At 55.9% G+C, this 116,945-nt stretch overlaps 2 protein-coding genes and 1 long non-coding RNA gene across 5 annotated transcripts; 2 read left to right on the top strand and 1 right to left on the bottom strand.

Annotated features, from left to right (window-relative positions):
* Positions 1–490: 490 nt before the first annotated feature.
* On the top strand, positions 491–31,681 carry SOCS7 (suppressor of cytokine signaling 7). 3 transcript variants are annotated; one of them, XM_026513014.4, is made up of 10 exons: positions 491–1,624; positions 8,227–8,291; positions 11,075–11,179; positions 11,638–11,739; positions 12,607–12,737; positions 13,253–13,421; positions 15,680–15,808; positions 21,557–21,692; positions 22,099–22,249; positions 25,860–31,681. In XM_026513014.4, the coding sequence occupies exons 1-9, from the start codon at positions 654–656 to the stop codon at positions 22,217–22,219; spliced, it is 1,929 nt and encodes a 642-aa protein (XP_026368799.2). In that variant the 5' UTR covers positions 491–653; the 3' UTR covers positions 22,220–22,249; positions 25,860–31,681. The 3 variants fall into 3 exon arrangements, with proteins under 3 accessions (XP_026368799.2, XP_026368798.2, XP_026368797.2); XM_026513012.4 differs by lacking the exon at positions 11,638–11,739 and having other exon boundaries at positions 493–1,624; XM_026513013.4 differs by lacking the exons at positions 11,075–11,179; positions 11,638–11,739 and having other exon boundaries at positions 492–1,624.
* An 892-nt stretch (positions 31,682–32,573) lies between these two features.
* Positions 32,574–34,203, bottom strand: LOC130544727 (uncharacterized). Its single transcript, XR_008961255.1, has 3 exons — positions 34,016–34,203; positions 33,514–33,813; positions 32,574–32,917 (listed from the first exon to the last, which is right to left on the bottom strand). It is a non-coding gene; the product is annotated as an uncharacterized LOC130544727 (long non-coding RNA).
* A 14,109-nt stretch (positions 34,204–48,312) lies between these two features.
* On the top strand, positions 48,313–116,582 carry ARHGAP23 (Rho GTPase activating protein 23). The gene is given in 25 exon segments (XM_048212372.2): positions 48,313–48,392; positions 73,924–74,085; positions 76,675–76,705; positions 77,895–77,993; positions 78,173–78,251; positions 78,417–78,471; positions 81,356–82,520; positions 84,151–84,306; positions 84,534–84,645; positions 84,816–84,873; positions 86,114–86,257; positions 91,547–91,864; positions 93,230–93,291; positions 93,547–93,677; positions 94,290–94,411; positions 94,810–94,965; positions 98,590–98,668; positions 100,824–100,897; positions 101,154–101,243; positions 102,016–102,141; positions 108,930–108,971; positions 109,548–109,644; positions 111,725–111,756; positions 115,520–116,554; positions 116,556–116,582. Coding segments are annotated over 25 exon segments (4,515 nt in total). The 5' UTR covers positions 48,313–48,329.
* The last annotated feature ends 363 nt before the right edge of the window (positions 116,583–116,945 follow it).

The following is a 116,945-nucleotide window of genomic DNA, read 5'->3' as shown; positions in this document are numbered from 1 at the left end:
CTCTTCCCCCCAGAGAGCTGGCTGTTCAACATTGGTCAGTACAACACTGGCTCTAGAACACACATTATTCATGTGTCATTCCGCAAACATTCGCTGGATGCCAGCGGAGATAGTCAATGAAGAAATGACTCGGCCACGGTCACACATGGCAAGCGGCACAGGCGGGACCACATCACAGGTACTCCCAAGGCCAGCCGCTCTTGGCCAGGACCAAACCAGGCTTTCCAGGGCCGCTCCCCCTGCACCAGGGCGGGCGGGGCGCCTTCGGCCTCAGCGCCCGGGAAGTGAAAAGCAGGGGTCGGGGCAGGGGACCAACGGCCAGACGAGAAGCAGCTCACGGCCAATAGAGGGCCAGGCTGCACTCAACGTCACGCTTCGCGGAGGCCAGCCCGAGCACGCCCTGAGGGAGGGGGCGTGGTCACAGCCTTCCGGAAGTGACGCCATCCGGGGGCGGTCCTCGGCGGTGGCGGCGGCGCGCGGCCTGGGCTCGCGCTGGGCTCCGCGCGCCCCCCGCCCCCCTCTATGAGGCAGAGGCCGCGGCGGCCGTTAGCGCTGTCGCTCCGGGGGCCGCGGCGGGCGGGGCTCCGGCGGGGCCCGGCCTAGTCCCCACCCCAGCCCGGCTCCCAGCCGCCCGCCCTCCTTCCCTCTCCCCGATGCAGGGGGCCGAGCTCCGGGATGGCGAGGCGGCGGCGGCGGCCGCTTCGTACCGCGTCCTGAGCCGCCTGCTCGGCTATGGAGAGGCGGCCCCCGAGCCAGGCCCACCGCCGCCGCCCCCGGGCCATGGCCCCCCGCCGCCACCCTTCCTCGCGCGGCCCGGCCCGCGGGGCTCCCGGCCGCCGCAGCTGATGGTGTTCCGCAACGTGGGTCGGCCGCCGGAGGAGGAGGACGCGGAGGCGGCCCCGGAGCCGGGACCCTCGGAACTGCTGTGTCCCCGGCACCGCTGTGCCCTGGACCCCAAGGCCCTGCCGCCGGGGTTGGCGCTTGAGCGGACCTGGGGCCCGGCGGCTGGACTGGAGGCGCAGTTGGCGGCCCTGGGGCTCGGGCAGCCGGCGGGGCCGGGGGTCAAGACGGTCGGTGGGGGTTGCTGCCCGTGCCCGTGCCCGTGCCCCCCGCAGCCGCCCCCTCCGCAGCCCCAGCCGCCTGCTGCCGCCCCGCAGGCCGGGGAGGACCCCACGGAAACGAGCGACGCGCTGCTGGTCCTGGAGGGCTTGGAGTCGGAGGCCGAGAGCCTGGAGACTAACAGCTGCTCGGAAGAGGAGCTCAGCAGCCCGGGCCGCGGAGGAGGAGGGGGCGGCCGGCTTCTGCTGCAGCCCCCGGGTCCTGAATTACCCCCGGTGCCCTTCCCGATGCAGGACTTGGTCCCCCCAGGGCGCTTGGGTAGAGGGGAGCCGCAGCAACCGCCCCCGCCCCCGCCTCCTCCCGGGCCCCTCCGGCCACTGGCGGGCCCTTCTCGGAAGGGCTCTCTCAAAATCCGCCTCAGTCGGCTCTTTCGCACGAAGAGCTGCAACGGCGGCTCCGGCGGTGGGGATGGGGCCGGCAAGAGGCCTTCTGGAGACCTGGCTGCTTCTGCTGCGAGCCTGACAGACGTGGGAGGCTCTGCGGGCCGGGACCTGGACGCGGGGAGGTGAGACTGGCTGGAGGGCTGCCTGACAAAACTTCCTTTCCTTGTTTCATTTCCCTTTTATTCTGCTGCGAACGTGATTCTGACAATTCTTTGGGTGGTTTTTCATAAGGAGGCATAGAGACTTAGGGCTAAAGGTGGGGACATCGCCCATTTGGTCAGAGCTAATTGCGGGAACAGTTAAGAGTTCACTGGTTAAGAGTTCACTCTGGTGACATTTCTCAGCTGGTTAGCATCTCCCCAGTCGGGAGATGATTGGAAACCATCCTTCCACCCCCACCCCCTGGCATTTAAAGTTTTCTGAGGTGTCTGTCTACCATTACATCTGGTAGGGAGGTTGCTGGAAATGTTTGGTCTTTGGGGCACAAAGTTGGTGTTGTCACCATATTGCTTATTATTCTTTCTGTGTACCCCACCCCTTTCACACTCATGCATACAAATGATGTGACACGCTTGTGCAGTTGTAGGCCAGCAATTGTTTGGGCATCTCTATTCAAAATCGTAGTGTTTTCCTGGTTGGTTTCTTAGATACACTTGGTATCTCGAGCCCGTGTGCTGACCACCGTCTGTGAGAATAGAAAATAGTTTGCCCTAAAGCCCATGTGAGTATTCTAAGCGAGAGGTATAGACACAGGTGCACGAGTTCTAGGCCACTTGATGAAAATTCCAAACTTAGACGTTGACCTTTTTTTCTCTGCATTTCTGAAGGGTGGACAGCACTGTGGCATCCAGTGTTAGGTCTGTATATTAGTTTAAAAAGCTGTCAGCTTTTGTGTCAAGAAGTGAGACTTCCCTTGTGGTAACCGCCGTTGTGGTTTGCACTGCTGAGTGGGTTCTGAACAAAGATTGGAATTGGTTTCGGTGCAGCTCATATGACGGATTCTTGAGACACACTGGCAACCACAACCCAAGGCTGAAGAACGGGTAGACGGATAAATTTGAGAACTTTACTGGGTACGAGAATCACGTGGGGAGCTTTGGGAAAAGATCAGTATGTCTGAGGGCCCAAGAGTTTGAATTTCTACAGAGCTTCCCACATGACCCCGAAGTATGACCTGGACTGGGACCCACTCATCCTTGGACTTCTCCTTTCAGGGCAGTTAGCGTGCTCCCAAGAGGAAAGTGTGGGGTCAGTTTTGAGTTTGCTGCCCTTTCTGAACAGTTGTGCCAGGACATCATCTTGGGGATCAGACCCAACCAAATTCTCTAAAGAAATCAGTAGGTTGACGTGTGTTGCCCCCTCAGGTCGACCTATGTTTCTGCCTTTGCTTCTCACGTGAACTTATGCTGGGAGGTCAGATCTTAAAAAATGTGTGGCTGCCGAAGCAGCTTTTTTTGTTGTAGGCTCTGCATTCAATGCTCCACTTACCAGTATAGATGAAATTCTCATCAGATGGGGGGAGGGCAGGATGGAAGCTGTGGGTAACGACATAGGACAGACTGCTAATGTTCTTGTGGTTTGTCTTGCCTTTGTTCCATATTGACCAGGACTTGGTCTAAGATTCCAGAGACACCGAATATGAGGTGGGCGTGACATTAGCTGCTACGTCTAATAGATTAGGAAGAGGAAAAGGCATATAACATTATACGGTTTTTTGCCTTTGGAAGCAGAATTTAATGGTCATTGGCTGCTCTGTTACCAACCCTCAATACAGATTTCTGCGGCAGAGCAAATTGGGCTGTAGCTCTGCAAAGAAGCTTAGTTCAGGGCACTGGAGAATTACATTTTTTGGTCCAAGGGCTTTTTCTGATGAATTGGAGAAGAGCTAGGTATTTGTGTAGGAACGAGTGGTGGCTGCTATTAGGAGGCAGCACGCGGCACAGAGAACGTGAACATCTAGAGTCCGCTCACAACTCCAGCATCTGTGGAATGTAGGCCAATTTTGTCGTCGTCTTGCTTCCTCTTTTTTTTCCATCTGTAAAATGGGAGTGATTCTTGTCTTGTTCCTGTCCTTGTAGGAATAGAGTGAAGACAAGAGAAATTGAGATGGACTATTTTGTGCTTTCGGAGGAGAAGTAATACGATTGAACTGGTAATTTTTTTTTTTTAATGCTTAGGATTTGGTGCTGCTAGATTTGCTTGTTAGCTTTTCCACAGCTTACTATGTGCCAGTCTTGTTGGCAGCCTCGCCGCTGTGAGAAACTTGGTAAGTCTGGCCAGGGTAGTTGTGATTTCTATGGATCTGCACCTCCGAAGTCCGCCCTGTTGGGAGGAAGGATGAGTTTGGAATTTTAGCTTGTTCTCTTGTTTTGATTGGTAGGGACCTGGAGGCTGTGAGAAATGTCAGTCTTTGCCAGAAGGTATATGGCCTCCCTCCTTATTGTTGGTTGGAGTTAATTATGAGTCTCTGCAGTCTTTGCTGTATAATTTGGGGCTTTTCAGTAACCTCTGGGTATGGTTCTCTTTGCCTTTCTCCACATCTACCTTTCCCACAGCTATCACTAGAAAGTACTTCCTGCCGTCATTTTATAAGGCTTAATAGTTTCCATATTTTAACATGAAGCAAACCTTTAGTTCCTTTCAGCTGCTTTAGAGTCTGGTAAATGGACCTGCCTGGATATACTGAGTCTTAAGTCTCGTGTGAATTAGCTTAGAGAACCCTTTTCAAGGGAAGGAAGAAATGGGCCCACCAACTAATCAGGTTTCTGTTCTGGAGAACTGGGCTAGGCCTTGTAACACACATATGTTGGAATTCAAAGAGCTGGGCTTGATGCCTGTGGGCCTCGGTGTGATATAGAATTGCTATTTCAGGAAAACCAGTGAAGTTCCCTTGTCTTTTTCACATATGTTGAGCTGATTGTCTTCCTTTGTATTTGCTGAGAAATAGCATTTGATCTAACCTTCTAAAATCATCACATAATACACACATGATTGGAAATGGGTACCTTGTTCGTTTTTCAAGGTTGGTTTTTTCCGAGTTAACAGTTGAGATTATTACTGGCAGTCTTCGTAATTGTCAGGTGGGAAAATGGAGAACAGTTCTGTAGTCCTTTCCTATCTATTTGTTTGGAAAAAAGATAGAATTCTGGTAAGAGAGGCGGGCTGCCTTGGCATTAGTCTGGGGCCCTGCTGTCATGGACAGACCCGGCAGACATGAGAAAGCCTTTTCTGTTTCCTCGGGTCTTCAGGTCTAAGGGGGTCTTTTTGAGAAATAGCATGACGTGCTGAGAGCAAGATGATTTTGTGGCGTGTGCTGAGGAAGTTCTGACTTTGGGTTTGGGTTTTGGGTCCATACTCCATGGATCTTTTCAACTCTCGTGCCACAAGGTAGTTGTGGTTGGCCTCTTATCTTTTGGAATGAGCAACCTAACTTCAGAAATCTCTGTCCATTGGAGCCTGTATCTTTCACTCCTTAACATTTTCCCCGCTAAAATCATTCCAAGGTTTTAGACCTTGGACCACGCTTCTTGGCTGGCTTTTCCCCGGAAGTTCCCTCCATAGGTTCTTCGGTTGGTGTAGGATGGAGTTTTGGATCTGACCTTGCTGCACAGATGTCTGTGTATTGAAACTACAAATGAACACATGGTTTGTGTGCCTGCAGCCCATGAACAGACACTGGCTTATGACGTGTTGGAAATGGCACGGGCTGGCTGCCTTGGCGCTGTGTGCTCTAGCAGGCGCAGGGGTAAATTGTGGCCATCAAACCTGGCTTTTGCACATCCGAGTTCGGGCGTCACTGTCGAAAAGGACATGTTGAAGTCTTAGGACATCAGTAGAAGGGGTTTATGGACAAGGGAGAGGGAGGACATTGTTATTTCATGGCTTATATTTTAGGTTTCAAGGAATTTGAAAAGGGGCCAGTGGTTTTATCAATGGTTGTCGGCCCGTCTAGTCTAATGCTCCTAACACATTTTATCCCACGGATCTGTTGCCGCCCCGTTAGTAATTTGCAGAGTGGAAATGGACAGAGGCATTCTGTCTGTCGTCTGTAGCACAAGCAATGCGTGGCTGCAACAAGGAACTGCTGGCCCCAAAGAAGACCTTTGCCTCAGGTCTTCTGCTGCCCCGTCCTTTTCTGCCAGCTGAGGTATCTCCCACCAGATCCTACCCCACCTTCCCTCTCAGGTCTTTCTGCTGCTAAGACGCAAGTGGCCCACTGGCAAAGTTAAAATGACTTAACTTTGCACCCAAGTGCTTGTCAGGGTGATCTGGGCAGGAATAAAATAACACGGGGATGTAGTATAGAAGGATTAGTTAAAAATGTTACTGGAGCTGAATCATTCATGTTGCTTTCCCAAAACGGCACATTCAGCATAGACGGGCTTTTATCGTTTTAATGCTTCATATCTACAAAAGGAGATACATAAAGTGTATGTGCTATAATAATAATGAATTGCATACTTGGGTACCCACCACTAAGCCTAGCAAATAGAATGTTACCAGTATCTTTGAAGACCCCTGTGTGTTGCTTCCTCATTACATCTCTTCCCTCCCCCACGTAACCACCGTCCTCAATTTTATGTTAATCGTTCCCTTGCTTTGTTTTTTATAGTTGTCTAGATTGGTCTTTTCATGAATGACTGCCATTAGAATGCTCTCAGGATCCTTGAGACAGAAACTGCTTTGGATTTTTTAGTTAGACAGAGTCTACCCGAAGAGAGAAAGAAGCACTTATTTTTATTATTAGCCTATCAGCCCCTAGACCTTCTACCTCTTCAAGCTTCCAGCCCTGAGGCCCCCTTATTTGCCAGAAAAAGCCATCCCAGGGCTCTCAAATGGCTCTGCCCGTGTTCCGATTCTGATGTATTTCTTTTTCTAGATCCTAGAAACTCTGATTTTCGTCTGCAAAATGCCGGGGGTGGGGGACAAGAGGAGCCGCAGTGAGAAGGCCCCCGCAAGATGTGTGCATTTGGGCACTGCCGTTCTTCCGTGCTTGGCACTGAAGAGACTCGTCCCCAGCATGGGCAGATGGCAGAGTAATGCAGCTTCCTTTGAAAAGAGGCAAACGGCCAAATGGCTGAGGTGTGAACCCTTTGAGAGGCCAGTGCTTTAGGTTTCTGCTTGCTGGGTTTAATGTTGTACCCACAAGTTATCAAATAAAAATCAGCTTGGAAGCTCTTCAGTCTTAAAGTTCATGTCCAGCGGAATTAACTTTCCATTCCAGCCCTCTGGAGCGTTGGAACTAAGCTGCAGACTGTCATGGGCAACTTCTGCAAACAGAGGACTCTGTGGTTGTGTCTTGTTTCGATGCAGCCATGTCACCTGTGTGTGCCTTGGGTGGGGCAGGCATGGGAGGCACCATCGCTAGGTGGGAAGTCTCAGCGTGGAAGAAGTCGCAGAGGGAGTGTGAGATAGGAATCCAGCGTCTTGGCTGTCTCTGAGTAAGGTCTTCACAATATGGTTTGGAAATTCTGTTCGAAGGGAGTCTCGAGAAGCTTAGACATCTGTGTTAAAACAAATGCGTAAAGATCTTCCAAAGTCAAATAATTTAAATAGGGTTTCATTTTGGATTTTCTATGCGGCTTCTCTGTTGGTGCGTTTGAAGTTTTATTTAGTCCTTCGGGTGAGAATAATTTTGGAAGGTGAGCCAGGTAGAAGGCCTAGAGTCAGGCACTCAATTCTTGGGGTTTTTTTGTTTTTTGTTTTTAAGTCTGGTTTGTTGAGGTATAATTTATGACCACCTAAAATTCACCTTTTTTTTAGGTCTCCAGTTCTATTAATTTTGGCAAGTATATACAGTCATAAGCTCTGCCGCAGTCCAGAGAATAGCATATTTTTATCACTTCTGCAAGTTCTTTCCCTTGTAGTCAATTCAGTCATCCTGAGGTGAGCTTTTTGAGCTTAGCACATTTCTGGCCAGAAAGTCTTTGTCAGAATCTTTTGGATTTCTTTCATTTCTCACTGAAAAGCCAGTTGAAATTGGTACAAAGCGAAGTTACCTTTGGTGTATCTTTTCACAGGAGATCTGGGTTTTCCAGCTGGCTCCCTGGAGCAGCATCCGAAAGTCATGGGGAGAGCTATGTGACTGGCAGCTCAGAGAGGGGAAGGGGCCATTTTCTGTGGGAGCCAGGCAGAGCCCCTAACCTGAGGGGGGGTCCCCTTGTTAGCTGATGGCTTTGCGCCATGGCTTGGGGGCATTTGTGTAGAAATCAGGGATCTTAATGGTTGAACATTGCCTGTGCTTCTTGTGCCATTCTCAAGGCCAGGTCTATTCCGGGGTTCCCTTTGGGACCTCCTGCACCTTGGGGCAGGGCCATTGGGAAAGCATTTACTCCGAGACAGCAGCTGCTCAGGTCAAGGGCCATTCTCCTGACTCCCTTATGAAAATCAGCCTTGCATCTGACTTCCTCCCTCTAGAAACGGACTTGCTAATTACCACTCAAGGTGTTTCACTCTTCCATTATGCTGGGTGTGGAGAGATCCAAAGGGATTTCTCATTGCTTTGTAGGCTGAACTTTGTAGCCAAATCTACTTAAGAAATTGCCTGAATTATTACATTCTCCCCTTTACATTTTAGGGTTTATTACAAAAGTGTTGTTGACAGTGACTAGGATTTGCTTGGTTTTTCAGTGCATCTAGAATTGAGTGTCGTGGTGACTTAAATGTGTATGTGTTCATTCCCCCATCCTCCCTTTTATTCTGTGTGTGCTTTCTCACCCCCTAGGAAACCCAGGTTGACAAGAACTCAAAGTGCCTTTTCTCCGGTCTCCTTCAGCCCCCTGTTCACAGGTAAGGGTGATCGCTCTCTTTTTCTTCTGACCTCTGAAAGCAGGAGTGTTCTGAGACCTGTCAGGGAACACTTGCAGATGCCCCGCAGAGCGAGCTTCCGGGGGCCTGAGGTCACTTCCTTCATTCCATGCCCTCTGGGTTTGGGGCGAGGCTATTTTTATGGTGTGGAATGTGTTCTTGACTTTGGAGGCTTTATAGCTGGAGATAGAGATTGCTCTCTGGTAATTAGGTGGCCCTGGCAGGTACACAGTGCTTAGGTCAGGGTCATCACATGTAAATTTAAAGTAGGAATTACAAATATATAGGCTCACAGTGCATAAAGGACTCTCTAGAAGTCCTACAGTTCCTGTCCCTGCTTCCGGGGGAGTTCATGGATGATCTGATAAACATGACCCCCGATTATCTGGTCTATTTTTAAAGACTTCGGGCAAAGGGGATTACATGAACTCTTGTCTTACCCATTTTAAGGGCCAGGAGTTCTTGCAGCAACAGCTGCAACTCCAACAGGAGTTCTTCATTGTGTCTAATTTAAGTCTTTCCTCTTGCAGCAGGGAGCACAGTTGCTCAAGCAGGAAAGTGGTTGGATATTCTTTGGGCAACTGCCTTCTCCTTAATGGGGAACTTGTTCAGAGAGGGAGCCTTTTCGTGATGTCAGTCATACACGAAGCTCCTGCTTGACTAGGCGGTAGAGAAGGTGTCTGGCACACCGCCTCCAGTCTCAGGAGCAGAGTACTCCTCATTGTTCGTGGCTCAACCAAAAAATCCTAATTTCATACTCCTTTGGAGATTGTATCCCTCAAAAAGATGACTGGAAGAATTATGATTTAGGAGTGGACATGTCCAGAAGATGGTCAGCATGCTAGTGGGACCCCCATTACCACATGGACTGCCGTGAGTTGTCAGAACAAGTGAGTTGGTGTCTGTAATAGGCACAGGTGGGGAAGGAGGCCTCCGTTCTTACCCGAAGCCCAGAATTAAAGAATCCTGTCCTGTAGCAGCACGTCTTTCTCGTTAATAATTGTTTCCTCTTTATAGTGAGGAACGCTCACCCACAATTGTACGTTCAGGTTTGGTGTTTCTATTTCAGACAGCCCTAGCGCTCTTGAATTACATCTTTCTTTCTTTTTTTATTTTTTAATTACATGGTTTATTTGAGTGCTATGCAGTAGGGGCGCCTGGCTGGTTCAGTCGGTTAAGTGTCTGCCTTCGGCTCATGTCATGATCTCAGGGTCCTGGGATCGAGGCCTGCATCGAGCTCCCTGTGCAGTAGGGAGTCTGCTTCTCCTCCTCCCTCTGCCCCTACCCCTGCTCATGCTCTCTCTCTCAAATAAATAAATAAAATCTTAAAAAAAATAAGTGCTATACCTGTCATCCAGACCTCTGACCCTTCAGGAAACATACTTGTCTGGGCTCACTGCGTTGCGCTGGGCTGCTAGGCTCTCAGTTACTAAGCTATGTCATGAGTCTGGGTCCAGCTTCTCAGAGCTTCCACTGATGACTTTTAGCACAGATTTCTTTTTTCCCTCCCTCCCTTCCTTCCTTCCTTCCTTCCTTCCTTCCTTCACCCTCCCCTTCATCCCTCCCTCCCTCCTTCCCTTGCCTTGCCTTGCCCTGCCTTGCCTTTCCATAAGCTCCATGCCCTACATGGGGCTCAGACTCATGACCCTGAGATCAAGAGTCACATGCTCTACCAACCACACCAGCCAGGCGCCCCTGGCAGAGCTTTTCTGTTTATCTTAATTAGTGCTCACGACCTTTGTAAAAAACTGCATTAGATTCTGAAAGCCCAACTCTTGGCCTTTTAGAGATATTGGTTACCTCATTTTATTAACTGGGAAATAATAAAATTCTGGCTGAGGGGCTAATTCAGCCTCCTGAATGAGAAAAAGTTGTTGGAAATAACACCCTAAAGGCCAAATTAGAGAAATCTTGAGAGTCCTTCCCCTGTGGGTCAGACCTACCAAAACTTGTCTATCAACCTTTGTTATAAAATACCCTTTACCCTCTGGTGACTGAAGTGGAGAGAGGGTAGATGGGCATGGATGGCAAGAAGGAGGGTATAAGGCAGAGAACAGAACTGCCTGATAGGCCAGAGGTAGGAGAAACCATGTGCCATCCCCCATCGAGCTCCTCTGGAGCTTACCTGATTTGGCTGACTACGGAAGTACTTCATTACTGGGATTATAAATGCACTTTTTGGCCTTTGTAGCCTCAGCTATTAGGAATTAGTTGATATGTGAAATGGTTGGCTCTCTTGAGTGAATATTCTGGAAAATCTAGATGTAGAAAGCCATTTAAGAAGAAGCTGGGGCTCACCTTGGGACCTTTTTCTGCATTCAGGTTACCATGCGGTTCTTACATTTTTCTGGCACTTTCTTTTCATGTCCATTTGGACTTGTAACAAGCTGCTTGTCTTGCTCCCTAAGGCAGAAATTGATGCACACGTCTGTAAACATAAATGCTGTGGGTTCCATTTGAATGAAGACCCCTTGTTAGGGTTACATAGTCAGTGGCACAACCACAATTAGTTGGCCTTTCCACTGTCAATCCCATGTTTCTGTCCTAAAGAATCCTTGACCTTTAACAGGACCAAGAGATGGTAGAATTTAAAATTGACTTCCCAGGTGTTTGGGGTGATTCCAGCTCTGGGAAGCATGAGGTTTTGAGATTTTTGAGAGCTGGGGACCTCTGCCCTTCCTTGCTTGCCCTTTGCTTTCCTTTGCTTTTGGCCTCAGCTGCGGGCAAGGTGCTTCCGTAACATGCTTGCTCCGTGAATCCCTCAGGTGAAACTGTGTCGCTTGTGGACGTGGACATCTCTCAGCGGGGCCTGACCTCTCCACACCCTCCAACTCCCCCTCCTCCTCCGAGAAGAAGCCTCAGCCTCCTAGGTATAGTCTCTGCCCCTCTCTGCCTTCTTGCCTTAGTGGGAGGGGGTGAGCTATAGGGACCTGTTGTTCTTTTCCAGGAGCCAGCAAGCTCCTGGGTTTCTAATAATGACCCAATTATTCCCTGTCCCTTTCTCAGCACCCTTGTCCTCTCCCTAAGCAGTTAAATGGGTCTCTTACCTGCATGCTGTAACATTTACTGTCCATACGTTGATTAGACCTGTATTTATCTTGCCCTGAATCTACTGTTCGTAGACTGCTTTAGGAATATCCTTACATTTCTGCTTTCAACAAAGGAACCCAGGTTAAGATGATTGTTGCCCTCTGTGCAAAAAGACAGGGTGAAGGTCAGGCCATCTTGCTCCAGAGGGCAGCCTGATGCTCCTTCTCCCTCTCCTCTGCTTCACCTCACTCATCTGTGCTCATGTTTCTGAACCTCTTGCTTCTGTTCTCTCTTCTAGATGATATCAGTGGGACGCTGCCTACATCTGTCCTTGTGGCTCCGATGGGGTCTTCCCTGCAGTCTTTCCCCCTACCTCCGCCTCCTCCACCCCATGCCCCAGGTTAGCTTAGTCTAGAGGCAAGCCTTGTAAAAGTTGGGAGTATGACGTGATCTACTCTTGAAGGATGGGAGACGTCTATTTATGGAGATAATAGGACTTATGAGAAAGCTTAAATCTTATCCCCTTGGCTGGGCCAGAGCTCCCTGGAATTGAGGCCAAGAACTGGTTTTTCTAACCCATTTTCCCTGTGGAGGTGAATCTGACTTTTGTTAGGGGATAAAAGACTATTGACTTTTTCACCTCTTTGCTGCTGAGACTGCTTTGCGATCTCTGAGTAGATATCACTTAGGAGACTGCCTTAATTTCCGAATGGTGAGGACGTTTAAGGGTTCAAAGTTCTCTGGTGTTTCTAAGCTTTTAGTATTTACTGCAGCCTTGTAAATAAGTACCAAGCATTTAGTAGCCCATACCTGCTTTGCCAGCCTCCAGTACCCCAGGAGTAAAAGGAATGAAATCGGCATTCTTTTCTACTTGCCTGGCAAAATCGTTCCTCTTCCTGGGCAAGTAAGCGAGTCACTATTTCCAAGGCTGCTTTACCGGCGCTTCACCTCGAGGTGGGAGAAGCTGGAATCGCTCTAGGCTGGTGAAGCCCCTGAAGTAGTCACCTTAGTCAGGTTAGTGAGCAGCGCCCCTACCCCTCTCTTGGGGTCAAACTCCCCCACCCATCCTTCACAGCTTACACGAGCCCACACAGCTTTCTGTTACAGCCCATCCAGCTCCTTTCCACCGCTTCGGCTTCCACCCTTCCCAGCTTAGCTTCTAATGCCTCGCCCCTCTTCAGTTAGCATTTCTGTTTGGGGAGGAGGGTCTGCTTGCGGTTGGGAGCAAGGAGGGTGAACAAGTGACCGCCGCTCTCTTGCCCTGCAGATGCATTTCCCCGGATTGCTCCCATCCGAGCAGCTGAATCCCTGCACAGCCAGCCCCCCCAGCATCTCCAGTGTCCCCTCTACCGGCCCGACTCAAGCAGCTTTGCCGCCAGCCTTCGAGAGTTGGAGAAGGTAGGCGGTGCCCGGGGACTGGCGGCTGGCCTCCTCTCCCACTCTCCTTCTTCTGTCCTGGGCTCTCCTTTTCTTAGTTTTAGAGGAAGAGTGGTTATCTTGCCTCTATATTTACGGTGCCAAAGCAATATGCTGCTCTGGTCAGTTCCATAGGGGACGTTGTAAAATCGAATCCTGGAGAAAAACCCTTGAATGTGGTGAAGAACGGTCGTGGAGAACTGTTTACATAGTGGAAGCTGACTTTGACAGATTAACTGACCCAGTTCCCTCTTCTTTTCTTTGTAGGGCCTTGGTAATGGGATTGTAGGCTTACTCTTCTGTTACTTTGGAGGGCTAAAAGAATGAGCCTGCTGTTCACTGCTAATGGTTAAGACACTCTTAGCAGCTCTTGCCTAGTGAAATGTTTTGGAAGTGGTGGGAGGGTGGGGGTTCTCCTGTGGTAAAATAAATTGTGCTGAAAACGGGCACATATCCCCCATCCTGTGAAGTACTTGACCACCTCTTGTCTTTGATAGTGTGGTTGGTACTGGGGACCAATGAACTGGGAAGATGCAGAGATGAAGCTGAAAGGGAAGCCAGATGGCTCCTTCCTGGTACGAGATAGCTCTGATCCTCGTTACATCCTGAGCCTCAGTTTCCGGTCACAGGGTATCACCCACCACACGAGAATGGAGCATTACAGAGGTAAGCGGTGCTGCCGTTTGAGGACAGCCTTCTTCCCCCTTTGCCGGTCTCTACTCTTACTGTCTGGCCTTTTTGTGGGAAGGTTTTATAGAAGTGGACTATGGATAGGGAGGAAAATCTCACACTCCGTTGAATGTTGTTATGGGTACTGGTTTCAGTCCTAGAAGCAATCTTGGCAGGGGTAGGGAGGAAGGTGAGGGTTCTGTTGAAAAGTATTCTCAGCATTTCTCTCTGAAAGAGGAGGGCCTGAACAAGACTGCCAAACAGAGCAAAGCCGGTAGAACTCTCTTGAGAGAAGGAAGAAATAACCTAGGGCCATTCCACAAATTCTCCCAAGCTCTGTTCATAATTAGACCTAATGAATGATGTCACTTCAACTTTCACGTCTATGTTGGTAATTGCTGTATCTGTGTCTACTAAAGAAAAAATAATTAGACTTAACATGTAGAGAGTTCTTTTAAATCCTGTACACAAAGAGGAGAACTTAGTGTTCATCCTGTGACCGTCCTGTAGTGAATTTCTTCGCCTGAGAGTTGCATCAGCTCTCCCTGCCAGATAGCGTGGTGATAATTTCTTCAGGTCACCTGTGTGGTCTCTTAGGAAAGAGTCGTCAGAACTCAGAGACTTTGTGGGATCAACATGCTTTAGACTACCTGCCTTCCTCCCTGGGGGGTCCCTCCTCCTTTGTGGTCAGCTGGTGCTGAATGCTGTGGTCACGTCTAGAAGCTGCTTTGTTCAACCCCGCTGTCTGGATTGACTTTGCATCGTGGCATTCTGTGTCTGACCTGGGCCGGACACTCGTGACCGTCAGCGGTGGCAGAACGACTGCCTGTGCTACAGATTCGAAACGTGGCGAGAACGTTGGGGAGCTTGAGGGGTCAGCCTTAAACGAGCTGCGTTAGCCACGGCCTCACAAGCACGCATCCCTTGCAGGCTCTTCTCAGCCGCCACCACGTCTTTTCTGCTCTCAGCCATTTTGTGCTGTATCTGTTTGGTTTGCTTCTCATGTGAGGCAGGAAGTAGCATGTTAGGCCAGCATAGCTTCGTCCATGGTCTCCTCTGTCCCCACCCCTGCCTTAAAGGTGCATGAAGAGAGAGGCCCTTCAGTCTACAGACCTAAGCATTTGTTAGATAGCTGGGGCGTAGCCTGCTGCCCTCTCTCCCGCTATTTCCAAAGGCCACAGTCAAACCGGCAGAAAACCACCATGCAAAGGAAAGCATTTCAGAATGAAGTGTTTTTATCAGTCTGTGAAAATGATGAATGACGAGGCCATGAGAATGAGGAATAAATGCCTGACCTCTAGGTCCCTGATAGGCACGAGGCCGGGAAGGAGAGAACCTGCAAATGGTGCTCCAGTTACTTTTTGTTCAAAGGGGCTTTTCTTCCTCGAATAAATAGAATTTTTAATAGAAGCCTTGTGGGTCTTTCGGTTGCCAGTTTGCAGTGGAGCATTTGTCTTCATCTTTTTAAGTGATACTGTAAGAGTAGCTGGAGAGACTCGGGTCTGTAGTTCTCTCGGATTCCGTCCCTTTGTGGGTGATTACTTTGCATTTAGTGCTTGAGTTTTTGGTTTGTTTTTAGTCACGGGAGTTTGGTTTCCCTTTTGCTTTTGGGACTCTTAAATTTTGGGGTGGGATCTTCGCAACATACTGTGGGGGTGGGTGTGGATTTAGAAGTTAAAGAAGAAAAGACTTAGGGGCGCCTGGGTGGCACAGCGGTTAAGCCTCTGCCTTCGGCTCAGGGCGTGATCCCAGCGTTCTGGGATCGAGCCCCACATCAGGCTCCTCCGCTGGGAGCCTGCTTCTTCCTCCCCCACTCCCCCTGCTTGTGTTCCCTCTCTCGCTGCCTGTCTCTATCTCTGTCGAATAAATAAATAAAAAATCTTTAAAAAAAAAAAAAAAGAAGAAGAAGAAGAAAAAAGACTTAGAATTTGATGTTTTGTGCCTAACACATGAATGAGTGGGACTTGCAAAACCCCTCTTCCTTTCTTTCCTCGACTAGTCCGTGAATGCTTGAACACAGAGCTTCCTGAGGGGATGGCATTAGTGTTCATACTAATGTCTTATGAAAGGCGATTTCTTTCTTTCCGTTAATTGTGGAGCAAACAGGAACAGGTGGCCTCAGGGACCTTCGTCTGACAGCTTGCCCACAAACAACCCTCCCAGAATTGCGAATCATTAAAATGTTCAAGTGAGCTTCCCAGATGTTTTAAAAGTAAGTTTTTACATCTTTACCTCCCCCTGATTTTCCATGGCAGGAACTTTCAGCCTGTGGTGTCACCCCAAGTTTGAGGATCGCTGTCAGTCAGTGGTGGAGTTCATTAAGAGAGCCATCATGCACTCCAAGAATGGGAAGTTCCTCTATTTCTTGAGATCCAGGGTTCCAGGTAAGGCTGGAGTTACGTTGATTATTTAACTTCCTTGGGTGTGAGGCAGTGTAGCATCAGAACGTGTCCCCCTGTCTCCCAGAAGAAGCCACGCTTACTGAAATCGTTTTTCCTGGCTCTTACGCCAGCCAGTCTTCCTGGAGTCCGGTGGTTAACCCCCTGCTCTTGAACATTAATCCTTCAGCATGTTGAGAAGGAACCTTTGCCGCTCTGACCACACGAGTGAGATAACGGGTCCCACCTCTGCTGCCCAGGCGTCATGTGAATATTTAGCGTTCGGACGGGTCTCCTTGTCCCTGATCCGGGCATCTCACGCTTCCATGTGAAGCAGAGAGGTGAGAACTTGCTCAGTCTAGCTCTACGGGAACAGGGAAGGTAAAAGAGTATTCACTAGAAAGGCCACGGTGTCAAGGAGGCTGAATTCAGTGGCAGTCTGCTGTGGATTTTGTCCATTCGTACTAAACTTGCTATTAGAGAGTAGATCTTGTTGTATCTTACATCTCTACCAGCGTTCAGTATAAAGACATCTCTCCATCAGGGAGCATTGGGAAGTTCCCATCCTTGCTGGTGTGGTTATATAGTCTTTCTGCCCACTAAATAGGGAGCTATCTGTATAATCTCTACCAAAGGGACAGAAGGGTTGTTTTGGGGGAGTCTGTCTGCTTTTGTAGGGTTGGGGAAAAGCAAAATGACAAGCATATTAATTGAGGGATTTGTAAGATACAAACAGAACTTAAAATGAGAACTTCATGCATTCCCAGTGAATCAAATTAGGATTCTTAAACAAACTGTGTGCCAAGAAACTGCTCTAAAAAGAAGTTCCAGGGGAGCCCCAGGCAGAACATCAGTAACAGGATTGAGCCAGGTTACAGGAATGTGTTTTATAATCTTGGTGATTTAAATAAGTCATGACAGGGTGAGAACTGTATTAATTCTCACTTCGTTTCGTATTTGCCTCAGCGCTGTCAGCACAGTTGGGTCTCATGCAGTTGACTTGGTTAAAGGGAAAAGTTAGAATCCTTTCTTACAGGAGTTGACTCTAGTAATTTTTAAAGTTTGTGGCTTTTGGAGGTTATTTATTTAACAAACTTTTATTCTGTAACTCAGTATCAAAAATAAGCCACATTTCTACCCTCAGAGAGCTCATAGCCTCAAAGAGAGGACAGGTAGGAAGATAAAGGCGAGAGCACATGTCGAACTCAGTACAAGGCATGGAGGTCGGCGTTGGGTGACTGACAAGGGCAGGGGAGGCAGCTCTTTTTATGGGTGAACCAGGGAAATCAGTCCTCTCAGAATTCTGGAACATGTGTCTACTTGTAGGGTATGTGAGAGACCTGCGGAGTCTTGGACTCTCTGCGATATCTGGTTTCACTCTACAAAGGTGCCCTGTCTGCAGAAGTTTTAACTAGGATTCTTGACTTTGGTGAGGGCTAGAACTTGCAGCGGTTCGCTCCTGTTTATTGACTGTGTATCCTCTGCTGGTTACTTTGTCGGGTTCTTTATTTAAACAGCTCTCATTTCTTACAAAACCCAAAGTTTGCTAATAGATTGGTCTGCTTATAGATAAGACCGTTTTCATCTGCCAGTGAAGAAACTCAGGCGGAGGCTCAAATGTGAAGCCTCTTGGCTGCTCAGCGCTGAAGTCAGCATGCAGACGCAGGCTCAGCTGACCCCGGGTCCTGTGCTTTACGTGCCACCAGTCTGTTAATGGGGGAAAGGGACAGCAAGCACATTGAAACCCGTATTTGCTGAGGTTTGTGGAGACTACGTAAGGAGGTCAGAAGTGTGTTTATTAGTGGACGGTCTCTTTCTCGGCCTATGAGGAATGCCACAGAGAGGATATCTGTTTGCACTTAAAACTGTAATCAAACCGAGAAGGCAAAGCGGAGTTAGTATTTGCTCCAAGACTGTAAGTGATCTGTCTTTGTGAGGGATTGGGACAAAAGGCAAAGTCCGTGTTCTCCTTTACCATTGTTTGCTGTCCTCCTTCGCTTGTCATAGAAGTCTAGGCCTTCTGTGAGGTTGATTCTGTGAGGGACTTGGCTGAAGAAGAGGTAGTGATTAGCATTTGGATTGAGCTTTCTCAGCCTGCACCAGGGATTTTAACTCAGTAGATTCTAAAAGGAGCCTGTTTACTGAGACTTCGGGATGATGATCACCCAGTGCCTACAAGGGGCCGGGTATTATTTCATTTAGCCCTTACAGAACCCTTTAAAAGGGATACTGCAGTCTCTCTTCTTTCTTTACTTTACTTTTCTTTTCTTTTCTCTTCTCTTCTCTTCTCTTCTCTTCTCTTCTCTTCTCTTTCCTTTCCTTTTCTCTTTTCTTTTCTCTCCTCTCCTCTCTCTCCTTTCTCTCTTTCTTTCTTTCTTTCTTTCTTTCTTTCTTTCTTTCTTTCTCTTTCTTCAGATTAAGAAACTGAGGTACAGTAGGGTGCCAGGGTGGCTCAGTCGGTTAAACGTCCTGCTCTTCATCTCAGCTGAGGTCTTGATTTCAGGGTTGTGAGTTCAAGTCCCACATTGGGCTCCATGCTAGGCGTGGAGCCTACTTAAAACACACGCTCGCGTGCATGTGCGCACGCACGCAACAACTGAGGTACAGTGAGTTGCAGAGCCAGGGTTCAAAGTCACGTTTTCTTTCCAGCTCAATACTAGAGCTGGCTGCACTAACAGGGCATGCAGACTGGTGTTAAAAGGATGCCAGGGATCATAGGAATCATAAAGCTAGGGCTAATGGGAAAGTTCTGGATGGTGGCAAGTAAGCAGCAGAACGAAGGAAATGAATTAGAATAAATGGAGTAATTGACATCAAGGGAGGGACCTTAGTAAAAATAAAAATGATGGCACCCGATCTTGGTTTCCCCCTTACTTCTTTTTAGTAATGGAGTGTGGTCGTAGCAAATCTGAGGTCACTGTTTGCACCTCAGTCTGGTCTGTTCCACGGTTATAAACCAAATGCCTGCCGCCCCCAGGCCGCGGTCTCAAAAAGAGAGTATGATGGGATTAGGGCAGAACCCTTGATGCTGTTTGAGCCAAAACTCAAAGTGAGCTCATCCTTCTAGTTGGGAGGGTCTTCATCATCTGTGATGTGCATGAAGAGAAAATACTTTTTTTTTTTTTTTTAAGATTTTATTTTTAAGTAACCTCTACACCCAACTTGGGGCTCGAACTCACAACCCTGAGATCAAGAGTCGCTCGCTCTACCGACTGAGCCAGCCGGATGCCCCAACACCTTTTGTTTTTTAATGGCACTTTGAATTGCACAACTCTAAGGAAATTGGTCTCTCTTTTGTAACCATCGTTAATCTTATAATTATTGGTTCAGTGACAGGTCTTCCCTGTATCCCAGGGTTTCTTAATTCTGCGCTATTGACATTTTGGCCTAGAAAATTTGGGTCTTCAGGGAACAGTTTGGTTTGGCAGAAAGACCTCTGGGTGAAGGCGCTCAGGCTTGCAGGAGATTTGTCACCCCTAACCTGGTCCTTGTCAGGGGAGAAAAAGCAGTGACGTGGCCGGAAACTGGATTGGTGCCCAGGACCCCTGGTGTGAAGGACCAGAGGAAGGTTCCTGATGACCACTGTCCACCTCGCCCTCTCCCTTTCTGCTGTCCTGGCATCTTGTCCCAGATGTATTTCCGTTTCTAACCTCTTCCGTTACGGTGCTGTGTGTGTGAGAGCTCCAGTTGGTTGCTGTGTTTGGGGGCAAACAATAAATGGTCGGGTCGACACCAGGGAACGTCAGAGAATTAACAAGTTTCAAGCTGCTATTTGTGAGCCCAAGGCTAAAAGTAACACAATTAAACAGGCAAGGATCTATGGGCATTAAAATTCAAGTAGGCAAACTGTCAGATAATTTTATGCTGCTTATTATCCTGATCTCTTTAAGCACAAGTCCAGTAGTACTGTGTCTTTGGGAATAAATAATTAGATATATAAATTACCTTTATCTCTGAAACATCATGTTGAATTTAGCATTATTACAACCCACCCCCGAAAGCCTTCTGTTTGCCATAGTTTAATTTACTAAAGATTATTTTTTTAAACATATGAGAGAGAGGGTAGATTCAAAAAGGCGAGGCCTTTGAACCCAATACCATTTTAAAACCACTTGAGTTTAAATATATTCAAGAGAGAAATCCACGTGTAATTTTTTTTTCTTTTTTAATAGTGTTTGAGTGGAGAGGACCAGTCATGTGGGTGGAGGAGGGCTACAGGGCTTCAAAGGATAACCCCGAAGATTGAAGGGAGAGGAGCAAGGAGAGGACTGAGAGAGGCTGGTCATGAACCAAAATGCTAGGGCTCTCCTGGACGAGGGGAAAGCAGAGGGTCCGGTGCTCTGGGGAGACGCCTGAAGAACCCTCCTCTCAAGTTCTGTGGGCTCAGCTCTTCCTCAGACAGAGCAGGTGCTCGTGGCGGGCCGGCTTGGTTGGTTCTGTGCCGCGAGCAAGTTCTCTGAGCCTGATAGGCCTCAGTTTCTTCATACGTGAAATGGGGTAATTGTGATGCCTGCCTCGAAGTATAGTTCTGAAGACTAAGTGAGTGAGATGTTTTTAAGTCAAGCCTACTTGCTTAGTAACAGTAGACCATGTATTTTGACTTTTTTCTTTTTTAGAAAGTCTGTTATCAGTGACCATGCAGAGGCTCTGGGAGGCAATCTGCAAGCTTTAATTTTTTCTTCTCGTGCCTTCAAATAAAATTTTAAAATGTTTGAAATTAAACTCCTGAAACAGTAGATAACGTTATTTTCCAACAAGTTGTGTCTTCAGAATTTCTATTGATAGGACAGCGACTGAGAAAAGAATTCTTTCAAAGATTTTGCAACTCAGATTCTCTCTGAGAGCAGTTTGCTTATTTACCTTCTGTAGCCCCTTTGTTTATTGAAACCAGAATATTCTTTGTTCCCTTGGACCAGTTTCAGTGTCCCTGCCATTGTGGATGTCCCCGTGCTGCGGCACTGGCCCCTGGGAGCTGGACCTTCCCAGCACCAAGCCTGCTGATGTTAATGAAAGCAGGGTGTGGGGCTCCCGTTGGGCCTGGTTGGCGTCAGTCAGCAGGCACTTGGGCACTGAGTGCTGCTAATTCCAGCCTCCCCAAGCTACTTTAAAAGCATCATCTTTTTTTCTGTTCCCGGACCCAGCCTAAAATTTCAGGAGCAAGAGGGGTGGGAGGAGGCAAATTGGGGGTGGTGTGTGTGGTAATACGAGGGGGTTAAACCTGCTGGTCCTGGCTTGAAGTAAATGGCAGGAGTGTTAGGCTTGTAGCCTTGATCCCAGCCATTGCCTTCTGCTTAGCAGCCTCTTGTTGGAATTGGCTGGGGACCCCTCTGAGCAGCCTTTCTGAGTTCTCCCCTTCAGAATGCTGCTAGATGTGCCGTCGAAGTATCCCCCATTCCTAGCAGGGGTGCTTTGATTCCTGCTCTTCGTGGAGAGCCTCAGGCCTGGGACTGGCCACTGGCTCCAAGTAAAGTCTCTAGCGTGGCGGGTTTCACTGGGCTGTTCTGAAGAGCGACACTCCGCTGTGAAGACTAGCGCTAGGCAGGCCCTTGGCAGAGGAGAATCGAGACCCTTGAGTGAAATACAGTGGTAATGCTTCCGCAAATGGAGATCAGTTGTGGAAGGGAGCTTTTGCACAGAACGCACATGTGAACTATAAAGAAGCCCTATTTCCCTTCCCTGGATTCGCTTCATAAGGGGAATTGTAGTTAGCTGCATTGTTCCTTCTGAATGTGTCCTTGGTTTTCATTCTTGAAGGACTGCCACCAACTCCCGTCCAGCTGCTCTATCCAGTGTCTAGGTTCAGCAATGTCAAATCCCTCCAGCACCTTTGCAGATTCCGAATCCGACAGCTCGTCCGGATAGATCACATCCCGGATCTCCCACTGCCTAAGTACAATGGGGTCTTTCGGGTCGGGGCAGGGGTGGAGGCTTAGTTGGGAATGTGAGTGAGGCCTGCCTGCTGATTGCACAGGGAGCCTGGCGCTGCTCGCGGGCATCCTCCTCTCGCTTCTCGCGTGTCTTAACACCTAACTCTGGAAGTGTCACGTGGCAGCTGGAAGGGAGGAAGGTGTGTGTGTGTGTGAGCCTCCCTTCTGCAGTCTCTACAAAGAGTGGAGTGGAGGTGGTAAGAGGGAGGGAGACGGAACTATAACAAGTGAGAACGTGGCAAGTTTCTTAGGTCGGCCGAGTTTTTTTGTGCAGTCACAGCCACATAGGGGTTGAAGAAGGAGGAAGGCTTGAACAGAGGTGGTCTTTTGTTTATGGTCTTTGTAAGTAACACTTCATGTTTTTCGCAGACCTCTGATCTCTTATATCCGAAAGTTCTACTACTATGATCCTCAGGAAGAGGTGTACCTGTCTCTTAAGGAAGCGCAGCTCATTTCCAAACAGAAGCAAGAGGTCGAACCCTCCACGTAGCGAGGGGCCCCCTGCTGATCGCCACCAAGGGTATGAGCTCTCTGCCTCACCGTCCAGCCGGGTCTCTTCCCAGACAGTTACCGTCCTGCGCTGGGCCTCGCCCCCCTCCCCCACACCCCGTGTGTATACTGATCCAGGCGCAGATGCCCAGAGAGTCACCAGATCTGATAATGGGGTCCCCAAGGGGGCACATATGCCAAATGGGAGAAGAGCAGATAGACACGAGGGGCTTGAAAAGTATTTGCCAAGCAATGTGCAAGCTAATCACTGAATATAGGCAAGGAGGAGGACACACAGTGTAGCTAAGTGTGCGGCCGTCTCTCATACTTTGGCCAGTCTCCGTGCCGTTGCACAAATGACATGTGAAACAGGAAACCAGAGGGGAAGAAGACGTCATCAGAGGGAGCGCAGGCGTGCCTTTCATCGCAACAGGCATGCACTTCGGTGAGAACTCCCATGTCCAGGGGCTTGGAATGTGGGGGTGAGCAAAACGAGCTCGCTCTCCCATTCCGAGTTCCACCTGGACCACTGAAGAATAAATTGTTGAAAGGAGTGAGTGAGTTCGCTAAGGAATTCGTCTACCTCAGAGGCTCTTCAGAGCGCCCGTTGCCGCACTAACTGAATTCCACTCATTTATTTTCCCCATAAAATATCTTGGAATACTGGTTCGTGCAGATGGATTCTGATTAGTCTTTTAAACTGCCTTCGTGTAGGCATTGAAAGATAGAGGTGAGTAGGGAGCAAAATTGCCAGAGAGCTGTGATTTTGGTAGCGTGGGTTACACGTAAGATCTCACAGTCTCGTGATCCACCAGGTGTGGTGACCCCCTGTCTCTCCTCTTCGTGTAGACTGTCCTCCTTAAGCACTGAACACGTCTGTTTGTCCTCCAACCTTCTCTGTTCCCCGGTGCCATCTCCCACACGAGACAAACTAAGGGGAGAACCCGCAGAGGGACGGTCTGAGAATGAAGGCTGTCTTTATCTCCCCACGCTCTCTGCTCTCTTCATAACCGGAGAGCATGATGACTGGCGTTTATGCCCCACGGGTTTTCCTGGGCCATGGCTAAGGTGAACCCAGCTGTGTGCCTCCCCTCTTAGCTCTGGAAGTCCCTGATCCTATGCTGTCGGGGGAAAGCATGTGAACTGGGCTAATAAGGATTAACAAGGGGAGAAGATATGAAAGAAGAGAGATCAAAGAGATCGTAACTCTTGGGGCGCCTGGGTGGCTCAGTCATTTAGCGTCTGCCCTTGGCTCAGGTCATGATCCCAGAGTCCTGGGATCAAGCCCCACATCGGGCTCCCTGCTCCGCTGGGAAGCCTGCTTCTCCCTCTCCCACTCCCCTGCTTGTGCTCCCTCTTTCACTGTGTCTCTCTGTCAAATAAATAAAATCTTTAAAAATAAAAAATCATAACTCTGGGAGGCTACAGAGCTTTAACTTGAAGCGTCCTGGACTGGGTGTACAACTTCTTGTCATGTCTTCAGTGACCTGCAAGTTGTATGCCCTTGGAAGCGACTCCTAGAACATACAAATGTTCTGATGTCTGGGAGGATTTCTCTGCTTGGTGGCTTTGCCGTTGAAGTCAGGACGGGAATTAGGTAGGAGGGAACCACGGAGGCGCGTCTACACTAACACACTGTGCTGGAGTAATTAGGACCTGTTCGTTAGAGCACCACCTCTGTGGCTGCTGTGCCTTAGGAGGAACCGTCCCAAACAGCACGTTCGGAGGTGGGCTGGGCGTGGTGGAGGCCTTCTAGCTTCAGCATATGGGGACTAAATGACTAACTCGGAGCAGAGAAGTTTTCGGGGTGAGAGGGGCTTGCTAGCTGAAAGCAATACGAAGGAGGAGTGGTTAAGCTTACTCCACGTGGCTCCAGGGCACGGGGCCACGATGGTATAAGGCATAAAGAGTTGAACTTCCGTCCCACTTCAGAAAAACTGCTTTAACAAGAGAGGTCCAAAAGCGGAGTGGTTTCCACAGGCCCGCGGGAGCCCCCAGCTGGCTGTGCCTTCAGCAGCTCTGCCTACTTGCTAAGTACCCAGTGTGGGTCGGGAAGAGCGTGTGAGCGAGTCAGTCTATGGCTCTGGCCTCGCTGAGCTGCAGTTCTCAGGAGAGACAGACAGCAAACCTGTAAAGACATGAATAGGCTAATTGCAGTTGACTGTACATGTTATGAGGAATAAACAGCTGGCAAAGTCTAGTGATTAGTGGTGGGATAGTGGTACTCAGTGTGGATGACCGGACAAGGCCCCTGTGAGGAGGTGTCCTGTTGGCTGAGATCTGAACAGGAGTCAGCCGTGAGAGGATCTGGGGGCAGAGCATTCTGGGCAAGGGGTCCAGTGAGCAGAAAGGCCCTGAGATGGGAAGGAACTTGGTCTGATGAGGTATAGGCCAGGGGGAGCCATTTGTCATGAGTATGGGGGGCGGTCATGTATGGGCAAAGGATCGAACTGAACCCCCAGGGTCTCTCTGCTATGTGTGACACCAGGATTGTTGTCTGTGGCAGAGAATAAGCATCACGCTGTCCTCAGTCCTGATTTAGACCTCAGGGCCCCTTGAAATAAATGGAAGTAACACTCCTAAAAGGAGAGTTTTTATGTTGTAAAATTTGGCCCTTACGACTTCCTGTTGGTCAGGCTGATTTTTTTTTTTTAATTTTCTATTTTATTTATTTTTTTTATTTTAATTTGGGAGTTCTGAATGGGCCACTTGGTCTGTGTGTGCTGTTACCTGCGGTGTTTCATGTCAGGATGCTTGGAGTCAGAGGACAGAAACAGGTGGAACGATGCCCTTCTTAAATCAGAAGGTAGAAGCCGCATTGTCCTTTCACTCTCTTCAGTAGCCAGAAGCTGCAGAGACACATAGCTGTTTCTAGCTGGGCTCACCAGGGGTTACTCCAGTTTTGTTTGTTTTGTTTTTAAGATTTTATTTAGGGACGCCTGGGTGGCTCAGTTGGTTATGCAGCTGCTTTCGGCTTGGGTCATGATCTCGGGGTCCTGGATGGAGCCCCACGTCAGGCTCTCTGCTCAGTGGGGAGTCTGCTTTTCTCTTTCCTTCTGCCCCTCCTCTACTTGTGCTCTCTCTCTCTCTCTCTCTCTCAAATAAATAAATAAAATCTTTAAAAAAAATTTATTGAGAGAGAGAAAGAGAGCGTGCGAGCGGGGTGGGGGGCAGAGGGGGGAGAGTCTCAAGCCGACTCCACACTCAGTTTGCTCTCGTCGCTCTCAGACCGTGACCCGAGCTGAAATCAAGAGTCAGATGCTCAACCGACTGAGACACCCAGGTGCCCCTTTTTTCTTTCTTATTCCCTGGAGCAGGTGGGCCTCGGCAAAGAATTGGGGGGAAAAGTGGGTGGAAAATTAAGGGGTACGGGACAGGGAAAGAGCGAAGTAAGGCGATATGATAGAATATATTTGTCAGCTATTTTAGGAGGTTTTTTTGGCGTCCAGGTCATGGGCTGCTCAAGTCCCCCAGCGAATGCTGCTGCTACATCCTGGGCCAGCACCAGTGTTTGTGGGAACCTTTGGCGCTCCACATTCCAGTTCTCCTTTTGAGCTGTACTTTTCCACCTCCAGAGGCTGGGCTGTTCTCCATTTGGTTCCTCTCCATTGAGCCACTCATTTTTCTCCTTTTTCACCTAGGCATTTGGTTGCCAAGCTCCAGTTTTGAAGAACCAAATGAAGCTACTGTGGAAGGGGGAGTGAGGAGAAGTGAGGGAATTGGAAGGGCTGAGATCCTCCGTGCAAAGACTTCGGTTCCCCTCGCAGCCCTGGGGCTTGGAAGAAGCACACAACCACACCCTCCGCGCGGGGGCGCCACCTCTTCCCATCCAGCCCCCGTGGTGTCCCGGAACTGGACGAGCTCCTTGGAAAACTGGAAGAAGTCTCAACACTGTTCCTTTTTTTAGAAGTTTTGTTTTGGTTATTTGCATTTCTCGGTATGGAAAAGTTCCTTTAAAGGCAGCTGGGGTTTGTGCCCATTGGACTGGAAGTGGTGCCAAGGGTGAGCCGGGTCCAGGGGAGGGGAGGGAGGGGATTGCCAGTGACAGTCACGCAGCTGGTGCCAAAGGCAGAGTGCGAGTGTTCACCATTGACGATGAGGAAGGGAAGAGAAGGAGTCAGAAGTGCAAATCGAGTGGGAGTTTCTGAGGGATGAAGACGCCCTTCTCTTTCGGGAAGGAAAGGAGGGTGGGTAGCCTCGAAGGGAAGATCGCTGAACAGAAACTGGCAAAGGGCCTCTGCCGGGGAAAGTAGCGACTCCTCACATCCTTTCCTTTGAAGGTTTAGGAGCCTGGTTTCCGAATCACCTCTCCTAGACGCTGTGTTAGTTTTGTCGTACTGAATTCCTGAGTTTTGTGACCTCAAGTCAGTCCTGTTCTTCCTCCACCGTCCACCCCTCCCCTTGAGATTCAACTGTACATTTCACTCTGATCATGGTAACATCATTCCTATTGCTTCCGCCAGCTGTCAGGGCAATCGATTTTCTCATCACCGGAGCAGTCGAGAGCCCTAATCGTGAGCTGCTAAAGTTAATGGAGCATGCTTCCAGGTTCTTAATGGCAAACTGCACCCATGACTTAGGAGTCAGTGTTACGTACCTCCATGTGTCTGTCAGCTAGTGAGGGGGAGTATGGAGGATGGGGAGAAACGACGCTCTCGTGCTAGCGTTCTTCCGAGAAGAAGCTCTCCAGCGTCTCAGCCTTAATGGAGTGTCTTTGGATCAGAGAGGAGGAGAGCATTGCATCTCATGTTTTTAGGTTTATCCCTGTTGTCCCACTTTGGGGACGAGAGGTAGCAAGGGCTTTTTTATTTTCCTGTGTTCTTTCTAGCAACCCAAACATTTTCCTGAGTCAGATCCCGTTTGCCCCCCTTTCCATGGGAAGCATGCCCGATGCTGATTTGGGAGTAGCCCATCTTCCAGGTGGAGGTGGACGAGGAGGGAGGGAAAACTCCAGCGTGTTTCAGTGGTCGTTGGGTTTTTCTGAAGCGGGCCATTGTCCAGTCGTATGATATTATGAGTTCGCTTTTCTATAGAGTTACTCCGGGGAGAGGTTTGCTGTTAAGATGTGAAAATTGAGCTGTTTGGGTCTTTATGGCTCTTTTGTAGTAAATGTTCCATTACGCTGCCTCTTTTGGTTCCCCTGTGCTTATATCTGCCTCATCTCGTGAGATAAATAATATCGTCAGGTTTGTGGTTTCCTGATGGTTCAGGGTGAGGCCCTAGTGTCTTGGTAATTTATAGGACTGCCTCATCTGGAAGCATTGGCCTTCTGCCTTACGTCTTGCATGGAATGACCAGTCTTCCTCCTTGTAGCGGAAGAGGGGGGAAACTTGCATTGTTACCTGCCTGGAAAGAGGAGGTCCGCAAAGTGAGCTTTGTGGCATAAACACAGCCCACCTCTGATTGGTCGTGAGGTTCCTCTTTTCTCCTTGGATTCCACGGTGGTGTTACCAAGCAGTGAAGACAGTGATCCCAGAAATTGGCTTAACCTGTGAGTCTTGCCTCTTGAGAGTGCAGATTAACTTGCCGTCTTGCAGAAAGTGCCACCCAGCAACAAGCCCGTAGTCTGCAGTCCCGCAGGATCCTTGAGTGGCTGACGGACAGCTATTTGGGTTTTTTGGGCTTTTTTTTTCACACCATTTCAGCCACCCATAATTTTAAAATTCTTTTTTATAGTGTGTTTTAGTGTGTTTGTCTGGCTCTGGGCTAGATGCTGTGGGAAACACAAGAAGGGAAAGACCTGATGTCTGGCCTAAAGGGACCTTTTAAGTGACTGCCGCACGTGCAGCAATTGGAGAATGACTCTGTGTGGCAGCAAGAACCAAGGGCCGTCTTTAAAGAAATTCAGATGGGTAAGATCGGGGTAGACCAGACGGTCTGGGAGAGCTCTGTGGCAGTGAGGCTTTGGGTCCTAGGCGAGGGTAAGACAGTGAGACAAGAAACACATGAACAGAAGCATGGAAGCAGAAGTCTGCATGGTGTCCTGAACCGGACACAGCCCCAGGTTAGAGCAACCACGTCAGTCACTCCTTTCTCAGGCCTGCAGTTTAGACAGAATCTTCCTAGTCATCAGGCAAGTCTCAGCGCTGAGGGCTCGTGATGGTGAAGTGGAACCCAAAGCCAGAAGTCACCTGGTTCCTGCCCATGGCCAGGGACCTCACCACTCTCAGCACCGTCCAGGGGAGGGAGGCAGAGCCCTTGTACCTGCCTTGTGGTACCAGGGGTTTCCACTGGAGAATTCCTGCAGTCAGGCCCAGAACCAAACCAGCCGAGGAGGCATGACCCAACCTCACCACCATCCTTCTTTCTCCTCCTGGGAAAGGGTAGTGTGTCCTTGTCCACGATCTGTCTGTGGGCCAGTCACGGCCCAGGCTGCAGCCTAGTCCTTCTTCTGTAGAGCGGGCTGCAAGACAGAGTTGCACAGGGAGAGACAGCCTCCGTCGGGGGATGAGGAGGAGGAAGAGGCGGTAGTGGGGCAGCGCTGAGGGACCCACCTTGGTCAGAGAGCAGAGAGGGAACAGGAGTGGTGGTTCTGCCCCCAGCACTGCCCCTTCGTCTCTCCAGGCTGGACCCACTCCTCCTTTGCCAGTTCTGTGTCGTGCTAACTGAAATGCAGTCCACAGAGGGGACTCATTCCTTTTTGGTTGTTGTATTTTAAAGTCACAAACTGGAAAAGGTTCTCACCTCCAGGGACCCATCATTGATTTCCGAGTTGTTAATGGGTCCTTGCCTGTGTGACCCTCCCTTGTTAGTGATTGATCTGCTGTAACCTTCCTCAGGACAGGTGTGAACCACTGTGAGCTAAGTGACAACTACTGCTACAATTTGCTGGTACTTGAAATTCGCGTGCTGTGACAGGAGCACAGAGTAAGGAGGGTGGGGCTTTGCTGTGAGGACTAGGTAAGTGGGCAACGACGGGGAGTTGGGGAGTTGGGGACCACTGGCGATGGCCTTGGCCTGGCTGCCAGCCTGTGCCTAGATGCAGTGAATGTGAGCCACGGACGGCAGCACGCAGGCTGCCGAGAGGAGAGGAGAGGAGAGGAGAGGAGAGGAGAGGCGAGGAGCTCGCCCTCACGGTTTCTACTCCTCCTGTCCTTCCTTTCCCCGGGGGCTGATGGTGTCGGCCCTTCCTGGGGGAGGGAGTGTTGTGGAGACGGCTGTGAACACGCCCACAGTGCGCATCCAGGAAGAACGGGGCAGCCGGGAGGGTGCTGAGTGCTCGCACGTCTACGTGTGAGGCCTAGAGTAGAGCTGGGTGCCCTGGGGTGCCCACCTTCTTGGCCCTCACCCTAGGCCCCCAAAAGAGCAAGGCTGCTTGAAGCCCTCGGGTCCCAGCAGGAAACGGGGCTAGGTGGGACTTTTTCCTTAGCTTAGACCCTTCCCTGCTGCCTCTCTCTCGGCTTTGAACCCTGAAAATGGAGGGCGAGGCACTGGGATTTAGCTCTATGGCTGCGGGAAGGAGACCTGAAAGTCGGCGTGTGTGTCTGTGTGTGTGTGTCTGTGTGTGTCTGTGTCTGCACGCGTGTCTTCATTTGCAGAGGTCTTGCCACCAGTTGGGATGCTAGAAGCATCTCCATTGTGGGGAGACCTGCTATTTGTTTTCCACTTTTAAGAGAATGACATGCCCCCTGTCCCTAAGGGAGGAGCGTTTGAGTTAGACATTTTCCCTATGGGAATCCTCTTGGTTTGGTTTGTGGAGGGGGTGGGGGGTGGATAAATGATTTTTATCTCTAATTGTCAACACAGCTGTTCTTACACTGAATTTGTGCTATTGCATACGTGTAGCCATCTTTCTTTTCACTGCAGCAGTGTTTATCAGTAGTTCAAAATGATTTATTTGCTCCTGGGGAGTAAAATCTTTTTTATTAAAAAAGAAAAAAAAAAAAAAAAAGGAAGAAAGCAAAGCGTGGCTCCCTTCCCCCGTGATAGCTGTAGGATTAGTGGGCCTCAAAGCTCGAAGGCAAAGTTGAGTCTGCCAGTCTCCGTGACCTGTCCTGTTTTGACATCGGGGTCTTCGTGCTCAGCACAAACAGAGAGGAGGCCCGGAGAAGATGGAGAGCAAAGCTTTGGGAGGAGTGAGGTGGGGTTTGGACCGTAGAGATGGAGACACTGGGGACTCAGGTGCTGCAGTTAGAAAAACCGAGTAAGGAATTGTATTTAAAATATTGATTCTCTAATCTGCCAGGGAAAGACCTTTCTTTACATGCAGATTCCATACTGTCCTTGTCCTTTTCATTGCTTCTTGACCTTCCTGGTAGGTGCCGGCCCAGTTTCTTCCCATCCTGCCCTCCGTACCCCTTCCCCGCCATTCCTTCCCACTCCCATCTACCTCTGGGAAGCCAGTCCCGCATGCTGAGTCTGACTTGCCCTCACGCTCATTTCATCTTGGTTAGAGGGTACCTGGAGCCGCTCCCCCCCACTCCCCTGAAGTGCCAGGAGGCACAAAGGGGCAGGTGAAAAGCAGCCAGCCGTGGTGGGAAGACATGAGTGTCTGGTTGCAGCTGGACTGCAGTCTTTGCTCCTGGAGAGAGAGTGTGAACAAAACTGAGGACACTCTTGATCGGAACCCAGGAAATCACACACTGCTCCACCCAGCTCAGGTGGGGCGGGCAGGCTGGTCTGGCTCCTCCATCCCTGGTGCTCCCTTGAACGGGGACCTACCCCTCACCGTTCGGCCCAGAACCTTTCCCAAGGGACAAGCATGGTCCAGGCACCGTTCTGTAGACAGGCCGGTCACGAATGCCCAAACTGGGGCTGCCCGTGGCACAGCCACTGCTGTACATTTTTTTGGTTGTTTTTAAGAAACTCCATGAAGAGGGGTGTCATTCCGGGCTCAGGGTGGCTGCCAGTCCTTCACCAGAAGGGGAGCCACACCCCTGCAACCACTCCTGTCCTCGTGTGCCCCCCCCCCCCCGCCCTCCTCCAAGCCAAAGTGTGGCCTGGCTTTTGTCTTCCCATTTCGTTTTCCTCCTCTCCCCCCCCCTTTTTGTGCTTAATTTATTAAAATAGTTGCTGTATAATTTATTTTCATAAACTATAAAAAATTACTAAATGGTTAAAATAGACTTGCAGGCCAATCTTAAATGGGGTGGGAGGGTCTGCGGGTGGGGTGGGAGAAGGGAAAGATGTTTTGATATAAACAAAACAAATGCACTTTGGGTGTGTTTTGGTATTTTTCTGGGGATAGATGGGTGGGTGTTGGGATGTCCCTGTAGATTAGTTCCAGAACCGGGTGTTTGTATATACTGTATCAATAGGCATGTGTGACTCTTACAAAGGGACGTTAGTAGCTGCTGCAGGTCCTGTTTGGAAACCCCGTGTACAACTCCCAGTTTTTTGTAAGTGTCGGTGCGGGAGACATTTGACTCTTGTGTTTGTATCTCCTTTTTATGATTGCTGTACTGACCCATGTCTTTTTGGGGAGGGGCGAAAAGAGATTTGAAATAAAAATGTTTAGAAATTACTTCATGAGATGTGGGTTCATGCGTGTCAATCCTTCTCCCATCTCCTATGACTCCTCACACCACCAACCAACCCCGTAGGGTCAGAGGGCCCAGCCCTGGTGACTGGGGCATCTCCGTGATGGGAGCCAAGCCAGACCCATCCAGAACTGGTCTTGTCAGAATTAGAGATGTTGGAACGTTCCCCGGGCCGATGGCCATTGCTCAACGCGGCTTTCTCCTTCCCCGGCAAGTACAGGAGAATTCCAGTGCCCGCGGCCTGTTGGTTGGTGAGCGGTGGTGTGGGGCTGTGGCTAGGGAGAGTGCGCGCGCCCCCACAGCGGTCAGTCCCCGTGTTTCCCCCAGTCCGGCAGGCGAGGTTTCTCATGCGTCTGACCTGCCTCCCTCCAGCCAGCCCCGGGCCTCTCGAGAGGTGCTCTTTGGAGAGCAAAGGAACGGAATGGTTCTCTGATTGACAACCGTGTGTACTCGGAGCCACTGGGAACTCCCCTCTTCACCTTCCCACCTAATCCCTCTCCAGGTCCCCCACTCGGGGCAGGAAGCATGTTGCGTGAGCTAAACCCCAGTGTGGGGGAGTTACGTTTTCACAGGACTGGTTGGAAGTGCCGCCCGGGGGTAGCGGGCGGGGGGAGTCTGGGAATCCCCACTTGCCCCAGTCAGCTCATCCTCGAGTCCCGGGTCCTCATTAGGGTGAGACAGTGTATCAGTTCTGATAGCCGTTCTATGACAGCGTGAATTCCTTTTTTTTGCTTTTAAGATTTTATTTATTTATTTGACAGCGCAAGCGGGGGGAGCGGCAGGCAGAGGGAGAGAGAGAAGCAGTCTTCCTGCTGAGCAGAGTCCAGCTCGGGCCTCCATCCCCGGACCCTGGGATCATGACCTGAGCCGAAGGCAGACGCTTAACCAACTGAGCCACCCAGGCGCCCCAACAGCGTGAATTCCTGATGGAAGTTTGCTTCCCTTTTAGAAGGAAAGGTGCGCCAAGCTACGAAGGGCAGACAACACTACGAGGGAAAACGCTTAACTCAGAACCAGCAATTCCAATGCCCTACTGGCCGCCGTTGGCACACAGTCGTCCATCACGAGGACTCTGCTCACCCCATCAGTCTAGAGTGTTCGTGTGCATTTCTTCAAAGAGGAGCAGGCTTCATTTCAGAGCAGCATCGCTCACAGTCAGGATGACTGTTAGGTGCGTTAGCAAAGCTAGGTTCTGGAGCCTGACTTGGGTGGTTAAGCCCCTAGAAGGAGAGGCATTCTTTTGGTAACAGCTCCGAAGAAATAAATAACACGGCCGCCTGCCCGCCTCTGCACCCCCAACACCCAACACCACCCACGTCACCCCGTGTTCCTTGGCCATTCTCTTTAGCCACCACCTTCATTCTGTCACCAAGGCTGTTCCATGTCACCTGTCGGTGCTGCCTGGCTGTGCGCCTCCCCGACTAGGATGCAACCGTGAGCGCGTGGCAGGTGGCGCCCTTGGGTCTGGGGTGTGTCCCCGAGGGCGAGGATGTGCGGGAGGGTGAGCTGGGAACAGGGAACTTTCGGTCTGTCTTGGTTCCCTCCCACCTCTTGTAGTGTGAGCATCTTGTGCTAGTGATTCGAGGGCCTGTTGGTGCCACGTGGGTCCTGGAGAACAGCCCTTTCCATCTGGCGCTCAGCCAGAGGCGCGGGAGTAGACTCCAGCTCGGCTGAGTCTCCGCAGGCCTCTCGTGGAGCCCCTTCTGAGCGATTTCCAAGAGGAATTCCGACCAGCCTAATCCCACACGCTGATCCCCGTTTAGGCTGCGGCTTCATCCGGCCTCCGTTACCATGTCCTAATGTCCCCTCTTCTCACCTGGGCAATTCCAGCAACTTCCCAGCTGGTCTCTCTGCGTCCTGTCTCCCCTCTCCAGTCCTTCTAAAAAGTTCTTCCCAAGAAAAGACGTGCTCAAGTCACTTCCCTAGTTGAAAATCAACGACTCGGGGCGCCTGGGTGGCTCAGTCGTTAAGCGTCTGCCTTCGGCTCAGGGCGTGATCCCGGCGTTCTGGGATCAAGCCCCGCATCAGGCTCCTCTGCTGGGAGCCTGCTTCTTCCTCTCCCACTCCCCCTTGTCTCTCTCTCTCAGTGGCTGTCTCTGTGTCAAATAAATAAAGTCTTTAAAAAAAAAAGAAAAAAAAAAGAAAATCAATGACTCATCCTAGAGAAGCAAATCTTCCCTCCTCATCTTGGCATTCAAGGCTGTTTCTCCTTCACCTGCCACACCGGCTGCACTCTGGTCGTGACACACTCAGTGTCCCCAGAGGATGGCATCCCGTCTCCTGCCACTCCACCTTCCCTCATGCCGGGGGACTCTTACCTGTCACTCTCTCCACCTGGAAACTTGTCCCTCAAGGGTTTGCTCCAGGGTCACCTCTGAAACTGTCACCAGCCACTTGTGGCCAAACGCTCCTTCCTCTGCTATCGTTCATGTGTCTGCCTGCTTGCTCATCGTGACCTCCGGCCTGGGAGGAACAGAGCCTGTGTCCTGCTCAGCTCTCTCTCTGCCCCTGGGGCCGGCCCAGTGGAGTACACGAGCCAGGGTGGTGGTGGTTGAGGGAAGGTGACATCAGCCCCCTTCCCGGGAGTGCTGCTTGCTCTCCCAGTCAGCCCGCCTCAAGCCTGGAATTGCATGCAGGACAGCCTGATTGCGTGGAAGTAGGGGTTCTTAACTACTAAATGTCATCCTCTTCAGAATTGTCTCAAGGGGTTGGAGTTCTGGTGGTTGAAGTAGGAGTGTGAACGATGTGACGTGACTGTAACTCAAGATGTCCCAAAGGTGGGGTGTTGACTGGCGCCGACAGTGTCAGAGGGCCAGAGCTGCCCTCTGGTGCAAGATGCTCCCCCCACAGGGTCAGCGGGCTTCGTCCAGGGACCCGACATTGCATGGAACCACCCACGGCCCCGTGCTGACTTCTCCCCCAACAGAAAGTCTGCATTTACAGAGCTCAGCTCAGGGGCGCCTGGGTGGCTCCGTCGGCTAAGGGTCTGCCTTTGGCTCAGGTCATGAGCCCAGGGGTCCTGGGATCGAGCCCCACATGGGGCTCCCTGCTCAGCGGGGAGTCTGCTTCTCCCTCTCCCTCTGCCTGCCGCTCCCCCTGCTTGTAATCTCTCTCTCTCTCTCTGTCAAATAAGATCTTTTAAAAAGAGAAATAAAGAGCTCGCTCAAGTGCCCTTCTTCACATCCTGGGCTTCTGGCCTCATCCCACGTGGTGTCACAGCCTGGCTTTCCCCGCCCACTTCTGAGAACTTGGTTTTGTTTCTGGGCCTTTATTCCGCAAATTCGGGGGCGACGAGACAGGTAGAGCATAGGAGAGGCTACCTAGCTTTATACTGGGAGGGAAAAATAAGTGTGGTCAGGTCACAGCTGAGCTTGGGGGGAGTTTGGAAGGTTTGAAACGGGGCAGGACCGTCTGGCAGCAGCCATCCTGTGTGGGAGATCGGTAGAGTCAAAATTTCAAGAAGTTTCTCTGTACTGGGCGTCATCTCCTGGTGCCCCTTCCTGCAGCTGCCTCCCTCCCGCATACCCTGGTGTCAGTGAAGGACAGAGCGCTAGGGCTCCATCTCCTTTTCTTCCGGGTAGGGCACTCTTTCTCTGAATGGACACCGTCTGTAGAAGTTTGGACAGGAGCTCTTACTGCTCATGGACAGTGGCTTCTGTGTCTTGTTCATCTTCCGCTCCGTCCCCCGCCCGCGCAACCCGGGGCTGTGCCAGCACATGGACAGATGCCTCCCGAACATTGGCAAAGCCAGCCAGGCCAGACATGGAGACGGCACTGGGGGAAGGCCCTCTGCACTGGAATCACCTTTGGGGCTGAATGGGGGCCACCAGCCTGGAATGGGGTTCACGCGGGAAGCCACCTGCACAAGGAGAGAACCCGGAGTGCCTTGTGGAGTCTAGAAGAGGCGTCAGGGGAGGGTGCCGTGGCTCTCAGCCAGAGCGAGGGTTTGTGAGCCTGAATCACTCTGGCAAACTTTTTTTTTTTTTAAGATGTATTTATTCAATTTAGAGGGAAGGAGAGAGGGAAAGAGAGAGAACAGGAAGGAGGGGCAGAAGGAGAGGGAGAGAGAGTCCCAAGCTGACTCCGAGCTAAGCGCGGATCCTGACGCGGGGCTTGATTTCATGACCCTGAGATCACAACCTGAGCCGAAACTGAGAGTAGTAGGTCGCTTCACCGACGGAGACACCCAGGTGCCCCAGGCAAACTTCTTAAACTTCACACTCACCCTGGGACTAAGACACCCTCCTAGAATCTCCAGGGGTCAGGTATGGGGGGAGGGTCGGTAAGAAGAGTGGATGAAAGGTCTCAAATGCGTCTGACGGGTCCTTGGCCCCCTCTCCGTGCCGACACCCACTCGTTCGCACGCCTTGCGAGGACCCCGCCCAGCACTTGTGGACCTGGGTTGAACATCGCCTCCACTACTCGCCAGTCATGTGATCTTGGACAGTCTATTTATGCTTCCTTAGTCTGTCTTGCAAAGAGAGAGAGTATTTTTACTTAGCTCCTGAGTGAGTAAATGAGATAATGCATGTGAAATGCCTGGGACTTCTTCAGCACTCAGTAAATAGCCGCAGGCACTAATTATTATCATTATTAGTGGCATTTGGAAGAGAAGGCCTGAGAGTTTTGGCCTTCTCGAAAGCAGAAGGAAAGATGAAAAGACTTCAAGGCTGTCCCCGAGGCTGCAGTGAGGGGTGGGTTGGGGGGAGGAGGGAGGGAAGGTTGCTGGAGAATAAGTGAGGGGTGGCGGGCAGGTGGTGGGAACAGGTGGAACTGGGTGAGTTGTTGGGCTTTTCCTGCCACCTAGCGGCTGCTCTGGGCTATGCCACCCCACTGTCCCCTCGGGTCTGGCTGGGCAGCAGTGGGGCGAGGCTGGGTTCAATATCCCTGAACGCAGTGTCTCCACTCCTCTTCTGCTGCCCCCATTTAATGCCCTGTCCCCTCGGAGACCCTGGCCTGTGACACATCCTCCACATGGTCCTGGCGTTCGGGACAAGATTCCTTTCTCCGAGTGGAGGGAGAGAGGGAAGGCTTTGTTCTCTTGGCTCCCGGGCAAGAATGGGGAGCTGGGGCAGACACCCCGAGAACTGCTGGAGACCACCCCCAGGCCCCACCCTGCCCCCGCTGGCTTGGTGGCTGCCCCAGGGGAATGCTCGGCCTCCTGGCACTGGGGCCCCAGACCCATCTCGGTGACTGCCTTGGGTTCTATTGAATTCTATTAATAAGGTGTTACCCGTGCACGGAGACTGGGTCACGGTTCTCCTGAGCTTTCCCATCCCACCTTCTCCAGAGAATTTTGCCTTTGTCTCCAGGATGGGAGGAAGGGGACAGAGAGCTGCAGGCTGAGCACCCCCCACCCCCACGTGAAGGGCGCGCTGGGGGGGCCTCCGAGCCAGCTCCGCCTCTGGGGCTCGTCATCTCCCTCCCCTGTGGGAGGCGCCAGCCCCTCCAGGAGGCTGCCTGGAATGATGTCCTACTTGCATCATGTCTGGCTCCTCCTTCAAAGGCAGCTGTGCCTGTTTGGTGAGGGGTCTGACCTTGGGTGAGGGGCTTCGGGAGGAGACTGGGAGCTACATGCTGGGCTGCGGATCCAGGGCCAGGCTCACACAGACCCCCTGCCTCCGCCCTCCCCACCCTCGACGCCCACTTTGCCTCTCAGGGCCTGGTTAGAGCCTCAGCTGCAACCAGGCCAGAATTGCATCATTCTTGGCTTTGTTCACAGAGCAGCCGGTGGAGGAGTGGGGCCCGCGGTCCATGCCCCCCCCCTTCCTGCTCATCTCCTTCCACTCCCTCCTGGGTAACTCTCCTCCTTCCTCCCTTCTCAGGCTCATGGCACCCCCACCCCAGGAGTCCTCTGCCTGACGTCTGCCTTACAGTGGCTCTCAGATCCCTTTCCGCCTTCTCCTGCTCCCCGGGGGAGCCCGTGAGGCTCGGAGGCAAAGGGAAGGAAGCTGGGGGGGGGCGGGGGGGAGCAGAAATCAGCACCAGGCTGGAAATGGCCCTCATCATTTCTGTTCCCCACCCAGGAAGGCAGATGCCACCCTCAAAAGAAACGCCTGGTTGTAGCCAGGGTACGGTCTCCCAGAATTTGGGAACAAGGTTAGAAACTGTCACCTGATACACTAAAGCTAAGACATAATCAACCTAAGATGAATTAACTCAGCTCTTTGTAGAAAGTACTTAACTTTTATTGATGGTTTATGAGCCTGTCAGTGGACCAAGAATGTTCTTATACCCCCATCCCAATCTTCCATCCTCTCTCGGCTTATGGATGAGGAAGCTAGAGCTCAAAGATGAGTGTTCCTCGCAGCTACCGAACAGCAGGTGTGGGACTGGAATCTTGGTCAGTCTCCCTCCAGTGGGGCTCACAGCTTCTCAAAGACATGATTAGAAAGCTCGGTGCTGACCAGACTAGGATTTTTTTTTTTTACCCCCTAAAAGGAGGTTTTTGCCCCAGACAGTTATTAAGAGACAAGACTAGTGTCCTCTTAATCTTATGAAAAAGATTCAATAAGATATATGTCAGGTGCCCCGGGCTGGGCCCTGTCCCCACCCCCTTACTGCTGCCCCTCTGAGGTAACGCTGTGGCTGAAGATTCTGGCCCATGTGGCGAGGAGCAAGAGGAAATAAAGAGCTGGATCTTGTCAAGGATCCAGGCTGCCAGGGAAGAGGGAGGACTGGGGGCTGTGCACACGGATCTTTCAGTTCTCACAGGGGCTCTCTGCTCGTGGAGCTTCCTGCAGGGCTCATGTGTGTTGATAAAATAGCTTTGGGGTTTAGCAATCTAGCTACCGTGACTTTGGCTAGTAGGAGTCTATGTGTTAGGGCCGGCTCAGCATCTTTGGGGACAGACAGTTCTCAACCTTGCAAAGCCCAACCCCAGACTTTAGGTCTAGCCAAGCAGCAGCTGTTCCAGAAGGCCATCGTGGGTGGCTGCTGCCGCTACAGCCACCTCCTTCTTCTTGTTTTCACTTCCCAGGGGCTGCTTCATCCCTGAAAGAGAATCAGAGGGAAACAACTGGGAAGGCTGGAGCCTGCCTTCGCGGCCCCTGGCCCAGCTTCACCACGACCTGGGAGAGGCGGGGTCAGGGTCTGGGGCACGTGCTTGCTGCCTAGCACTGTTCTCAGTCTCCTGTCTCTCTAGCCCAGGACAGACTCCGTCTGAAGAGACAAAGGGCCCCATTGACCCTCTAACCTTGTGACCCCCCCAAATCTGTCCCTCCCCTCCCCAGGCAGCCAGCAGGGCACTCACTCACTTGGGTAGCAGACAGGGGCCATGAAGCCGCTAAGAGGGCATGGCAGGGAAGCCAAGGTGGGCGGGGAAGACTGGGAGTGCTTGGGGAGTGCCCACCAGACCCCTGAGAAGACGGGAGATCCGGGATGAGGGGCTGTCAGGACTCCTGGCTGCAGTCCCAGGAGCAGAGCTGCAAATACCCTACAGGGCCAAAGCGTGGGAGGACTGGGGGACTCCAACCTCAGCCCCAAGCTGGGCTGCCCATGAGCTCAGGGCCTCCCCGGCCTGCATTCCTGCCTCCCTCCCTCCAGCGTGTCCCCCACACCCAGCCTATAAAGCCCCCTTTGTCTGGACCCACTGAGGATCTTAACTTGCCCCATCTCAGCTGCCGGCCCTCTGCCCCCCCACCCTCTGGTGCCCAACAAAGAGGCCAGGGTGCAGTGAGAAGGGGCGAAACCCCCTTCATGCCAGCCTGGGCACTGGCCCAGGGGGTTTAGGCGGCCAGCCCCGGCCCACCGACGCTCCCGCCCCGCTACCCGCCTCAGGGCAGGTTAATTCCCACCCCTGTCCACCCTGGACTCCACACTCCTGGGCAGCCTGCCTGCCTCTCACATGCCTACTCATGTGATACCGCCCTCAGCTGGGCCCTGCCCTGTCAGAGGCCGGACGGAGGGGCAGCGGGCAGTCAGGAGCCACCTCTGGGGGGGGGGGGCGTCTCTTTGCCACCTCTTTGGTCTTTACCAGAGTGGGTGGCCCCACGGCCACTAGTCAGGTGCCTGGCTGGCATCGGGGGCTTCAGATGACCCTTCTCTGGCAGTGGGTAAACAGTTCAGCCCCTTCTCCTGCTTGGCAAATGCCTGGAGCATGGCACAAGGTCGGTGGGCGACAGGAATGTCCATCTCTGCTCCCCACACCCAGCCAAGGACCTCAGAACACATTTGAATAGCGGCTGGATCCTGGCAGCATGGAGTGGCGCCTCCCCACCGTCTCCTGTCCTCACAAGGTCACAGGATCCAGACCCCTGCTCATAGGGTGGGGGCCAGCGCCGCGTCTCCCCGTGTGCCAGGCTCTGTGGGTGTCTCTGACCTGCTCTCAGGCATCCCACAACCCCTAAGGAGGGGCATCAGCTTGGGAGACAGTGGTCTGGGCCCTGGGGTCAGCTCTGTCACCAAGCTGCCGTGTGACCTCATGCAAACCTTTCTGTGGCCCCTGGAAAATGAGGGGTGGGGCCCTTCTAACTCATAAATCTCCAAAAGGAAGAGAAGGGCTTCCCTCGGAGGGCGTCCTCTCCGGAGGGACAATGGCCCCAGGACAGGGAGAACCAGGTGTGCTGTCAGGGATGCGCCCCTGGATGTGAGTGGGTGTGCATTATGCGCGTGTGTGATTGTGTGCGCGCGCGCGGGTCTGAGCGCGGCGCCTCCACCCGCGGGTGGGAGGGGAAGGGAGGGGGCGGGGCCTGCGGGGCGGGGCGGGGCGGGGGTCTGAGCGGCTGACAACCCGCGCTGCTCGCGCTGGGCGGTCGCCGGGTTGCCGCACCGACAGGGCGCATGGAGGGGCCGCCGCCCCCGGCGCCCCCCGGGGCCGGCGCGGCGAAGACGGCGTAGCGGGCAGTAGCATGGAGCAGGTTGGCGGGCGCGGGGCTCGGGTGCGTGTCTGGGAGGGGAGGGCGGGGGCCGTGAGCACCGGGTGAGGGGGGACGCGCCGCGGGGGAGGGGGTTGGGGCGCTAGGGCTCCGAGCCCGGCGGGAGCCCTGGGGGAGGGACGGGGCTGGTGTGACACTGAGCTGGTGGGTACACACACACACGCGCGCGCACACACACGCTGACACACAGGGAGGCGCGCGCTGCCTCTCCCCCCACCCGGCAGAGCAACCGCCTTTAGAAGCCCCCCTCCCCACTCGGTAGGGTCTCGGCCCCGGAGGGGGCTGCGGGCCCTATGGAATGAAGGCGTGACAGGAGGCGGAGGAAGCTCTCCCCGCCAACGACCGCCGACCCCCTGGTGAGCCCTCCCGACACCGACGCGCAAGCGGCTCCCTCCCCCACCTACACATGGAGGGGCTTCTCGCAGCCAGGCTCCCCCTCCTCCCCCAGTTACAGCAGCTGCAGCAGCTGCTGCCACCATTTCATGGCCGTGAAAAGATGGGGTGGGCTGGGCAGCTTCCGTATATGCCCCCCAAATGCAGACTGGCCGCCCCAGCCAGGCCCTGGGGGCTGTTTTTTCCTTTACACGGTCTGCATCAGAAGGGGCAGGGGTGAAGCCTCCCTCACGTTGGAGCTCCTCACCCCCTCCAGGGTGCTCAGCAAATGGAGAAGGGGGGCCAGTCCCCTGCCGTGAGTGAGGGGGGCCTCTATCCTGCCTGGCAGTCAGTCTGCTGCTCTAAGAGGGGCAGCAGCCTGGGCAGGAGTGAGGGGGCTGCTTTTGAGGTTGTCTGACTCCCTTCATAATCCTGACTTGGTAGGAGGGCTTGGGGTGGGGTCTGGAGTGGCGGGATTTTCTGTTCTTGGGTGTGCCTTTGAGTGCAGGGCTTAGCCGCACTCCTGGGCTCTTCGGGGCTGCTCTGCCTCGAGCAGTGGCCTGGGGCCCTGGGCTGGGAGACCCCTCCCCTCCGGACTGAGTGCAGGCCCCCTACCTCTGGCTGGCTCTTGGGTTGTCTATGATGCTCATGAGGAGGGGTGAGAGGAGGAGTGGAGGATGAGGAATCAGGGGAGGGGGTGATCCTAAGTTCTGGGGAGGCATGAAGCACTCCGGGCATCTTCCCTGGGCTGGGTGTGATGTTTGGGGCGGAGTTGTGGGCTGGTCTAGTCTCTAGGCCTGTTTGGCATCTTGGTTGTTAATTTAAATGGCCAGTGGCAGCACCAGGCCTGGCAGGGGGAAGGGGACTCCATTCATCATTATCTGCTGTTGCTGTCCTTACCGACTCTACCCTTGGCTCCACTCTGAGTGCAAACAAGTGGAGGTAGGGGGACAGTACTAAATGTCACTGAATGGTGTACATTAAAACAGTTAATTTTATGTGAATATCACCTCAATTAAAAAAAAGAGAGAGGCAGGCTAGGGACCGTCACTACTTTCTACCTAGAGGACCCTAAATGCATCTCCCTGGGAGTGCAGCTTGGCCTGAATTGCTCCTAAAAGCAGCCCACGGTTCCCCCCTCCCCCATCAGCCTTCCAGACCTCTTCTGGGGGTCAGCTGTTTTCCCTTTCCCAGAGGACAGAGCCTAGCTCCCCTGTGCCCTGGCATTGCGGAGGGGAGGAGAGAGCTGGAGGAGAGTAGGACATTGGGCTCCTGCCCGCCTCCATCAATGGGACACTGGGAGGTCTTGGAGATCTGTCCTCTCTCTGGGCTGCTGTTGAAGTCCCTGCCAGCTGTGCTGAGCAGTGGCTTTCCAGGTCCTTTCTAGGTGTCCTAGGACACCTCTGCAAACAACACAGTAGTCAGCCTGTCTGCTAGACTGTGAGACACGCCCCCCCCTCCAATGGGGACTCTGATGTTCAGCACAACTAGGGAGGTGCCCAGGCCGGTGTTAATGTCTTAAGGCAGCCCCAGCCCTGCTGGCCCCGTGGAAGTCACCAGCTTTCTGGATGTGCCGGAAGCATGGTGTGTATGGGGTGCTTCTGAAACCGGAGCTTCGTTCACCACACCAGGGGAAGCTCCTATTTTAAGTTTCCCATGTGCTGAGACCTCTTGTAAAGCGAAGAATCCTTTTATAGTGCAAGAACCGCCCCAATGTGTCTGTGTGGTATGCGTGGATTTTGGCATGTAGGGTTTCTTCAAGGGGAGCATGCCTGGAATCTCTCACAGGGGCTGGAATTGCCAGGTGGGGTGGGTGCCTGGACGGAGGGGCTTGCCCCCTGTGCTCAGTGCCCTGCCCCTCTTTTCTCCCCATCTAACTCCCCTCTCCCTCCCGGGGTTGGCTCAGAGCCAGACAGAGGAGAGGGAGCAGCTGCCGGGGATTTCCAGAGCTTCCAGGGGGAGGTGGGAGCTACCCCTCCCCTCCTCCTCCACCCCTCCCCTCCTCTTCTCTTCCTTCCCTCCATGTTTCCCTCCTCTCCCCTCCTCTCTCTTTTCCCCCTCTCCCCCTGCCCCCACCCACCTCTCCTAGAAGGGCAAAATAGAGACAAGGAGGAGAGGGGGCCAGGGCCCTCCTGTGTGCAGGGCTTTGGTAGAACTGGGCAGGCTCTGGGGGTCTATGGCAAAAGCAGGACTGCAGGCAGTTGTTGGAAGAATTTAAACACCCTCGCATAGAACCTCAGAATGTAGCATCCTGGAGCTGGGGAGACACTACCTGGCTGAGGTCCTCCCAGAGGGCTCCTGCTTCATAGAGCAGTGGCTTGGCTTTGGACTTCACCAAGTTACTTAACTTTTCTGAGCTTGTTTCCCCATTTATATAGTGGGGCTAATAATACCGATTTTACAGTGTTGTCACGGGAAGTAAACGAAACCGTGTCTGTAAAGAGCTTAGCACACAGTAGGTACTCAACACATTTGAACACATCTTGGTGATGTGTTAGGTGATGTCACGGTCCATAGAAGTCATCTGTTAGCCTTGTACACACAGTCCAGGCCACGGGGTCCCCAGTGACCCAGTGTCACAAAGTTGGGAGCCTGCAAGGGCGGAGACCCCAGCCCAGGGCCTCTTCCTCTCCCCGCATCATGACAAACCTGGTTCCGCTGAGGGGCTGCTGGAGAACGGCAGGACTGGGCATCTTTCACCCACCCCCCGCCCCGGTGTGGCTTGTTTGCCCGGCTGCCGGCCCGGAGAAGCTGCAGCCGCGCGCTCCCACCCCCAAGCCAGCTGTCCAGAGGTTGCTGGGCTGGGTTCCCAGCTGTTTGGCAGGTTACCAATGCCCCTCGGCCCCAGTCAGGCTAGGGGGCCTGTAGCCTCCCTCCCCGAGGGGTGTTCGGGTGGGATTCCTGAGGGACCTGGCGGCAGGGAGGAGGGTGGAGACTGGCGTCCTCTTGAGTGGCCCGTTGCCCCACCCTACACCATTCAAGATGCTCAGCGAGGTCCACTCTGTGGGATGCCTGGGGCTTCTGCCGGAGCCCGGGCCCCACGCCCTGCCCAGCTCTCAGCTGCAGGCCTCCTTCCCCTGCCGCTCGCCAGTTGAGGGCCTTCAAGGTCTAGGCCATACACGGCCTCCCAGGGCCCCTGCCTTCTGCCCTCATTATGGGGGGCCCCTCTTGTTTTCCGCAGTGCGCTGCTTGCACCACACTGCAGCACCATCCCAGCCATCCTTCACCGTTTCTTGCTGTCCCTGGAATCCAAGCGCAAAGAGGGCAGGCACACCCACGGTCCCCACCACCGCACACGGCGGTTTGCATGTACTCAGCGCTTAATAAGTATCTTTTGTCTTGAGTGAACTGGGCTCACGCCTGCTTTAGAGGCGAAAATTTAGGTGGCGGGGGGGTGGGTTGCTTTCAGGGGACAAGCAGGGGACAAGCGGAGGACAAGCTGGGGGGCTGAAAGCCAGAGGCCCAAGAACAAGCCTCTCCTGAGCGATCCCCTCTAGTCCTGCCCTCCCGCCCTTCTCCACCAGGGGGTGCTCTTTCCCCTTCCGTGGAAGGGCCCAAGTTGTTGTCCAGGGTTACCGCCAAGGCCATGGATCCTATAACCCACCTTCCACCCACTCTTTCTCCTTTTCAGCCCTCGGGGCACTTTGAATCCATTATCAAGAGTGAGCCCCCAATGGCAGGGAGGCGGAGAAGGCCTTATTGTTGTCATCTTACAGAGGGCAAAACAGGCTCTGAGAATGTCCTTTTGCTCAAAGACATACAGCGACCAGGTGGGCAGGATGGGAACCTGAACCCAGGCCTTTGGACTCTCGGGTCAGTGCTCCTTGATGACACCATGCAGCTCTTAGCTGGCTCCTGGGCCAGGTCTGGTCCTGGCTGTGGACGGCTCTGGGCTGAGGACTCCTCCCTGACCTCCGCCTATGCTCCTCTCCTGGCCCTCGCTGGATTTGGGGGACACACGTTCTTCCCCTGGAATCCCAGGCTTCTCCTTTGCTCCACTCATCACCCCCTCCCTCTCTCTCCTGCCCAAGTCTTGCCCACAGCTCACCTGTGCCGCTAGCTTTCTTAACAGGCCCGATTGCATTGCCTCACCCCCGATGCTCTTCCTCACTGTGTAGTCTGGCCTCTGCTTCCACCAGTCCCCTGACAGTGCCCTCTCTGCCCAACACAGCGCCATCTCCTCGGGCCACCCGCCTCCTCTCAGTCCTCTCTGTCTTCCTCACCTGCCCCGAAAGGTGGTGCTCCTCAGGTCCTGTCTAGTATCCTGTCTCCTCTCTGTATTGTCCTTGGAGAATCTGAACCACACCCCTCGTCTACTGATGACTTCCAAAGCCACGTCTCCGGTTCAGGCCTCTCTTCCAAGAGATAGACCCAGAGTTTAAGCTGCTAGTTCCTACTCCCCTGGGCAACACAGCCTGTGGGGGAAGTGTGTGGACTCTGGAACCCAAATGCCTGGATTCAAATTCAGGGTGGACTTGGGTAAGATACTCAAGCTCTCTGGGCCTCAGTGTCCTTATCCATAAAATGAGGATTATAATATCTGTTTCAAAGCTCCTTTGTAAGGCTGAATTGGAATAATACATACAAAGGACGTACAGTGCCTGGCATGCCTCCCTCTCCCTGAGAACACTCCAGATTTTTCCATCTCCTTCCTGCAACACCCAGTTGGTCACCAAGTCTGGGGGCCTCTGATGTTTCTTGCCCTTGCCCTAGTTCAGTGTCTCCCCCCTCACCATCCGCATCTCCTCGCAGCCCTCCTTCTTTCCTGCTCTAGGCAAATCTCCACTTCAATCCCTGCCCCCGGCCAGGCCAGGCTAGAATTGAAGTGCCTCAGGCCCTGTCACTCCATCGGCATATCCCCGCCCACGTTTCCTTCCTCATCTCTCCATGCTTCCTGCCCACGTACGTACCCTCCTTACCCTCCACTTGGCTCCAGCCACATCACTAGAGTCTGCTTTCTCCTGCCTTTGCCTGTGATAGTCCTTTCCCTCCACCCCCCACCTCACCCATGAAGCCCAAAAAGCTCAAGGCCACCTCATGCTGGAAGTTTTCCTCTGCTTCTCTGGCCTTCCATTGCTCCTTTTCCAAGCTCTCGCTATAGAGTCAGGATTGGTAAGACTAGGATCCCTCAAGGGAAGGAGCTAGGTCTTATCTCCATATCCCCAGGGGCAACCTTCACTCCTCCACCCCTTCCTATATTCAGATTCCCAATAAGCATGTGTAAACCAGGAAGGTGACTGGGCTGGGGGAGGAGCTTAGGAAGAGGGGGAGTATAAGGAGGGTCCTCAGGGAGGGACCCCTTCCCCCCATGTTGGGCTCTGCTTCCAGGACCCCCAGAGAAAGAGTGTGCCAGGAATAGAGTGAGTTATGGAGGAGGGGGGGACCAGGGACTGAGACCCAGGAAGCCTGAGGGAAAAGAGAGGAGGAAGAGGGGCTGGAGAAGATTGATGGGGGAGGGCCAGGACAGGATGGGGGTGCAGGTCAAGGTGCAGGAAGAGGTGGGAAGGGCAGCAGGGTGGGGGAAGAGCGCACTTTCTGGGAAGTGGGAGAGGGTGGGGGAGGTGAGCGCAGTGCATTGTGGAGGGAGGAATTCATCTGCTGGCCCGGCGTGAGCTCATTTCCTCTCACTGCCTCCCGCAGTGTCTGAGGGCATCAGGCTCTGGAAAAAGTGAGCCAGGGGCACCCCAGCGGTCACCACCCTGCTCCCCTCCCCCACAGCCTCAGTTCAGTCTGGATCCCAGGTGCCACTGCTTGCCCCTTACAGGGACAGCCCGTTTGTTCTGAGAGGAGAGGACCCCTGGGCCAGGGCGGCAGCAAGCCTTGGACCACTGGAGCTACAGGACAGAGGGAGGTAGACACAGGAGCCTTGTTGAAAACCAAGCAAGACAATACAGGCGGTACGATGGGTTACAGTTAGATAGCAGGAAGGACTTCCCAGAAGAGGGGGACAATTCCAGCTGCATGCGACCTTGATGAAGAGAGGTGGGGAAGGAAGAGGAGTCATGAAGTGCCCTCCCGTCATATATGAGAGCATCCCTCTCCATGGAGTGCCAGGGAATTTCAAAGAAATTAAATAAAGCATAAGATTTAAAAACAAGTCAGTATGTCCTTCCTCAGGCTCACAGGAGTAGGGATGGCCTAGCTGGTGTCCGGGCCCCTCTTACCCCCTCTGAGACCTGAGTCCCTGGTCCTGGGAGGACTTGGGGCTGGTGATGGTGGTGATTCCAGTGGGCAGAGTCAGCCTTCCACTTTTATTGCCTGCCTTACCCCAATCCTATTCTTATCTATCTGTGGCCTCTGCCTTCTTTTCTTCATAATCTGGGTGAAGGAATACAGGAGCCCTTTAAAACTGCAAGGCGGCACGGGAAAGAGGTAAGCATAGGCTGTAGGAAATACAGGAAGTAAGAAGGATGTCAGTTAGACAGCAGAAAGAACTTTCCGGCAGAGATGAAGGACTGTGGGACTGTCACTTCCCGGATCATCAGGAGATGGCCTGGACAGGTCCTGCTTGGGGACAAGGAAATGAGGAACTGGCTGCCGTCCACTGCAGAGCAGATCTATGAGCTGGTCCAGAGGCCTGAGCCCCAGGCTGGCTGGCTGGGGGTCTGAAGGGCTGGGGCACTTGCCAGCCTCTTTCTTCCAGCCTCCATGCCTCTGCCTCCTTGGGGTCCTGGACTGAGACTCTGCCTGTGAGGGGGGCCCTAGACAGAGGGGCTGGAGCCCCTGAAATCTCCCTCCCGCCCCCACTCCCATGGGCATCACCATCTCTGTCCTTGTCTCCAGGAGTCTCTGGACGGAAGGCTCCCCAGGCCTTTTTCCGTCCTTCCCTCTCTTTAATCCTGGGTCTCTTTATCTTTGTCTCTGACTTTCTCTGCTGCTCTCTACACTGTCTCTATCTTGTCTCTGCCTCTGTCATTCTTTCTGTGTCTCTCAGCCTTTGTTTCTGACCACCTCTGTCTGGCTGTGTTTCTCTCTGCTTCCCTCTCCCTTCCTTCCTCCTTCCCTCTCTCTCCCTGTGCTTGTTCTGGGTTGGGTGCCCTTGGCCTCTTTCCTCGACCAAGGATCACCCATCAATTTGGACCGGTTCCCGGGAGGCCGGCCCAAATTGTCTCCCCGGACCACCTCTCTTCCCCAGGCTGCGCTGCCCTCTAGCTCCACGGCCCGCGCAAACTCCTGCCTGAGCCCCCTTTACCAGTCAGCTGCCCTGGGGAGAGGCGGCGGGTGCGCCCCGTCGGGAGCGCAGGGGGAGGAGCGAAGGGGCAGGCCCCGGGGGGTGAGGGGGGAACACTCCGCGCTCGGCCCCGCCCCCTCCGGCCCCGCCCCTCCCGGGTCTCTGCCCGCGCCCCCAGCAGTGCCCTGGCCGCAGAGCCGCCGCTGCCGCCCGATGAATGGAGTCGCCTTCTGCCTGGTCGGGATCCCGCCCCGCCCGGAGCCCCGGCCCCCTCAGGTGAGGGCGCTGGGCCAGGGGAGGGGGGCGGATCCAGGCGCTGCCGGGGAGCTGGCCGCAGGGCCGGGGTCGCGGCGCCCCCGCTTGGCGGGCACGGCCTGGGGCGCACGGCGCGGGCACCGCGGGCACGGCTGCAGGGAACTTGGGCTGGTGGCCGGCCGGGGAGGGGGCCGGAGCGAGAGGTGCCCTGGGCAGGGGGGCGGGAAGGAGGAAGGCTGGCAGGGGACCGGGACGCGTGCGGGGCTGCCAGGGCAGAGGACACCGACCAGGGCGGCGGTGCCAGGTCCCCCGCGGCCGGGCAGCGGGGGCGGGAGGCCCGCGCCTTTTGTCCGGGTTTTTCAGGCGGGGCGCCTGCCGCCGTTTCCTCTGCCCGAGTTTTCGTTTTCCGTTGGCGAGGCCCCGGCACAGCTGGAGGGAGAGGGAGTGGGGGAGGGGGTTCCCGGAGCGGGATGTCCTTGGCCACTGCGGCCGGACACCCCCCTCCCCGCGCCACACTCGCCCCCTGCCGGGCCGGACCGCACGACGAGCTTCAGGGAGCGGGTCTACATGTAGCTCCACTGGCTGCTGGGGAAGAAAAACAGGCCTGGGGACCCCGCGTCGCGAAGGCTCCGCTGCGCTCCCCTCCGCCCCCTCGGGCTGGCTGTGGGTGGGTCTGGGCGCGGGGTGCCAGGGGCATTACTCAGCGCTGGGCTGCTTTGCTTGGGTTCTTTCATCTGCCAGCTGCTGAAGCTGGGGAGGGGCCAGTTAGGGCCTCCGGGCCCCTTTGGAGCCAGCCCCCTACCTCCGAGCCCGGTTGCCCAGTGCTGGAGTACCCCAACACTGCACCACCCTCCTTCCCAAGTTGAAGGGCTGGACACTGTCAGGCCAGTCCATTCCCAGGTTGGAAAAGAAGTTCCCTCGGGGTCCAGGTTGCGGTCAAGGTCTGGGCTGAGGCCTCTTCCTCTTCTGACAAGGCTAGAGGACTTAGTGATGCTCTTCCTCAGCGGCCTCCCCTCCCCTCCCCTCATCCCATGTTGGAGCTGGGGTCTGGTGCTTTGCAAACTCTCTCTGAGACTGGTGTGTTTCTCAGAAGCTGGATGTGGGCTCAGTTCTCCCTCAACCTGCAGCTCTCTTCCCGGACTCTCCCTGCACCTTTTCAGCCAAAGTCTTTCCTAATTACAAACTTGAAATTCAGGATGGACAGGGGGTGGGGGTGGAGGTCATTAAGCCTGAGGCCCAGGGATTCACCCCTCACCCCCAACAGCACATACTTCATCTCCGCCCCCCTACCGTGTCCACCCCCACCCCAGGCCCAGCTGGGGGTGGATGGGGTTTGATTCCATTTGGTTTTCCCCCTCTGCCAGGGCAACAGCCTTACTCCCAAAAGTGGCTGCTCTCACTGAGAGGCGCTCATTAGCATGCGATTTGAATCTCCATTACATAACCAGTCATTTCGCCTCCAAACACAACCTGAAGGCCCCTAGCCCCAGCCCCAGCCTCATCCACTTGCTCACAAGGTGGTTGGGTCCACCCTTACCTAGGTGACTGGGAACCCCGGTTCCAGCATCTGAGGCCTTACCTTCCCCTTGGGAATGATAAGAGCAATAAATCCCTTTTACCTTCAATGCTGGATTCCAGGACCTCAAAAGCCCTGTGAGCGGGCAGGGTGGGTGTTAGGGTCTGAGGCCACACAGCAGTGGTGTCAGGGCTAGAATCTGGGTACCCTGATGAAATGCTGGCATAAGGTGAAGCTTTGGGGAGGGGTGTGCTGTTAGGAAAGTGGCTTTGGGTCACCATGGGCAGTGGGGCAGGCTTTCAAGGACCCCAGCCCAAGCAGAGAGGGACCGGACCCAGGGAGTAGGCCTCGTGCTGGGCTGCCTGGATGGCAAACTCTCTGCCCCCCTCATCAGGCTTGCCCTGAGCCCATGGGGAAGGGATGCAGGAAGCCCAGCTGGTCCCCCAGGGGTGCATGAGTTTTGCAGTGGATGGGAGTGGGGATGAGGGATGGTGCTGGTTGCAGAATAGGGCAGGGCAGGAGTGGGGAGGGGCAGGCATCACTTCATCCCTCATCGCAGGGATACCTAGAAGGACTATCTGGTATATAAGGTTAAAAGAGACTACAAAGAAGGAGCATGGACTAAGTTACAGTGTGAGGGACTGCGGGTAGCTCTTCAGGGGGACTTGTAGGAAGAGGCTTGCCAGCTGCAGCATCCCAGTCTGGCCTGGAACATCGCACAAGGAGGTTCCCTCCAGTGTAGCGGGTTAGGCAGGTCCCTGTGACCCTGGATTCCCAGTGTAGGAATCTGGGGAGATTCATAGGGGATGCAAATATATTCAAATAAGTGTATACGCTAGTGCCTGAAAAAAAAATGTGTTTTTAAGGAGGCGGAAATTGCTCTCATAGTACACCTGATAGTTATAAAATTACTTCATATAATCCTCACACCACCACTGCGATGTGGGTACCGTTAGTGTCCCCATTTGACAGTCGAGGACACTGAAGCATAGAGAGTTGAGAGCTTGGCCAGAGTCACATCACTAACCAGTGACAGAGCCAGGTAAGGAAGGGGGCAATCTGGCTGCAGACTCCATGCTCTCACCCTGCCATCCTGTTTCTCAGACTTTCCCTTGTCCGTCTGTCACTCCCACCCTAAATCTGGGTCCATTTGGGCCACAGCTCAGGAACAACGTTAACCTCTTGCTGGATTGGAGCTTGGTTGCTTGTCATCAGGGTGGGACAGGGCAGGGGACTGGAGGCCTCAGGGTGGTGAACCCTTCCGCAAGACCCCCACCCCAGCCCAGGCCAGCCCATAGCCCTTGGACTGTGGCTCAATTCATTGGTGTTTTCCTTCCAAAGGGGCATCAGCCCTGCTCTGTTGGCTACAGGGGTTCAAAGGTGAGATATTGGCTTGGTCAGGGATTTGGACAAAGCCTGGTTTTAATCATCCTGCTCTCTCTCCCTCCCCAGAGACAGCCATGAATAGGGCCTGTGGGAGCTGGCTCTGCCTTTCCCCAGCACCCCCCCACCCCCTTCAAACAACCCGCCTTTAGATCCAGGCCCCCCTATTTCATGTGAAATTGTGCCAGCTCTTTAGCAGGGCAGTGCCAGTCAGTACCAGGCGAGCATCTCTTCCCCCTGCCTCAGTGGGACAGCAGGCTGAGATGGCCCAGGGACCACACTTGGGGTGAGTTTAAAGCTCTGCGGGAGTGGGGTTATTTGTTACCTGTCAGAGTGGGTCAGGACCGGAGGGGTCATCTTGCCCAATTCCTTCATGCTATAATGGGGAAACTGAGGCCAGATAGTGCCCAAGGTCAGGTGGCCTGTGAGTGGTGGACATGAACCCAGATGTCCTGATTTCCAGACTCCGAGGCCTTGCTTTTCTCCACGCGGTTCTGTCCATGGTGCCCCCCCCGCCCCCCCTCAGTGCAGGGTTCTGGGACTGGACCTTGGGACAGAGGGAAGGAGCAGGGATGAGTGGACAATGTGTCCCGTTCATCTCTGTGTCCCCAGTGGCCAGCACAGCGCCTGGCACAGGGCGGCTCTCTATAAATGTTTGTAAAGTGGAGGCCAGGGAGTAGCCCTGCCCCTGGCCTCCCAGGGTGCCCTGTGCCCAGCTCTCCCCCCGGCATTGTGACAGTGGGTCTACAATCAGTCTCCCCCAGCATCCTGGAGTTACTTGAGGACAAGGAAAGTAATAATAGGAACCACTTCCATAGTGCTTACCACTAGGTAGGTTGGGACCTTAGCATTATCCCATTTCGCCGATGAAGAAACTGACACCAAGAGATTCTGTGGCTTCCTAAGGACACACGGCTAGTAGTAAGTGGCCGAGCTGAGGAGTTGGCTGTGCTCTTAACCTCATTCCAAGCAGCCCTGAAGGTGTGGTGTTTGTCTCCGTATCCACAGGGCCAGGCACGCAGCCAGTACTCAGAGAATGTTTGTTGACTGACTGGTTGACAGACTGTGGAGAAACCACAGAATCCTATAATCTAACCCTTTGGAAGTAGCTGGAGTTGGGAGTCTTGGGAAGGCAGCCTAGAGGCACACCCCTGTGTTATCTGTGCCAGGAGTGTCCGATATAAACCCAGAGAGGAAAGGAAAGTTCATGCCCTGTCGTGGCTGCCTTCAAAGGCTTAACAGGAGCTGCTGCCCCGCCCCCCCCCCCCATTCTGGCTTCTCTCTTACTCTCACTCCCTCCTTCTGTCCCTGCAATTCTAAGTGGGTAGTGCTGAGCAATGAGCACATGCGAAAAGACTATGGGCAGGATCGACGAGTCCTGTTCCTTTCTCATCTCCCCGGCCCTGAGATCTTCAGCCCGATGCATCCCCTTGGTGGAAGATTCTGCCCCTTTCAAACTGGAGGGTAGACGAGTATCTGGTTGAAGGCCGGCTTGTCATGGCCGCCCACGCACCTTTCCTTCACGGGGGGTGGTTGAATTTCCAGCTACCTCCAGTCCTAAACCTTAGGCCCAGGGTCATCTCCTCCAACCTCCTGAAACCCACGTGTCCCTGGGTAGGAGACCTCTTCACCTCTGACTATCCCCCCTGCTCCCCATTTACTGGTCTGAAATCACATCCGTCATCCGCCATGTCCAGGCCACACTTCATCTGCTGACAAAGGCTGGCAGGGAGCTGGCTAAGAAAAAAGAAGCCTCAGTGTGGAGATGTCCTTCTAATATACAGTCAACCATCATCTTCTTATCCCCGAAATAATCCCTCAACGTCGTTGAGAGGATTAAATGAGGTGATACAGGCAAAGTGGCTGACATTTGGTAATCTCAACTGTTAGTAGCCACTACTGTTAAACAGATGAGAATCAATGGATGGAAATGAGAATGACATACTTTTGGCGCTATAAGGAGAAGTCAGAGCAAATGAGCTGCCCCCGGAGGGAATGAGGCTCCCGTCGGTGGAGGTGAGCACGCACAAGCTGGACTAGAAAGAATTCAGGCACTGGGTGAAGGGTTGAAACAGAAACTTGAAGGGCCCTGCTTTGGGATCAGCACCGCGTGGTAGGAAGTTAGGGGAGCAGGTGAGACCTGGTTCCTGCTGCAGGGTACCCGGGAGAGAGGGCAGAGCCCCAGGCTCCTGGGAACATGAGAGGTTGACTGCTGTGGTTGGGGGGCTGGGAGGCTCCTCTGAGGAGAGGGAGTCCTGGGAGGCTGCCTGGAGGAGGGTGGCTGTGGTTCTGAAGAATGGGAGAAGGGGGAGGCCATCGCAGGCCTGGGCAGGGCTTGGGGGTTGCGGGGCAAGGAGGCAGCTGGGTTGCCAGTCCTGAAGTCAGCTCCAAAGCTCCTGGATGCCCAAGAGGGGTATGGTGGTGGCGGAGGGGGAACTGCTGCCCCCCGCCTCCCGTGCCCCAGCCTCTCCTGAAGGAGGGGCCAGGGCTACTCCCAGTGGCAAAGAGCTGCGGCCTGTAAAGAGCGGAACTGGGGAAAGAAAGACTTCTTATGCCCAGTGCATTTGGGGGCGTCTGGGGGTTGGGGGAACAGTGGGGCCTTTGTCCCCAGCCTCCAGGAATCTGGCCGAGGAGGAGCCGTCCCTGGTCTGGCTGGGCCCTCGGCAGGCAGGTCCTCTTTGAAGTGACCCTTTCAAAGCCCAGCCTGAATCCCTGGGAGGAGAGACAGCTCAGGGCGGGGCCTGGGGATGACTGAGGCCCACAAGCCAAGCATGGACCCAGACCCCGTGCCAGCCTCTTTGCGAAGGCAGCCTGGCAGGAGGGGTGTGGGCTGGAGGAATGTGGCCAGGCTGGGGGGACATGTGGGAGCCATTTAGGAGGACAACCAGTCCAGGGGGCTTGGCTGCCAAGCGTGGAAGGGCAGAGTTCACTTTGGCCCTGTGCCTGGTTTCTATCAGTCCCCAGATCGATTTCTGTCTGATTCTGGGCTCCTCAGTCCGCAGCTGTGTCTTCCTTCTAAACTTCCTCAGGGGCATGAGAACACTCCTTGGAGAGACTCTGGTGCTGGCACAGGACTAAGAGCGCCCGGTAGGAGAGACAGTGGCAGTCTGGCCTATGGGAGCTTTTCCTGCGCCTGAGAACCCCCCAAAAGGCTGGAGTGGAGACCCCCACCTTCCACCACAGTTTCCTTCTTTCTCAATGTGGAGGAAACTCTGTATTGTTCTCCAAGAGAAAGGGAGGGAGGGAGAGGGAAGCCAACCAGAGAGGGGACATCTTTGAAAATTTCAGCTGGAGGGATATTAGAGGCACCCCCCCCCCCCCGCCTCCACATTTGACTCATGGGGGAGCTGAGGCCTAGAGAAAGGCCAAGGCCAAAGTGCAGAGGCAGCGGGGAAGGGACAGGCAGAAGTGGGAGGAGGATAGAGGGTGGAAGCCAGGTGGGAAGGGGGTTCAGGTGGCTGAGTTCTATGTAATCGCAGGGTAGTGGAGAAGTTCCCAGAGTCAGCTCTGCTCTGCTGTGATTCCGTGAAAGGAAGCAGAGGAAGGAGCGGGTTGCTGTTGGTGGGGTTTTTTTGGACTGAGCAGTGGACAATGGCACCTTGACAGCCCAAGGTGAGAACCCTACCCCACCCTGGGGCTCTTTTCAAGTTCAAGGCCCCACACCCTGATCTCTCGGGGCATCATGGCAGTCTCTGTACTTGCGAAGATTCTTTTAAATCTTCCCTTTCCTCTTCTGAGGGTGTGGCCCCTGGTTCCTCCCCAAGAGAGGGGAAGGAGGAAGCTGAGCACCCCAGGCCCTGATGGGGGGCTGTGGGCGGTTCTGGTACTCTATCTTGCACTGGCATCTGCAGAGATGAGCCTTCATTAACTCTAATGAATCCTTGGCACCATGCCCTCCCTCTGCCTCGAAGTTTCTGGTGGGGGTGAGGGGGCAGCTGAGATTGAACCTAGAGCCCTGGAGGTGGTGGGATGTCTGCAAGAGGGAAGCGGGAGGCAGGAAATGGGGGCCAAGCAACAAGGCTGAGACTGCTGTTGGGACAGAAAAAACAGCCCCCCTTCCTTCCCTACTGGGACCTTTTCCTCTTCCAGTGGCTCCCAGACTCTTAGGTCCCCACCAAGCTCGCTGAAGTGTTATCTGAGAGGCTGGGTGTGGCCTGGGACAGTGAGGACATTCCCAGACCTGGCATATAGAGAGCATCCCACCTCTCCCTAATTTCATGGGGAGCAGGAGGAGGACCTGACTTCAGGAATTGGAAAATCAGGCAGCGCCAGATCTTAATGCAGACCAGATCTTCAGGCAAACTAACCTTCGCTCATCTGGTGACCATTTTCTATGGACGGTCTGTGTTCCCAGCTCTCTCTGTGGGCCTTGGGATCTGGATAAGTATGACACAGGCTGCCCTCAAGGCGTTCATTGTCTGTTTTTCCTACCACCCAAAAGTTTCACTAAGATTTCATAACCACGGGTTCTGAGATTTATCTCTACACTGTCTGCCTGTCCAGAGCACCCTTTGCTGCCCCCTGCCAAAATTACTAACGTAAACACAGCCTGGCCTAACTGAGGAGGCAGACAGAAGCAGGCACAAGGGAATGTCTTCACCGTGACTTCATCTGAGTGTGAATGTGGTCACAAAGGTGGGAAGAAGAGTTTCACGATAGAAAGAGTGTCGATGGGTAGAATTGCCTGAGGGGTTAGTGAAAAAACCAGTTGGTGATAAGATTAATCTCCTTTCTCTCATCTCCTGTTTCCAAACCTATCGTTAAGTTGAGGATTCTTTTATGAAACTCCTTTTGATCATTTTCAAGGGCCATCGCGCGGTGGTTGTATATTTACTGATACTAGAGCTGAGACCTGGAGAGGGTAGACAACTTCACCGAAAGTCAGCTAGCATCTGCATTTAAGTCTGCGTCTTTCTGAATCCTAAGCGTGTCCTGTGATCACTGCTACATTCCTTGACAAGAAAAAGCCCGGAGGTCACCCACCCCATTCTGGGAAGGTGGACCCTTCCCCTTGCCCCCAGCTGAGCCCTGAAATCCAAGGAGGGGTTGATGTAGTGAAGGAGAGGGGAGGGCAGACGTAATCTGGTGGTCGATGCAGGCAATACGATTATGTTCTGCTTCTCTGTGACTCTACTGTGTGCAAGGGTTCACCCTGTGTCTGCCTGGAATCTGGGTTTGCTCTTTAGTGGTATAGGGGTGCCAGGGGTGCCAGGGCAAAGCCCTTTGCCTCTTCTAAAGGTGTTCCAGCTGTTCCAGCTCTGAGTGGAAGAAGGCTTCACTGGGGAGGTGAGGCTTTCCAGGGCTTGAAAGATGGCGGGGCGGGGGGGTGGCTGTAGAGGAGAGAGAGAGGCATTCCAGACAGAAGCATCCAGCATGAGCAAAGGCAAGGAGGTGTGAAATAGCCTGGCCTCTTGTGGCATCAGTGAGTGCAAGACCAAGTGTAGAGATGAGACTGTCAAGGCCAGCGAAGGCCAAATCCTACCCCTCCCCTCCACCATCATGGCAGACCCTCATGCCATACTAAGGAGCTTGACTTCTCCCATAGATACTTTGGAGCAGTGGAAGCAGCAGACCAAGTGAGAGATGATGAGGGCTGAAACTGGAGGTAGGGATGGAGAGGATAGGTAGGAGTGGGATGTATCACCCTCTTCCCCTTTCCAGAAACTTGTCATACCATCTCTTCCCCTTGTCTGATAAAGCCTTCCCTGCCTTCTCTGTTTTTTAAACTCCTATTCACCCTTCAATGCCCAGTTCAGATATCCCACCCCCACCCCATTTCCTCAAATATATGGGGACTTCCTCCTCTGGGCAGTAAATCTTAAGCCCTTTGAGGGTAGGGACATAGTCTTGTTCATTGCTTTATCTCCAGCTTCTTTTTTTTTTTTTTTTTTTAAAGATTTTATTTATTTATGTGACAGAGAGACAGCCAGCGAGAGAGGGAACACAGCAGGGGGGAGTGGGAGAGGAAGAAGCAGGCTCACAGCGGAAGAGCCTGATGTGGGACTCGATCCCAGATCGCCAGGATCACGCCCTGAGCCGAAGGCAGACGCCTCAACGACTGCGCTACCCAGGCGCCCCTATCTCCAGCTTCTAGACAAGGACCTGTTGACTGAATATTGTTGACTGATGAACAAACATTCCCATAGCACTTGGTATGCATTGTGAGAACACATAATAATAATAGGAATATTGGTGACAACTAACATTTTTTTAAAGATTTTATTTATTTATTTATTTGAGAGAGAGAGCCTGATTGGGGGGAGGGAGAGGGAGAAGCAGACACCCCACTGAGCAGGGAGCCCGACTTGGGGCTCGATCCCAGGACACCAGGATGATGACCTGAGCTGAAGGCAGACACTTAACCGACTTAGCCACCCAGGCACCCCACAACTAACATTTATTGAGCATTTCTGTGCCAGACACTGCTGTGTCAAGCATTTTGCATACACTCTCTCTTTAATTGGCACAACCCGGTAGGAATAGATTATTTCTGTTTTGTGATTGTAGAAACCTCAGAGAGGTTAGTAACTAGTCCAAGGACACACAGCTAAGAAGTGGGCAAGTTGGGCTTCAAACCCAGATTCCTCTGAATCCTGTTTAGGAATGTTTATAATTTTTTTTTTTTAAGATTTTTTATTTATTTATTTGACAGAGATAGAGACAGCCAGTGAGAGAGGGAACACAAGCAGGGGGAGTGGGAGAGGAAGAAGCAGGCTCATAGAGGAGGAGCCTGACGTGGGGCTCGAACCCGGAACGCCGGGATCACGCCCTGAGCCGAAGGCAGACGCTTTAACCGCTGTGCCACCCAGGCGCCCCAGGAATGTTTATAATTTTTTTAAAGACTGTATTTGTTTATTTGAGAGAGCGAGCACAGGGGGAGTGAGAGGGAGAAGCAGACTCCCCGCTGAGCAGAAAGCCCACGGGGGGGGGGGGGGCGCTCAATTCCAGGACCCTGAGATCATGACCCCAGCCGAAGGCAGACGCCCAACTGACTGAGCCACACAGGCGCCCCTGTTTAGGAATGTTTACACACTATGCGTTACAGCCTCTTTATTTGTTGCATGCCTGTCTCTCCCTAAAATCAGAGATTGTTTCATTAATTAAAAAAAAATCCTTTGTGGACTACTGAGCTCAGGTTTGTTCAGCAACTCGTATGTGTCAAGCCCTCAACACTGAGTCCGCTCAAGGGCCCCATTCACAACTGAGAAGACAGAGACTTGGAGAGGGAAGAGACTTGACTGAGATCACAGAGCTGGGACCTGATCTGGGGCCTTTTTGACTCCTCACCCTCAGTGACACCTACTCAATAGTCCCAGGATGGGACTGGGGGCTGGGCTCTGAGGTTGACTGACTTGTTTAGGGACACACAAGGGGCAGGACTAGGCCAGGGACTGAGTCTCCTGCCCCTAGGCCAATGATGAGCAAAGCGAGTCCAGAGGCAGACCTGGGGGCCCTTGTAATTTCCCAAGTGCCAGCCCTCTGTCAGACAGGTGAGCTCCAAGGGGGTGGGGCTGACCCGGCGCTGGGGTGGGAGGGTCGGTGTCTTAAGGCGCCAGAGCCTTACAGGGCCTTGACGGAAGAGGGTGAGAGGCCTCCACCGGGCGCACAGCGTCAGTGGGATATCAGCCACGGGGTGACCCCGAAGGACCTCCAGCCGCCGGGGTGGAAGCGGCGTGAGCAGGGGCCAGGCTCGGCGCCGGGAGTGGGCACCGCCTCCTGTGGAGGGCCCCTCCGGCGCTGGTTCCCAGACCTGCCGAGACCAGCCAATCAGATAGGCGTGCTGCTCCCTATTTGTATTTCAATTTGCATGACCACACCCCTTCGGTCCCGCCGCTTAGCCACGCCCCCCAGCGCGCCTCCCAGGCCCCCGCCGCATTTCTGGCCCCCGGTGCAGGATTGGCGTAGGCGGGCTGGGGCTGGGGGCTGCGGGGCGGGGTGGGCCGACCTGGGCTGCCAGCCTGGCCGCACTATTCATAGCTCGGGCTGGCGTAGTTCGCATACTTGGCGTTTCTCACGTCTGGCTGGCCTGAGGCTGCCGCCCCTCCGCGCTCCTCTCCCCTTACCTCCTCACCGCCTCCTTTCCCTGCTTCTCCCCCCCCCCCCTTCGACCTCTCTGCCAGTCTTCCGGAAATCTAGAGGTGGCCCAGCCCACAGGAGGAAACTGAGGCCCAGAGAGGGGGCGTGTCTTTCGGCCTGGCCTCAAGGGAGAAACTGGTAGTAATGAGGCGTGTAATGAGGTGGCTAAGAGCCTGGGCTCTGCCCGCAGACAGACCGGGGCTTGCGTCAGAGCTGCCACTAGCTGCGGGACCCTGGCAAGTTCTTCAGCTTGCGGTCGGGAAGTTTTTTGGAAACAGTCAAGCTGAGACCTGGAGAAGGGATCTTCGGTTAAGAGAAGATGGGGGAGGGGGAGAGGGATCTGTGGATGTGGGGGGCCAGCCCTGCCTGGGTGGGCAGGGGCCTGGCCAGCTGGGCTAGGGGGACAGACGACACTGAAAGGGGATTGGAGCAGCTTCCCTTTTCTCCGCACCTCTTACTCCCTTATTCCAGCACCCCTACTTTCTGAATCCTCAGAAATCCAGTGGGAACTGAGGAAGGGGTAGGGGTACAAAAAGATGGCCAAAGATCTGAAGCAGCCCCTGCCCCAGATAGACTCCTCCTGGAGACAGGGTTCTGGCCAATGTGGACTCTCTCTGGAGAGAGGCTCATTTATTCCTTCCCATTCAGAAACAGTGTGCCGAGCACTCTCATATACACACCAACTCAAGAGTGATGTGAGATGGTATACAGGGACCCGGCCCAGCCTAAGGTCCAGAGGAGGTCTCTCTGGGGAAGTGGCTTTTTTTTTTTTTTTTTTTTTTTTTTTTTTGCTGAGAACTACAGGGTGGATAGGAATTAATTAGGGTGTGGTTTGGTGAGGCAGGGAGGGAGCTGGGGAAGAGAGAACAGCATTCCAGAAACAGCCTGTGCAAAAGGCCTGGGGCTGGAAGGGTGCATGGTCCCTAAAGGAACTGGAGGTAGACCAGGGTAGCAGAATACAGAGGAAGGGGGTGTAGTGGGGTGGAGCCTGGAGGCACGTTCCTCAGGGCCTGGTGGCCACAACTTTAAAACAATGGGTCTGGACCAGAGGCGTGGTGGCAGCTTGGAATAGAATGATGGACATGGTGACGTGGTGAAGTGAATAGGCTCCGGAGACATTTGGGAAGCAGGGTCCCTCTGATGGGTGGGATATGAGGCTCTAGGCCACAAAAATTCTCATTTATTGGTTCCCAGAATGCTTTCCCAGCAACTTTGACAGGCTGCTATCCCTACCTTCATTTTGCGGCTGAAGAAGTAAGAAAGCCTGAGGGACCTGGAGGTCACACAGCCAGAAAAGGGCGAGGGCCAGTACCAATGGCAAGTGTGACGCTCTTTCCATATCAGCCTTCATGCTAGGATAGCGATCTCTACCTCCTGTCTCCCACCCCCTCAATGCCCCTGCACCAAGCGTTCCCTACCTTGTACCAGACGGGGGCGGGGGGGGGGTGGGCGAGGGGCCAGGGTGGTGAATGTCTCACTTGTCCCAAGAGGCTGCTCCGCTGTTAAATGAAGGCCCGCGTGTGCAGTATGCCTGGCATACAGTAAGGGTTCAATCTTAATTACTGTTCCATGTCCCAAATTCGGGGCCAGGCAAGCGGGTGAGGGGTAGGATGGGGTTGGGGGCCAAAGGCGATGCCATCTGTCTTCTGACCACAGAGCCCGGCCCAGAAACCATCGCAGCTCCCTCTTGGGCAGGAGCCACGGGAGGCTGTTTGTCCCTGCAGAGCCACCATCCCCTCCACCCTCCCAGCTGCCTCTGGGGCATCATGGTTTGGATTAGGGAGAGGTTCGGCTCTCAGGCTGGGTGAAGGGATGACCTGGGCGGGTTGGGCAGGGCCTGGGGTGAGGGGGTGGGTGGTTTCAGGGGTGGGGCTGAGAGCCTCTCCCTGCGGGGAGCCCCAAGTACCCTGGGGGAGACTTTCGGAACCTGCTGAGACCTGCCCTGGGAGGGGATGTGGTCTCAGCTTGACTAGGACTGAGCTCTCCCCTGAAAGAAACCTGTGGGTGCACCTGTTGTCTCTGCCCAGGTGGTCGGACAACAGGGAGAAAGTCCGGAGAGGATTGTGTGGGGCCACGGGGAGAGTCACGCCCAGAGCTCTCCTCCAGTCTCTTCTGAAATGGGCTGTCCGGTGTGGAGTAGGGGAATGGGTATCATTTTGGAGCAGAGTCATTACAAGTATTCTCCTGCCTTCGGGAATGACTGCCCTGAATATGATCTAGTCTGAAAAGGGGCTCTGGCCTCTCTCCTTGACCCCTTGACCAAAGGAGACCCTTCCTAAGGTCTCACAGTCACTCTGTCCTTCTGGAGGGATCCCTGCTCCTCTGTAGGAGATGGGGAGGGGTGATCCTGGGGCGTGGTTGGGGGCTGAGGGGCCTGGAGAACGCAGTGGGGAGAGGTGGGGCGGAGGGAACCCTGCCCCTGTGGGCTGTGGCGAAGATCGGTGTGCCAGCCAGCAGGGGGCTCTGCTGCACATGGGACCTGCCTGCATCGCCAACAAGAATGTGCACCCTTCAGTGTGTAGACATGTTTTTCTTGGAGTGTGTGCATGAGAAAGCATTTGAGAACAGGGACTTGCCTCTGCGTGCACACCCTTGCGTGTGTATGTGTTACAGGTGGTGTGTAAGCATGTGTAGGCTTGGAACAGACGTGTGTGCTGAGGGGGTGAGGCCTCAGGGGGCGGGAACCCCACCGTTAGCGCGGCGTTTGCTCGGGAAACTCTGCCAAGGTTCTCAGCCTTGGGATGGTGTGACATCCCAAGAGTTTGGACATCCATCGGTCCATCCATGCCAGGGACTTACTGTGTCCAAGGTTCAGACTCCCCTGGCAGCCTGAGAGCTCCTCCTGTCTGGGATCGACGAGGGCCCCAAAGATGACAATAGGGCCTCTGAGAAGGCATAACAGAGAGGGCTGGGAGGGAAAGGTCCTCCAGACAGGAGGTGCCCAGCTACCCTGGGCAACCTCTGTGAGCACGGCCTGCTCCTAGGCGCCATGGGAGACCTGTTCATTTGTTCCATCTTCTTTCAACAACATTCTTCAAATGCGAATTTGAATATGACTTTGCCATTTTCTTTACTGCGGTAAAACACACGTACTCTACAATTTACCATTTTCGGTGGACAGTTCAGTGGCATTAAGTACATTCCCACTGTTGGGCAACCATCACCCTCACCACCATCCATCTCTAGAACTTTGTCGTCTTCTGAAACTGAAACTCTGTGCCCATTAAACAATGGCTGACTTGCCCCTTTGCCCTCGCAGCCACCGTTCTATTTTCTGTCTCTGTGAGTCTAGGTGGCTCATATAAGCAGGATCGTGCAACGTCTGTCCTTTGGTCCCCACCTTATTTCACTAAGCATAACGTCTTCAAGGTTCATCCCTGCTGTAATTTTCTTCCTTTTTAGGACCAAATACGTCCTATTGTATGGATATACCACACTCTGTTTACCCATTCATGCATCAGTGGACGTCCGGATTGTTTCCACCTTTTGGCTATTGCGAATAATGCTGTCACGAACATGGGTGTCCACATACTGCTTCGAGTCCCTGTTTTCACTTCTTTTGGAGACGTAGCCAGAATGGCTGGATCGTATGGTAATTCTGTGTCATTTTAGAAGGAACTGCCATACTGTTTTCCACAGCAACAGCACCATTTTGCATTCCACCAGCAAAGCATACATACAGGTTCCAATTTCTCCACATCCTCCCCATTAACAACTCTTTTTTGAGAGCCTACGGTGTACAGAGCATTCTTGTAGTACAAATCCACTTCTGGAAAGTTGTCCTTAGGAAGCTCTCAGGCTAACGAGGGAGACTCAGGCCATGCCCTTGAGCAGTCTCCAGTCTGATGGGAAAGACCCAGGCCATGACCTCTGGGAGACCCTGGACCGATATGGGACGAAAACATAAAACACGAAACACAACAACCAAACCCTGTCTGCTCTCAGGGAGCACCCAGTTTGATGGAGGAGGCATAGCTTCTTCCCTCTGGGGAGTTCCAGATGGGCCCAGACACCAGAATGGATACATGGAGGGCATGCACTGAGACAGTCAAGGGCCACTGAGTGGAGTAAATCAGGGGGTGGAGAGGACTTGTGGTGGGCCCTGTCCCACGCCAGCCTGCGGTTGCCTGGGCAATGGCCCTGCTGTTTACTTTGTGGCTGGCTCCAGACTCACCCTTTTCTGCAAGTGCTCATTTCCCACCATAAGGAAAGATGCTCTTTAGTCTCCCCTCTCTCTGGTGTCCCTGAGGAGGGGACAGGCTCTCCTGCTGGGCGGAGGCCCTGCCAGCCTGGCACCTTTGCTGTGTCCCTGGCCTACCGGGGTTCTCACATTGCCTACTTCCCCACTCCCAAAGGGCCAAAGGTCTGCTATGGCAATGGGGCCTTCTGATGACGCCTCCCTGCCTGGGGGAGGGGGGAATTGGAGCACGTGGGAGCCTGTAAGGGGCTGGCAGTGGGAGGGGGTGGTGATGTCCATGTGAATGAGTTCACCTGGGTCTGTGGACACCCCCCGAGTGTCTGCACATGTCACTGGGTCCTTGTGTACATGTGGCTGAGTTGTCTGCCTGTCTGACCGTGAGTGTGGCTGGGTGTGAGAGAGTGTGAATATCCAGAAGACAAAACAGCGGGCGCTGCCCTCGAGGGCGCTATGCTAAGTGACGTCGGTCAAACAGAGACACGTACTGTATGGTCTCACTTATATGTGGAATCTAAAAACAAGGACAAGGGGCGCCTGGGTGGCACAGTGGTTAAGCGTGTGCCTTTGGCTCAGGGCGTGATCCCAGCGTTACGGGATCGAGCCCCACGTCAGGCTCCTCCACTATGAGCCTGCTTCTTCCTCTCCCACTCCCCCTGCTTGTGTTCCCTCTCTCGCTGGCTGTCTCTATCTCTGTCAAATAAATAAATAAAATCTTAAAAAAAAATAAAAATAAAAAAAATAAAAACAAGGACAATAACAAAAACCAAGCTCAAAGGTACAGAGAACAAAGTGGTGGTTACCAGAGGCAGGGGCTCGGGGCAGGCAAGATGGGTGAAGGCAGTCAAAAGCTACAAACTTGGGGCACCTGGCTGGCTCTGTCGTTAAGCGTCTGCCTTCGGCTCAGGGCATGATCTCGGGGGTCCTGGGACTGAGTCCTGCATTGGGCTCCCTGGTCAGCGGGGAGTCTGTTTCTCCCTCTGCCCCTCCACCCACCCGCCTTGTGCGTTCTCTCTCTCTCTCTCTCTGGCAAAAATAAATAAAAAAAATCTTAAAAAAAAAAAAAGGGTACAAACTTCCAGTTATAAAATAAATAAGTCACGGGGATGTAATGTAGGGCACGACGACTATAGTTAATAATACAGAATTGCATATTTGAAAGTTGCTAAGAGAGTGAGATCTTAAAAGTTCTTATCACAAGAAAGAAACTTCTGTAACTACGTGTGGTGATAGATGTTAAGTAGACTTACTGTGGTGATCATTTCGCAACATATACAAATAGTGAATCATTAGGTTGCACACCTGAAACTAATATGTGTGTCAATGATACCGCAATAAAAAAAATTTTTAAAGGAAAAAAACCAGCCCAAACCAGCTTGCATTTCTTGAACTCCTACTTTGTGCTTAGGACCTGTGCTAAGGACTTTCTTTAAATTACTTAGTTTTCCCAACAACCTATGAGGGGGAGATGAGTGTCATTCCCATTTTACTGGTGAGGAACAGAGGCTCAAAGAAGTGAGGTAGCTTGCCTGAGGTCCCACAGCCAGGAAGTGGTAGGGATCGGACTCAGACCCAGAGGTCGAGGACTCCGGAAGACTCCAGAGCCCGTATGCTAGCCCCTGAGCCATGCTGCCTCTGGGACAGGCGGGGACTCTGGCTGCTGGGATTGTGTCGATCCCTCCTTGCAATGGCAGTGGGATCCCTGGGAGGGCAAGGGCTTCATGCTTCCTCCTCCCTTTCCTCCTCCAGCCTTCCTGGGCTCTGGCCCAGTTCGAGGGTGGGAGAGGAGGGCGTCACAAACTCCCCAACTCAGGGCAAGCCTGGCTCTGGATGGGGAGCACGTGGGGTCTGGAGAGACCCTTTGGACCACCCTCTGCCCCATTGGCCAGACCGAGTGGGGTCCCCAGGCTCCCCGTGACGCAGGGTTATGGCACACTGAGCTTGTTGAAGACACAGGCTTGCTGGGCCGGCTCATCAGCTTGGCCTGTTAGGGCATGCCAGGACTGCGCAGCAGTGGTGCTGGGAACCAGGCATCTGAATGGGGCAAAGGGGTGGAGGAGGACCGGGGGAGGCCGCCCTTGAGCGGGGAGACTGGGGCAGGGGTCAGAGGCCCAGGCGTGGGCTGGGCGGGCATGCCTTGGGTATCACATTGCCTGCATGCCTGGGATGGATGGGGACTGGCGGTGGATTTGCTCTGTCTGTGTGTGAGGTTGTGGGGTGGTTGCAGTGGTGACTATATGGGACCTGTCAGAGAGTCATAAACGTGGGATGATTCTCTCCAGGTAGGAGCATTGTTTGTCATGTGGTTTGGAGACCTACATTCTGGGAGGAGGCACTAAGCGAGCCAGAGAAAGGAAAAGCAGGCAAATTGACCCTGAACCCCTCTCTCTCACTTCCTGAACCACAGGCCTTTAGTGGTATGCTTCTCTCTCTCTCTTTTTTTTTTTGTTGAGTAGGCTCCACGCCCAATGTGGAGCCCAACGCGGGGCCCGAAACTATGACCCTGAGATCAAGACCCAAGCTGAGATCAAAAGTCAGACGCCTAACCAACTGAGCCACCCAGGCGCCCCTGCTTCTTTTCTTCTATACCTTGACCTATGGGCCCCAGGAGGCTTTCCTCCTCTTTCCCAGTTCCTGCTTGTCAGGCTGGCCCTGCAGTCTTCTGCTTCTATAACCCAGGCCACCCTGGGTTTGGGAGGTCTAACCTGGAAGGCCCCCCGACCCCACCCTCAAGCAAACCGTCCCCTCATAGAGAGATGCAGCCCTGACACAGGGGCTCCCTTGGTATGTGGGGGTCTCCCTTGGTGGGGGTGAGGACAGCTGGCATGGGCCTGGATCTGGAACTTGGGGACTCCTTAAGGTTTCAGGAGCTGGGATGCTAGTAAAACTATAAGCATCCTGAGGTCAAGATATGTATTCGTCTTCTCCAAGGTGTCCCAGCCCTTGGCCTGGCTTCTGGCCTATAGCAGGCACTCAAGACGTGTTTGTTGAATGGATAATCGAGAGGGTAATAGAAAGAGATCTGAGTTCGTCTGGGATCGGGGTTCAGCTTAGTAAAAGTGACATCTTGAGCCAGGCACTTGCCCTCTTTGAGCCTCGGTTTCTGCATCCGAAGAATGGGTGTAACACAATCCCTGGATAGTCAATTCTTAGGGTAAATCAGTGAAAGTGCTTTCAAACAGTAAAGAATGATTATCTCATTTGGAGAGAGGAAGACTGGATGCCCTCCCCTTGGAGGCGCAGCCCCTGAGAGCCCTGTCCCAGGGACCCTCAGCAAGATAAAGGTGAATGGATTTTGCAAGCTGGTCAAATTAGAGGATGATGGGAGGGACTGCTCAGCGGGGTAATTCCTGATTTGGGGGGAGGAAGCCGGGGAGGGTGCAGGGGAGGAGGACTCACACCAGGCAGGAAGGCTTGGAATAGAATCTCAGCAACGCCTGGTATTTCCCAGCCCTGGGCCCCATCCCCCCCACCCTCTGGGACCCACCCCACATTCCTTTCCCAGAGGAAATGGGGGAGGGGGCTGAGAGGCTCCCCAGGCCTGTAGAATCATCTATTCAAACTCTGTACAACCTTCCAGGCCCTACTGTGTGCACCTCTTCCTGACATCCCTGTAGAGGCAGCTGGGCAGAGGGGGTGGGGTGGGGAAAGCACACGTTTGGGTTGGAAGAGACTGGTATCCCCTTGCTGCCCAGCCAGGTTAGAGGGCAGGAAGTGAACATCGTATATGTTTTATCATTTCCTAGGTCTCTGAACACAGGAACCCCGGCTGCTTCTCTGCCTCGCCCCTCCCCGTAGCCCTCAGAAACCCCAGCAGTTTCAAGGGAAGTGGATTCTTGATCCAGACCCACAGTAGCACCTGTTGGCCGTGAGAAGCTCTGTGTGGCACGAGGGGGGAGAGTCACTCCATTTCCTCAGAACCAGGGACTGGGCTTGCAGCAAGAGGAAAGGAAGTCAGGCAGCTGGGAGGACTTACTGGCTGCTTACCGGGAGAGCAGGCCAGACTCTGAAGGAAGACCTCCCTATGGCTGTTGCCCTCTGCTCTGCTCGGGGCCGCAGAGTCTGACGTGGCCGAGGACAGCTTGGTGGGGCTCCCAGCTGGTCTCTGAAGGCCTGACCTTGGTGGCGGCCGGACAGGGAGGCACAGGACGGGGAAGGGCAGGAGTGGGCCTGACCCAGAAACCTTGGTTTTCTAGTGACGGAGGGGCGGGGGAGGGTGCTAACGGAGAGGCCAGGTCAATGCTCCTCCTGACTGCGGTTCTTTCCCACTCTGCCCCTAAGCCGTCCTGACTCAGCGCTGGTGGCAGCCTTGCTCTTCCCGTCCGGCTTCCGCCAGGGTGGGGGTGGGGGTCCAGCTCCTGCACAGGGGGCCCAGCAAGCGGCAAACAGGAAACAGGAGAACAAAACCGCTCCCTGGCCCCCACTCGCCTGCCTCACCCTCACCCTTCCTCCTCCCTTCCTTCTCCCTCCGTTGCTCCTGCCCAGCCCTGTAGTCCTCTAGTTCACTTCCCTCTGCCCCGGCCCCCCTCCTCTCCTGCCCCTCCACCTCCCTCCCCTACTGCCTCCCACCCAATCCACCATGACCCACCACTGCCCTCGCAGAGGACACAGGTGATGAACTGGGGGCAGGCAGGGGAATGTACCCCTTCTGCAGGGCTCTCCCTTCTGGCGGCTGTCCCTAAAGGGCCCAGCCCTATGGTTCTTCCTCCCTGAACTCCTGGATTTGGGAGCTGGAGTTGCTCCCCCACCGCAGCCTCCCTTCCCTGGCTGCTGGCTAGAATTTGGATATAAGATCCAAAGTTGGAGTGAGGGGCGCTGGGCGTGGAGCTCTATGCGGCCGCCACAAGCCGAGCGCTTGAGGGCCTCCATTGCCTTCCCGCACTATTGGGGCATAGCAGGGGCCCTGGGCCACAGTGAGGGGCTGTGGCGAAAAGCACACTGCGAACCATCACAGGAGACAGAAATGGTGGTGGTGTGCAAGTACACACCTACCAGCCACGGCCTCTGCCGGCCCCACCCGGGAAGGGGCCTGGGAAGAGAGAGCCAGGAAGGGGAGGCAGGCAGGGTATGCCATCAACATGGGCTTCCTGTCTGACTCACAAGCTGAGGTGGGGGGGTGGCCAGCTTGGAGCCCATTGTCAGCTTGGTCATGGCCCCTGTGGGTGGAACTAATGGGCAGGGGTCCTGGGGAAGAGGGTTGGTCACAGTTCCCTACCAGAGGTGGTGGGGACTCCATGGGCAGCATTAGGGGATGTCGTAACTCTGGCGTGGGGTGTTCGGGTAGTCTGCTCAGTGCTGAGCCGTGTGTGGTGTGTGTGTGTGTGTGTGTGTGTGTGTGTGAGTGAACTGAGGGGTACAGCATCCATGCATGGAGTGTGTGTCTCTGGGCCATGTGTGCATGTCATCTAGCGGCCTTCGTGGGGGTCTCTGTGGGGTATGTGGGGAGTGTATGGGAGGGTGCATAGGGGGGTCTGGTGTGCTTTTAGGGACAGGGTGGGTATGCTTGCAAATGTGTCTCCGTGGGGTGTGTGGACCATATATGCATGGGAAGGTGTCCACACACAATGTATATGTGAGGCGAACAGTGTGTTTATGTGGGTCTGTGGACGGAGGGAGAGTGAGTGTGAGTGTGAGTGTGTATGTGTGGATGGGAGAGGACCGGGTGTATAGATGTGTGTGTGTGTGTGTGTGTGTGGTGTGGGTCTGTACAGGGTGGGCACGGTGTGTGTTTACATGTGTGCATCCGTGTGAGTGAACGTGTTTCTCGGGCACGTGAAGCTGGATGCGCGTGTGTACCGCAGAGGACAACGTGTGTGGGCCTGGCCACGCTGTGAGTTTTCGTCGCGAGTGGGAGGGTGAGGGTGTGTGTGTACGTGTGCGCCCGTGCCCGGGGTGTGCAGCGTGTGGCTGCGCGGGGGCGCTGTATAGTGCCTCCCGCGCGCGTGTGTGGGTGTGTATGAGTGTGTGGGATCGGGGCGGCCTCGCACAGGGGCCGCCCCGGAGGGGGAGGCGTCTGCCCTGCGCGACTCGCCGGCGTGTCCGGGCTCTGGCGCCTTCAGCCAAGAGGCTCGGGAGGCGCGGAGCTGCTCCAGCCGTCCTGCCGCCGTCCGCGCGGGCCGTCCGTCCCCTCGGGGCCCCTGGGTCCCGGGCCCGCGGCTCCGGGGGGCGGGCGGGGACCCCCGGGGCCCGCCTGCCACCCGGGGGGCCGAGGACGCCGCCGGCCGGGCGCCGTGGAGCGGCGAGGGGCCCCCGCGCAGCGCGCCCCGCTCCGGAAGCCCGGCCCGCGGCGCACTGGGGCCGGGGCGGCGGCCGGGTCCTGGGGCCCCCGCCGGCTGCTGCGCTCGTGGGCAGCGCCGTGTGGCGCGTGGAGCGCGCGGGGGCCCGGGGCTGGCGCTGGGAGCGCGCCGTCGGCGTGGACTGCAGCGCCCCGGAGCCGCGCTGCCTCTGGCTGCCCTGCCTCGCCCACAGCGACCGCCGCGCGCCGGGGCCGCGCCGCGCCAGGGTGAGCGCCGCGGGGCTGCCGGGCCGGGGCGGGGGCCGAGCGGGGGGTCGGGCCTCGTCGGGGCGGGTGCGATCCGGCCGCTAACTCCTTGGGATCTTTGAGCCGAGGGCGCCCTGCCTGCTGGGACCGATGCCCCTGAGTGGGCAGTAAGTGAGGAGCTGGAGAGAGGCGGGGGAGGGTGGCAGGTTGTGGCTGGGAGCTTTTTCGGGGGTGCTGGATGTGGACATCCCCCCCCCCTCTGGGTGGTGGCCTGTTGTGGCTCCAGCCTCTTGGCTGATCCGCAGTGGACGGAAGGGACCGGGGTTGTTTGGAGAGATGCTGGGGCACGGAGTCCTGAGGAGTTTGCCGGGCAGGGACCCGAGTCAGAGGCAGGCCAGGGTGGTAGTAAGTGGAGTGGAGGGCACCACTCGGCCCTCTCCTTGGTAGGGGCGGTGGGCACAGGGGCACAGGAGGGTTTGCTAGTGGGCACAGGCGGCTGAGGTGGCAGGTAGTGATCTCAGGGTGAAGACTGACAGGGCTGGCGATAGGGGGTGGGGACAGTGTGTCTGATGTCCGGGATCGAACAGGCTGGTAGGGCGTGAGTCACAGTGGGCGCCATGCCCGGCATGAACGCTGTGCTCCCTGCAATGACCTCTTTCTGCTCCTACGGGGGAGGAGCAGGACTCCTGGGTTCTGGTTCCTGGTGTTGCTAACCCACCACGTGTCCAGTTCTAACTTGTGGCCCTGGGGCCATCTGCCCTCTTCCCACCATCAGCTGGCATTTCTGGATGTCTCTTTCCTGACACAAGGCTGAGAACATTTGGAGATAGATCTGGGCCAGGAGAGCGGTAATCAGTGATGTCCCTGTGTCCCCCCCCAGCCCCTCCCTCTCCATCCCCTTGTCTCTGTGCCTCCCCCAGAGTGGCACAAGTGGGGATGTGTATGAGCTGAACCCCTTCCCAGTCTAGTCGCCTTTCTGTTCCCATTGCTGGCTCCGTCTCTGTTTCTGTGTCTATCCCCTCCTTCCCTGTCAAGACGAGAGCCAGACCCAGTGTTGTCCTGGGTCAGAGGGAAGGAGAGGAAATGTGCATCATAGCATGAAGGACTGAGGTTTAATCCAAGGAAGAACTTCCCACAGGGGAGCCGCCAGATCTAGCTGTTGATGGGGACTGTGGTGTATCCACTTCAGGCAGGGATGTAGTAGCTGTGGCAGGGGGGTTACCACACTGACATTCTCAGGAGCTGGGTGGAAGGGCTGGGGGAAGGGAGACTGGGAGGAAGGAAAAGAGGAAAGGGAGAGGCAGAGATAAGGGAGGGGGTGCCAGTGGTGCTTGGGCCAAGAGGGGACCTGAGAGAAGAAGGCCTGCCCCCCTGTCCTGGGTTATAGCCAGGCCCCCAGAGAGGGGCACCCCCAGGCAGCTGGCAGCTCCAGGCAGGATGTGTGCCGGAGGAGGGGTGGGGGGCATGCGGGGACCTGTCCCAGCCACTTCTCGTCACTGGGGCAGCTGGTGGCTTAAACCTTAATCCAGGACACTGGCAAAACAATGGGCCCTGCAAACAGCCTCAGCTCTGAGCCCAGGCAGCGGGCGTGCAGGGGAGGCAGCCCACACTGGGGAGGAGCAGGGGCTTCTGGTAGGAGCAGGCAGGGAGGGTCCCCCAGGCCCTCTTCTCTCCCTGATCAGTTCCTTGCCAGGTCAGCAGAGATAGGAAATCCAGGGGATTTCAGACCTCAGCAGAATTCCCAGAGAATTTTCTCCTCTGGACTCTTCAGATCCCCCATGGGGGTGTGGGGCTCAGAGGAACTGGCGGGGTTCTAGCTACCCATGGAAGGAGCCGAGGGGCGATCACTGGGTCTCCTGCCCCGTGCTGGAATCTCAGCCAAGGCCTCCTGGACTGAGGAGCACCCAGCTTTTGCTCGGACCCTTCAGGGGAATGAGCACTCCCAACGTCACCTGGTAGCTTTCCAGATGGCTATGATGAGAATGGTCTCCTGGGCCTGGAGCCTCGCTCGGGCCCCCTGCACCTTCCACCTGGCAGCGTTCGCTGGGACCGCCGCTGTCATGTTTTTCTTTCATCTTCTGAGACTTGAGGGTCCACCCCCTCTCCCAGGCCTGTCTGACGATAGTCCTACCTCCCACTCTATACAGAAATTCCCCAGCAAGGGTGCCTGGTGGCTCAGTCGGTTGAGTGTCTGCCTTCGGCGCAGGTCATGGTCCCAGGGTCCTGGGATCCAGTCCTGCATCGCATCGGGCTCCCCGCTCAACAAGGAGTGTGTTTCTCCCTCTCCTCTCCCTCCCCCAGCTCGTGCTCTCTTTCTCTCTCTCAAACAAGTAAAATCTTAAAAAAAAAAAAAAAAAAAAAAAAAAAAAGAAGGAGGAGGAGGAGGAGGAGGAGGAGAAAAGAAAAAAGAAATCCCTAGCAAAAGGGCTGGGCACAGGGCTGACTTCCACCAGAAGTGTGAACAGGCTGGGGGATGGATACAGGAAGGAATGTCTTAGTATCGGTTCATCCAAGTGGCAACTTTCTCCAGCTCTTAGGCAGGGGAGAAGGGGACTTACCTGGGGCGGGGAGGTCCTTACCCTGGAGCCAGTGGGCTTCTTCCCTCTATACCCAGCTGCCTTCGTTCTCCTGCGGACTCCTGCCTGGTACCAAGGAGGAGTGGGGGGTTGAGGACTGTCGAGAGCAGGAGTGAAGGGGCTTCTTGCCCTCTGCGGGTTGGATGAGGGCCCTCGGATAGGTTAGGATGCCTGCGGTTGGGGGTTAGAGAACCCCGAGGGAGGCATCCTGGCTTTTCACTCTCTTCTCCAATCTGCCGTCCGCAGCCCTGGCCACACATCCGTCTGACACCCTTCTGTCACCCACTTTCCCTCTCTGCATCTGTGCGGGGGACCTGAAGTGAACCCTCTCTTAGGCGGTGTCCGTGCTCTTCTCCCTCTTGCCCCAGAAATGGACCTGTGTGCCCCCAAACCCTGGTCTTCAGACATCCTCTGCCCTGTCATCTTGGGGAATCCCAAGTATTCCATCCGGTTGGCCAGAGGGCAGCGGAGTGTCTCTCCCACCCCCACCAGCTTCCCCTCTCAGGGCCAGCGAGCAGCCAGGCCTCTGGCTGGGCTCCGGAGCCTCAGGAAGTCCCTTCAGTTGTCTGGTGTCCAGGCCGCTCCCTCGTGGCTCTAGTCCCCCACCTGCTGCCGCTGCGGCTCGTAAAGGACGCGTGTGCGCGCGCCAGTCTGTCGGCACGCGCGTGTCTGTATGTCTGCAGCAGATGCCGTGTGCCTGTGTCTGTATGTACATGCGTGTGTGAGACCCGTGTGCGCACATTTGTCTGAGTGTGCATGTGTATACTCCTCTTTGTGTCTGTCCGTGTGCACATTTGCACAAGAGTGTGCTGCTCTGGGTGTGTGGTGTGTTCTGTCTGCAGGAGTGCGTGTGGACGTGTCTGTGTCTGCCTGCGTGTGTGTGTGTGTGTGTGTGTGTGTGTGTGTGTGTGTGTGAGAGAGAGAGAGAGAGAGATGGCGCAGCAGGCACTTCCCAGGCAAGAAGGCTGTGTGTCCTGTTCCCGGAGCATAGTAGGTGCTCAGTGAACGTTCGCTGACCGGACCTGAATGAACACCTGGCTGGCTGTGGGGGACTTGTTTCCCTGGAGGCAAGGGTGTCAGGAGGCGATGGAGGGGAAAGAAAGAAAGCAGCAGCTTTGGGCTGATGAGGGTGGAAGAGAAAGGAAAGAGGAGAGGAGGAGGAGGTCGGGAGCAAGGGAGGGGGCCTGGAACCCAGGGGGGGGGGGCGTGCCCACGCTCCCCACCGCTGCCCAGTCCCTCCCTCCTCCTGGCTGCGGGAGGCAGTGTGCCGACTTGGGATCGTGGACCACACGGCCACTTGACCCTGTCTCCCTGTGCTCCCACAGGTGCCACTGGGCCCGAGAGATGGGTGCTCCTCTGGGCGCCCCCTCCCCTGGCAGGGGCCGCGGACGCTGCTGCTGCGCAAAAGTCTCCAGGATGGCTTTGGCTTCACCCTGCGCCACTTCATCGTGTACCCCCCTGAGTCAGCCGTGCACTGCAGCCTGAAGGTACAGCAGCCGCCCCGCTGGCCCGGCCTCACGGAGCTTTAAAGCGGGGAGGGGAGTTTCCTCTGCACCACCCCCTCCACAGCCCTTCTTCTCTGGCCTGGGTGGAGGGTCGCTGAGAGGCAGGCACAGCCCTGGCTGGGTCATTTGCATTGTGTGAGTGTGGACAAGCTCCCTAACGGCTCCAGGTTTGGTCTTCCCAGGAGAAGGGGCAGGGTGGCCAGTTCGGGGCAAGGAACTTGTGGGGGGAGCCCACCCCCAGACTCTTGGCCTCTGGAAAGTGAACAGCTTTCTCGGAGAGATGGAGTTCTGGGGACACTTTGTCCTCTTGGGCTGCTTCTGAGCTGGGTTCGTTGCCCCCTCCCTGGGCTGAGCTCTTGGGGAATCTGTCTTAACACACCTCGGGACTCCTCCTGGAGTGCTCTGCGCTCTGGAGAGCACCACGCTGGGAGGCAGCTGCCCTGGGTTCTAATCCCAGCAGCTCCTCCCTCACTGGGGACCTTGAGGGGGTCTCACTCCTCTCTGGGCTCCATTTCTCCTGCTCTAATGTGAGGGCATTTATCTACTTGACCCCTGAGGGCCCTTCCAGCCCTAATATAAATGTCAGGTTGTCTGAGTCCAGGAACCAAGGCTGCTGTGCCCAACCTACAGTGTGGGCTGAGGGGGGAGGGCCTCCCTGCCGGGGAAGCAGGCGTGCAGGGAGACAGTGAGGGGGCCCTAGGCAGGAACCAGGGCTCCCCAGGAGGGCCCTGCTCCCTCCCACCTCTCTCCCAGCAGGGAAGGAAACAGATTTATTTTGGAGTCAGTGAACCCCATTCTCCTCTTCCCTCAGGGCTGGGACCAGCTGTTGGCGGTTCTCCCTTGGGGAGCTCGGTCCCACGTGCCCGAGAACCAAGGCCTTGGGTTTCGCTGCCTGTGTCTATGGACTTGCATGGCTCTCGTGTGTGCAGCCGGATGCACAGTATACCAGCCGTGTGCAAGCGTGCTTGTCTATCTGGGCACGTGCATCCGGGTATCTGTAAATACGCATCTCTTATGCACGCCACTGTGCACCGTCATCCGTGTGTGAATCTGGGAGCACCTGCATAACGATTCCCATCGGCTGCAGTTGTGTTTAAGAGTATAAGCCGAGGGTGATGGTGTGTGAGAGGGAGGGGCACAGCCCCCCTTGACGCCCAAGGACCCCAGCCTCCTAGGTCCCTGGAAACTCCAGTCCTTCCTTTCCTTTTTCCCCACAATGTCCCTCCTACCTGGCCCCTGCCGCCTTCTCTCAGGGAACCCTGCTGAGGGGTGACCGGGACAGAAGCAGCCTGAGTGGTTGAGGCTGGGTGGTAGGCCTGTCTCAGAGAGCCCTCGTTCATGTGGGGCTCTGGAAGACCCCAGGCAGGGCAGGCCAGGGACAGACTCCATCCCATTTCCAGAACCTGCCCAGGGCTGGGAGCCCTCAGGGAGCTCAGCCATCTGAATGCATCCGTTGGCCTCTGCCGCCAGCTCGCTCTGCTGTCAGCTCACATCAGCAGCACGCACACTCCCCGCGGGGGGGGGGGCGGGGGGGAGGCAGAGGGACTGCTCTCCAGCAGTGCCCAGCCGCCTTTGTGTTCGGCCGGGGTGCCAGAGAGTCCTGGGTTTCAGCCCTGCTTCTGCTACTGCCCCTGAGTGGCCTTGGACAAGTCACGCCCTGTCATCTGCTATGGGATGGATGGCCTGTGGAGCGTGGTAGATCAGACGACGCCCAGCATCACATCCGGCTCTAATGTGCCACGTCCTGCTGCCTGGTCCTGTCTCCCTGACCTTCTCCTTTCCCTCATTTCTGGTTCCCCCCCAAATCCAGTACTCTCCCCCTCACTATCAGGAAGGTCCCAGAGGCCTCCCTAATGGGTCTCCGGGACTCCATTTCTTAGCCCTGCTAGATGCTAGAATCTTCTTCCCTAACTGTTATTTCACATCCACTCTCCCACCCAGGAACCTTCACTGGCTCCCTCTTTCTCTCCTTTCAACCCCGAATGCTTTAGTCTGCCTTCTGGCACCAGCTTGCTGTTGCTTTCTTTCTTCCTCAACTCAGCTGATCCAGTCCCATTTCTTTCTGCCGCCCGCCTGTATACGCCCCTCCCCTCCCCCATGGTGCCCTCTCCCCTTCCTCCTCAAACTTGCCTTAAAATCCCCTCCCCCAGAGGGGTGCTAATCAGGCCTTCCCTTCCATTCTCTAAGAGCTGATAGCCACTGTTTGCACTTGTCCTGACTGCTTATCTGTGTCTGCCGGGATCCTCTCTGTGGGTAGCGTGTTTGGAACCGCCTCCATCGGGCTTTGAGCTCCCCAAGGGAAGGGGTCATGCATCCCCCATTGGATTGGGGGCTTTCAGATGGCTGAGATACAAGGCTGTGGGATCATCAGTGATGAGAGTGGGTTCATGTAACTGGGGAACATTGCCTGGGACTTGATGTCCCCACTGACACCCCTCCAGCCCCCTCTGGGCACTGGGCTAGTTGTGGGAAGATAAGAGGGAGGCTGGTGGGGGAGCTTGAGGGGCCCACCCAGGTGGGGCTGTTGAGGGTTAGATGGAGGGCCCACACCCACCTCTCTGTCCCCCCCAGGAGGAAGAGAATGGAGGCCGAGGAGGAGGAGGTAAGGAGTGGTAGGGGTGGGTGCCAAGGCTGGGGCCCATCCTCCAGCTTCTGTTTCTCCCCCTCTACCCCAAGTCACCCTGGATTTTGCTGCCCCTCCCCCCCATTGTTCTAGTCTTTGCTCTTTTCTATGTCCACTCTGGATATCTGCGCTCGCTCGCTCTCTCTCTCTCGATCCTTCTTTTCTTCTCTCACATTTCTCTCCCTCTGGGCCTGTCCATTCCACACTGGGAGTGGGGGGTGCTCTGGGGAGCAGATGGCTTTCTAAGACCTGGCCCCTGGCCCCTGGGAGTTACTCCCAGCCTAGACTGAGGCACGGACAGGGGTGCAGAGCCTGGGGGCTGGCGGTAGGGTGCAGCTGACCAATGGCTGTCCTCAGGGATAGAGACACTGCGGTTCTCTTGGGTGTTAGGGGAGCCCTGAGGTCTTTATCTTTTCAGATGTGGGCCTAACTCCCCTGGCTGTCACCCTTGCTAGCTCAAAGGACCCCTTTCTGCAACCCAGGGTATTCAAGACGGGCAGCCTTCTTTCTCTGCCATTGGGGCTTCTGCTGGGCAGCCGTGGTGACACTGTCTTCCCGAGTCCCCCTTTGCGGAGGCTTATGGGGGTGAGGGCAAGAGCCAGCTGACCTAGAACAGGCCCATTCCCCTGATGGAGACAGCTCGCTGCAGAGGATAATTGCTGAGGTGTAATGTGATATCACGAGGCAGTGAGCGCCCATCTCAGGATCTGGAGGCCTCTGCTTAGAGCCCCCCACCCCACACCCCGACCCTGGGGAAAGGGTGGGGGGAGGTGCGAGCATTGAGTGTCTATGAGCTGCAGGGCCTTTCTGCGACTCTCCCCAGGTCTGCGGGTGCAGACGTTCTGCCCCGCTGGCCTGGGAGCTCCAGCAGGGCAAGGCCCACTTCCGTCCGTCCGTCCTTATTAGTCCGCTCTCTGGCACAGTGCTGGGAGGCGAGAGGCATTTGAGTGACCCTGTGTGTTTGTGTAGGTTTTCTTCCGCATGGGTTTTTGTTCTCCCAGGGGTGTGTCCTCTTGTCTCCCCGTGCATCCGCGTCTCCGTGAGCGGGTCCATGTTTGTGTCCGTGTGAGTGTGATCCTTCTCTGAGTGTGTGTCCCCTGTGTGTGTAGCTGTGCATGGGTGTGACCTTCAGCAGCCACCCCCAGCTAACCTGGCCGATGCCCACCAGGACCCTCCCCCCGGCACCACCGCCTGGAGCCCATGGATACCATCTTCGTCAAGAACGTGAAGGATGACGGCCCCGCCCACAGAGCGGGCCTGCGCACAGGTGAGGTGTCCCCGGTGTGCAGCTCCTTGTACTTCTCTGGGTCTCTTCTCCCTACCCTCTCGTTGGGATGGGATTCCCAGATCCTGGCGCTGTCATCCACACCCGGGATAGGGGTTCTTAGGAGGAACCTCTGCCACCCCTCGGCCTGCTCACGTTGCGACCCTGCCCCTTTTCTCCAGGAGACCGGCTGGTGAAGGTGAATGGGGAGAGCGTCGTTGGGAAGACCTACTCCCAGGTCATAACTCTGATCCAGGATAGGTGAGCGCCCCCTGCCTTCCTTCTCCTGTCATAGCTCCCAGCCCACTCACCGAGTCCCTGCACCCCACACCCTTGACCCTGGGGGGGTGCCCTGGCGACCAGGATCCCTGTTCTCCCAGACCCTGTTGCCTCAGCCTGGCCTGACCCCCTGCCCTGTCTCTGTAGCGATGATACTCTGGAACTCTCCATCATGCCCAAGGACGAAGACATCCTCCAGCTGGTGAGTCCTGCCCTACTGTCTGCGGCGGAGGGCCCCTGGGGCCTGGGGGCAGGATACATCCCTTCTCTTTGGGCCTCCCTTCTGCGTTAGATGCTTTGGGAGGCAAAGAAGAGTGTCGGGGGCAGGGGGCAGCACCAGCCCAGCCATGTCCAATCGGGGCTGCCAGGCCCATCCCTGGGCTGGGGCGGGCTGTTGCTTCATTCAGTGCTGCTCTCTGTGCTGGGGGAGGGGCAGGCGCTGGCCTTGGCAGGCAGGATTCCTGCCAGGGTATCTGGAAGGAGGGCGGCCCAGCGGGCCCTGCCAGACTGGCACGTTCTTGTCGGCTCCCGTGAGCCTGTTGTCCACACCCCCTCCCTGCCTGGCCCCGGGGTGAGTGTGTCTCCTGTAGATGTGTCCACACACACATACACGTACCACCCCACTCCACCCCACCTTCGAGTGCTGCTGTTCACACAACACCCCACGTACCACTTGATACCCAAAGCAGAACACACTAGGTACACAGCCACACAACGGAACCCCACAGCACCTACCCTCCGCCCAGCTCACAGCGCGTGTGCCCACAGACATCACGGCATGCTCCGGCCTGGCACACCAGCCCCGCCACCAAAGCTTACACTTGGAATGCACAGGCCAAGTGCCCCTCGCCCCTCCGCGGGCATGGCGGCACACCCAGCACCTGGCCCTGGGCCGCCGCACACAGAGCAGGTGCCCAGACTGCATGCAGGGTACCCTGCACTCACGCGTGTCCCTGTCCGCCCCACACACTGCGCACATGCACTCACACACGCTTACACACACATACATAGGCCGTCTGTCTGTGCACCCCGACCCCAGTCCTGGCCCAGAGCCCAGAGCAGTCCTCTCTGCCCAGTGTCCAGTTTCCTGATCTCATGGGTCTCAGCCAGATGCCAGCTTGCTTGTCCCCAAGGTCACTGCCCCCTGGGGGAAGGCTGAGGGCCAAACCCAGGAGGTCCTGGGAGCCGACGGGCTGGCTTTTGCCCTGGATGTGCTCGCATAATCACTGTAATCACAGTACCATGCTTGGCACCATGCCCCTCTGGGAACCTCCACCCTCTGACCTGGATTGTCCCCTTGTCCTTCCTGGGGAGGGGGAGGTAAGGCTGGAGGTCCAGAGAGGTGGATGGCTCCCCACAAGTCTCAAAGGCCCTGCGGGTACGCTTCCCCCCGGGCTGAGGCGAGGCCAGCAAGGAGGGAGTGCCGGGGTGGGATCTCTGGGATCTCTCCGGCCAGCGGGAGGAGAACGGCAGGGGTGCGGAGAGCAGCAGCCTTGAGCTCTGTTACCGGAGGTTCGAGGTTCGGGTGGGCAGGCAGTCCCAGATGTCAGCATCTGGGGCCCTCCGCCGCCCCCCCATTCCGGGCCAGCCAGAGGGTGGGGCCCAGGCATTCCTGTGGTTGGGAGCCAAGGCTGGAGGCCAATGGGGCCGCGGCAGCTGCTGACGCCACCGCCGACGCGGCGAGGCCCCTCCACACCCATCTTCCCCTCCCTCCTCCTCCTCCCGCCAGCCGAGAGAGAGAGAGAGAGAGAGAGAGAGAGAGAGAGAGAGAGAGAGAGAGAGCCGGTGGGGGCCAAGGGCAGCCACAGGGAGGGCAGACTGGGGGTGGGGGGGGGAACGGAGGCTGGGCTGGCACAGGGGTCAGTGGGGCTTAGCCCGGAGGGGGGGGGGGCGGAGGCTGGCTGAGATGCTGCCACCACCGCCCTGATGCGGGGAGCCTGGGGAGCCGGCAGGATGGCAGGAGGGAGAGGTATGTGAGTGTCCCCGGCGGGGTGTGTGGGTCCAAAGGGGGCTGAGTGTGTGGGGGGGTGTGGTCTAGCTTGTCCTCATCACATGATGTGTGTGCCTGGGACTGGAGGGACAGTTACTTGTGTGTGTCTGTGTCTCATTGTGTTTCGCTCTGTGTGTGTCTTTGGGTGTGTGTTTTCCGGTATCTCCTTGTGGTGTGGCACACGCACGCGTGCGCGCCCCCCCCCATGCGTGAGCATGTCTGTGTGTTTCACCCTCCCAGCCTTTGCTACTTGGCCCTGCGATAGCTCCCCCCCACCCCCACTCCGCCCCTATCAAGGGCCAGGCTAGGCCAGGGCCACAAGGCCGCTGTCCCTGGGGGCTGCCTCCTTTTTTGGCTGGGCCTGGGCACCGGCCCTGTCACTCCTCGGCAGTGCAGTGTCAGCCTGGGCTCCCAGTGCCAGATTCCAGTCCTGGGGTGGCAGAAGGTGGCCCCTCCCCCAAGCCTGGCCCAGAGGGAGCAAGAGGTAGGCAAGTTTCTCCTCACTCTGGCGGCCCAGGAGCCAGGCCCCAGCTCCCCGTCCAGGGTCCAGGGGATGGAGGGACAGCTGGGCTTTCCCAGCCCCCGCCCACCCCCAGCCCATCCTGCCGTGGACACACCCCTTAGTCGGCTTCCCTCTCTGTGTCCGACCACCTTGACTGGTCTCTGGTGGGGTTTCCCGGCTCTGCCAGAGGGGCTGTGGGCACCGTTGGATGTAAGGGAGCAGGGAGGCGCCTGAAGCCAGCATGGGGGGAGGACCCCAGAAAACAGATGTTGGAATGTTTGTGGCTAAAGGCTGTCCTTGTCATAAGTCTTAGAGAAATCCCGGCTATGTCTCCAGTGAGAGAGACAGAGTGTGTGTGTGTATGAGTGTGTGTGTGTGTGAGACTCTCAAAGGCCTCTAATTTCTTTGTTCTCTCCCTCCCTTCCCCCCGACTCTCTTTGGAGCATGCCCTCCCTCTCCCACCCACTCAGGGCTCCCTCTGCTTCATCCTTTCCCTCCGTCCGCTTCTCTGGGGTCTTGATCTCCCAGGGCTGCTTAGCTCTGCCTTGTGGGACTCGTCCCGCCCTGCTCACTTGTCTCTGTGTCCCCGGCCAGGCCTACTCCCAGGACGCCTACCTGAAGGGGAACGAGCCCTATTCTGGAGAGGCCCGGAGCATCCCAGAGCCGCCCCCAATCTGCTACCCTCGCAAGACTTACGCCCCGCCAGCCCGGGTCTCCACCTGGGCCACTATGGTGCCTGAGCCCCTCTCAGCACTGCCCAGTGACCCCCGGAGTCCTGCCGCCTGGAGTGACCCGGGGCCCCGTGTCCCTTCCGCTGCCCGTACCCATCCGGACAACTCTTCCCTGGGGATGAGCCAGCCCCGCCCCAGCCCCGGTGCCTTCCCCCGCCTCCCCTCGGAGCCCCGGACGCCCCGTGCCTTCCCCGAGTCTGGCGGCCGGGTGCCTCCCAGCAGACTGGAGTGCCAGCAGGCCTTGTCACACTGGCTGTCAAACCAGGTACCCCGCAGGGCGGGGGAGAGACGGTGCCCTGCCATGCCCCCCCGGGCCCGCAGTGCCTCCCAGGACCGGTTGGAGGACGTGACTGCCCACCGCCCATGGCCCTGCTCCACCTCCCAGGGTGCCTTGAGCCAGCTGGGTCAGGAAGGCTGGCACCGAGCTCGCTCCGACGACTACCTGAGCCGGGCCACCCGCTCCGCCGAGGCCCTGGGGCCAGGAGCACTGGTGTCACCCCGTTTTGAGCGCTGTGGCTGGGCTTCCCAGCGTCCGTCTGCCCGCACCCCTGCCTGCAACTCCAGGGACCTTCCCGCACCCCAGGCCCCACCCCCACCTGGTCTCCAAGGCCTGGACGACATCGGGTACATTGGATACCGGAGCTACAGTCCATCATTCCAGCGCCGGACTGGCCTCCTGCACGCACTCTCCTTCCGGGACTCACCCTTTGGGGGGCTGCCCACCTTCAGCTTGGCTCAGTCCCCGGCATCGTTCCCACCGGAGGCCTCCGAACCACCCAGGGTTGTCCGCTCAGAACCCAGCACCCGTGCTCTGGAGCCTCCCGCCGAGGATCGTCGCGACGAGGTGGTCCTGAGGCAGAAACCGCCCACCGGCCGCAAGGTCCAGCTGCCCCCCGCAAGACAGATGAACCTTGGGTTTGGTGAAGAGTCCCCAGAGCCAGAGACCAGCGGGCGAGTAGAACGCCTGGGCAGGAAGGTGGCCCCTTTGGCCACTACTGAAGACTCCCTGGCTTCCATTCCCTTCATTGGTGAGTGACGGTCCAGGTGGCTGTCTTGGGAGACTTGGTCCTCTGTGCCCTGTTGTACCCCACCCACCTGTCACCATGGGCAAAACTCTGGGTTGAGTGCTGATGGGATCAGCCTGTTTCTCTGTCTGTCCGTCCGTCCTTCCATCCATCCATCCATCCTGTGCCCTCTTGCATCCTTCTGTCATCCTTTCTTCTGTTCATTTCTCCTCCAGCCATCTTTTCTCCGTCCCATTCTTCCTTCTTCCCCTCTTTCTCTTCAGCTCTGTCTTTCCTTCCTTCTCTCCCTCCCTCCTTCCTTTCGTCCGCCCACCCACCCACCCACTCATCATTTTTCTTCTTTCCTCCTCCCTTTCTTTCTCCTTCTTCCCTTTGTTCATTCATTTCTCCCTTCTATCCCTCCATCTTTTTTTCCTATCTTCCTTTGTTCCTTTCACTCTTCATTCCTTCCACCCACCCTCCATCCATCCATTCATCCAACAAATATTTGTGCCAGGCCCTGTGTGAGGCTCCGTGCTCTCCTGGAGCGGGTGGTCCAGCGGCAGGGACAGATAATCGAAAAAGAACAACCCCACAGGGTGTGTGTATGTGATGGGAGTACAGGGAGCTCGAGGAGACAGAGAAGGCTGACATGGCCTAGGTTGGGGTGTGGTAGCCAAGGAGAGAATCTTGGAGAAAGGAGATTAGGGCTAAGACTTGAAGGATGAGAAGGAGTTAGTCAGGGGGAGAATGTTCAGGGAGGGAATAGAATATGCCAAGACCCCGAAGTGAGAGAGGCAGGGTGCCCTTCCAGGTCATCAGAATGGGTCCAGAGGGGCTGTCAGTCTCTGGGGAATTTGGACTTTATCCTGAGAGCAGAGGGGACACTGAAGGTTTGCTGTCTGGGGAACAGATGTGGAATAAAGGAGAGGCCAGGTGATTCCCAGGTTCCTGGCCTAGCTGAGGGTTGTGCCTCACCTCCATATTGGCAATGAGAGTGGAGCAGGACGAGGTTTAGGGTTTGCTAACTGTATCCATGAGGATGCATGATGGGCTGGGTCTGGGGGCTTGAGAGAAAGACCAGATGTGAGATCATGAGACCGGGAGCCAAGAGCCGAGAGACGGTACCTAGAGCTGAGTTTGGCGAGCTCACCCAAGGTGCAGTCGTGGGAGTGAGGGAGAAGAGACCTGACCAGGAGAGGAGACCCAGCCCTGACCTCCCCTGGCTGACCTTCGGCCTGAGGAGGCAGACACAGCCTTATTAAGTTCCTGGGCTGGGGGGAGAGGTGAAGCCTTTATTTTCAAACTACTCCCAGTCTGAGGGAGAAGCATAGCACCTGCCCACAAGCCCCCATCTGGTGGAGAAGACAGTCTTTACCCTTGGGAGACAGACTCCTAGTCCAGGAGCCCAGTCTAGGGAGGGTGGCTCGATCTCATGCCTGGGTCACCTCGGTGTGAAGGGGAAGGCAGGAGCTGAGCCTCCATGCTCACAGTCTGGAGGGGTAGGGGGTCCCTTGGCCATGGACCTATTGCCAGCAGGGCCTTGGGGGACTTGACCTTGGGGATGTGGTCTGGGCCTGGAGGTGAGGCTGGGAGTAGGGGCGGGCAGGTTTAGCTTTTGGCCACCTTTATCCACCGTTCCCTCTGCTTGCAGATGAACCCACCAGCCCCAGCATTGACCTCCAAGCCAAGCATGTCCCTGCCTCTGCTGTGGTCTCCAGCGCCATGAATTCAGCCCCCGTCCTGGGCACCAGCCCATCCTCCCCAACCTTCACCTTTGCCCTCGGCCGCCATTACTCCCAGGACTGCAGTGAGTGCTCCCTGAACCCCAGCCCTGTCCTCCCCCTTGCTGCCTAGTCCTCGGGGGTCTCTGCTGGGCCTGCTGCCTGATGTCTGGCCTTTTCCTGCTGGCTTCTGCTACTCCTGGGACCCCATGGGTAGAGTCACCTCCGGGCCCGGCCCAGATGGGAGGGCTCCGGGAAACCCCCCACCCTGCCGCCCTGCTGACCCTGTGGCCCAATGTGGGCGGCTTTGCAGGCAGCATCAAGGCCGGCCGCCGCTCCTCCTACCTGCTGGCCATCACCACAGAGCGCTCCAAGTCCTGTGACGATGGGCTCAACACCTTCCGGGAAGAGGGCAGGGCTCTGAGGTGAGGATGGGCTGCGGCCATCACGGCCACCCCACTGGGCTCTCGGCCTCGTGGTCCTCTACACACCAGGGCAATGAGTTCCCTCCCTGGAAGGCTCCTGAGCCTTGGGATTCGGGGGGAAGTCCTAGCTGTGCTTCCCACAGCCCTCACACTCCGTTCTCACTCCCCAGGCGCCTGCCAAACCGAGTTCCCAGCCTGCGGATGCTGCGAAGCTTCTTCACTGATGGGGTGAGTGGCGAGTGTGTGTGGGGGCGAGAGTGTCGGGGGTCAGGGAGTGCCCGGTGCCTCAGCTGTGGAGCCCAGGGGCCAGAGATGGTCTACTCCTGCTCCTGTCTCCCCTCCCCCGCTCTGGGCCCGATCGCCCTGGCGTCAGCCGTGTGGGCTCCGGCATCACTTAGAGACACCTGCACCCTCGCACCCAAGGCCGGGGCCCTTGCCGTGCCCCCGTCTCGAATGCCCTTTCCACACACCCCTCCGCGGCCACATGACTCATTTGGTTACTTTCTTCAGGTTTTTTGAACTTCTCTGAGATTTTTAGCCTTTATCCCTGACATTTTATGCCTCCCTGCGGCACCTCGGTTTTTCTCCTCCGCCCTCCTCGCGTGATACAGTTGACGCGTCTGCCTCTTTCCTTGCCTGCGTCCCCACTAGCATGTACGCTCTGCGAGGACAGGGAGCTCGTTCAGCTTGCTTGCTCCCCGTGGGTACCTGAAACTGCCCGCCCTGGGCGCCATCGGGCAGGATCTGCGTGGCGTCTTCAGGGCGCAGGGGACACGGGAAAGGAGGGTGACCCAGGATTGAGAGTGATGGACAGGCTGGGGTTCCCAGGCTCCTCCCCTGGGGACCACCTGGGGTCAGTTCTGAAATGGCCCTCACTCTTTGTGATTAGGGACAGCCTGGAAAAGCCATTTGATTTCAAACCCTCGGTATCTTTGGTTCATTTGACACCTTGAGGACATCGTCACCTGGCTTACTCCTTATCACTTCCTCTGCTTACTTAACTCTCCCTTGACCTGTCACTTCTGTTGCTGGAGTCGTGTTGACACTATCACTTCCTCTGTTTAACTCCTTGTGGGCATGACTACCTGTTCCCCTAACTCAGCCTCTGTTGATGTGCCTACTTCCTCTGTTTATTTAACTCCACGTCGACACAATCACTTCCTCTGTTTCCTTAGTTTCTTCAAGTCTATAAAATGACGGGAGGTTCCAGACTGGCTTTTCTAGCGTGGTGAGGCATGTGGTCGGCAGGCCACGGCCTTTCCTCCTTTCTGGCTTCCTCAGCCCATGGGTCCCATGGCCTCAGCGCAGAGGTTCCGAGAGGGCAGGAGGGGCCCGTGAGGCCGCACAGCACAGCAGAGCGTTGCCCAGGCATACCCCGGGCCCGTGTGGCTGCGGGAGGCCCATGGGGCTCCTGGCATGCTGGTACCGTGGGAGCCCCCCTAAGTTGCCCTCCGTCGTCTCGCTGCAGTCCTTGGATAGCTGGGGCACATCCGAAGATGCCGAAGCTCCCTCTAAGCGCCACTCGACCTCTGACCTCTCAGACGCAACCTTCAGCGATATCAGGAGAGAAGGCTGGTTGTATTATAAGCAGGTCCTCACCAAGAAGGGGAAGGTAAGGTGCTTGCCGGGATGAGGTGGAAGTGGATGGAAGCCGTCTCCGGCAGAACTTTCCGGCTTCTGCACCCACCCACAGCCTCTGGAGCCTGAGAGGCCCAGCAGAGGCTGTAGCACGAGGGGTGGAGGTTAGATGTCAGGAAGAACTTCCTGGGGGACCCAAAGAACTCATGAAAAAGAGGTGAACCAGAGAGATGGGCTCTGCTGTGCGATGGGTCTGGTCAGTGTGCCTGAAATTCAGACAGAACCACCCCACAGTGATGCTTGGTTGGCACATCACCCCAAAGAAGGACACGGGGGCTCACGGAAAATAAGGGAGCAAGGCCAGAGTGATTCTTTTAGAGGAGCTGAGACCCCAAAAGAAGGCAGGGTCTTGCAGGACGAGGAGAGATTTGAGTCTCTATCCCAAGGGCCCCTGAAAGCACCGGGGCCTCTTATCATTTGGCTTCCTGGGGAATGAATTAGAGAGGGGCCGACCCGAGGCAAGAAGACCCATTAAGAGCCACCACAGTGATCCAGGTGAGCAATGAAAATGGCTGGGCCCGAGGGTGGCCGGGGGACAAACAGGATCCCAGCGTGAGAGGGCGGGGCCCCTGGGTCCACGGAGTGTGAAGGGCTTTCCAGGCCGTGCTGCGGCTGAGGAGGAAGGAGGAGACGCAGCAGAGCTGAGCAGACTGGTTAGCATAAAGCTGGGCTTGGCCCTTGACTGCATCAGGCCTTGCTGGGGGGAGCTGGGGCGACTCAGCTGTCTATGACTCAGTTTCCTCGTCTGTAAATAGAGCTAACGACAACCCCTGGCACATACACCTGTTGCCGAGGATTAAACGAGTTGACCTGAGCTAAAGTGTACCCGGGGCCTGGCCCAGGGAGCTCTTCTCCTGCTGTGATTCGAATTTTCCACCCTGCCTTCTAGGGGTCTTGTACCTGGGGAGAGAACATAAGCTTTGAAGTCAGACAGACTTGGAGTTCCTGCCCGGCCCCTCATGGCCAGCATAAGGCTTTGGGCAGCCCCCTTCACCCCTGTGCCTCACTTTTCCGATCTGTACGATGGGGACAGGGTTATCCTGCACCCTGGGCTGCTGTGAGGTGAAGTGAGCTGGGGAGGCCAGGCGGGGCAGGCGTTCAGCCGTGCCCTCGTCCAGTCCGTGGTAATGACCGAGTGCCTGCCGTGCTCCCGACTCGTGGTCGAAGTTCTGGGTATTTCATGGAGAGGCAGCCAGGCCAGTCCTGCCCTGCTGGGCCTCAGGGCGAGCTGAGAAAGCACGTGGTGCATAGTAGTTGCCAGTGTGTGACTGTTATGGGGGAGGAGGGGAGCGGAGCGGTGTGTGGTAGGTGACCCCAACCTCAGCAGGGTTCAGGAAGGTGTCCAGGAGGCTGTGACATGAAGGGTGTGTGAGAATCCACAAAGCAGGGAGGGAGGGGAGTGCTCTGACAGCGGAGACACCCTCCTGGATGGTCTGGGGGAATGGAGGGCGTACTGGGTGGCTGAGGGCCAGGCCGAGAGGGGGAAGCCGAGGCGGGGAGTCTGGCGCCTGCTTGCAGGGCCTCATCCCCCACAGCAAGCCTTTGCAGGGGTTCCGATGGGGGTGGGAGGTGTGTAAGCCTAGGAGGCAAGGGTCACGTCTGTGACAGGAGAAGACAACGCCATCGCTGTTGTCCAGGTGAGCGAGGGTGGGGGCCCTGACCCAGCTCCTGGCATGGGGCCGAGGGGAAGGCACAATTTGGAGAGATTGAGGGAGGCCGTGCCTGGGTTTGCTGATGGCTGGGAGGTGAGAGACGATGGAGGAGGCAGATGATGGCTGTGGGGGTGATGGGGCCTTCCCCTGAGCCACAGGGCACTGAGGGGCAGGTTTGGTGAGAGGACACCAAGGGTTCCTTTGGCGACTTGTGGAGTCCAAGGGCCCTGGGACATGGAGGTGTCCTGGGGACAGAGGCTCCAAGGTCGTGGCACTTTGGAGGGAGTCCATCAGGGTATGCACGGGCACGTGCCACCACAGGTTGGGGAGCACCGAGGGAGAAGGCAAGAGACTGGCTGTATCTTGAGAGGACATGGGGAACGCAGGCCAAAGAGGAAAGCCAGCAAGATGGCAGGAGGGGTTGCCTAGGAGGGGCAGCAGGGGCCAGCTGTGTGAGCTGAGGAAGGGGAGCCAGTGCGGACAAACCCTTCCAGCCCAAAGTTGGAGCCCCTCAGAGGGCCTGGGGAGAAGGCTGACTCCTGCCTGCCAGGTAGCCTGGCCCCCAGCTCTGGATGGCCCCCGGCTGCCCCACCACAGCGTCTCCTGGGCAGGGAGGGGAGCTGGCCCCTTCCTGCTCCCTGGCCAGTTCTGGAGGACAGGGCCTTCGCTCCGGGCTCGGCCAGGACCTGATTTCATTTGTCCCCTCGGTGCTGTGGCCTGGGAGTTAGAAGAGGGGTCCTCAAGTCAGCTTCAGGCCCTTCGTCTGTCCAGGGAACTGGTTGCCAGCCAGATGTTGTCTGCTCCAGCTAGTCTAGCCTCTCCTGGGTAGCCCCCACCCAGCCCCCAGCCTCGTCCGGAGGCCATTTGCTGTCGGGCAGAGGGGGGCGGGTGTGACAGGTCCCTGCAGTCACAGACCTCACACGTGAGCCGGATATAACCTTGGAGACCAGCTGGTACACTTTTCATTTTACCAGTAGGGAACACTGATGCCAAGGGAGGGGCCTTGGCTCGTCCAAGGTCACCTAGCTGGTTCGGTCTCAAAGGGGCACCTTGCCACCACCTCACTCTGATATAAAAAAAAAATCCCCTGGAGGGCCAGGCCGTCTCCTGCTCTGATGATCCTGTCTGGGTCCTTCAGGGCCAGGGCCAGGGCCGGGGCGGGCAGGGCTCATGGCCACACGTGGCTGTGTGACCTGCCGGCCGTGGAGCTTCCTCACCTGGTTTGTGCGGAGGGCAGAGGCCCGTGGTGGGTGAGGAGTGGTAGGCAGGCTACCAGCCCAAGGAAGGGAGCCTCGGTCTGATGGGGGAGATGGAGCCCCTGCCGTCAGTGTGCTCCCAGGATGATTAATTCATTGATTCAGTGACTATTGATGGCACTTACGCTGCGCCCGGAGACGCTCTAGGCTCTTGGGTGGGGACATGAGAAGAGAGACAGGCTCCCTGCCCCAGGAGCTTCCCAGTTACTGGAAAGATCCACAAGCAGCAGCATCACGAGGCTGCAGTAAGCACTCAGGGAAAAGGAACTGGGTGATGTGAGTGCCTTGAAACGCGGAGATAGCAGGAGCTGCCTTTAGAAAAAAGGGTCAGAGAAGGCCTCGCTGAGGAGGTGATACTCGTGACATTTGAGCTCAGACCTAAAGGGCAAGAGGGAGGCCACATGGAGAAGGGAGAGAAGGGACTCTTGGCAGAAGTAACAGCTGGAGCAAAGGCCACAAGAAAGGAAAGGGCTGGCTTGTTCGCTAGAGAAGGCCCCTGTGTCTTGACACAGTGAGAAAGAAGTCGGTGGAGAAGTTGAGTTTGGAGACGGAGGGACACATCACAGAAGTTCTTAGATTTGATTCCACTGGCGGCAGGAACCCACGAAGAGGGTGCTAAGCAGGGGAGAGACAGGATCTCATTTACATTACAAAATGGTGGCTGCAGGGCGCCCGGGTGGCGGGTGGCTCGCAGGTTAAGCATCTGGCTTCGGCTCAGGTCATGATCTCGGGGTCCTGGGATGGAACCCTGCATCGGGCCCTGCTCAGTAGGGAGTCCGCTTCTCCCTCTGACCCTCCCCCTTCTCGTGTTCTTTCACACTCTCTCTCAAATAAATAAATAAAATCTTAAAAAAGAAATGATGGCCGCAGGGGCGCCTGTCTGGCTCCGTCAGTAGAGCGCGCAACTCCTGGTCTCGGGGTCATGAGTTTGAGCCCCACGTTGCGTGCAGAGATTACTTTAAAAACATGGTGGCCGCAGCTGCTGGGTGGAGAGCGGATTGCAGGAGGCGAGGGTGGGGGCTGGGAAGGTTTGAGTAGTTGTCCAGGTAAGAGGTGCTGGTGGTGTGGACAAGGTGGTAGGTAGCCAGAAAGATGGAGACAGGCGGTATTTCGGAAGCAGAACAGCTGTGACATTCTGATGGGTTGGGTGTCAAGGGAGAGGAAAGGGGAGGGGTCAATGGCAACTCCCAGGTTTCTGGGCGTCTGGGTGGATTTACTGAGCTGGAGAAGTTGGAGGGGGTGCTGTGGAGAATAAATCTGATGAGAGAAAGCAAGTGCCCCTGGGTGAGCAGGTAGTGTGCCGAGCGCCTATGGGACGTGCAAGTGGGGACACAGCAGGCGGTGGGAGGTGCAGGACTGTGGCTGGGGGTTGGGGGGATGCCAGACCGGGGTTACATTTGGGAATCACCGTCAGCAGACAGATGGGATTTAAAGCCACAGGCACGGATGACATCACAGGAGAGGCATGCAGGGAAAGGGGAGCCCAGGACAAAGTTCTGGAGCCCCTCCGCCCCTTCAGGGCAGGGTCTCAACCTCAGCTCTAGTGATGTGTGGGGCCAGGTGATTCTTTGTCGTGGGGGGCTGTCTTGGACATCGGGGGATGTTTAGCGGCATTTATGGTACTAAATGCTGTAGTACTTCCGCAGGTGTGACAACTGAAAATGTCTCCAGACAAACGTCCCCTGGGCACCATTCGCCCCCGTTGGTGAGAGGATGTTGGGGGAAGGAAACCAGTGGAGAACACCGAAAAAGGAGCCAGTGGAATTAGGAGGAAAAACAGGGACCCTGGGGTCCCTGGTGCCAAGAGAGGGGGTTTAGAGAAGGAAGGAGTGGTGGGCTGGGCCACATGCCTGAGAGAGGATAAGGCCGGAGAAGCCGCCCCTGGCTTGGGCAACACGGGGGGGCCTGGGCGGCCAGGATACTGAGTAGAGCCTTGAGCACGAGACCAAAGAGCGGGGAGAGCGGCTGCAGTGGACGATTCGTGACCAGTTTTGCTGTGCAGGGTGCAGTGTGTGGAGTAGGAATGGTTTTACTAGGATTTTAGGTAAGGCGGGCCATGCTGGGCCCGCGGCTGCTTCTGTGGGGCATTGCGGGTGCCAGATGCCCTTGACGCTCGTACTGAAAGATGCTAGTATTGAAAGGAAGGTGGGGGACCCTCTGGGGGGGTGGGGACCGAGAACGATGGGTAGGGGTGTCCAGGCAGGGGAGGGGCGGGGCGTGGGGCGGGGTCCCCACCGCTGTGGCCGCCAGCAGCTCTCCTAGGGCCCCCCTCGGGCTGTGGGGGCGGGGAGGGCAGGCCTGGCCGCTCACAGCCTCCCCCCTCCCGTCTCTCCCCCTCCCCGTGTCTCCCTGCAGAAAGCGGGCGGCGGCCTGCGCCAGTGGAAGCGGGTGTACGCCGCGCTGCGGGCGCGCTCGCTCTCGCTGAGCAAGGAGCGGCGGGAGCCCGGGCCGGCGGCGGCGGGGGCGGCGGCGGCCGTCGCAGGTGAGGACGAGGCGGCGCCCGTCTGCATCGGCTCCTGCCTGGTGGACATCTCCTACAGCGAGACCAAGAGGAGGCACGTGTTCCGGCTGACCACCGCTGACTTCTGTGAATATCTCTTTCAGGCTGAGGACCGGGATGACATGCTGGGCTGGATCAGAGCGATCCGAGAGAACAGCAGGGCCGAGGGCGAGGTGAGGGCCCGGCCGCCCACCCGGGCCGGGGAAGGCGGGTGTGGTGTGTGGGGGGGGGGGAGGGGAGGCCCCCAGGGCCGCCCCTCACCTGCCGTGGACCTCCTTAACCTCGCTGAGCCTCAGTTCCCTCGTCCATAAAATGGGCTAACAGGAGCACACCTTGCAGCTCCTCCCACTTGGGCTTTGGTGTGAAGAGAGAGAGCATGCAGACAGTGGCTCCCAGAGCACCTGGCACCCTCCGTGTTCCCTGGCTGGCAGGAACAATAATAACTGGAGGAATGACACTCATTATTATTATTATTATTATTATCATTATTAATTATTATTATTATGCCTTGGGAGGGCTCTGGCACAGAGAGGTCAGCTCCAGGCCAACCTCAGGTCAGGGTTCAGGACGCAGGGGCTTCTTCTGGAGGGGATTACAGAAGGGAGGTGCCCCTGGGCCAGAACTGTGGCTGGCACTGCTGCAGGGGCTGGCCTGTCAGCGGGGCATGAACACATTGACCTTGGGAGGAGGCCAAGAGGACTGGCCTTTGGCAGCAGGCTGCACTAGTTGAGCCAAAGGCTTTGGCAGGCATTTCAGAGTAATTTTTAAAAGACGCCCCCTCTTGGGCAGCTGCCGCTTGCACACCAGGAGCCCGGGCTGGGGTGTCCGCCGCCCCTTGCCCCCTCAGCCAGGGGCCGGCACAGTGGTGCCTCGGCACCCGTGCACGAAGTCATGTGGGGGTCCTGGGTTCAGGGGCTGGTCCCTGCCCGAGGATGGTGGGCCTGGGCCCTGGTCCACGTGTGCACCTGCTCTGGCCATGGGAGGAGGGGCCCTGGTACACAGCCCCTAGGCCACAGACCCTCTCACTGAGGGGAGACCCGTCCTCTTGCTGAACCAGGCTCTGTTCTCCTCAGAACATCATCTTTCCTTACTGTAGGGAGGAAAGTACCTGGAATCTGTGGCCCCTGCTCTGGGGGCCTGGCTGGGCTGTTCCCAGCAGGGCAGAGTCAGGGGGTCCCAAGTGACCTTCATTGTGGCAGCAGCTGCCGATCACGGGGCACTTTTCTGTGCCTTGCCGGGATGCGATCAGCGCTACGTGCGTAATTCTGCACCCCAACCCCGAGGTTGCCAAATTATCTCCTTTGCTGCTATGGAAGAGACTGAGGCTCAGAGAGGCTAGTGGGTTACTCTAGGTCACGCAGCTGGTGAGGGGGTGCTGGGGAGTCCAGCCCCAGTCTTTCTCGCTCCAGGGTGTGAGCCCTCCAGCTGGCAGATGGAAGAAGGAGGGGAGGCGAAGCGGAGGTGGGGTCTAGGGATGAGACCTGAGTTGGCTGGCTGTGGGCACTGATGGGCTCTATTTCTTCTTTCCTCTCCTCCAGGACCCCGGCTGTGCCAACCAAGCTCTGATCAGCAAGAAGCTTAATGATTATCGCAAAGTGAGGTGAGGCCCGGCTCTCCTGAACAGTCCTGGCCACGGGGCGGGGGCCGTCCAGATAGAGGCCATGCTCCCGGCCCACCTTGAGGCCTGAGGGCAGCCCCTGAGTCACCCTCTGCTGGGGGCAGGCAGGATGGCAGGGGCATCGAGCCCACTGCTTCAGGGCTGGAGAGGGAGGTCCAGAATGGTAGGAGGCTAGGGCGGGCAGCATGTTGGGTCACCCCAGATGAAGACTTCTCCTCTCCGCCTTTTCCTACACAGCCATAGCTCTGGGCCCAAAGCTGATTCCTCCCCCAAAATCTCTCGTGGCCTGGGGGGCCTCAAGTCTGAGTTCCTCAAACAGAGTACTGCACGTGGCCTCAGGACTCAGGACCCTCCCGCAGGGAGCAAGGGTAGGAAGGTGGCTGCTAAGGGGGTAATGTGTGCGTGTGTGCGCGCGTGCGTGTGGGATGGTGGGGGTCGGCCCTGTGGGTCTGCACGGGAGCCGAGGGTGTGTGTGTGTTGGGCTCTGTGTGCCTGTGGGTGTCGGTATGCCTGTGAGGGTCTGGCGGCTCTCAGAGTCTCGGGGCTGGAAGGGCCTGGAACCTGATTTCCCTCCATGACATCCCAGCTGGGTAGCTTCCAAGTCTCTGCTTGTGTCCCTTCAGGGGCAGGAGGCTCGTCCTCTCTGGAGGCAGCCTTCTTCATCTTTATACACCTCGGGCTATTAGAAAGTTCTTTCTTTGGTTGTATCACAATCTATGGCCCCACCTTGTTGTTTTAGCCCTTGAGACCACATAGAAGTCCTTACCTACTCTGAGGCCTGTCTCCTCAGGAATACACACCCTCATCTCTTAGGCCTTCTCTCAGGATATAATTTCCCATCAGCCCTCCGCATTCCAGTTGCTTCTCTGATGGAGTCCCCATATGTCCAAACGTGGGTGAGTGTGTGTGACCAAGTGCGGCTGCTGCCCCTCCCCAGGCCCCCAGCTCACGCTGGCTTTGTCTGCCTTTCCGCACCCCAGATGACAGTGCTGCCCCTCCCAAGACCCCCTGGGGCATCAACATCATCAAGAAGAACAAGAAGGCAGCCCCCAGGGCATTTGGGGTCCGGCTGGAGGAGTGCCAGCCAGCCATAGAGAACCAGGTGAGTCCCCGCCATACTCCAGCACGAGCCAGCGGGGAATGGGGGAGCCCAAGGCACAAGGGCCGGAGCTGAGGGACTCTGGCACCAGCTCCCCATCTCATCTTGCAGCCACAGCGGTTGGAGGGGTGGGGGAGCACCCAGGGAGGGAACAGCAGAGCTGAGGCAGAACCCAGGACCCCAACTCCCAGCTGGTGCTCCCTTGCAGACCTTGGCGAGGCTCTGGTGTTCCGTCTAGCCCCCAGACTGGAGGCCGTGAGGGCCTTGTGTCCCCCCTGCACGGGGTTCCCCGCAGCAGCTCTGGCCTGGCTCTGCTCTTGGCCTTCCCGCCTCTTCTGGCTCACGGCTGGGGAATCTGGCCCTTCACCTTCCTAACATGCCTGCCCTGCCTGTGTCCCCAGCGGGTCCCCCTGATCGTGGCCGCGTGCTGCCGCATTGTGGAGGCACGGGGGCTGGAGTCCACGGGCATTTACCGAGTGCCGGGCAACAACGCAGTGGTGTCCAGCCTGCAGGAGCAGCTCAACCGCGGGCCCGGTGACATCAACCTGCAGGATGAGGTGGGTGCGGCGGGGGGCGGAGGGGGCGGAGGGGGCAAGGTGCTGTGTGTGTCTCTTGTGTTCCTCAAACCCTGCGATGTGCCTGGCTGGGGGCCAGGGCCCCAAGGTGGGCGAGGCAGGACCTGCCATGGCAAGCCGGTCCTGGGGATGGCCATCACCCCCCACCCCGCCAGCTAAAGCCCGAAAGACACACGGTCCTGGTTGAGGAGCCCTGAGGCAGAGGCTCGCGAGCAACAGAATAGTTCTGGGGGCCTGGAGGACAAACAGCGTTCACTAAATGCCCGTGAAAGCCGGGTAGGGACCTCCCAGGCTGAGAGAATGGCGGGGGGCAAAGGCGCGGGCTCTGAAAGGTCGCCAGCAGTCAACTCACCTTCCCTGGAAAGGGCCAGGTGGCAAATGCTTTAGGCGTTGGTTACCACGTGGTCTCTTCCTCCTTCTCCTCGTTTTTCTTCACAGCTCCTTAAATAGGTAAAAACCCTTTCTTAGCTCAAGGGCCGTACAAAACGAGGCCGCTGGCTGGCCTTGAGGTCCGGGCTGTGGTTTGCAGACCCCTGGCTTAGAGGGGAAGCATGTGTCAGCACCCAGCGCTTCCAGTGGTTACAGCAAGGGGGGGGGGCGGGGAGGGGTGCTGGTTGGGTGAGACAAAGCCAGCCGGGGAAGGAATCTGACAGCCACGCTTAAGAGCTCGCAGAAGGCTATATGTCAGTCACAGCTCAGTAAAGCTGGAAAAGAGCCAAAAACATATTTCAGTGTGAAAAAGAAAAATAACAGAAGTATTTGCAGCAGGGCCAGTGTTTTTCAAACTGTGTTCCCCAGAGGAGCTGTGAACTAGAGTAAATCTGCTTTGTTCTGTTTTTTAATGTCAATTATTTCCATATTGGGTTTTCCATGTTTGACAAAAGGGGCTCTGCAGAGAAAGATGTTCTGGAAAACCACAGATCTGGGCAATGAAGTCCCAGGAGTCCCATATGGTGAAGTTTTATGTGATACATGACAGTCTTCTTGCCCTTGGGGAGGAAACGGGGAGACATGACATGTGGGATGGTGGCCAAGAGAAAAGGCTGATCTCGCACCAGGGACCAGATCGTGTGATGAGGAAGGAGAAGATGCTGAGGGCTGGAGCAGGTGGGAAACTTGAGTGTTGGAATCGTTGAAGGATGAATGGGAGGGGGCAGGTGGACGAGAAGGCAGTCCAGGCTGGGAATGATGGCATTTTCCAAAACCCCAGAGGAGGGTCTGAGTGTGGATAGAGAGAACAGACCCACCTCCTTCCTCCTTCCTGGGCTTGGCAGCGGGGAGGGTGGGACCCAGAGCAGGAGGCAGAGGGCTTTTGATGGCTCCACTGAAGCCTTTGACCTTGATCCAGGAGACAATGGGGAGCCTTCACTTGTTCTTCAGCTGGGGAAGCATCAGTGAGAGTGGGGTCTGCTCTAGCTTACGCCTGATGGATGTGAATGAGGGAGGCCCAGAGCAGGGCATCTACAGGAGAAATTGCTGTTATGTGGGAAGTGCAAGGGGCCAGGAGGACACGGTGGTCCCAGGGGAATAAGGAGGATGGGAGCTGCATGAGAGGGAGGAAGGGGGGGCAGGGAAGAGCCCGTATTTGAGCTGGGGGCTGATGGTATGTCTCTGGAAGAAACTGGGGAGTAGACCGGAGAGGGAGGATGTGTCAGGTTGGGGCCCCGCTGGATTTGGGGTGATGGCACTGCCCAAGAGTGGACGGAGGGTGGGTGTGGTCATGCTGGGGCACAGAGTGGGACGATGGAGGGAGCTGCTAGATGGGCAGAGGGTGGGCAGCAGGTGTCCCAGACTCTGCATGGGACAGAGGAGAGGGTTCGGGGGAGGCTGGGGATGAGAGGCAGATAGGTGCACATGGGAGGGGTCCAGCAGCCTTGGGTTTGGCAGTTGGGAGATGAGAAGAGCAAGGGCCTCGGAGCCAGGCGGTGATGGGGCAGGTGGCAGGAGCTGCACCGGGTAGGGGTGGGTATGCACCCAAGCACATTCTCTGGGCCTTAGCCAGGAAGAAGCATGGCCAGAACTGGGGGGCAGCTGGCCCAAGTCAGCGCCCAGAGTGTGGGCACGCCGAGTGTGTTGAGGGTATGGTTTTGTCTCAGACATCAGTCCTGCCCTTTGTCATGCGGACTGCTGGAAATTAGTGTTGCGTTTGGTTTTTTTTTTTAAGATTTTATTCATTTATTAGAGAAAGAGTGAGAAAGCATGAGCAGGGGCGAGGGGCAGAGGGAGAGGCAGACTCCCTGCTGAGCAGGGAGCCTGATGCCAGGACCCCGGGATCTGAGCCTGAAGGTAGGTGCTCAACCGACTGAGCCACTCAGGCGCCCTGGAAGTTAAGTGCTGTGGGCAGGGTGACGGTAACTCCTACTGAGCCTGAGGGGAGGGTATTGTTTGTGGGATGGTGCGGCATTCAGCTGTGGACCCATTGTACAGGGGTGTATGTCGTGGAGCTGTACGTCTTCGTGGAGAGCGGTACCTTGTTTTCCCGGCCTGAGTTACTCGGAGCAGTTCCCGTCAAGTCTGTTACCCTTGACTTTGTGCAGGGTGGTGGTGCCCCCTAGTGGTCAGAGGGGGCAACACCCGGCCGTGCTTCATTCGTTCTTGCATTCAACAACCCATTTATTTAGAACAGGGTTTCTCAATCTTGACACCATGGGCAGAATAGTTCTTGGTCGTGGGAAGTTGTCCTGCGCATCACAGAAAGTTTAAAAGCATCCCCGGACTCTATCCCCTGGATGCCCGTGGCACCCCCCCAGTTTTGGAAACCAAAGTGGTTCTAGAATTATCACCAAATGCCCCTGGGGGAGTGATTCTGCTCCTGGGGAGAACTACTGACTTAGACCATTGAAGTGCCGGGCTCGCTGAGCTCACTAGGTGGTAGGAGCACAGAGGGGGTTGGGACAGACAGGATCCCTGCTCCTCAGGGAGCTGCAGTCCCTCCAGGCAGATAGACAGGCCCAAGGAGACAAATGCATGCAACAGTGATGAAGTGTGGCAAGTACCACGGAGGAAACAAAGTCAGGGTTGCTGCATGGTTGACAGGGCGGTGGCAGAGGTGGGACTGTCAGGGAAGGCCTCCCGGAAGCGGTGACATTTGGGCAGGGTGAGGAGCCAGGCCTGGGAAGGCAGGGGAGGGAATCAGCAAGTGCAAAAGGCCTAAGACAGGAAGGTGCCAGGCGTGAGCGGCTGCTGCATCATGGATAAGGAGGGGGGTGTCCAAGGATGACTCCCTGCTAAATGGGGAGCCCTGGGGGGGGGCAGGAGGGAGCGCTAGTAGGCGCAAAGAGGTCCAATCACCAAGGAGGTGTTGCTCACTTCTGTCCCACAATGCTGGCACCAAAGAAGGTGTCTGGTACTTTCTGTGGGTAGGCAAATGTTGGAGCCCGCTGGGCTTGCTGGAGCCGCGAGGGGTTGGGCCAGTTGGTCAAGGGGCCAGGACCCAGCTGGGGACTGTTCTGCCACCACCACCCTGATGAGTCTTCTTAGCCCAGAGATCCCTGGTCTGGGCGGAGCTGTGAGTGTACCCCAGGGAGGGCCTGGGCTGGACCAGCATGGAGGCGTGGGCACCCCACTGGGCCTGCCCGGGGCCTGACATCTTTGTCCTCTCCCCAGCGCTGGCAAGACCTCAATGTGATCAGCAGCCTGCTTAAGTCGTTCTTCCGAAAGCTGCCGGAGCCTCTTTTCACCGATGGTGAGTAGCAGGTGGCAGTGGAGGGTGGGAGGAGGAGGAACCCTGTCTGTGCTGCACTCAGATCACTTTTTAAATTGGGTTTGTTGGTTTTACTCTTGGGGGTTTTGTTTTAATGCAAAAGAAACACGTGCTTGTCACAGACTTGGTATAGATACAAGTAACGCAAACGTCCCCGTCCCCAGAGGTTATCCGAGCACTATCTGAGCATTGGCTGCGTGCCAAGCACTGCTCCCTCCAACGGCTCCATGAGGCAGGTGCCGTGATCTCCCCTGTACAGATGAGGAAACAAAGATGAAGTGATTTGCCCAGGGTCACACAGGTTGTAAGCATCAGAGCCAGCGTTCGGCCCCAGGCATCTGGCTCCAGAGCCCAGCTCTCGACCGTTTGCTGAGCTGCTTATTAACGGCCTGTCGGTCCGTCGTGTTTCCTCCCAGACCCTTTGACACGCATGACAGAGACATACATGCAGATACAGGGTTTGGAGTTGGGCAAGTTCACTGGTTCGCTGCCAAATACTGAACATCTGGCTCTCAAGGGGAAAAACCCTTGATTCTTAGCGTTTTCCAGTCTCCATGGTACAGATCTTTCCACCGTAGCTTATTTTAAGTTACTGATAGGCCGCCAGCAGCGGGGCGTGGAGAGGAAATCAACACTCCGGCCCTCAGGAGCCGGTGTGAGCGGGCTCCAGCACACCACTGGTGGGGTTGTCCTTAACAAAAGGAGGCTTGTAATTTTGAGATTCGTTCGTGTCTGTACAAAGACCTCTACCTCATTCTTCTTTTAAATCAACCACATAGTAGTTCATAGTCTGAATAGACTATAATTTGCCTAATCACTCCCCTATGGATGGATATTTAGGCTGTGTTCAAATTTTTGCTCTTTCCAAAATGGTTGCAACGACTTTCCTTAAATGTGTCCCTGCACGCCTGGATCGGTGTCCTTGAGGTAGATTCCTAGACGTAGAATTTCAAGGTTAAAGTCCCGGTCGGCATTTTTGAAAGCCAATGTCAAGTTGCCCTCTGAGAAGAAGGCCCTACCTCACACTCTTGCCAACAGCATAGGAGAGAATTTGCTTCCGCACACCCCCATCAACCCTGGATGTTATCACTATTTTACATTTTTGTTAATTGGAAGAGAAGTGTCATTGCATGACTGTTTTCATTTTTGTTTCTTTCATTACTAGGAAAATGAACTATCTTTTCATGAGCTTGTTGGCCTTTTCTGTTTCCAGTCGTCTCCTGTTCAGACTGTGTGCCCATTTTCCTATTGGGTTGTCTTTTTTTGTATTGATTCGTAGGACACAAGCTCTGTATATTATAGGTTTTAATCCTTTGTTAGTTTTTGTAGATGTTTGCTCCTGGTCTGCCATTTGCCTACTAACTTTGCCTTGTAAGGAATCGGAAACAATTATTTTAAGTGTAGTCAAAGCTGTTGGTCTTAAACGGATTCTGCATCTCACATTTAGGAAGGCCTCACGATTGTGAAGATATTTTTTTGTTTTTCCCAATATTTTAATGACTTTTACTTTTGGCTCTTGTAATGCAATTAAATTTGTTTGCATACTATGTGAGCTGGAAATGAATTTTTGTTCCTCCAACAAGATAGCTAATTGTCCCAGGGACGTGTATTAACACCTCCATCCTTCCCCACTGATTTGAAATACTGCCTTTGTCACATAGTAAACATCCACGTGGCCTGTTCCCCTCCTTTCTTTTCCTTATCGTTGGTCAGCTTTCTCCTTGAGTCCCACACTGCTTTGGTGGTGCTGTTTTTAGTACGTTTCAGTATCTGATAGGGCACGTCCCCCCTCGTCATTCTTCCTTCACAAAATATCCTCAGCTATCCTTATGCATTTATTCATCAGATGAATTTTTGAATAAGCTTACCAAGTTCCCTTGGGCTTCTTCTAAAAGGAGTTGAGGGCATCTTGACCCAGGCGGGGTGGGCATCTGGAGGCTGAAAGGCCCCTCCCTCCTTCTGGATAACCTTCTTTTCTGATCTTGTGGTGTCCTTGTCCCGGAGCCTGGGGCAAGGACCCGTCTTCCAGTATCAACAGGCAGCTCAGGCCCAACTGGAGCAGCCTGGGCCCCCTCAGCTTGGAAGTGGGAAAAGGGACCGCCTGCCGCCTCTCTAAAGAGTCTTCACTGTGTTCTAGACAAATATAATGACTTCATCGAGGCCAATCGCATTGAAGACTCCAGGGAGCGGATGAAGACGCTGCGGAAGCTGGTAAGGAGGCGGAGACACCCTTCAGCTGGGAGAGCACCACTGCCCTGGGAGGCCTGGAGTCCAGTGCCACCAGTTCCTTCTGTGACCTTGGAGAGGCCCCTCTCCCCTCTGGGCCTCAGTTGCTCCATCTATCCAACAGGGCTGGTTAGAGGGTGGTTTCCAGACCCCCAAAGTATGGCAGTGGGACCCCCTGTGGGGCGTGGGGGGGAGGTGGGGAGGCCATCACAGCCCCATGCCCCTTCTTGTTCCCACCCAGATCCGGGATCTCCCAGGACACTACTATGAAACACTCAAATTCCTCGTGGGCCATCTGAAGACCATTGCTGACCACTCGGAGAAAAACAAGGTAGGGGGACGCTGGCGTGGAGTGTGGGGGAAGGAAGCATGTAGGGTCCTCTCAGCATATTCTAAGCTCCCCCAGGTCAGATAATCCCAAGGCCCTCTAGGCACACTCTCCTCAAAAGTCATTCTGTCCCCACCCCACCCCTCTGGCTTCTCCCCTGGAGAGCCGTCTCCTCAGTTTCTGAGGGTCTCCCAGCGGCAGAGAGCCACAGTCCCGCTGTGTCTGATGGAAGTCTATCCTCGGATCTAGCTCGAATCCCTTGCATTGCATTTTTCTTTTCTTTTGTAAATCTTTAAGTAATCTCTACACCCAACGTGGGGCTCGAGCTCACAACCCCAAAATCAAGAGTCACAGGCTCTACAGACTGAGACAGCCGGGCACCCCACGTTGCATTTTTCTAACCAAACTTCTCGATCTTCTGGTCCTGCAGCAGGGAAAATGAATGGAGCTATAGGAATTCTCCCAGTTTTAAAATACCTTTAGAACCTCCCGCAGGTCCCTATTCTGGGATCTCTCACTGCTAGCACAGTACAGGTGAACAGGTTGGGCACTGCCATAGGCTGCCAGGCCTGGGGCTGAGTAAGGCTGAAATCTGGCCTGTGCTCTACTTACCGGGTATCTCCATGCCCAGCAAGGAGGTGTCTGTCCCCTAAGCCAGACACAGCTTAGGATGTGGTTGGGTAGGGCCTAAGGGGCCCACAGTGAGGGAGGCCTGGGGAATGGAGGTCAGAGCTCAGGGGGTGTGAACGCGGACCTGCTGTCCTCCCCTGCCCAGATGGAGCCCAGGAACCTGGCCCTGGTCTTCGGGCCGACGTTGGTGAGGACGTCTGAGGACAACATGGCGGACATGGTGACCCACATGCCGGACCGCTATAAGATCGTGGAGACGCTGATCCAGCACGTAAGCTGTCCCACCGGGCTGTGGCATGTTCCCCCGCCATCTCGCTCCTGCGCGCCGGGGGGGGGGGGGGGGGGGATGTGCTCAGGGAAGGAGGAGGCAGTTTAAGCAAATGCTCCTGGGCTGTTGAATGCCCTTCAGAAGCGATGGGCTTCGTTTCTGGACCAAACAGGAATGGATCCTAGAATCCCTGTCTTCTAGGATGTTTCGTCCCCAGCAGGAGAATCAGGAAGCTCCTGAGCTTCCAAGATACGTGTGAGGGTCAGAGGATGGAGAAGGTCAGGGAGGATGCTGCTGGGTTGGAGAGCCGCGGGGTGAATGCAGGGGCGCCTTCAGAAGGTGGTCCCCAGGAGAAGTATCCTGGCAGAAACAGGCAGACAGGTGTAGGGGGTAGGGGCAGAACTCTGCCTTGCCGGACCCACTGAGGCTTCAGGGAGCAAATGGTGATGCCCAGGGGAGAGGAGGTGGGTGGGCGGATCAAGGGCAGAGCAAGGGCTGAGGCAGGATCGTGCACTTGGGCTCCGCATGCCTTGGGCTGGTTTCCTCCCTTCTCATGGCTGCCTGGAGGCACCACCAGCCCAGAGTCTCTAAGGATACTGGTTATTGTCCATGACGGGACGAGAACGCAGAGCAGCCAGCAGAGGGCGCAGGAGGCCTTGGTCCTCTGGAGCCAAACCCAGGACAGCACCGCCCCCTTCTGGGGCCCTCAGGGATGTTTTTATAAATCCTAGATTCTCCCTTTCCAAATCTTCCTATGGCCTGTAGATGGAACAGACCCCCTCCTGCCAGGAGAAATAAGACCGGCAGCTCGCCAGGGGAACGGGGTCCTGGCCTCTGCAATGTCCCAGATGCTTTAGGGAGGGGAAACCAGGTCATGCTACTTCCATCTTAGAGATGAGGAAACTGGTGCTCAGAGAGGCAAAGCGACTTGCTCAAAATCCCACAGCTACTAAGTGACAGGATTGTAAGCCAGCTTCGTCTGACGAAAGTTTATGTTTTCCTCTGTCCCTGCTGGGAGGGAAGACTCCTGGGTCCGTCTTAGAACTGACTTGGCTGGCCGGGGACAGTGAAGTGAGGCAGTGGGGTGGACTTTGGTCATGCTGACCGACCCTGTCTGCTTATCTCCTTCCTTTACTGGGTGGTCAGGGCTCTGAGCCTCAGCAGGAAACATCAAAGCCTGTACTCGTGCAAACAGTGGGACCACCAGCCCGGGGGCCCAGTCCAGAGCTGTGAGGGAAGCCAGGGCCGCGGGGCAGTGTCAGGGATCCTGGTGAGGCCTTAGTCTGGGGCAGCTTATCTCCCTTGGGAAAGTTCATCTCCCCAACCCAACAGGTAGCCCCCGTGAGTGGGTGCTTGGGGGGGGGGCCGGTGCGGAAGAGAGGGAAGCTTTCCCCATGGCTCCTAGAGAAGCCCCCAGAAGCCCGAGGCCTGTGGTCAGCTGGGGTGTTAGGAATAGTATCCTTTGGAGAAGGGAGGCCCAAAGTGTGTCCCCTCACCCTCCCCTAGGCTCCCAAGAGGGAGTCTCCAGCCAATGGCAGCCCCTCCTTTGGGCAGGGTGGCGGGAGGAACAGATCTGTCTCCTTCACAGGAATATTCGCAGCGCCCAGCCTAGTGCGTGGCACAGAGCGAACCCTCAGGGATTGTTGAGTGAGTGAATGCATGAATGAATGAATGAGTTGCTTTTGAAGTTCTACCCGTCTGGGCTTTCCCACTCAGAGATTCATTCCTGGGCACTCATGGAGCTGGAGACGCTCCACTCTCTGCCTCCGTGGCACTCGAACATGATCAGCCTGGACAGTTGTCAAGGGAATGAGCTACCCCCCCTGCAGTCCCCTGGAGCCCACTCACCCACATTTGCCAGTGTCTCTGTGGTCCAGAGTCAGCGTAGTCAAGAGCCCAGGTCGGGTAGGACTTTGGCCGAGAGCACCCCGACTCTGGCTCTGAGCCTGTGGCCAGTCAGTGGATAGTTGAAGGTCGTGGGTGACATGACCTCCTGCTGGACTAAGAGCCTCAGCCGTCACCTGGCCTCCCTGCCGGGGGCTCCGGTCTCCTGTGGAACTCCTAGACAGCAGACCTGGAAGGGGCCCTAGGGCACTGAGACCCATCCTTGCACGGGGCAGAGGGCGGAAACGGGTGTGGAGAGAGGCAGCGACCTGCCCAGGGTCCCACAGCACAATCGTGGCACGGAGGGGGTGTGCAGACCCAGGTGGGCATTTGGCAAAGTCTGCAGCCTCCCAGTGGCAAGTCACCAGCCAGCTCATCGCCATGTCCACTAAGCCACCTGAAGCCCAAACGAAGACCGCATCAAGGCATTTGTTCCTCGATTCGCCTGGCAAACGTGGTGATTCCTACTCGCTGCCCACTGAGAGTTCTCCACCTTGGCACTAGTGACCTTTGGGGCCGGCCAGTTCTTCGTGGGGGGCTGTCCTGTGCTTTGGAGGATGGTTAGCGACATCTCTGGCTAGATGCCAGGAGCACCCCTCCGCTTGCAACAAATGAAAATGTCTGCAGACTTTGCCAAATGCCCACCGGGGGCAGGGGGCGAACTCACGCTGGCTCAGAAGCCCAGGGCCAGGGGGTGAGCGTGGAGCCGGCCTGCCGAGTTCACCGCCGCGTCTGCTCCTCGCGTGCCGTGTGGCCTTGGCAAGTGACTGAGTCTCTCGTCACCAGAGCAGAGAGAACAGCAATGCATACCTCGCTAAGTAGTCTTGAGGCTCCCGTGATTGACAGCTGTAAAGCCACCTTGCAGCGAGGACGTGTTCTGTGAGCTCGCGATTGCCGTGGCTGACCTCACGGGCGTTACTCCACGCCAGAGGCCGGTGCACCTGCTGGGACACGGAGGGAAAGGGAAGCCAGGCCCTGCTCCGAAGGAGCACTGCCCAGGGAAGACGTCACTCCATTTTTTGGGCCCGTGGAAGGACCTGACCCTGCCCCAGGTGTAGGGCTGGGACTGTAGTCAGGGGCTTCTTGAAGTGTCTTCAGAGGCCTCCAGGAATTCAGCCAGGCAGAGACAGGAGAAAGCATTGCAGGCAGAGGGAGCTGTATGTGTACCAGCTAGCGTGCATTCTTCCAGAGAACTCTGGGCTCCCTGGAAGCTTCCTTTACACTTCTGGGTTCCCACAGCACTTTCGGGCACCCTCAAACCGAGTTAAAGGCTGGCTTCTTAGGGCGCCCTCTACTCAGCCTGTCTCTGGGGACTACACCTTTTCGTTATTACAGCTGACATCTATTATACACCAACAGTGTGCTGTACTGAGTGCTTTACATACAGTATTTCGCTATTTTTTAAGAATTTGTATGGAGGGGGCGGTGCCTGGGTGGCTCAGTCGGTTAAGCTTCTGCCTTCGGCTGAGGTCATGTGGGATCGAGCCTAGGGTCGGACTCCCTGCTCAGCGGGAAGCCTGCTTCTCCCTCTCCCTCTCCACACTGGGTGTGGAACCTGCTTGACGTTCTCTCCCTCCCTCTCCCTCTGCCCCACCCCTCTCCTGCTCACACGAGTGCACTCTCTCTCTCTCTCTCAAAAAACACTTATTTTTAATGGAGTTATAACTGACATGTAACATCATATTAGTTTCAGGTGTACAACATAATGATTTGGTATTTGCATATATGGTGAAATGGTCAGCACTGTAAGTCTAGTTACCACCCGTCACCACGCATACTTACAATCGTTTTTCTTGTGATGAGAATTTTTCTTAAGATTTATTTATTTATTTATTTTAGAGAAAGTGAGAGAGAGCGGGGCGGGGGGGGGGAGGCCACAGGGAGAGAGAATCTCCAGCAGACTCCCCGCTGAGTGCAGAGCCTGACATGGGGCTCGATCCCAGGACACCGAGGTCATGACCTGAGCAGAAATCAAGAGTCAGATGCTTCACAGACTAAGCCATCCAGGTGCCCGTTGTGATGAGAATTTTTAAGATTTATTCTTAGTACCTTCCAAATAGACACTATAGGATTATTAACTATCGTCATCGTGCTCTACACGACGTCCCCGTGACTTGTTCCTTTTCCAATTGGAAGTTTGTACCTTTTGACCCCCTTCACCCCCTTGGTCCTCCCCCCACTTCTGGCAACCACCAGCCTGTTCTCTACCTACGAGCTCGGGTTTTGTCAGTGTGTTTGTCTGAGATTCCACATATAAGTGAGAGCGTACGGCCTCTGTCTTTCTCGGTCTGACTTATTTCATTTAGCGTCGTGCCCTCGAGGTCCACCCGCGTGGTCACAAATGGCAAGATTTCCTTCTTTCTATGGCTGAGGGAGGAGTATTCTGTTTTCTGTATGTGCCACATCTTCTCTATCCCTTACTCCACCAATAGACACTCAGGTCGCTTCCACGGCCTGGCTGTCGTCAATAATGTGCGGCAATGAGCGTCAGGGTGCGGGTGTCTTTTTGTGTTGGTGTGAGGTTTTTTGGTTTGTTTCTTCAGATAAATACCCAGAATTGGAATCGCTGCATCCTAGGGTAGCTCTATTTTTAACTTTTTGAGGAACCTCCACACCGGTTTCCGTAGCGGCTGCACCATTGTGCATTCGCACCAGCAGCGTGGGAGGGGTCCCTTTTCCCCCACATCCTCACCAACACTTGGTAGTTCTAGTCTTTTTTACTACTAGCCATACGGGATTTCATTCTCACCACAATTCTAGAAGCAGATACTCCTGTTATGCCCATTTTACGCAAATAGACTCAGAGGTCATTTACCTGAGGTGAACTTGAGCCCAAAACGACCGAATCTAGATCTTGCATTTTTTTTTTAAGATTGTATTTCCTTATTTGAGAGAGATGGAGAGAGTGCGTGCGTGAGCACGCGTGGGCACAAGTTGGGGGAGGGGCAGGGGGAGAGAGAGAAGCAGACTCCCTGCTGAGCGGGGAGCCAGACGTGGGGCTCGATCCCAGGACCTGAGCCGAAGGCAGATGCTTCACTGACTGAGCCACCCAGGCGCCCCTAGATCTTGCATTATTTCTTATCCTCTCTTCTCTTTCTTGTTTCTCTTCTATGCCATTTATTTGGGTCAATAACATGCCCGATTGTGCTGAATAATAACTGAGGTTCATGGCACACGGTCATAATCAACCTGCAAGTCTCCTCGTTCCCCCTTCATGCCTACCCACTCTGCCCCCCCAATGACGCACTCTAAGAGGTTAATATGTGTCCTTCCAAACCACCTTCACTCTGCTTATTTTGTTTTACTTATTTTTAAACAAACAGTATTTTATTTTATTAAGTAATCTCTATGCCTAATGTGGGGCTTAAACTCACGACCCCAAGATCAAGAGTTGCAGTCTACCAACTGAGCCAGCCAGGCGCCCCGAGTAGTCTGCATGTCTTAATTTTCAATCAGTGAGCTTAGCTCATTTTGCTTGACTCTAATTTCTGTACCATTAGGGCTTATCTCTGCAATCATAAATGTCATTTTCTGTTTACCCCATTTTCATGTTATTTCTCTTCGGTCTGTCCTACCTTGCTTTGGATGAATTGATTTTTATTTTCCTGATGTGAAAATTACACAATTTATAAAGCCCCTACTGCGTTTAATCATACGATTGTAACAGCCCGTACTTACGTTTGATTTTCACTGACAATTTCGCAAGCTCATCACTGTCCATTGTCTTCCTTCCACCACATCTAAAAGCCAAGTACCTGGGTGTACTCTCGCCCGTCACTGGTTTCTCCCTCTGCGTTCGAAATCGACGGCATCATGGAGATACAGTGTGTGTGTGTGTGTGTGTGTGTGTGTGTGTACCCTTGCTTGGATCGACAGTGGACTTTTCCACGCTACTATCCATCCTTACTTCTCCGAGCTTGTTGCTCCAACCTGGAGCCATTTCCTTATGTGCTCATGGACACGATGAAGAGAGTCTTTGTGCAGTAAGTTTTTTGATGTCTTAGAACAGCTGTAGTTCACGCTCACAGTGAGAGTTTAGCAGGGTATAAAAGTCTAGGTTCCAAATTCTTGCCCTGTATTGCATCCAGCAATACAGTGAAAATATTATCTTCTTCTGTCTGCTGCTGCCGAAAGCTCTAGTTACAGCTGATATTTGCTCATCTGCAAGCAATCTGTAAAAGTTTTTCAGAAAACTTTTAGGGTTTTATCTTCAAGGTTCTCAAATTTCACAAAATATATTCAAGAGTGGGATTTTTACTTTATTTTCTGTCCTCTTTGGCATTTATGTGAAAACCCTTGCCTGCCTGCCCCCTCAGGGAACCTCCTAACACTTTCCTCCAGGCACTTCTCTTTCCTGGCCAGGGGAGGGGGTGCCGCCCGAGGGCAGTGTGGTGCCCTGGGCTGGGAAGGGGTACAAGGTCTGGCAGCACCGGCGGGCCTTCTCCTTGCAGTGGCCCCAGCCGGCACTAGATGGCGCTGCTGCCCCCGCTTCTGGCCCGCCGGTGGGAGCGAGCCACAGTGATGTGCCCTGTACAGAGTCTAGTGACAAACCGGCCTAGAAGCTCTCCCTGAGCCAGCCCTCCATCAATCCTCAGCCCCCTCCCAGCCCAGGCTGCATTTCCCTCCCACACTGGGGTCTAGCCTCTTCTCTCCCCAAGGGTTTCTCATAGTCTGTGGAGTTGGGTCCTGGGATTCATCGACCTCCCTTGGGCACTTCTAGTAACCAGGCGAGAATGGGGGTTATGGAAAAGAGGGGGGACCCTCACCTCTTGATGCCCCCTCCTGCCCCGCTCCATCTGGCATCTGAGTGGGGTCCTCTGGACTGTGCAGGGTGGGAGCCCGTGTCTCCGTCTTCCCTCAGCCCCTTCCCACACTGAGTTCACCACTTCCTTTTGTCTCCTCTGCAGTCAGACTGGTTCTTCAGCGATGACGAGGACAAGGGAGAGAGAGTAAGTGATGCGGAGGGTCTGGTCTGAGGTGGGCCTTCATCCCAGGCTGGGGGCCGGGAGGGGGCAGGCAGCAAGACTCAAGCAGGGAAAGGTCCCTGCCCTTGGGGCTTCCCAGTCTGATGGAGGAAACATAGACCCTCTCCTCAGAAGCCTCTAATCTAATGGGAGACAGAATCCTTGCCTTCGTGAGCCCCCGATCTGAGGGGGGAGATAAGCCTTACCCTAAGGAAACTGAGTCCAATAGCAAAGGTAGACCCCACGTTCTCTTTTTATGTGGAGGCCACAGGTCTTAGGAAGGTCCAGTCTGATGGCGGAGACACAGCTCCTGCCTTCAGCTGAGGGAGCAGCCCCAGCCTTTGGGGGTTCAAGGTGCTGGAGAAGGCACAAAACAGTCTAATGGGGGGTATGTAGGAGCTGCCCTCGAGAGTGCCTGACAGATGAGACAGACAGCCGCTGCCCTGGTGAGCCCCAGTCTGATGGAGGAGTCGTAGGCCCTGCCTCCACGTTACCCCAGTTTGCGGGATGCACAGTCCAGCCATGGGGGGGCATGCTGGCTGACCCTCCCCCTGTTTGCAGACCCCCGTGGATGACAAGGAGCCTCAGTCGGTGCCCAACATTGAGTACCTCCTGCCTAACATTGGCAGGACCGTGCCCCCTGGTGACCCAGGTTCCGGTGAGCACGGGGGCTTGGGAAAGGGTGGGGGCGGGGTGGGGTCTGCATTCCCAAGGGTCCCAGATTCCCAGCCAGATGCCCAGCTTCCCTGCTCTGCCCCAGCCCCCCACCACGGACACTGGGCTGTGGCAGGGCCTTCTCCGCTCTGGGGAGGTCTGGCTTGCCTGTGCGCCTGCCTCCTTGTCTGCTCAGCGGCCCCCGGGGCTGAGTGGGGGCTTTGTTCCCCCTCCTTCACTGGTTTCCTTCCTGAACTTTTAATTTCTCATGGGCTGTGTCCTTCTGGGCATGTTCCTCTTTTTAATTTTTCTTCCTTTTCTCCTTGCACCCCTCCACCCTCCTCTCTCTTCTCCCTGTGCTCTCCTCCCGCCCCTGGACCCTGCCCCTCTCTCCTCTCCTTCCCCTCCTCCAGCGGACCTGTTGGAGATTTAAAGGGTACAGTGTGGCATTGCGGCCTCGGTCACTAACAGTGGCGGGTGATTATAAGAATTCTGGGCAGGCCCGAGGGGCAGGCAGAAAGGTCCCGGGCTGTGAGCACGTCACCGTGACATAGCAGCTCCCCACGCTTGTTAACAACTTACCCCCACCCTAACGCTCCCACCTGAAAGCCCCTTCTCAGGAGGAATGAGGCCTTTGCTGGAGGCAGATCCTCTCGCCTTGCCAGGAGGTCTGCGTACCGCAAGTTGCCCCCCAACAATCCCCAGACTCTGGCCCTCTCTCTGTGCTGAGCCCGGCCGCTTCGGCTTGTCCAGACAGGGGGAGGCTTGGCGCGAAGGGGGACCCAGCCTGCCTAGACATGGGTGACGGCACCCCCAGAAGCCCCTTTATAGCGGCAGCTCGTGCCTCAGTTGCCCCCGAGGGCTGGCTCTTCCTGCATCTGAAACCAGGGCCCCTGGTCGCTCAGCCCCTAAGTCCTGTTTCTGGGCGTAGACCGTCGTAGCGGAGTAGTGCAGAGCAGTCCCTGCTTGGCCCAAGGCACTAACCTGTCCCGCCCCATGGGTGAGCCCCCCTTAGTATTTTGACTGCTCCTGTCTCTGACAGAGGCATTCCACAGCTCCGCTAGTTCCCAGGGGCAGGCTGAGGAGGGAGCCAGAGGACAAGGTGGGTGGGGGTGGCAGAGAGGAGCCCCCCGTTTCTTCTAATCACCTGCTGCCGCACCCCTGCCCCGTGTGTCTCCCTGTGTGGTCGGCCATCCGCTCTTCTCACTGTGTGCAGGGGAGGGCCGGGCGGGGAGGACTCGCTTGCTTGCCAGAGAGCCTGGGTTAACCATGCCTGCCCACGGCCCCATCAGACCCCGCGAGGTCCTTAGATCAGCCGGGAGAAGACCCTGCCCGGGTGGGTTTCTGGTTCCTTCTCCACCCCAGTGATATTAAGGGAGTGGGACCCAAGTCCCACGGGTGTAATGGTTTTACTCTTCTTTGTAACTCTGGTACTAAACAGGGTCCTTGCCCCATCAGGGCGGGCTGACCTGGAGTCTGGGGCCGGAACCTAGCAAGGCCCTAATCGCCAGCTCACTCGGCCTCCTGCGCCCCGCCCAGCTGCTGTCTGCCCCGGGACTGTGTCCTACACAGGGTCCGTCTTCCTCCTCCCGTCCTGGAGTTGGCATGGGGTGGAGGTAGACGTAGGCCCCCACCTGTCCATGCGTTGTGTGGTCTCCATTCCTCCGGAGCATCTGTGACTTGCTGTGTTTCATTGTGGTTTCTGTGGACTGCATCCGATAGCGGCTTTTTCTCTCCAGTGCTTCAGAGTAACAGGGACAGGAGGGGAGGGGAGAGGAACTAGGCCCAAAGAAAAGCCCCCCCCCCACACACACACACTTGCCCTTGACCCTGGCAAACGAGGGTCTAGGGACTGGCAGCCTGATGTCACTTCCTGTCTCCAATTGACGACTGACATCGTCAGCCGCTCCTTCCCTCTCCCGCAGGAAATGACATCAGAAGCCCATCCCGCTTCCAGGACCTGGGGAGCTCAGGTGTCTGAACTCCCTGGTTTCTGAAGCCTCCAGGGAGAGGGAATCGTGTTCACAAGAGAGCCTCCCCCTGCCCCAATTTAACCTCCCTTTTTTTCTCGCTCCCCCCGACAGATTCCACCACCTGCAGTTCAGCCAAGTCCAAGGTGAGTGCCAGAGCCACTCTGAAGGCTCTATCCCTGTCCAGCCCAGCCTGCTCTTTGCTCTTTGGTCAGGGGATTTGGGAGAAGTGCCCACGGCCCCTGAGGAAGGTTGCTGGTCACTGGGAAGGCAGGCAGGAGGTGCCGTGTGTACGAGGTCAGCAGAGAAGCTACTCACCTCGGCAGTGCTGTGTGAGGCGTCTGTTGGAAGAGAAGGGTCTGGCTGGGGAGTTAGGTGGCCGGGGGGGGGGGGGGGCGCGTGCCCAGTGGTCAGAAGCACGCACAGTCCTGGGTCTGAGTCCCGCCTCCACTGCTCAGTAGCTTCGGGACATCGGGCAAGTTGCTTAACCTCTTTGCGACCCCAGCTTCCTCATCTGTGAATGAGGCCTAATACTTATCCCCATTTATGGGACTATGGGAACCAACAGATATGCCTGCTGTAATAACTATGCTTTTTGGAGAGCCCAAAACAAGCAGAAGGGGGGAAATAATAAAGACAAGAGCATCAATCAATGAAACGGAAAACAATTAAGAAAATCAGTGAAAGCGAAGCGGGTTCTCTGCACCAGCTCTCCCAGCCAGCCAGCCCTGCCTGCTCCAGAGGCCGCCCTCTGAGACAGAGCCCATTAAGCAGGCACGGCTGCCCCGCTGTTAGATTAGAGCCAAGGGGGTTGTCTTAGTCAGCTCGGGCTGCCGTAACAAGATGCCACCAACTGGCTGGCTTAAAGTAAGACCTCTATTTCATCACAGTCTTGAGGCTAGATGTCCAAGATCAAGGTGTCGGCATGGTCAGTGTCTGCTGAGAGCTCTCTTCCTGTCTTGTAGACGGCCGCCTTCCTGCTGCGTCCCCTAGAGCAGAGAGGGAGCAGTAGCCCCAGCTCTCCGCTGTCTCCTTGTATAAGTGCGCTAATGCCACCGTAGGGGCAGGACTTTATCAGCTCCCGAAGGCCCCGTGTCCAAATACATTGGGGATTAGAGCTGGCTTTGGCAGGTGGATTTGGGCAGGGGTCCGCAATTCTGTCCGTAGTAGTGGGTGAAATCACTAAGCATTGGTGATCGAACTGGACTCATTTCGGTCTGGGTCTCTAAGCACTGGCCAGCTCCTGAGCCCAGTGTGCCTGATACCAAGCAGGTCCTCGTTATGTATCAGAAGAATTTACCTGGGGGGTGCCTGGGGGGCCCAGTCCGTTAAGCATCCAACTCTTGATTTCGGCTCGGGTCGTGATCTCAGGGTCGTGAGATTGAGCTGCATGGCAGGCTCTGTGCTGGGCGTGGAGCCTGCTTGGGATTCTCTCTCCCTCTGCCTCTCCCCTCCCTACTCGCATGCTCTCTCTGTCTCAAACAAGAAAGAAAGAAAAGGAAGGAAGGAAGGAAGGAAGGAAGGAAGGAAGGAAGGAAGGAAGGAAGGAAAAGAAAGAGAGAGAAAGAAAGAAAGAAAGAAAGAAAAAAGAAAAGAAAAGAAAATGTACTGGACAGAAAAAAAGAAGGCTGCTTTAGTCTGGGACAAGAGGTCCCTACAGCCCCCCTATAGAACCTCTGTGGGGTGGGGAGCTCACCCCATCAAGACTGCTGAGGCAGGGAGCAAGTTCATTATAGTGACCTGAACCCAGCTCCATGTAACTTCCGCCCATTGCTGCTGCTAGCCTCCTGGCTTCCATGGCCTCCCCTTGACCCTTCTGTGCATGTACTGACCTCTGTGTTCCTGGAAGGGATCATCATGACCTCACTGCTTCTGTAACTAGCAGGGGGGAGAGGGTAATTTGATCAGATGGTCCTAGTGGCCTCCCAAGTCTCTCCGAGAGCATTGTCAGAAGAGAAAGTGGCACTGGCCACCTTATGGCTCAGGGCAATCACAGCAGAGCCAACATATTGCACAACTCCAGGGATCGCCTTCGGGAGCCAGGAGTCATGTGCCCTTGCATCCTGACTCCCTGACATGTGTCGGCTTTCTCCGAACTAGCTGATGGGAGAGAGAGTACGTAGGTTGCGGGGGCCACACCAGGGATCTCTGGGTCTCCATTCAGTATTACCCTGTGGCTGAAACTGGAGGTGGCCAGTGAGGAGGGGTCACAGGGCAGGCCATTCCAGCCCAGCAGGGGGAGCAGTTTCAGCCTCTGCTTCCACAGGGCTTCCTGTGTCGAGGGGACTGCGTTCACCCATTTGCCCATTCACTTAACATTTTATTGAGCACCTGTTATGTGCCAGGCACGGCGCAGGGAGTCATGGGTGCAAACACAAGTAAGCCACAGACCTTGCTCTCAAGGAACTCGGAGCTGGATGCTGGTGATGTGGAAACAGACCTATCCTAATGGGAGAAGAGCAGGCGCAGCTGTGTTTTCAAAGGGCGAGGCGAGGACTGAGAGGTGGCCGCACGGAGGCTGCCATGTTTGAGCAGGGCCTAGCAGGAGGACTTCGAATTCATCCAGCTCATGGGGTGGACTGGGGAGCGGTGGCTAAGGGCTGCCAGGGTTAAAATGTGAGTGAGTCTGGCAGGTGGGCATCGCCCGAGTGAAGGCTTTGTTGCGGCTGGCTTTGGGGTTGGGGTAGGGAGGGCCGTAGGCTGGGAAAGTTGGGACCAGATTGCGAAGGGCCCTGTGTCTGGGCTTCATCCCGGTGGGGGTGGAGGGGTCCTGCAGAGTCTGGAGGTGATCAGATTCCCACCTCTTCTTAGAAGGGCTGATGGCTCTAGAGGAGGAGGAACTGGGCTAAGGCAAGCGTGGAGGCGGGGAGTGCTATCAGGAGAGGGCAGAAAGGCCAGGAAAGGCAGAGTCAGGGTCTGAAAACAGGATGGTGAGGGTGGACTGGCTTTGGGAGTCACTTCAGGAGAATTGAGAAGAAGCCGGGCGGGGTGGGGGGGGGAGGCAGAGAATTACCTTCAGGTGGGGACATGAACGCAGGTGGTTTGGGGCAGGGGCTAGGAAGCATAGGGCCCTGGCAGATAGTTTCAGGTGCCTGCGGACACCTTGCTTGAGACAGACTCCCCGTTGGAAGAAGAGCTCTGGAGTTCAAGGGGTAGTTTGGTGTTGGCCGGTGACGGGCAGTGTGGGCTCTGCTGGGGCATCACCGAAGGCGAGGACCAGAAAACCCCCACAGGGCTTAGCAGTGAGAACGTGCCAGGAAGTTGGCCAGCATGAGGCTGGAAGCAAATTCGATCCAAACCATCAGACTGTAAAGCGTCTTGTGGCCACTTCTGGCCGCAGAGCTGGCGGCTGGATTGATGTGGGGTGCGGATTGTGAGTGGCGCTCTGGTCCATTGGCTGAAACGCGCCAGCCGGTGGGCTGCAGTGGGAAAGGGAAATGAACTTGGGCCGATTGCCCTGGAGAGGCCCACATACAGAGTAGGTGGAGAGGCAGGTTTCCCAAGGGGGAGTGAGTGGAGATGGAGGGAGTAGAAGACGTGGTCGGAGGGAGGTTCCCACCAGGGTCTGGTGATTATCACCCGGGACAGTCTGTGAAATGGGTTCAAACTGTCAAGTGTATTCCCTGTTGAGAGACTATTACCACCAGAGCTGTGTCTAAAAGGATTTCTGCAGCGCTGGGCATGGGGAATGGAGTGGAAGGTGGGCGGGGGTGAGGGACCGGCCCCCGGCTCACAGGAAAGAGCCCCGAAGGTCTGGATTGAGGCCAGAGCGGTGCCCAGCGGGTGCCCAGCGGGGCTGCGGGGTCGGCCGGCTCCCGGGTGGGTAGTGACGCGGGGCCGGGCCTCCGTGGCGGCTGGGGGGGCCGCGGTGCGGGGGCGCCTCCTGCATTCTGGCCTGTCTCCGCGCAGGGCTCGTGGGCCCCCAAGAAGGAGCCGTACGCCCGGGAGATGCTGGCGATCTCCTTCATCTCGGCGGTCAACCGCAAGCGGAAGAAGCGGCGGGAGGCGCGGGGGCTGGGCAGCAGCACCGACGACGACTCGGAGCAGGAGGCGCACAAGCCCGAGGCGGGGGCGCCGGCGCCGGGGGCGCGGGACCAGCCGGAGGGGCCGCTGCCGGCCGCCGCCGCCGCCGCCGCCGCCGCTGCTGCCGCCGCCCCCGAGGCCCCGGGCCGCCTCAGCCCCCCGGCGGCGCCGGACGAGCGGCCGGCCGCGGACACGCGCTCCATCGTCTCGGGCTACTCCACCCTGTCCACCATGGACCGCAGCGTGTGCTCGGGCGCCGGGGGCCGGCGGCCGGGCGCGGGCGACGAGGCGGACGACGAGCGCAGCGAGCTGAGCCATGTGGAGACGGACACGGAGGCCGGCGCGGGGCCCGGGGGGCGCCCGGCGCGCCGGCCGTCCTTCAGCTCGCACCGCCTCATGCCCTGCGACACCCTGGCGCGCCGTCGCCTGGCCCGCAGCCGCCCGGACGCCGAGGGCGCGGGCGCGGGGCGGGGCGGTGGGCGCGCCGCGGAGCCGCCCGGCTCGGCCTCGTCCAGCAGCCAGGAGTCGCTGCGCCCCCCGGCGGCCGCGGCCGTGGCGGCGCTGGGCTCGCGGCCGTCGCGCATCGAGGCCCTGCGGCTGCGCCTCCGCGGCACCGCCGACGACATGCTGGCCGTGCGGCTGCGGCGGCCGCTGTCACCCGAGACGCGGCGGCGCCGGAGCAGCTGGCGGCGCCACACGGTGGTGGTGCAGAGCCCGCTGACCGACCTCAACTTCAACGAGTGGAAGGAGCTGGGCGGCGGCGGCCCCCCGGAGCCCGCGGGCCCTCGGGCGCACAGCGACAACAAGGACTCGGGCCTCAGCAGCCTGGAGTCCACCAAGGCGCGGGCCCCGTCGTCCGCGGCCTCGCTGCCGCCCGGGGACCCGGGGGCCCTGCAGAGCCAGCCCCCGCGCCGCTCGGCCCGCCTCGCGCCTCCATCAGTGTCTGTGACCAGCGAGCAGCCCCCGTGCCCCCCCCCCCCGCGCCGGCCCCCCTCCCCCAGGCTTCTCTGCCTCGCTCCCCCTCGCCTCTTGCCCTCCGGTGCGTCTGGCGCTGCAGGCCGCGTCTCTAGATTGTGTGCGGGGACTGGTAGGAGGTGGGCAGGCGAGAAGGCCCCGTGGGAGGAGGAGTGGGAGGGAGGGGACCCCGGAGGTAAGAGGAGGGGGAAACGAGAGGGGATAGGCTGCTGGGGGCTCTGGGACAGAGTGGGCCTTTCTGGGCCCTTCTGTGTCTGCACTTAGAGACCCTTGTTAGCCATGGGGTATGGCTAGGGAACCCCAAGTCTCAGACCAAGGGAAAGAAAGACACAGGGTG

This window comes from Ursus arctos, unplaced genomic scaffold (genome assembly GCF_023065955.2).
Source record: "Ursus arctos isolate Adak ecotype North America unplaced genomic scaffold, UrsArc2.0 scaffold_24, whole genome shotgun sequence".
NCBI classification, from domain to species: Eukaryota; Metazoa; Chordata; class Mammalia; order Carnivora; family Ursidae; genus Ursus; species Ursus arctos.
Note: the sequence above shows the minus strand (reverse complement) of the source record. Positions and strands in the feature narration are given on the sequence as shown.

Coding starts and splice junctions, on each gene's coding strand:
- SOCS7 (XM_026513014.4), top strand. CDS start 654: ATGCAGGGGGCCGAGCTCCGGGATGGCGAGGCGGCGGCGGCGGCCGCT. Junction 1,625..8,226: donor CGGGACCTGGACGCGGGGAG/GTGAGACTGGCT, acceptor CTCACCCCCTAG/GAAACCCAGGTTGACAAGAA. Junction 13,422..15,679: donor GAGAATGGAGCATTACAGAG/GTAAGCGGTGCT, acceptor TTTCCATGGCAG/GAACTTTCAGCCTGTGGTGT.